Source organism: Lolium perenne, chromosome 7 (genome assembly GCF_019359855.2).
Source record: "Lolium perenne isolate Kyuss_39 chromosome 7, Kyuss_2.0, whole genome shotgun sequence".
NCBI classification, from domain to species: domain Eukaryota; kingdom Viridiplantae; phylum Streptophyta; class Magnoliopsida; order Poales; family Poaceae; genus Lolium; species Lolium perenne.
In genome coordinates, this window is record NC_067250.2 from 321083993 (window position 1) to 321228171 (window position 144179).

Here is a 144179-nt window from a genome sequence, read left to right on the forward strand (position 1 = left end):
ATTTTATATTTTTATTTGATAGAGTTTACTTTTATAAGAATTTTTGATATCTTATATTTATTTTTCTGAGTTTTTATGAATTTTCTAAACATTTGCAAAGTTTCAGCAATTTTCTGTATTTAAAATTAAATGGAAACACGATTTCTACCGTGGCCTACCCTAGCTAATGCCACTGACAGGTGGGGTCAAGACCACCTCATCAGCCACGTGGAACTTGACTAAGTCAAAATCACCACGGTGGCGAGGAGGCTACTGGCCGGCGGCAGGCGATGATGGTCGCCGGCGATTCCGGTCCCCCGCGAGGCTGTGCGCGGATGCGTCGGAATGAGGGCAACGAGAGGAGGCTAGTGGTGGTGGCGCCGCTCCGGTTTGGTCACCGGAGCGTGCCCGGCGACGAGGTACCGCGGCGGCGGACGGTGATCGACGGTGACAGGGCTCTACGGTGCGATCTAGGACTCGATATGGTGCTCATGAGATGCGCAATCTCACCTAGATGATTTCCAGCTGGTCGATGTAGTCGATTGAGGACGGAAGCGACGACGAGGCCGCCATTTCCCTCGCAGCACGGCGAAAGGGAACGGCCAAATTCTTCCCCCTCCGAGCTTCCCTCGGCGTGTGGCTACACCAGATGAACGAGGACTTCGCGGCGCTCCTCCTGAGCTCATCGGCGTGCTCCAAGGTGGTCGGGAACGGTGGTTTGCTAGGGCTGCCGACGGCTAGGGTTTCGGCCATGGCAACGAGAAGGAAGAAAATGGGGCGCTAGGGTTTGCTTCCCCGTTTTTATACGGTCTCCGATAGTCGTCGTCGAGCTCGTGGTCAATAACGGTGGCCGGGACGTGTCCCAATTCGTCGCCGTGTCGACCTCCCGCGCGTCCAGCGACGGAGACGAAGACGACGACGTCTTCTCGTCTATATCCACACGAAGGGTTACGTGGGCTGGCGTTGGGCTGCTGCTTGGGCCGCGTGGGTGGACTCCTGCTGTGACGGTCGTTGGGCTGCTGCGCTCGGGTGAGATCCAGGTAAGCCCTTTTCCTTTTCTGTTTATTTATTATCTGTTTTCTATTTTCTATTTGAATCTGATTTGAATTCAAATTTAAATTTGCAGGTTTCTTGTTATGTCAATTCAAATAAAAGATGGAGTGATGCATTACACCACATTCTTATTTGAAGCAAGTATTTTATATTTGATTACATTTCATGCTTGTTGGCTTTTTCAAAATTACAAATAGACATGAGTTTATATTCTCATTTTAATTTTCTTTTTCCTGGTGAATCAAATATTTTGGATCATTATAGTTGATACTTTCAACTCAAAGTATTTTAAAGGTTGTACTAAGACTTGGTTTCAATTTAGGTATTGATCACTTGCACATGTTTTTATATGAGCACCAATGTATTATGGTTTTATAGTATCTATGGTAAACCCCTTGTTAAGTTTATTACTTTTCATTATCTTTGAAAGTATTTATGTAGGTATTATTTCAATCATGGTTGATCTTGGTTACAAGGGATAATTGGTTGATTTGTACACACATGGTTTTAATTATGAAATGTAGCATAAGGTTTTTCTTATGTTCAAGAATTGAAGCATAAGATTTGATTAATGTGCAATACTAGGGTTCTGATGCTATTTACCTAATGGCATATGGTTTGGAATCTCAATTATAGCCTGGTTTTATATGGTGATCACCATGGTGATGCATAAACTAGGTTTAGGGTATAGTACTAGATTATAGAGATGAAATAACACCATATTGCATGCTAGGGTTGAACCTCCCCTAACCATGATAAGGTGATGGCTTACTTAACATTTTATGAGCTCCTCTAGTTACTAAGATATTGAGAATTGGTTTCATCTTCTAGCAACTAACTTCTGTTATTATCCACAATTTATTATTAAAGTAACTACATTGGTAATAATTCTTTTTATAGTTAACTTTGGTCAAATGGATTGATGGTTTCTCACCATATAAAGTATGGAGTTTGACTTTAGAGGTTTTCATGTGGTTCTTAAGGGAAGAATAGGTGGAATGTAAATGTGGTAGAATTATATCTGTGAGCATCAAGTGGTTCACAAGTTAAGGTTGGGATCTAAGCCTAGGGTTGCTTATTATTGATCTCCTTATAATTTCATGTGGCTAATGATATCTGCTTATCCTATTAGGGTTTAACTTACCCTCACATAACTCAAGAGCATGATCATGGATTAGGCATGATCAACTTGTTCTTAATATCTTAACCTCAAGTTCTTTAGGGTTTATGATCATTACACAATTTATAATGATCAAGGTTGGACTTCCTAAGGTATCTCTCCTTGAATGGGTTTCTCACACCCAAGATCAAGTGTTGTCTTGATCAATTAAATATATACTTTCTTTTATAGTTTCTTGAATGGGCATGGTTATGGTTGTCTCAATTATCTTGAGTATAACACCATAGGTTGAGCTTTCTCATTTAAGAATGGTTATTCTAGGGTTTATGGTGTACTCCTAATATCTCCTTAGGTATCTATGCTAAGGTTTCATTTGTCTAGCTTAATTGGGTTATTCTCTTCCTCACCTTATCAATTCAGGATATGTTATTATTCCATGTGATACTAGGTTGTCTCACCACTCCAAAATGTAATGGTTAATCTCCTAATACTTTTAGTTCACAGGTTGTCCTTTATTCTTAATTAGGTAAAGCTGGGATTGATATGACTGGACTCTCTCATTTAGAAAGGTCTTCAATGCTAACCTAAGGTTATTCTCCAAAGATAATGATGTGGTCACCAATATCTATGGTTAATATAAATGGGTTCTCTCTCTAGGAAATGTCTTCAATAATATCCTAGGGTTTCTCTGAGATGATGATTTGAATACATGGATGTATATTCAAGGTTTAGTTCAAGGTTTATCATTGATCCTCTAATAAGTAACATAGAACTCTCACTTCTCTAGGTTTGATGTATATTAATATGTAGTAGAGAGGATTATGTATTTCTAGAGTTTATCTCCTTGTCTTGCTTCCAAGAATGAAGTAAAATAAATACCATGAGATTCATGGTAGGATCATGGATTATTTTAAGACATGGAGAAGATAAGTGGAGAATAGTTTCTTCAATTATTGTTACTTGATTTCCAATTACATGGATGTACACATGTTATGGCAAGGAATATCATATTATGATATTTTATAGGATCAAGTAATTGATCATTGAGTAAAGTGTTGTTGTGTTAGTTTTAATTCCATTTGATCTAACCCCTTAGATCAAATCATCTCTACCCAAAACAAGGTTTTACCAATGTCACATTGAGGTTTATAGCGCTTGACTTGATGAGCTACTTCAATTCCACCAAGGTCAAGTGAAACTTCAGTTACTGTGACTGTTTTACTTTAAAGCGCGAAAATTCCCTAGATTTTCTATGCATGAATGCAATGCACACATCTGTTTCCTCTATTTTTGTAACCCCAATACCTGGGATATTACAACACCTCAGAATGTCTCGTCCACGACTCTCTGAATATGGATCCAAAGCTTTGGGCCGGCATGAGAAAAACCCTGCAGAAGTAATTACTTTCATTCATTTGCGCTCTATATCGATCGGCCTATTTCGTTCATTTCCTAATATCAAGTAACTCTCTTGTTCGTTTAATTTTCTTTGCCTCGTAGGGTTTGGAGACGGTTCGTAGATACAAAGGTCGCTGAATTCAAAAAAGAGCTAGAATTCAAAAGGTCAAAGGCTAAGAATGGTGGGGATATTCAGCCAGCGGGGACCAATCTATGTGGATACTATGTCTGTGAGATGATCCGGAGATACACCTCTGAGCGGGTTCCGAGTGATACCAATGCTCAGAGGAATAGCCTCCGGATGATGCTTAGTCCAGAAGCTTGCTTCCTACCACTTCAAGAGGAACTAGCTGGATGGTTCAGGAGGGAAGCCCTCCATACTAAAGGAGAACACCATTACGAGGACTTAGAACTTTATATGCGTTAAATTATGTATGGAAACTTGGTCAAAATTGTATATGGTCATCCGATGATATTGAATATATATTCCTCTTGAATTCTTTTTGGTTCTAATTTCAAATTTGTTTGAAATTGTACATTCATATGCATGTATGTAGTACCGTAGAATATGTGAAACTCCTTCAAAATTAAAATAAAGCACAAAAGAAATAAAACAATACAAATTAAACAGAAAACAGGTTTAGGGGGGGCAGGTTTAGGGGGGCTAAAACCCTAAACCTGCGGGCGGCCTTTAGTCGCGGTTGGCCAGGTCCTCCGCCCCGACGGCCGCCTGGCGCCCACGTGGACGGGCCTTTAGTCGCGGTTCTTAAGCAACCGCGACTAAAGGGGGGGGGGGGGCCTTTAGTCGCGCTTATTTGGTCGCGGTTGCGCAACCGCGACTAATGGCAGTTGCGAACCGCGATCAAAGGCCCTTTTTCCACGAGTGACTGAAGCACAATCACACCAGTGACCGTCCTGAAGTGAGCGGCATATCAAAAGGAAGGAGAGAAGAGGGCAGCGGCAACTCAATGATAGTTATATTAAAATTACACGGTAATTTTGAAACTGAACAAAAGCTCACATGCATAGCCACCAAGTTTACTACTATACTCAAACATACAACAAACTTAAAAAGGTACTGTACTACCTTCCTCCGTCCTAGCTAATATAAGTGACTTTGGGTTTGTCTAGATTTACATATATCTAAACACCTTTTCGTGCATAGATATATGTAAATCTAGAAGAATACAAGCCAGTTATAGTAATTTAAACTGGAGGAAGTCCTTAATTTTGCAAGGACACACGAAGGCTCTACTCGATGGCTGGATCGCCCGCCTACTAGATCCTCCAGAGAACGAGCAAAACCACGATCAGGATGAACAAGCCTAGACACTGCATGCATAGCCCATAAAAAAATCAACAGCAATCATCAAAGTTAGTCGATAATTCATCATCCTATAGTAGCTTGAACTTACTGTGAGGAGTCCGACTAGGCCGCCAGGCGCCAACGGCCGCCTGTGCACGAGGAGCGGCGTCCCGACCGTGGTCGGGATGATCACCGGCACCACGTGACCATGGGGGTGGTGCACTGGCTGGTGGTGGGGGACGGGCTGGTGATGGCCCCCGGGGTGGCCATGGCCGTGCGCCATCGCCGCCGATAGGATTGCCGGCGGCCTGGTGATTGGGAAGATGCGTGCTTGTGGGTAGAGTGGGGGGACTGCTCTGGCTCCTGCCCAGCGGTCGACTAGCTTTATTTATGCTGGAGTTGTGTCTGACGATACACATGTGGACTATATATACTACAGTAAATACATGGCTCATATAGAGTTTAAGGCGTCCTAACGGGGTTTGTAAGAAATCACTACCACCGACGATCCACCACGCGATGCGGTCAAACTACACAGAAATATCCAACCTCGCCATGAGCCCCCCGCCGCCCCCCTAGCGATCCATCCGCCCCCCTTGCTATTTCTTTTAGAGGATCCCTCTCCCCTCACTTGCTTCAATAATGATACACTTACAAATAGTTTTATTAGAGTGCTGATTACATTTTAGACTCACATCTGATGTGCCACCACAATTTAGGGCCCAGTACAAGCGCCGTCAACGTTGTGCCGGTCCCTATGCGCAGGGCGCTGGACGGGCGCGCCGGCATCCCACGCCATGTCGGATGGATTTCTTTGAACCCGCTTGGCAGCCATTGAAACAGCGGGGCAACACATTTGGGCCTGCGAGGATGGCGATGCCATGCTCGACATGCACAACTACAAGCCACCAACGAGGTAGGCTCCGCGACACCTACCCCTACCATACGGTGAGCCACTGCTACGACGGGCTCTGCGGCACGTCACTCCACCATAAGGCGAGGGGTCTTCATCCCCGCGTGCCCTAGCAGGTGCTCATCCGCAAGCCGGAGGCTGCCTCGCCTCTGCGTCGCTCGACCGACATCATTTTCATGCCACGGGAAACAACGCATCAGCTGCAGGGGCACATCTCCTTCCGGTGCGTCCGACATGACACTTATGCATCCCAAGCGAGACCAGGAGGCGCAACCGAAGTGGGCGGACTACTTCGCTGCCAGACGCAAGTGCGTGCTCCCGATGACCCGGACATTCACCGTGGCTTACCAAAGCGCTCCATTAGGGCATTGCCGATGTTGCTGTCGAAGCCTATTTGAGGACTACCGGTGAAGATGCTCTTACAGATTGACTCGTAGTTGGTTCCAATTTTTCTCTTTCCTTGAGTTTTTTTTTCGATAAAGGATGCTTTATTACTTTTGAGAAAGCAATTACATCCAGCCTCTGCATAACCAGGATGCACACAGCTGTTCAAAAAGTCTGTAACCAACAGTTATAAAGGAAAAACTAGGCGAAATACATGTCGGAACGATGAATCATAAAACGCCTATGGTGTGGGTGGTGCTGCAATCCGTAGACTATGCTGCCACCCATGTAGGGAAAAAGTATCCCTCGCCGTATCCTCCAACCGTGTACAGACCTCCGTAAATAGGTCTCGGTTCTCCATCCACTGAAGAGGTAACCACAAACGGAGAATACCTGTACATCTCTAGATGACCTGCAACAAAGAATAATTTTTATCATTAAAAATCTTGTCATTTCTACTTAGCCAGAGTGCCCAGATAACTGCTAGCGCCCCCACCCTAAGAAGCAACTTAAACCTTGAATCGATACCGTGGAGCCAATTGCCAAAGACATTGGCTACACTAGTCGAGATACGAGGTAGAAGCAACTTGGATGACTGACCAAATAGATCTCGCAAAATGGCAATGGAAAAAAAGGTGTTTAATAGTTTCATCTTGATGACAAAAAACACACCTAGTACTTCCATGCCAATTCCGCTTGACAAGATTATCTTTGGTAAGAATAACTCCGCGACGAAGATACCATCCGAAATTTTTTATTTTTAGTGGTATTTTCATCTTCCAGATTTTCTTGTTATTATCAACCGGTATATCAGAGTGGAGAATCGCATTGTACAAGGATTTGACTGAGAAAGTGCCATCTACATGAAGATTCCATCTAAATTCATCCGGATCAGTTGATAATTGAATATCCCCCAACCGTTGAATTAAATCATTCCATGCAACAAGCCTTTGTCCAAGCAAAACCCTTCTAAACGTCACATTTGGGGGTGAGGTTGCCATTACTGTGGCAATGGTATCACCTTTGCGACGAACAATACTATACAAGGCAGGATACTGCTCACTCAAGGAAGCATTGTCTAACCAAACATCTTCCCAGAAGCGTATATGTTCTCCATTCTTAATAGAGAAAGTACCATGACGAAAGAAAACATTCTTAGTCGCCATGAGACCAGCCCAGAAGTGGGAATCCCCGGGTTTCCAAACCACTTGGGATAACGCCTTCGAGCCAATGTACTTTCTACGAAGAATAGTTTGCCAAATCCCATCCTCAGTAAGAAGCTTAAAAAGCCATTTACCTAGCAGAGCTGAGTTCTTAACCTCTAGGTCATGAACTCCAAGTCCACCTTGATCTTTGGGACTACAAACTATACTCCATTTAACCAGTCGATATTTCTTTTTCTCGCTGTCCCCTTGCCAAAAGAATCTGGATCGATAATAATCGAGTTTATGCAGAATTCCTTTTGGCAGCAGGAAGAATGATAACATGTACAGTACCATATTCGTCAGTACTGAATTAATGAGAACCAATCTCCCTCCGAGGGACAGCAATTTACCCTTCCAACTACTAAGGCGTTTTTGTAATCTTTCTTCCACAATTTTCCATTCAGCAATTGTTAGTCTCCGATAATGAATCGGAATACCCAAATAGCGAATAGGAAATTGGCCTTGCCCACAACCAAACAACTCTGTATATAGAGTCATATCGTTTTGGGCCTCACCGAAACAGAACAATTCACTTTTATGGAAATTGATTTTTAATCCCGACAACTGCTCAAACGCCGTCAAAATTAATTTGAGATTGCGAGCTTTTTCGAGATCATGATCCATAAAAAGAATTGTATCGTCGGCATATTGAAGGATAGATAAACCCCCATCAACCAAATGTGGGATCACACCTTCAATCTGGCCATCAGACTTAGCTCGCTCTATGAGTATTGCCAACATATCCGCTACGATGTTAAACAACATCGGTGATAACGGATCCCCTTGGCGTAACCCCTTTCGTGTTTGAAAATAGTGGCCGGTGTCATCATTAACCCGGATAGCCACACTACCTCCATACACAAAATCGTAAATTAGAGCGCGCCACTCAGGAGAAAAACCTTTCATCCTAAGTGTCTGCTGCAGAAAGGACCACTTGACCTTGTCATACGCCTTTTCGAAATCTAATTTTAAAATTACCCCGTTTAATTTCTTAGAATGCATCTCATGTACCGTCTCGTGCAACACTACCACTCCATCAAGGATATTCCTTCCTTGCATAAAAGCGGTCTGTGAAGGTTGAACGACATGATCCGCAACCGTATTAAGTCTAATGGTGGCCACTTTCGTGAAAATCTTGAAACTGACGTTTAATAGGCAGATAGGTCTATATTGTTGAATACTTTCTGCCTCATTAACCTTCGGTAACAAAATTACTTCACCAAAATTTAGACGAAATAATTCTAGTTGTCCTGTGTGGAGATCACCGAACAAATCTAGAAGATCCGATTTAATAGTATCCCAAAAGGTTTGATAAAACTCTGCTGGAAAACCATCTGGACCCGGTGCTTTGTTACATTCCATTTGGAAAATCGCCTTGTTAACCTCATCCTCAGAATAAGGTGCGGTTAGTAAGCCATTTTCTTCCATAGAAACTTGGGGTATATCTTCCGTTAAGTCCTCGTTAAGAGAGAAAGAGCTTTCCTCCGGAGGACCAAACAGGTCTTTATAATAATTAGTAATGTACGATTTAAGTTGCTCGTGGCCTTCAATCACCCCTTCATCTTGGACAAGAGAATGAATACGCTTTTTTCGATGTCTGCCATTGGCTAAACCATGAAAATATCGCGTATTCGAATCACCTTCCAAAATGAATTGGGCTTTGGATCTTTGATACCATTTGAGTTCCTCTTCACGAAGAAGACTCGCCATTTGTGCATTGGATTGATTCTTAAGATCAATCTCCTGCGTGGACAGCGGTCTCACTTCCGCGATGGCCTCAAGATCATCAATCTCTTTAGACAAGCGAGCCTTCTCTTTTTTCAAAATACCAGCCATATGAGCAGCCCAACCAGAGAGATGCTTGCACATAGCGCGCATCTTATTATTCCATCTCAATATTGGCGAGCCACCCCGAACTGGTCTTTCCCAAACCGTCTTAACCATCTCATGAAAACCCTCACGATGTAACCAACCAAGTTCAAATTTGAACGGTCGCTTACAAACAGGTCGAGGATTCCCGGTGGTTAACAGGATAGGAGCATGGTCGGATAGTTTTTCAATACGTTCTAGTGCACGGACGGACACCATAGGATATTTGTGTTCCCATTCGGTATCCATCAACACGCGATCTAGTTTTTCGTATGTGGGTTCAGGTAAACTGTTGGCCCAAGTAAACTGTCGACCAGACATGAAAACCTCTCTTAAATCTAAGCTATCAATGACAGCATTAAACAAGAAAGGCCAATGTCCATCAAAAAAGCCTTTGCTTTTCTCATGAGGGAATCTCAGCAAATTAAAATCCCCTCCGATTAAAATCGGGTGCGGATTATCTTTTGCAAGATTTACCAACTCACGTAAAAAGTCGGCCTTAAAGGCATCTTGGGCAGCACCATACACAGCGACCAGACTCCAAATGAAACCATCTGCTTTGTTCTGAATATCTAGTTTAATATGATACTCGCCATTACCATTACCCATAAATCTCTTACGATAGTTTATGGTGATTATCTCCAGGTGTTTGAATAACCTTGAAGGTGTAGCCGATAACGGCCTTTCGCCGGTGGGAGGTTTTCCGCTCTTTATTTAGCATATCGTCGGTATCTTCTTCGGGATGTTAAGGCACTACGGGAGAGCACAGATGTGCCGACGACCGTTGTGTGTGCCGACGGCCAAATATCGGGGCCGTCGTGTGTGCCGACGGCCCCGAGCCTCCGGACCGCGGCGATAAGGATGGCCGTCGGCGTTAAAATGGCCGTCAGTACAGGCCGGTTGTGCAGAATGATTTAGTTCTGGCCGTCGGCACATGACTAGTCTGGCCGTCGGCACAACATTTTTTTCTTTTTTTTTTCACTACGGACTACACCGTCGGCATAGCTTTTTTCTATTTCTGGTCTTCAAAAAAGCATAACTAAATCATTCTAATTGAGAAAAATAAGTATAATATATCAAATTTTGCAGAAAAACAAGATCTATCATAGAAAAATATAAAAAATGGAACATTTCAAATAACTAAACAAATTTTCTTAGAAATGAGCTATAATGTTCGAGGTTTCATGGCTTTCACACGCCAAAAATGAAAATATTATCGCTCGTGGGTCGGATTAAAAATGCGCGTCCGGGGTCTTACTTCCCATCTTACGGTCCACACACGTGCTAAATATGATCTTGTTTCGGCAAACTATGCCATGCCGAGGCCGTTTCCCACCTCATTTCCCCTGAAATCCATAGAACTCCCTACGTGATAGCCCTTTTCGTGAAGGATTTTTCGAAATAATTGTTGTATCCCAGTTTTAACAAACGGAATAGTTACTATGACATATAAAATGACGTCACGCGGCTCCGTGCGATTTTTGGACTTCGTTCAAATTGCCATCTGGCCAAAACAGGACCCCCGGGACATGTGGTATCGCCGTACCGGGCGTGCGGGTGCAGCCATTCGCAAACAAACTAAACGGACAAAAATTAGCACATATAATGATGCGTTGTTGCACTAAAAACAATTTTTCTGAAATTTCTGGTGCGACGGATAGTTGACCCCTAGTTCAAATCCGGTCAGTTTCCAGCGGATTCGGCGGGACACCGCCGGAAGCCGCATGGGTTCCCAAAAAGCTAACGCGTGCACATGTCATGTGATAGATGGTGCATAGGTGGTCTACTATCATCGCACACAGGTTTCACGTTATACTAAAATGCGCCCCATGTAGCTGCTTCACAAATAAAAAGCGTTTGGGCACGCTAAAAATGAAAAGATTGCCGTCCGTGGGTGATACGTCTCAAACGTATCTATAATTTCTTATGTTCCATGCTACTTTTATGATGATACTCACATGTTTTATACACATTATATGTCATTATTATGCATTTTCCGGCACTAACCTATTAACGAGATGCCGAAGAGCCAGTTGTTGTTTTCTACTGTTTTTGGTTTCAGAAATCCTAGTAAGGAAATATTCTCGGAATTGGACGAAATCAACGCCCAGGGTCCTATTTTTGCACGAAGCTTTCAGAAGACCGAGGGGGAAAGGAAGTGGGGCCACGAGGTGGCGACACACCAGGGCGGCGCGGCCCAGGCCCTGGCCGCGCCGGCCTGTGGTGTGGGCCCCTCGTGACGCCCCTTGACCTACCCTTCCGCCTACAAATAGCCTCCATCGCGAAACCCCCAGTACCGAGAGCCACGATACGAGAAAACATACTGAGACGCCGCCGCCGCCAATCCCATCTCGGGGGATTCAGGAGATCACCTCCGGCACCCTGCCGGAGAGGGGAATCATCTCCCGGAGGACTCTACACCGCCATGGTCGCCTCCGGATTGATGTGTGAGTAGTTCACCCCTGTACTATGGGTCCATAGCAGTATCTAGATGGTTGTCTTCTCCTCATTGTGCTATCATTGTCTGATCTTGTGAGCTGCCTATCATGATCAAGATCATCTATCTGTAATGCTACATGTGTGTTTGTTGGGATCCGATGAATAGAGAATACTATGTTATGTTGATTATCAATCTATTACCTATGTGTTGTTTATGATCTTGCATGCTCTCCGTTGCTAGTAGAGGCTCTGGCCAAGTCATTGCTTGTAACTCCAAGAGGGAGTATTTATGCTCGATAGTGGGTTCATGCCTCCATTAAATCTGGGACAGTGATAGAAAGTTCTAAGGTTGTGGATGTGCTGTTGCCACTAGGGATAAAACATTGATGCTATGTTCGAGGATATAGTTATTGATTACATTACGCACCATACTTAATGCAATTGTCTGTTGCTTGCAACTTAATACCGGAAGGGGTTCGGATGATAACCTGAAAGTGGACTTTTTAGGCATAGATGCATGCTGGATAGCGGTCTATGTACTTTTTCGTAATGCCCAATTAAATCTCACAATACTCATCATGTCATGTATGTGCATTGTCATGCCCTCTCTATTTGTCAATTGCCCAACTGTAATTTGTTTACCCAATATGCTATTTCTTATGGGAGAGACACCTCTAGTGAACTGTGGACCCCGGTCCATTCTTTTACATCGAATACAATCTACTGCAATACTGTTTTACTGTTCTCTGCAAACAATCATCATCCACACTATACATCTAATCCTTTGTTACAGCAAGCCGGTGAGATTGACAACCTCACTGTTTTGTTGGGGCAAAGTACTTTGGTTGTGTTGTGCAGGTTCCACGTTGGCGCCGGAATCCCTGGTGTTGCGTCGCACTACATCTCGCCGCCATCAACCTTCAACATGCTTCTTGGCTCCTACTGGTTCGATAAACCTTGGTTTCTTACTGAGGGAAAACCTGCTGCTATACGACATCATACCTTCCTCTTGGGGTTCCCAACGAACGTGTGAGTTACACGCCATCAAGCAGTTTTTCTGGCGCCGTTGCCGGGGAGATCAAGACACGCTGCAAGGGGAGTCTTCACAATCCAACCTCTTTACTTTGTTTTCGTCTTGCTTTATTTTATTTACTACTTTGTTTGCTGCATTATATCAAAATACAAAAAAATTAGTTGCTAGTTTTACTTTATTTACTATCTTGTTCTCTATATCAAAAACACAAAAAAATTAGTTACTTGCATTTACTTTATCTAGTTTACTTTATTTACTGTTGCTAAAATGGGTACTCCTGAAAATACTAAGTTGTGTGACTTCACAACTACAAATAATAATGATTTCTTATGCACACATATTGCTCCACCTGCTACCACAGCAGAATTCTTTGAAATTAAACCTGCTGTTGGCGTCAGAAACCCACCGGCGAGTAGCGACGGGCAACACAGTAGAGCCGGGAACAACCTAGGGCTGCGGCTGGCCCTGGTCCCTCCGAGCGACGGCCCGCAAGTCTTCTGGAACGCACGCGCCGATGCTGGTGCAAGGGCGTGCCACCTGACCGTATACCTGGCCAGGAAGGTGATGGATGATGCCTCGCTTAGTTTCCTGCATGGCATACACATAAACATTAAATACGAGCCTCGATCGGCTCTCAGGTTATCCTGCGAATCGGCTCAAAGAGCCGATACACCCATGATTCGTACGAGGTGCACAAATATATGGTGGTCCTGCTTGATCGAAATAAAGCTAAAACGATCTACTACGATTTAGGGTTTTCACCGCATAATCGGAACATCCTACTCGTGATTGAGCCTCGCGGCCACACACGGTGATCGTAAGCCGACCCTAGACAAGGCCTAAAAACCAACACGAGGTTGATCCTCGGAACATCCTGTCTAGGGCTAGCAAACTACACCCTACGCGCCACTGGATCCTTCAACCCGTTTGTAAGGCCTAACGATGCAGATATTAAACTAATCCTTGCAGAACAAGGAGCAATCATGATGGATCGGATCTACTGAATAACGATCAAGCGGGGTGCCGCCCCTACACCTAAGATAGGTGTAAGGGCGGCTAGACTTCTCAGGGTTGCACGACAATAGCATATGATACGAAGAACAGTGCTAACCCTAAACACGTCTAAGATAACTACGTTGCTCGCCATAAAAAAGGCTTCAGCACAGGCAACGCATGGATATGAATAAACTTGTACTGCCTAGATCGCAAGAAGCGATCTAGGCAGCATGATGCTTACCCGGAAGAAACCCTCGAGTTGGGGGAGTTGGCGATGCGCCGAGATTGGTTTGTGGTGAACGTTGGTTGTTGTTTATTTCGTAAACCCTAGATACATATTTATAGTCCGTAGACTTTCTAATCGTGGGAATAGTCCCAACCGGGCACGGGCCCAACCTTTAACTAACCGACACGTATCCTACTATGTTACAGATACAAGGGAAAACTTAGCCCAAACTTGCTATTCAAGGCCGATTCACGTATATTCTCCAATGTATAATCTTCAAGCCCATCTTGATCGTGGCCCACCTTCTGACTCGGTCAAATTCTGGTGATAACACATGCCCCCTTGGTTTTGGAAATGACAATTCCAAAATCATTCTGCTTTTCCTTCGTCGGGTCATGTCGTAGTAGAACAGAACCGTCGCAACATCTTTTACCATGATGCCTGGCCTTCTCAGCTTCATCAGCACTTTCTCCCTAAACACTTCTCCCTAATAACAGTGACGAAGATTTCTCCAGAAGCAGCGCCTACGGCAGCTACGATGCCGAAAACGAGGGCAGCGAGAATTAGTAGAGTAGGATCGGTAGTACTCGAGCAACCGGCTCTTCATTGTAAAAAACCCTCCTTTTATTAAGGAAAGAGTATTCCAATCAACTCTTTTGCCGGCAGTCAAAGTCAAACGATCCCCAAAAGAGCCGATGACATCGCATCGGCCTTTGCCGTAAAAAACACGAGTAAGGCCGACCCAGCTGCCCCACCAAACGGTAACCTGCAACCTCCGTCTGAGAAGCGAACTCAGATCCCCAAATCGCCGCCTGAGCAACTCCAATTTACGGCCACCCGCATCCCAGATCTCGACCGCGCTACCCCCGCTCTACAGCGCCTCCAATGGCGGAATCCTCCAATACTAACGCCATGGTCTCCGGTCTGAAGGTAATCTTTAACCTCCTCTCGTCATTCGAATCATCGTTAGGATTAATGGCAAACACCTGAATTAATGTTCTGTTCCGTTATTGATCTTAGGTCTCAGACATACTACTGCCACATCCTTCTCTCGTAAATTCCATGTGCCTTGGTCCACGTTCTTCCGAGAGTCCCGCTCTCTTAATTTCATGCGAGGCTAACAGAATCCCCTTCATGAACCAGAGCTTAGATCTATCTTCCTGGGCCGACTGCCTGCGAGCCTGGCCTAATCCTCCTGAGGGTTGGGTGGCGTGGTATAACAGAGTCTCCAAAACCCACTATGCCACCTGGGAAGCCATAGGGATAGCCGATGCCTTGTCATTATCATTGTCTCCCCTTGAAAAGAATGAAAACAATCTGAAAACCATCGGCTATTTCTGGTCTGATGCACTGAACTGCTTTATGTTTGGCCATGGCCCTATGACGCCAACTCTGCTGGATGTAGCCATGATCACAGGCCTAGACATTGCATCCCCAAGCCCTTCTGCGTTTAAGCTGCCGAAAGTTCCTTTCACCATTTCCTCTAAAAAAGAATGTACCAGCTGGGGTGCCTACCTCAATCGTTATATGAAAACCAAAGGCCCTGTGACAGAGAGAGAACACACAGCCTTCCTGAACTTCTGGTTGGAGCACTTCATATTCTGTGGCCCATCACTCGCCCCTACTAAGAATTACCTCTCCCTGGCCTATGAACTTGCCAAAGGCACCCAACTTGGTCTCGGCAAACTGTTTCTTGGAGAGGTCTATCGATCTCTTCAATTGATGTCTGTCAAGCTGTTCTCTCAAAGGACAGTTAAAACTGGAGGCCCCTGGTGGTTTATTCAGTTATGGGCTCAGCTGTACTTTCAGAGCCAGATCCCAGACTTCCCACCTTTGGCCACCTGCACCTTCCCAGATGCTAATGGAAAGGAGATCCGATGCACCAGCTATGGCCAAGCTTTGTATGGTCTCCCAGGCAGCAGGCTAATCCCAAAAGAAGCAGCAGGGTGGTTCAAGATTTTCTTCCAAGGTTTGGACAACCCTCTGTTCTTTCCTTATACTAAATCGGAGAACTTTGAGAACCCAGTCTCCTTTCGATTGGATAACTTCGCCGATGACGCTAGCACTCGGCATCTGTATTCTATCATGCTTCGCCCTTGCTTTCTCCCAGTTGGCATGAGTACCTCAAACCGGATCATCAAGCCTGGCTATGAGTCTTACCAACCGGTAGTAGTAGCCCGACAGCTTGGTCTTGGGCAGGTGCCTCCACACCTCTTCCTACACCACCTGACAGCAAGCAGAGCTGAACTGCCTGACATCCTTACTGGCCAAAGGTGCTATACCTTCTTTGATGCTCTGGCCATCCCGATTCCCCACGACCTTCGTTTCACCTTCACTACCGATGGCTTCGAGACTTGGTGGCTCATGTGGAAGACCCATGCCTTCAGAAGAGCTCTAGGGCCGCTGCTGAGACAACTTGACGCCGAATATGACGTCCCTGCAGACCACGTACCATTACCCATAAATCTCTTACGATAGTTTATGGTGATTATCTGTAACCTGTCTTCATTTTCTGGTAGCAACAAGATGGTCCTGACCCCACGCAAGCCGACGGTTCCCCCTTTGAATTCCTTCCTCCGGCTCCAGTGGTTCTCTACTGCCGGAGCTCGCCTCCCCTGAAGAAAGTTATAATGCAGAGTGAGCCGATTTCATCGAAATCGGCTCCTAAGAGTAAAGCATCTTCGGGGCCGGTTGCCCCCCGAGCCTTACCTCAGGCGAGGACGGCAGTGAGGAAGGTGGCTGCCAGGAAGACCCTAAAACGCAAAGCCCCTGTCCATGAAAGCTTGCACGTAAGTTGGCCTGCCCTGTCCACATTCTTCTGCTCTCCCAGTTTTTTTTTTTTTGCAACATGTTTGTATTTTTTTCTACAGACTTCTACCGAAGAGAACTCCGGCGGGGATGCAGAATCCAGCCAGAAGGATTCGAGCTCGGACAAATCCGAAAGGTCCACCACGCAGAGCCAGACGGCCTCGCCAGCGCCGACTCCTAAGAAAAGGTCGACCCCCGAGCCTCCTGCCTTCCAAGCCCCGACCAAATCAGGGTCACGCGTGAAGCGTCGATGCGTCAAAAGGGCTCGCAAAGACTCACGAGCTTCTCCATCAAGCCAGGGGTCTCAAATGTATTTACTTCCCTGGTTTATACTTTATGTAGTCCCATTGCTGCTCGGATCGGCTCACCATCTCTTTTGCAGACAAGTGAGACCTCTAGCGGGGACGTTGAAGAGGTACTGATGCCATCCGCCACGCTAGACCTAGGAAAATCAACGGGCGTGGCTGGCCAAGTGGCGAACCTAGCCAAGCCTATGGAAAAGCCGATCGTCACAACATCGGCTGTTCCTCCTACTTTGGGAGAGGTACACTCCGCTTCCTGGGCTCTACCCCTTTCTTTGATGTATGCTAATGTTGCCCTTGTTCGTCTGCCAGGGTTGTGATCCTTCGAGCTTGCTGACGTTCGATCCTGAATCCATCGAACCAGCTACCCCCAAGGCGGGTGAAGAGCCAAGTCCTAGCATGGTTCGTGGCCCACTCCAGCGCCTCCAGGCTTTGCTCTCATCCTCAGTTGAGACCCTAGTCGAAAACCCTGAGGAAGTCAAGGGCATCCACGAAGACACCCAGTCCCATCTCCCGGTGGCGCTGCAGGTGAAGCTTTGGCCAACTGTGACTCTGTCGGTCTTCAAGTCGAGGGTGCAGTCAGCTCGTCAGAGAATTAACCTTCGCCACGCCCAGCTTCCTTTGAGAGCCGATATTGCAGACAAGTGTCAGCGACTCAACGAGAAAAAGGCTGCCTTAGATGCCAAGACTGACACCTCTGCCACTAGTGCCGACCTCAGTACCCTGCGTAAGGAACTGGAGAACCTTGAAGAGAGGGTCAGGGTGACCAAGCAGCTTATCCACGACAAGGAAGCTCTCATTGCCCGCTCTCAAGAGGAAGCAAAAGGTCTCACAGCCGATCTGAAGACCGATCTGGCTGAAATTCGTGCCCTGAGCAGTCAGCTGGTAACGGGCAAAGACGAGGACGACGAGGCTGAGATCGCCGATGTGGATCGCATCCGTGCTGACGCACTTCATTCTCTCAACGCGTTCCTTCAGTAGAGCCTCAGGTTGTAAACTGATCGATGCTTTGCTGAATTCGTATTTCTAAAGTCGATGACTGTGCATCGGCCCCTTTTTTTTATATACTGTTGCCTTCAGATATGTTCCCAAGTCGGTGTCTGTGCATCGGATGTCTGTGTATCGTTTTTTTACGGGCCGATTTTCTACCGGCCTCCAATATCTCACTGCGCATGTATCGCACATGTTCATCCGATTAGGTGCCCCCCAAGCCGAATCTGCCAGGTTACTGCGGATATCGGCTCTGTAGTCGTCCAAAAACTGATACCTGAACATAGGTAGATTTCTTCCAGCTCACCAGCAGATGTAAAGCCATGTCCCAGCTCTCCGTCACCTATTAGATTGACACTGAACACAGGCAGAACGTGTAGCGAGGATCATATGGGCCGATTGCTGGAATCGGCCCCCATTTTGATTGTATTGCTCAACACGTCTACATCGTACTCGCGCCAGCCGATACCTCATCGTCGGCTTTCCTTTGTTTGGGGCGCCACTCCTTTCTTTGTGGTCGACCCTCTTCATCTAAAGTTTGCTGAATTTTCGCGGCCAGATCAGGCCGCGCCTTCCTTAGCGTATGTAGGTACAACTTTTCGGCTTCCTCCAAGCCACGCAATTGCTGAACCCTACGCTTTTGGGAACGGCTGAGTCCATCAGGGCACCACCTTGGCCGGTGGTACTTGTCCTCCTCTTTTTCATAGTTATCTTCTAATTCTTCGAGGTCTTCTTCCTGAGAGGACTCGGCTCGCTTGTTTCTGGGCGGGAGAGATCCTAGACGTTTGAACACTGATACGCCCGCTTCACTCTTCTTCTTCCGCCCACATTCTGGGTAGTTGCCGATTGTAGGCAATCGGCTAATTCCTAAATCCCAGCAGTGTTTGAAGAAAGGGCAGTTCCAGTGTTTATCCACGTCGTCCTGTTCTCTCGACTTTTCCTTGGCATGGCTCCCATATCCCTCCTCATCACGATCCTGCCGACGATGTCTCCTGGCGTTCCTGCTAGTTAGACGATCCCTTTCATCGTCGCTATTGTACCGCCGGCGCTGGTCATACTGACTCACGTATTTATTGAGGAGATGATCAGAGAGAGGTCGATGATATCGCACGTCCTTCACTTCTCCCTCTGTGACGTGACGCTTGCCATCGTGTCGGAGCCGATCGCGTGGATCGGCTTCCTCTTTGTCCTTGCTACGAGAGCGGTTGCCCTCGCTTTTGTCCTTCCCAGAGTGGTGCCCGGGCTCGACCATGTTGATATTCAACGCAAAACCTGGCTGGCACCCCTTAGGGTAAGCGCACTCCACCGTGTTGACGGCGGGGAAGGGGTCGGCCTCGAGGAGAGTGATGACCCACAAGTATAGGGGATCGCAGCAGTCTTCGAGGGTAGTATAACCCAATTTATTGATTCGACACAAGGGGAGACAAAGAATACTTGGAAGCCTTAACAGCGGAGTTGTCAATTCAGCTGCATCTGGAAACAGACTTGCTCGCAAGAGTTTATCAGTAGTAACAGTTTTATGGCAGTAGCAGTAGTAAAATAACAGCAGCAGAGTAACAAAGACAGCAGTAGTAATTATAGTAAACAGCAGGATTAAAATACTGTAGGCACAGGGATGGATAACGGGCGTTGCATGGATGAGAGAAACTCATGTAACAATCATAGCAGGGCATTTGCAGATAATAATAAAACGGTGTCGAAGTACAAAGCAATCAATAGGCATGTGTTCCAATTATAGTCGTACGTGCTCGCAATGAGAAACTTGCACAACATCTTTTGTCCTACCAGCCGGTGGCAGCCGGGCCTCAAGGGAAACTACTGGATATTAAGGTACTCCTTTTAATAGAGTACCGGAGCAAAGCATTAACACTCCGTGAACACATGTGATCCTCACGTCACTACCATCCCCTCCGGTTGTCCCGATTTCTGTCACTTCGGGGCCATTGGTTCCGGACAGCGACATGTGTATACAACTTGCAGGTAAGACCATAAACAATGAATATCATGATGAAATAATAACATGTTCAGATCTGAGATCATGGCACTCGGGCCCTAGTGACAAGCATTAAGCATAACAAGTTGCAACAATATCATCAAAGTACCAATTACGGACACTAGGCACTATGCCCTAACAATCTAATGCTATTACATGACCAATCTCATCCAATCCCTACCATCCCCTTCAGCCTACAGCGGGGGAATTACTCACACATGGATGGGGGAAACATTGCTGGTTGATGGAGAGGCGTCGGTGGTGATGGCGGTGATGATCTCCTCCAATTCCCCGTCCCGGCGGAGTGCCAGAACGGAGACTTCTGGCTCCTGCGACGGAGTTTCGCGATGTGGCGGCGTTCTGGAGGGTTTCTGGCGACTTCGACTTCTCCCTGTGCGTTTTTAGGTCGAGGCCGATAAATAGTCCGAAGGAGGGCGTCGGAGGCCGGCCGAGGGGGCCACACCACATGGCCGCGCGGGCCCCCCTGGGCCGCGCCGCCAGGTGGTGTGGGGCCCTCGGGCCTCCACCTTACTTCTCCTTCTGGCTCCGTCAGTATTCTGGGAAAATAGGGCCTTCTGCATAAATTCCGAGGATTTTCCCGAAAGTTGGATTTCTGCACAAAAACGAGACACCAGAACAGTTCTGCTGAAAACAGCGTTAGTCCGTGTTAGTTGCATCCAAAATACACAAATTAGAGGCAAAACAATAGCAAAAGTGTTCGGGAAAGTAGATACGTTTTGGACGTATCAACTCCCCCCCAAGCTTAGCTTATTGCTTGTCCTCAAGCAATTCAGTTAACAACTGAGCGATAAAAGAACTTTCACGAACACATTTGCTCATATGATGTATATATTCTCATGCTATGGCTAATAGTTAGGCAGTTCATAATGAGATGTATGCAAATAAGATCATCTAACAGCTATATCAATCATGGAGAGGTACCAACAATTAATAATAAGCATCATGAATCATGTATATAAGCAGGATTGCAATGTTCATAAGAGAATATGATAAAGTGGTATCTCGCTTGCCTGTATTTGAACAGCAAAACATAAATGCCCAGGCACCTCTGAGGTTCATAGAAAGACTAGAAATAGAGATTGTCAAAGATAAAAGCATCAAAGTTATACCTCAATCAATAATATTTTGAGACAAGCATATTATACTAAGAATGACAATTGTGCTCTCAAGATAGTGCTCAAAGAAAGGATGGAGACACAACATAAAAATAAAAGATTGACCCTTCGCAGAGGGAAGCAGGGATTAACATGCGCTAGAGCTTTTCATTTTTAAAGCAGGAGTAAAATTATTTTGAGAGGTGTTTGTTGTTGTCAACGAATGGTAATGGGTACACTAACTACCTCGCCAACCGGACTTTCAAGAGCGGCTCCCATGAATTATTTGCATGTTTATGTGGCACTCCTTCCAACCTTTGCTTACGCAAGCCATGGCTAACCGAATCCTTCGGGTGCCGTCCATCAATCACAAACCATGGAGGTGTGTCTATTTAAGTTAATTAATTCGGGACTGGGAATCCCATTGCCAGCTCTTTTTGCAAAATTATTGGATAAGCGGATGTGCCACTAGTCCATATGAGAGTCCGTCAAAAGTAAATGACAAGGTTGAAAGCTAAACACCACATACTTCCTCATGAGCTATGAAACATAAACACAAATTGAGAAGCATTTTGAAAGTTTTAAAGGTAGCGCATGAGAATTTACTTGGAATGGTTTGAAATGCCATGCATAGGTATTTATGGTGGACACTTTGGAACAACTTGGTTTCAGGTGTTTGGAAGCACGAGCAGCGTTCCCGCTCAGTACAAGTGAAGGCTAGCAATAGACTGGGGAGCGACAAATCAAGAGAGCAGTAACTGTCATAATCATGCTTGCGGCAAAATAAATTAACAGAGGCATAAAAGTGATACAAGAACTCTGAAGCAATATAATTCATCGAGGCTTAATTGACTTTGGTTCAGTCATATGCATGCGTGAGCATGTGCCAAGTCGATATAAATGAATTATTCAGAGGAAGATACCACAATGCCATACTTACTTATGAATAGAACAATGCAAGCAAACATCCATGACATGCTACTCATATTAATAAATTGGAGCTAAACATGAGAGATCATGAACTACTAGACTTTCTCAAATGACATATACCTCACATGAACTAACTAAGCATGCTCACATGGATGAGTATATGTACAAAAAATGAAAACAAATAGAGTTCATACCAGCCTCTCACCACAATCCAATTGTCGTAGATCGTCATTATTGCCTTTCACTTGTGTAGCTTGGATAATATAAGATGAAAACCACGCTCCAGCCACCGAAGACCATTGAACTCAAAATGAACTTTACAAACCAAAGAAGAACAGAAAATATTTTTGGTGTTTTCGAATTGGAAACAAGAACAAAGGAAATAAGCAAACAAAGCAAAATCTTTTTGGGTTTTCTTGTAGCAAACTAGTAATAGCAAATAAAGCAAAATAAATGCAAGAAACCAAAACAAACAAATGATGAAGAGAAACAACAGAAATATTTTTGGTCTTTTTGTGTTTTGGGAAAGAAACAAAACAAAAACAAGAAGATGAAAACTAAAAGAAACACAGAAAAGCAAGATGACAGAAATCTGCCAAAACTTGACAGCAGTACAGAAATCGATTTTTACAAAAATCTTCCGTTGCTCAGCTCGAAAAGTGTTCAACTAATGAAAGTTAGATAACAACCTGGGGAACATGCAAAAAATATTGGCTTCGCAAAATAACGTTCTGGCTGTTTTTGAGAATTTTTATGGTGACAGCCCAGAATCTGTTTTCAATCAGCACTTCTCCAAATATCATCTTCCTCTCATTCGAAAACCACTCAAACAAACCAAACAAGTATATACAAGTATCCAGAAATCATAATATGCAAAGAATGAGTGATGCCGGTATACCTCCCCCCAAGCTTAGGCTTTTGGCCTAAGTGGAGTCAATCCCATCGAGGCCATGAGGTAGTATCTCCGTAGTACGACGAAGATGGATCATATTCCGGGTATGTGCTAGAGGAAGCACCCGGATACGTGACGGTGTAGTCGTAAGAGGGCTCGACATCCTCGGAGTCATGCTGCTGGTGGAAGTCTTGTATCTTCATATGTTCCTCCACCTCCTCCTTAGTGCGCGACCATGGTTCCCTGTCAATACTGAACAAACCCGGCTGGGGAAGAGGAATTTCCTTCTCATCCCCGTCAGCAAACAACATTCTATAGACCATATTATCTAAAGTAGAATCAACGGTAACAAAATGATGGCTTTTCATAGCAGCAATATCTAGCCTCCTAGGCGTTAATGGCACATCATTAGAATCAAGAGGAAGCCTCAGATGTGTTAAAATGCGCAATGCAACAGTTCCTCCAAAAATAGGCCCCCTGCTGGACAGGCGGCGAGCAATAAGAGAACCAAGATGATATGGTGTCTCTCCAGTAAGTGCAGCAATTAAGAAAGCAAGATGGTAACTAGAAATATTACTAGTGTTCTCCCTACCAAGAATGCTAGTAGCAATGTAATAGGCAAAATACTTAATGGCGGGGAGTTGGATATTTCTTATATTGCCACGCTGAATGGTGCGGCAATCATCATTGGTAATCCCTCGGTAGAGCTCCAATAAGACCCGGGGGTTGTCCTCAATCTTCCTTGATGTACCTACAGGGGCAATACCCAATGCAACACAAAATTCTTCCAATTCCATAGTAATAGGATTACCATAGATTTTGAATGCAACTGTCGGCCCATATTGCTTGTTGTGGAACTTGAAGCTCTCAACGAAGATCTTGGTGAGCATATGGTATTGCTCCCTTTCATCTCCCACATAGGCAGCTAAGCCCTCCCTATTGACGAGGGTGAAGAAATCATCCAACAACCCTGCATTTCTCAGAAAATCATAACATGGGAAAGACGAAGCATTAGGAGCCCCACTGTCTTCCTCGGGCGCGAAGCTTGGCGCGATGATATCCTCATTGTAGGATCGCCTAAGTTGGGTGGCGGTCCTAGATGGCCTTCCGGTGCTGGTTGTACCTCTCTTGAACAACTCTCCAAAGTTGAAGTTCTTCATCCTTTTTCTGAAATTTTTCAACAATTATTATAAAATTTGATTTGGTGACATATAATCAAGGGGAACTACTATAGGAACTTGCTAGAGTACTAATCATGCATCAAAACTAGTTTATTCATCTTAGAACAAGCATGCAAGCTCACCATACATGTTACCTACAGCAGCAAAATAATCAAGATATACTCAACCAAACAAAATTCTACTTGGATCATTGGAGGAGTCACATACCAAGGAGCAAATGTGCCAAATTTCAGCAGGAAATCTGGGCTGAGCAAAGAGATCAAAAAATCCTGAGCTCTTGAGCAAAAACGCGAGTGAGAGAAAGCTGGTTCGAGTTTTTTCGGGAGAGAGAAGATTCTGGGAGGAAGAGAAGGCAAAGTGGGGCAAGGAGGGGCCCACACCACAGGGTGGCGCGCCCCCCTCCTTGGCCGCGCCGGCTGGTGGGGTGGCCCCCTGGGGTGCCCCACTGGTCATCCTCTGGTGCTCCCAGGTGCCTCGTCGAAAAATAGGACCAACGGTATAATTTTTGTGAATTTTTGAAAACTTTGAAAAATGCACTTTTCTGGGTATTAAGTTTATTATTACTGGCCAGGAAAATTTTTGAAATCTCTAATTAACTAAGGAACTTTGCAAATCAAAAGTACTACAGCAAATAGAGCAAGTGGAGGAAGAAAGAGATGATGTTTACCCCTCTATGCATATAAAAAGTATTTGTTAACAAGGTTGATCAAGTCTTGCCACCAAATAAATTTTACATAGCATATGAAGAAATAAACCTCAAATCAATCATGTTACCTTGTATTGGATTGATATGGATCCAATTATGAGAGTTTGATATTCTTCTTCAGGCTCATATATAGGACAATCAATAGTTCCAATTTTGATAGTTCTCACATTGGAGATAGTATTAACTCCACATGCTTTCTCAATCCTCTTGGGAAAATAAACGGTATGTTCCTTATCATCAACATTGAAAGTAACCTTTCCTTTGTTGCAATCAATAACAGCCCCTGTGGTGTTAAGAAAAGGTCTCCCAAGAATAATAGACATATTATCATCTTCAGGCATTTCCAACACAACAAAATCAGTTAATATCAAGCAGTTAGTAGTAACTTGAACAGGAACATCCTCACATATACCAACAGGAATAGCAGTAGATTTATCAGCCATTTGCAAAGATATATCAGTAGGTATCAACTTATCTAAATAAAGTCTCTTATAAAGAGAAAAAGGCATAACACTAACACCGGCTCCCAAGTCACATAGAGCAGTTTTAACATAATTATTCTTAATAGAACAAGGAATAGTAGGTATACCTGGGTCGCCCAACTTCTTTGGAACTTTGCCATTGAAAGAGTAATTAGCAAGCATGGTGGAAATTTCCTCATTGGGGATTTTCCTTTTGTTAGTAACAATATCTTTCATATACTTTGAATAAGGAGGCAATTTAATAGCATCAGTCAAAGGTATTTGCAAGAATAAAGGTTTCATCCAATCACAGAATTTATTATAGTGTTCTTCTTCCTTTGATTTTAGTTTCTTAGCAGGAAAAGGCATTGGCTTTTGCACCCAAGGTTCTCTTTCATTACCATGTTTCTTAGCAATAAAATCTTCTTTAGTATACTTTTTATTTTTAGCATGCTTTTCAGGTTCAGCTTCAACTTCTTCTTTATCAGAAGCGTCATTCTTATCATTATCATTACCATTATCATGTTCATTACCACTTTCAGTTTCAGCATCAGAAATAGAAATACTATTAGGATCATTAACAGGTTCAGAGGATTCTACAACATTTTTATGTTTCTTCTTCTTTTTCTTAGAAGGAGCGCTAGGTTCAATTCGTTGAGAATCTTGTTCAATTCTTTTGGGATGCCCTTCAGGATATAGAGGATCCTGGGTAGAGACACCACCTCTAGTTGTTACTTCATAAGCATGTTTCTCTTTAGAATTATTTTTGAACAAGTCATTTTGCACTTTAGTGAGTTGATCAATTTGAGTTTGAACCATTTGAAAATGTTTAACAAGCATCTTAACATCATTGGAGGTCCTCTCCACAATATCATGCAAATTGCTAATAGCTTGAGAATTTTCCATTAGATGATTCTCTACTCTCATATTAAAATTTTCTTGCTTAACAATATAATTATCAAACTCATCTAAGCATTGAGCAGGAGGTTTTGAGTACGGAATATCTTCCCTAGTAAAGCGTTGAAGGGAGTTTACCTCAATCATGGTTGAAGGGGGAATTGTCTCACATATATCTTCTATGGGAGGTAGATTCTTCACATCTTCGGATTTAATACCTTTCTCCTTGAGAGACTTCTTAGCTTCCCTCATATCTTCATCATTCAATTTAATTAAACCCCTCTTCTTCAATATTGGCGTTGGAGTTGGTTCAGGTGTAGTCCAATCATCATAATTCCGGCTTATTCTAGCCAATAATTCTTGACTTAAATGCAGGGAGTTCTTTTCCTGAAAACACAACCAGCACAACTATCCAAATATGCTCTAGATGTAATGGTTAGTCCGCTATAAAATATATCAAGTAAATCATTCTTTTCTAAATCATGTCCAGGTCGAGCTCTGATAAGAGAACAAAATCTTGTCCAAGCCTCGGGCAATTTCTCTTTATCTCCCTGGTCAAACCTATAAATTTTCTGTAAAGCAATATGTTGAGCACTAGCAGGAAAGTATTTTCGAAAGAAAACATCACGCAAATCAGTTGGATTTTTAATAGAACCAGGAGGCAAATTATTATACCAAGTTTTAGCATCGTCCGTTAATGAGAAAGGAAAAATTTTAGCGACAAAGTAAGTACGCATCTTGACATCATCAGAAAACAAGATACTCATAGAAGAAAGCTCAATCATGTGTTCTACCGCACTTTCTTTTTCAGTACCACAAAAGGGTGTTTTCTCTACAATAGCTATATGAGATAGATCAAGAGAAAAATCATAATCTTTATCCTTAATGCATATAGGAGATGTGGCAAATTCAGGATCAGGAGATAACTTATGTCTAACAGTATATTGTGCGAGAAACTTTTTAATTTTTCTTGCATCAGTAGTAGCATTGCATCTATTAATAAAATCATCATTAAGCTCCACATAATCCTCATCAGGATCATCACTAGAGTAATCAAGTTCAGGTGAACTAATAGGTGTAGTAGCATTAGGAGTTTCAGCATTTTCAATTTGTCTAGACCTAGCAATTGTAGCATCTAGAAAGGATCCCAATGAACCACTATCATCAAGCACAGCAGAAACATTATCAATATTATGAGAGTTTTCAGATTCAGCAGAAGTACCAGCAAGTGAAGCTTGCGGCGGTGAAACAAGTTGACTTATCACAGATGGTGAATCAAGTGTAGCAGAGGTACTCAGAGTTGTACCTTTTCTTGTAGTGGATGGTAATATGGCGACTTTAGGATCGCGAGATTTACCCATGATGGAGAATTTGCAGCGAACAATATCAATCCAAGTGAACTTCCAAATAAAGCTATTCTCCCCGGCAACGGCGCCAGAAAACAGTCTTGATGACCCACAAGTATAGGGGATCGCAGCAGTCTTCGAGGGTAGTATAACCCAATTTATTGATTCGACACAAGGGGAGACAAATAATACTTGGAAGCCTTAACAGCGGAGTTGTCAATTCAGCTGCACCTGGAAACAGACTTGCTCGCAAGAGTTTATCAGTAGTAACAGTTTTATGGCAGTAGCAGTAGTAAAATAACAGCAGCAGAGTAACAAAGACAGCAGTAGTAATTATAGTAAACAGCAGGATTAAAATACTGTAGGCACAGGAATGGATAACGGGCGTTGCATGGATGAGAGAAACTCATGTAACAATCATAGCAGGGCATTTGCAGATAATAATAAAACGGTGTCGAAGTACAAAGCAATCAATAGGCATGTGTTCCAATTATAGTCGTACGTGCTCGCAATGAGAAACTTGCACAACATCTTTTGTCCTACCAGCCGGTGGCAGCCGGGCCTCAAGGGAAACTACTGGATATTAAGGTACTCCTTTTAATAGAGTACCGGAGCAAAGCATTAACACTCCGTGAACACATGTGATCCTCACGTCACTACCATCCCCTCCGGTTGTCCCGATTTCTGTCACTTCGGGGCCATTGGTTCCGGACAGCGACATGTGTATACAACTTGCAGGTAAGACCATAAACAATGAATATCATGATGAAATAATAACATGTTCAGATCTGAGATCATGGCACTCGGGCCCTAGTGACAAGCATTAAGCATAACAAGTTGCAACAATATCATCAAAGTACCAATTACGGACACTAGGCACTATGCCCTAACAATCTAATGCTATTACATGACCAATCTCATCCAATCCCTACCATCCCCTTCAGCCTACAGCGGGGGAATTACTCACACATGGATGGGGGAAACATTGCTGGTTGATGGAGAGGCGTCGGTGGTGATGGCGGTGATGATCTCCTCCAATTCCCCGTCTCGGCGGAGTGCCAGAACGGAGACTTCTGGCTCCTGCGACGGAGTTTCGCGATGTGGCGGCGTTCTGGAGGGTTTCTGGCGACTTCGACTTCTCCCTGTGCGTTTTTAGGTCGAGGCCGATAAATAGTCCGAAGGAGGGCGTCGGAGGCCGGCCGAGGGGGCCACACCACATGGCCGCGTGGGCCCCCCCTGGGCCGCGCCGCCAGGTGGTGTGGGGCCCTCGGGCCTCCACCTTACTTCTCCTTCTGGCTCCGTCAGTATTCTGGGAAAATAGGGCCTTCTGCATAAATTCCGAGGATTTTCCCGAAAGTTGGATTTCTGCACAAAAACGAGACACCAGAACAGTTCTGCTGAAAACAGCGTTAGTCCGTGTTAGTTGCATCCAAAATACACAAATTAGAGGAAAAACAATAGCAAAAGTGTTCGGGAAAGTAGATACGTTTTGGACGTATCAGAGAGCTCTAACATCGTCATACTCATTCATGAGCTCCTCGGTCAGGTCGTCGTACGTGACTGGCGTGCCTTCCGCCATCTCAGGTGTAGATGGCGATGGGGTTGCTGTCGAAGATTGTCCCACCGGGCGTGCCAGAATGTGTTGGCGTCAGAAACCCACCGGCGAGTAGCGACGGGCAACACAGTAGAGCCGGGAACAACCTAGGGCTGCGGCTGGCCCTGGTCCCTCCGAGCGACGGCCCGCAAGTCTTCTGGAACGCACGCGCCGATGCTGTTGCAAGGGCGTGCCACCTGACCGTATACCTGGCCAGGAAGGTGATGGATGATGCCTCGCTTAGTTTCCTGCATGGCATACACGTAAACATTAAATACGAGCCTCGATCGGCTCTCAGGTTATCCTGCGAATCGGCTCAAAGAGCCGATACACCCATGATTCGTACGAGGTGCACGAATATATGGTGGTCCTGCTTGATCGAAATAAAGCTAAAACGATCTACTACGATTTAGGGTTTTCACCGCATAATCGGAACATCCTACTCGTGATTGAGCCTCGCGGCCACGCACGGTGATCGTAAGCCGACCCTAGACAAGGCCTAAAAACCAACACGAGGTTGATCCTCGGAACATCCTGTCTAGGGCTAGCAAACTACACCCTACGCGCCACTGGATCCTTCAACCCGTTTGTAAGGCCTAACGATGCAGATATTAAACTAATCCTTGCAGAACAAGGAGCAATCATGACGGATCAGATCTACTGAATAACGATCAAGCGGGGTGCCGCCCCTACACCTAAGATAGGTGTAAGGGCGGCTAGACGTCTCAGGGTTGCACGACAATAGCATATGATACGAAGAACAATGCTAACCCTAAACACGTCTAAGATAACTACGTTGCTCGCCATCAAAAAGGCTTCAGCACAAGCAACGCATGGATACGAATAAACTTGTACTGCCTAGATCGCAAGAAGCGATCTAGGCAGCATGATGCTTACCCGGAAGAAACCCTCGAGTTGGGGGAGTTGGCGATGCGCCGAGATTGGTTTGTGGTGAACGTTGGTTGTTGTTTATTTCGTAAACCCTAGATACATATTTATAGTCCGTAGACTTTCTAATCGTGGGAATAGTCCCAACCGGGCACGGGCCCAACCTTTAACTAACCGACACGTATCTTACTATGTTACAGATACAAGGGCAAACTTAGCCCAAACTTGCTATTCAAGGCCGATTCACGTATATTCTCCAATGTATAATCTTCAAGCCCATCTTGATCGCGGCCCACCTTCTGACTCGGTCAAATTCTGGTGATAACACCTGCTTTACTGAATCTTGTTATGAGAGAGCAATTTTCTGGTGTTAGTTCTGATGATGCTGCTGCCCATCTCAATAATTTTGTTGAACTTTGTGAAATGCAAAAGTATAAAGATGTAGATGGTGACATAATAAAATTAAAATTGTTCCCTTTCTCATTAAGAGGAAGAGCTAAAGATTGGTTGCTATCTCTGCCTAAGAATAGTATTGATTCATGGACTAAATGCAAGGATGCTTTTATTGGTAGATATTATCCCCCTGCTAAAATTATATCTTTGAGGAGTAGCATAATGAATTTTAAACAATTGGATACTGAGCATGTTGCACAAGCATGGGAAAGAATGAAATCTTTGGTTAAAAATTGCTCAACCCATGGACTGACTACTTGGATGATCATCCAAACCTTTTATGCAGGACTGAATTTTTCTTCGCGGAACCTATTGGATTCAGCTGCTGGAGGTACCTTTATGTCCATCACTCTTGGTGAAGCAACAAAGCTTCTTGATAATATGATGATTAATTACTCTGAATGGCACACGGAAAGAGCTCCACAAGGTAAGAAGGTAAATTCTGTCGAAGAAACCTCTTCCTTGAGTGATAAGATTGATGCTATTATGTCTATTCTTGTTAATGATAGGACAAATATTGATCCTAATAATGTTCCGTTAGCTTCATTGGTTGCACAAGAAGAACATGTTGATGTAAACTACATTAAAAATAATAATTTCAACAACAATGCTTACCGGAACAATTCTAGTAACAACTATAGGCCATATCCTTATAATAATGGCAACGTCTATGGTAATTCTTATGGGAATTCTTACAACAATAATAGGAATACACCCCCTGGACTTGAAGCCATGCTTAAAGAATTTATTAGTACACAAACTGCCTTTAACAAATCTGTTGAAGAAAAGCTTGGGAAAATTGATATACTTGCTTCTAAAGTTGATAATCTTGCTGCTGATGTTGATCTTTGGAAATTGAAAGTTATGCCTAATAGGGATAATGAAAATAAAATTGTTACTACAGCAAATGCCATCCAAGTTAGAATTAATGAGAATATAAGATTAATGGCTGAACTGCATGCTAGGTGGGAAAGAGAAGAAAATGAAAAACTAGCTAAAGAGAATAATGTAGCTAAAGTTTGGACTATTACCACCACTAGTAATGCTAATGCTCCACATGTTGCTGCACCTCCTACTATCAATGGTAAAATAATTGGTGTTGGCAATGTTTCTACTCCTAATGCAAAGCGAGCAAAACTGGCTGAAACTGCTAAAACTGCCTGTGATAAAACTGCTGAAATTTTTTCCAACATTGGGGACAATGATCCCATTGCTTTAGATCATAATGATTTAGATTTTGATGATTGTCATATCTCTGAAGTTATAAAGTTCTTACAAAAACTTGCTAAGAGTCCTAATGCTAGTGCTATAAATTTGGCTTTCACGAAACATATTACAAATGCTCTTATAAAAGCTAGAGAAGAGAAACTAGAACGCGAAACTTCTATTCCTAGGAAGCTAGAGGATGGTTGGGAGCCCATCATTAAGATGAAGGTCAATGACTTTGGTTGTAATGCTTTATGTGATCTTGGTGCAAGTATTTCTGTTATGCCTAAGAAAATTTATGATATGCTTGACTTGCCACCATTGAAAAATTGCTATTTGGATGTTAATCTTGTTGATAATGCTATAAAGAAACATTTGGGGAGAGTTGATAATGTTCGCATTACCGTTAACAATAACCTTGTCCCCGTTGATTTTGTTGTCTTGGATATTGAATGCAATGCATCTTGTCCCATTATATTGGGAAGACCTTTTCTTCGAACTGTTGGTGCTACCATTGATATGAAGGAAGGTAATATTAAATATCAATTTCCTCTCAAGAAAGGTATGGAACACTTCCCTATAAAGAGAATGAAGTTACCTTTTGATTCTATTATTAGAACAAATTATGATGTTGATGCTTCATCTCTTGATAATACTTGATACACACTTTCTGCGCCTAGCTGAAAGGCGTTAAAGAAAAGCGCTTATGGGAGACAACCCATGTTTTTACTACAGTATTTTTGTTTTATATTTGAGTCTTGGAAGTTGTTTAATACTGTAGCAACATCTCCTTATCTTAGTTTTATTGCATTGTTGTGCCAAGTAAAGTCTCTAATAAAAGTATGATACTAGATTTGGATTACTGCGCAGAAACAGTTTTCTTTGCTGTCACGAATCTGGGTCTAATTCTCTGTAGGAAACTCTGAAAATTATGCCAATTTACGTGAGTGATCCTCAGATATGTACGCAACTTTCATTAGTTTTAAGTTTTCTCATCTGAGCAAGTCTGGTGCCTGATAAAAATTCGTCTTTACGAACTGTTCTGTTTTGACAGATTCTGCCTTTTATTTGCATTGCCTGTTTTGCTATGTTAGATGGATTCCTTTGTTCCATTAACTTTCAGTAGCTTTGTGCAATGTCCAGAAGTATAAAAAATGATTGTGTCACCTCTGAATATGTGAATTTTAATTGTGCAATAACCCTCTAACGAGTTGCTTTGAGTTTGGTGTGGAAGAAGTTTTCAAGGATCAAGAGAGGAGGATGATACACTATGATCAAGGAGAGTGAAAGCTCTAAACTTGGGGATGCCCCGGTGGTTCACCCCTGCATATATCAAGAAGACTCAAGCGTCTAAGCTTGGGGATGCCCAAGGCATCCCCTTCTTCATCGACAACATTATCAGGTTCCTCCCCTGAAACTATATTTTTATTCCGTCACATCTTATGTACTTTGTTTGGAGCGTCTTTTTGTTTTTGTTTTTGTTTTGTTTGAATAAAGTTGGATCCTAGCATTCATTGTGTGGGAGAGAGACACGCTCCGCTGTTGCATATGGACAAATATGTCCTTAGGCTTTACTCATAGTATTCATGGCGAAAGTTTCTTCTTCGTTAAATTGTTATATGGTTGGAATTGGAAAATGATATATGTGGTAATTGGTATAACATCTTGAATAATGTGATACTTGGCAATTGTTGTGCTCATGTTTAAGCTCTTGCATCATATACTTTGCACCCATTAATGAAGAAATACATAGAGCATGCTAAAATCTGATTTGCATGTTTGGTTTCTCTAAGGTCTAGATAATTTCTAGTATTGAGTTTGAACAACAAGGAAGACGGTATAGAGTCTTATAATGTTTACAATATGTCTTTTATGTGAGTTTTGCTGTACCGGTTCATCCTTGTGTTTGTTTCAAATAACCTTGCTAGCCTAAACCTTGTATCGAGAGGGAATACTTCTCATGCATCCAAAATTCTTGAGCCAACCACTATGCCATTTGTGTCCACCATACCTACCTACCACATGGTATTTCTCCGCCATTCCAAAGTATATTGCTTGAGTGCTACCTTTAAAATTTCCATTCTTTACCTTTACAATATATAGCTCATGGGACAAATAGCTTAAAAACTATTGTGGTATTGAATATGTACTTATGCACTTTATCTCTTATTAAGTTGCTTGTTGTGCGATAACCATGTTCCTGGGGATGCCATCAACTATTTCTATGTTGAATATCATGTGAGTTGCTATGCATGTTCGTCTTGTCTGAAGTAAGAGTGATTTATCATGATCAAATGGTTTGAGTATGCATATTGTTAGAGAAGAACATTGGGCCGCTAACTAAAGCCATGAATCATGGTGGAAGTTTCAGTTTTGGACATATATCCTCAATCTCATATGAGAACACTAATTGTTGCTACATGCTTATGCATTAAAAGAGGAGTCCATTATCTGTTGTCTATGTTGTCCCGGTATGGATGTCTAAGTTGAGAATAACCAAAAGCGAGAAATCCAATGCGAGCTTTCTCCTTAGACCTTTGTACAGGCGGCATAGAGGTACCCCTTTGTGATACTTGGTTGAAACATGTGCTATGCTATGATAATCCATGTAAATCCAAGCTAATTAGGACAAGGTGCGGGCACTATTAGTATACTATGCATGAGGCTTGCAACTTGTAGGATATAATTTACATAACTCATATGCTTTGTTACTACCGTTGACAAAATTGTTTCTTCTTTTCAAAATAAAAGCTCTAGCACAAATATAGCAATCGATGCTTTCCTCTTTGAAGGACCATTCTTTTACTTTTATGTTGAGTCAGTTCACCTATTTCTCTCTACCTCAAGAAGCAAACACTTGTGTGAACTGTGCATTGATTCCTACATACTTGCATATTGCACTTGTTATATTACTTTACATTGACAATATCCATGAGATATACATGTTACAAGTTGAAAGCAACCGCTGAAACTTTATCTTCCTTTGTGTTGTTTCAATGCTTTCTACTTTGAATTTATTGCTTTATGAGTTAACTCTTATGCAAGACTTATTGATGCTTGTCTTTAAGTACTATTCATGAAAAGTCTTTGCTTTATGATTCAGTTGTTTACTCATGTCATTACCATTGTTTTGATCGCTGCATTCATTACATGTGCTTACAATAGTATGATCAAGATTATGTTGGTAGCATTGTCACTTAAGAAATTATCTTTGTTATCGTTTACCTACTCGGGACGAGTAGGAACTAAGCTTGGGGATGCTTGATACGTCTCAAACGTATCTATAATTTCTTATGTTCCATGCTACTTTTATGATGATACTCACATGTTTTATACACATTATATGTCATTATTATGCATTTTCCGGCACTAACCTATTAACGAGATGCCGAAGAGCCATTCTTGTTTTCTGCTGTTTTTGGTTTCAGAAATCCTAGTAAGGAAATATTCTCGGAATTGGACGAAATCAACGCCCAGGGTCCTATTTTTGCACGAAGCTTCCAGAAGACCGAGGGGGAAAGGAAGTGGGGCCACGAGGTGGCAACACACCAGGGCGGCGCGGCCCAGGCCCTGGCCGCGCCGGCCTGTGGTGTGGGCCCCTCGTGACGCCCCTTGACCTACCCTTCCGCCTACAAATAGCCTCCGTCGCGAAACCCCCAGTACCGAGAGCCACGATACGAGAAAACATACTGAGACGCCGCCGCCGCCAATCTCATCTCGGGGGATTCAGGAGATCGCCTCCGGCACCCTGCCGGAGAGGGGAATCTTCTCCCGGAGGACTCTACACTGCCATGGTCGCCTCCAGATTGATGTGTGAGTAGTTCACCCCTGGACTATGGGTCCATAGCAGTAGCTAGATGGTTGTCTTCTCCTCATTGTGCTATCATTGTCTGATCTTGTGAGCTGCCTATCATGATCAAGATCATCTATCTGTAATGCTACATGTGTGTTTGTTGGGATCCGATGAATAGAGAATACTATGTTATGTTGATTATCAATCTATTACCTATGTGTTGTTTATGATCTTGCATGCTCTCCGTTGCTAGTAGAGGCTCTGGCCAAGTCATTGCTTGTAACTCCAAGAGGGAGTATTTATGCTCGATAGTGGGTTCATGCCTCCATTAAATCTGGGACAGTGACAGAAAGTTCTAAGGTTGTGGATGTGATATTGCCACTAGGGATAAAACATTGATGCTATGTTCGAGGATATAGTTATTGATTACATTACGCACCATACTTAATGCAATTGTCTGTTGCTTGCAACTTAATACCAGAAGGGGTTCGGATGATAACCTGAAAGTGGACTTTTTAGGCATAGATGCATGCTGGATAGCGGTCTATGTACATTGTCGTAATGCCCAATTAAATCTCACAATACTCATCATGTCATGTATGTGCATTGTCATGCCCTCTCTATTTGTCAATTGCCCAACTGTAATTTGTTTACCCAATATGCTATTTCTTATGGGAGAGACACCTCTAGTGAACTGTGGACCCCGGTCCATTCTTTTACATCGAATACAATCTACTGCAATACTGTTTTACTGTTCTCTGCAAACAATCATCATCCACACTATACATCTAATCCTTTGTTACAGCAAGCCGGTGAGATTGACAACCTCACTGTTTCGTTGGGGCAAAGTACTTTGGTTGTGTTGTGCAGGTTCCACGTTGGCGCCGGAATCCCTGGTGTTGCGCCGCACTACATCTCGCCGCCATCAACCTTCAACGTGCTTCTTGGCTCCTACTGGTTCGATAAACCTTGGTTTCTTACTGAGGGAAAACCTGCTGCTATACGACATCATACCTTCCTCTTGGGGTTCCCAACGAACGTGTGAGTTACACGCCATCAGTGGGTCGGATTAAAAATCCGCGCCCGAGGTCCTTCTTCCCATCCTAGGGTCCACACACGTGCCAAATATGATCTCGTTTCGGCAAACTATGCCATGCCGAGGCCGTTTCCCACCTCATTTCCCCTGAAATCCATAGAACTCCAGATGTGATAGCCCTTTTCGTGAAGGGTTTTTCAAATAATTACCGTATCCCAGCTTCGACAAAAGGAATAGTTACTATGACATCTAAAATTACGTCACGCGGCTCCGTGAGATTTTTTGACTTCGTTTAAATTGCCATCTGGCCAAAACAGGACCCCTGGGACATGCGGTATCGCCGTACCGGGCGTGCGGGTGCACCCATTCGCGAACAAACTAAACTAACAAAAAATAGCACATATAATTATGGGTTGTTGAACTAAAAACCATTTTTTTGAAATTTCTGGAGAGACGGATAGTTGACCCCTAGTTCAAATCCGGTCAGTTTCCAGCGGATTCGGCGGGACACCACCGGAAGCCGCATGGGTTCCCAAAAAGCTAACGCGTGCACATGTCATGTGATAGGTGGTGCATAGGTGGTCTACTATCATCGCATAGAGATTTCACGTCATACTAAAATGCGCCCCATGTAGCTGCTTCACAAATAAAAATCGTTTGGGCACCCTAAAAATGAAAAGATGGCAGTCCGTGGGTCGGATTAGAAACCCACGTCCGGGGTCTTGCTTCCCATCCTCGGGTCCACACACGTGCCAAATATGACCTTGTTTCGGCAAACTATGCCATGTCGAGGCCGTTTTCCACCTCATTTTCGATAAAGTCAGTCAAATTTAAACTAGAGGTACTTGATCTAATGCTTATGATTTTTGGGTAAGTTAACTTTATAGGTTCGAAAGATGATATGGATATCATATTTGTATTCCTCTCATTTTTCTGATCAATTTAGACATATTATTTGCCAAATTCGAATTTACTGATATGAATTATTCCATATTAAATAAAAGAAAAAAAATCATTTAAATGTTTTTCAAATTCTATATTATTATTATTTATATATATATATTCATTGTTGTTTACTTAAGTAATTGTTTAGAATTCAAAAATATAGAGGTGTGACATTACGGTCAAAGGGTTAATATGATATATATGGTAATATTAACATCAAGGTGTCATTTCTTTCATGGAAGCTCATCCAAAGAGAACCAAGAAGTTAAGCGCGCTGGGGTGGGAGTAGTGTGAGGATGGGTGACCAACTGAGAAGTTTGACCACAAGTGCAATTTGACCTAAGATTAAGTGTACTAAGTGTGATTGTGAAAGATTAACAAGTGAAAAAATAAAAAAAAAAATTCAAAATTATTTTTTGAATATTTTTTCGAAAATAATTTTGAAAATTTTGAAATACTATGCCGACGGCCAGTCTGTGCCGATGGTGATTGGGCAGTCCCCGACCAGAACTGTGCCGACGATGCTACGCCGACGGTCACCGTCGGCATAGCCTGTGCCGACGGCCTTCTGGGCTGTGCCGACGGCTGGCGGCCGTCGGCATACTCCATCTCTCCCGTAGTGAGGCAACGACAACGTCCTGATGTTAGAATAAGGTCCTGCCCGCTGTATACTCACTCTGGTGGTGCATCTAGCATCGTCGGAGTTTGCGTGGAGTCATGTGTCCGGTGGATCCCGTGGGATCTGATCGGTTTTCATGTTTGGTGTGTTCTCAGGTTAGTCTCTTTTGATCTACGGCTGTCATCAATGGCGATGTTTGCTGCTCTCGTGTGCTGGTCCCTCGTGGTCTTAGCTCGACGACTTCCCGTCAGTCTGTTACAACAAGCTCTACTAAGACAAGCTTTGTCCGGCTCCAATGATGGAGGGGCGATGACGGCGGCGCGCCTTCATCTCGTGCTAGTATTTGTAGTCGTCGCTAGGTGGTTCAAAAACATATTTGTAATTTCTATTAATTTTAGATCTCTTTGTACTACTGTTGATGATATTTAATAGATTGGTAGAATTAAAAAAAATCACTAGCCACTTGCAACTCATTTGATGTTGATTAGATACCAGCTATGAAGTTATTTTTGTTGTTTTAGCCAATATACTTAATTTGTTTTTCTTTTTCTTTTGCAGAAATATGAAAACATGCTGCCATATAATACATTCTATCCCATGAATATGTTGGTTGCCATTAAAGAAGGCCAACCATTCATTCTTTAAGATGTGTCGGGGTTATTTACAGTTGCTTTCCACGTATAAGTTCTTATCAGCTGTTTAGTTTTCATATATTTTGTTGCTATGTGAAATATATATTTTATATCACTCGGTTAATGTACTGAAATTTTGATCTTCTTTTTGTGATCGAACAAGTTTTAGCTAAATGCTTCTGTGATCTATGTACCCTGTTTTATTGAAATTCTCCTTTTCAGTTTGACTCTGTAATGTATCCATGGGATTGATCTCCATGTCTCTATTCAACTGCATTGCACCATATGTTCAAGTAATGGATCAACATGCAGTGTTTTTACTAGAGCGGAATAATACTTGTATGAACTGAAGTTAAATATCATCGGCATACTTATACTGAGATCGTACGAAGTGTTGTCTTAAAAGAACATAAATTCTTTTAGATAGGAAACATCATATCAGATCAACCACGTATCAATTAACTAATGATAGCAGGTTTAGATCATGGAACCGCATCCGACAAGAAGCTAGCCGTTGGGTTCACCTGTTGCTGGTGTTCTGGAGTAGATGGCTACATTATGTACAAAACAAACGAACAGCGTTGCTCTTATTCAGTTCGTCAATGGTATATCATGTATGTGTGACAAACCCGATAATACGACAGTCGCAAAACACCGTCACTTTTTTCATGAATATCTAGACAGACAAGTCAAAGGTTAGCAAAGGCACAAGCATAAGAGTGGACAATCTAGGTTATCGATGGAGTATTCACTTATCCCTGGAATATCTTGAGAGAGAAGGCAAAGCATTATATCTGGTTTCCTTTCCTGTTCTAATTAAACGAAACAACATATAAATATATATGCTAGTGAGCCATATACTTATGAGCAGTGACAACCATGACAAATAATGATGGCACTGGTTTTCAAGAAAAAAAAGGTGAGAAACCATTTGTGCCACATTGTCACTGCTTTTCAGGCCCCCGGGTACGGTTGGGTCCAGAAGGAAGAACCAACAATGGACTTCTATTTTGCGTGTCACTGGTACGCGTCGTGGAGACCAGTTCAGGAGCTACCGCTGACGATTTTTTTGTTTTGCCTGTCACTAGTTCGGCTTACCACGGCTATAAGCCTTTTTCCAGTAGTGTAGGCCTTTGTGGAGGTGCTCACGAAGAATAGGGTGAGGTCTTCCTTGCGTTGGTTATGCATTCGTGGCAACCAAACCCCTCCAACGTAGACGTACTTCCCATTAAAAAAAAAGGAACTGCGAGAATCATTGACATAATGCGATATTCGACATTACTACCCCTGGAGAATACTCAGGAAGGAATCAACAAAAGCCCGTAAGGAAATACTACAAAAAGCCGACGGCCCAACAAGTGATGAAAAGTAGGTTAGGCCTATATCGGGTAAACCGATATATATATTGTAATTGACTTGAAGGTGGACTCTGAGACCTAGCCCATTATATAAGGTTGGGAGGAGCCACCAGAGGAAAAACACGAAACCCTAGCACATAACATCATTGTAATAATCGCATAATACGATCTCGGTAACATTCGCCCTCAACTATATTTTTATCGGCTACTATTTTGGCTGATTGGTCTTGTACTTACAAGCATTCTCCTTCTCTAAAACCCAAGTCCATCAACCATGAGCATTGATAAGTTCACCCGTTGTCAGTTACCTCCTTGATTTCATTTATGTTGACGTATGCTCTCCACGGGCCAAATGGCTCGGCATTAGACCAATGCCCCCTCTTGATCCTCTTGGGTTGTTAGTACAACTGCACAATACAAATCAAAAACATATATTTTTTATATAGCTAGCTAATTAATAAACAAATTTGATTTAACCAATATATTACACATGTGCAGTACAGTACAAATCAAAAGCATATATAAAGTTTTAATATTACTAGATCTAAAATTATGCCTATGATTTAGTATTAACAGATTTATACAAAAAATTAACAGATCTAAAATTACTAGAGACGGCCAAGATTTTCAACCGTCTACGGTTTGTTATTTGCACCTCAAAATGTATAGACGTTTTTGAGCGAAGTTCTCTGCTGATATTTCGATTTCAAGAAGTAAGAAAAATATCAAAAGCAAGTATCAGCAGAATTTTTTTCTTATACTGAAATGCATGATCGATTCGATCAGAAGAGTAATTTAATCAAATCGAACTCACGTGAAAAATCCCAATAATGCAAGAAAGTGCTAGGCATGTGCATCGATATCATACCTCATCTTCTGAGCTGGAGATAGGCTGCTTTCCCTTCACGGCGCCACCACCAGCAATGTCGGCTGCGGCGGCATCACCGGCTGGCCCCTTCTGCTTCACATCACCCAGATGAGGACCGTTGATGATACTGATGGTCGGCGGAAGCTTCTCATCAGAGACCCCGGTGGCGCCACCGACACTGCTCAAGCTCTTTGACATATCCGGAGGTCATGGACGGCTGGCCGGGGTTTTTTCCAGAGAGAGACTTTGCTTTTCTTTGCCGGATTTGGAGGCCACTTCGGGAAGTTAACGCACATGTGTTGCACGAAGGCTAAGCGGCCAGGGTCATGCGTGGCAAGAAACCTATGTGTCGCCTTCTTAGAACCAGCTAAAATTTACGGCCGTCTCAGCTACCCTGACGACTAGAGGCGGCTAAATTTTTTTACGTTCTGAGGTCGACCTGAAGCCGCTTAGAACTTTCGCGTGGCTTCGTGTTGAAAACAGACGCAATATCCAACCGCCTCCATAATTAGTAGAGATGGCGGCCAAATTTCGCCCGTCCATATTTTGGTTAAACCGGTTTAGGGGCAATTTCTATTACTCTGGTTTGTCCTCGTGCTTGCAAATGAATGAATCAAGGTTTGGAGACTGAATCGGGTCTACGACTCGAGTAGAGCCTCGGTGGCTACTGACATGGGGATAATTTATTGGGTCTGTATGATTAATGTCCCCGGTAAGGATACATGAAGGAGCCCATAAAGCCAATAATGTAATAAAAGGCATGGAAACACCTAAAGCCCATGAACCAGACACGAATACCAAGTAAAGGCCAACCAACCCGGATGGAGTGTGAGACCCAGCCTCTCATATGAAGGCTGGGAGGAGCCAACGAGGGAGGAGCCAGATCAACTCGTATCACACTCATTGTAACCCTAGATCCAATTTGGCGACAGAAGGACTTTGATTTTTTTAATCAATAACATCGGACCAACTTGTTTGTCCGACAAGCCAACGAAATCACTAGCGGACCTCTTTCCCTGAAACACAAGTCCATAACCATGGACATTACCAAGCTTAACCCTCGTCAACCCAAGGTCTGTCCGACACTGCCCAAGCGAGCCACAACCATGAGCTCCCTACCAAACGCGTCGGTTTGGCAGCTCTAGACCACCAAGGGATAATAGGGAGCAGACCTTGAACCATGTATGCCACCTTGCATTATTTTCTGTCGAGGCTTGATCTGAATTTTTGGGTAAACTTGGATTACCTTAATATGCTGATGCTGGACATGATACTTTTGGAGAATGGCCCAAGACCATCTATTTTCGAGGAAGGAAATATAATAGTATTACGGCGAGACCAATTACAACCGGTCTCTGCAACAACGAAATATCTAAGAACATTACGGATGCACACAAGTCTGCTAAAAAAGCCAAAAAAAAAAAAAGAAAAAAGATCCCGCTACCACGATCACAACCTTATAGCTGCAACACAAACTACTACGTCTGGTGCATTTCCTTACTTAAACTGGAATGATTGGCTGATAGCTAGCAGTGCATATGTCTAAGTTGGGTACAATATATAGGTTGTGTGTGAGGTTTTTGATCCATGATCAGGCCGCAAATTAGAGGGCACCAGGAATTTGTTTCATCTGTAAACATGGAATTTTTTTTGCGGTGTTCGATAATTTGTTAACCCTGATTTCACTATCGTCTGACAATATACGACATTTTCCGTGGAAACTGCATACAATGTATGCATCCAACCCTTCACAAGGCTACGAAAAGCACAACAAAGAACAAACCACCGGATCCTTTGTCGGACACACATTGGACATGGAATTGTCGTGTGCATAGAGGTTTTGAACTATAAAGGCACAATCACGCTACATATTGGAAACCTTTTGAGCCGTGAGCTTTCTTCAGTTTTTTCTTCCGACGGGCAACCACCCTGAAGTGAGCGGCAGATCACGAGCAAGGGGAGAAGAGAGCGGCGGCAACTGAATGATAGTTATGTTAAAAATTACATGATAATTATTAAATCGAACAAAAGTTCACATACACAGCCACCAAGTTTACTGTACTTAAACATACAAAATCGAACAAATGTACTGCTTCCTCCGTCCGAGTATAAGTGATTTGGATTTGTCTAGAATCGCACGTATCTAAACACGTTTTAGTGTCTAGATACATACAAATCTTGACAAATACTTATTATTTAAAATGGAGGAAGTACTTAATAATTTTGCAAGGACACATGATGAAAGGCTCCACTCGATGGCTAGATCTTTTCCCGCGTAGGCGCGTACTAGATCCAGATGATGAGCAAAACCACGACCAGGACGAGCAAGCCTAAACACTGCATGAATAGCCCACAAAAACAACAACAATCGTCAAGGTTGGTCGATAATTCATGCATCATCGTATAGTAGCATAGCTAGCATGGTAGAAAGAGCCTTGATGCGCACGCGGAAATCACGTACCGTGAGGAGTCCGACCAGGGTGCTGGCCGGCGGCCGGCTTTGCACGAGGAGCGGCGTCCCGACTGTGGTCGGCAGGTACGAGTCCGTGACCGGGATGATCACCGGCACCGCGTGACCGTGGGGGTGGTGCACTGGCTGGTGGCGCGGCTCGTGATGCTCGGGGACGGGCTGGTGATGGCCACCGGGGTTACCATGGCCGCCAGGGTTACCATGGCCGTGGGCCATCGCCGCCGATTGCCGGTGGCCTGCTGGATGGAAGATGCGTGCCTACGGGAGCAAGCGCGTGGGTGGAGTGGGTGGACTGCTCTGGCTCCTCCCCCGGCGCTTGACTTGCTTTATTTATACTGGAAGTTGTGTCTGACGATGCACATGTGGAGTGTGCTACAGCAGTTGATGGCTGATTTAGAGTTCAAGGCGTCCTAACGGGGTTTTCGAGAAGTCACTAGCACGATTGAGCACACCATGCGGTCAAACTTGACAAAACGATCCAATCTCGCCATGAGTACCGGCCCATCGCCCCCGCAGCCCCCCTTGCTATTTTCTAGAGGATCGATCTCTACTTCAATAATGCTACACTTGCAAATAGTCTTATCAACAGAGCATCTTCGCAGATGATGTATAATTTACATCATACGATGCATTATACATTACTTCTTCAGTGGCGGACACAAGATTTTCATCAAGCCTGGACGTACTGTCAGCTCGGCCAAATTTCCATCCAAATATTTATCAAATTTTCATTAAAATAGGCTACGCCGCCCCCGGAAGTTTAGGCGCGTGCCCGGGCTTAGGGACGGTTCGGTCCGCCTATGCCTATTTTTGCCCTTTTTTCAAATTTTTACATTATCTGTTTCTCTCTCAAAACTCAGACGGTCTAAAATATATCACCTCTCCTCCGAAAGTACTCCAGCGAATTCATTTCACTAGTGCTGCAAAAATTGTAATAAAAATTCAAACTTGGCACAATTCAAATAAAATTTGAAATACAAATGTAATTAAACATTGTCATTTCAATCTTTTTTATGCCGATTCAACTACCATTTCAATGATGCAAAATTAAGCAACTACTACAAAATTAAGTTGTGCAATGCCGAGCTTCTCGGCCACCGGCGGTAGGTCGATGCGCCCAAGGAAGGGCAGAGGAGCTGGAGGAAGGCGCCAACCTCAATTGCATCGATGAAGGGTAGGCGAGGCGGGGCCTGCGGACGATGGTGGTGCGCCGGGTGAGCACGAGGTGGAGCCCATCGACTCCAGTCAATGAACGATCCCCTCTGGCCGCATATCGAACCTCCCCGGTGTTCAGCAGCCCCGCAGACGGTGAACGGATGGCCACGGTGAGCCAGAATCAGCTGAAATCTGGCCGACTCTAGGTCAATAATCACGGCGGCAGCGGGTCATTTCCGGCCATCCCTGGCTGCGGGACGAGTCCGGCAAGGTGGGGTGGGGGCCAATGGGTGACGAGCGAGCAATGGTGATTTGAGCTCCCGCGCGACTGTTTATTGTTTGCATCGCCCGGATGCATCACTTGGGAGTTGCATCGCCTGGATATATCACCCCAGGTGATGCATATTTGCATCGCGATGTAAAAACATTTGGGCCATTTTTACATGTACTACGTCATATGCTGGACAGTACGGGAGCCCTATATGCATGGCAACGGTCGCACGGCAAATGTTACACGGTAATGCCATTGACGGAAAAAGCTTCTTTGTCGTGCGCCTCGCCAATGTTGCACGGCAAAGGTTACTTCTTTGCTGTGTGTCAAACATGTTTTATCTAAAAAAAAACCTCAAACAGGTAGGTCTGTGATTTGAACCTAGGACACATATAGTAGGGAAAGTATGCAACCTTGCCACTGGGCTAAATGTTCATTTGTTGATAACTATACCACGCCACGCCTTTGAGCTGAGAAGAAATCCAGTTTTTACATCTTTAACATGCGCTTACACTAGGCAAAAGCTTGCTTTACGCGCGTTTGTTAAAAACACTAGATAAAGGCTGCTTTGCCGTACAACACAGCTGCTCGCACGGCAAAGGGTGAGGCGCACTGCAATGCCCAACGACTTTGCCGTGCGGTGTGTTGGCCATTGCCGTGCATCTTTCTTTACCGTGCGGCCTCTTCCGTCGTTGTCGTGAAACCTATCTTTACCGTGTGCTTGTGTCTATCTTTACCGTGCGTTTTTCTCCGTGCGCACGGCAAAGAAATCTTTACCATGCGGATAAGCTGCATGCAAAGTTTTTCCCGTAGTGGGAGCTGTTTTCTAGACCAAGGTGATGAATATAGTAGTTATTTTTTCATCTACATCATCGTTAGCTAGCCACTTGGTAGCAGTTGTTAGCTCTAATTAATTACGTCCCAACTGATCATGAGTTGGAGTTTAAATCTCACTCAGACGGTAAGCTCGAGATGATTCCGACTTCAAATTAATGAAACCATACAACGGCAGAGTACAAGTATAGCATTACAGAAGCGGTACATGCTCCAACGACAAATAAAACAGAGATGTGCATGACAGAGCATACATAATGCAAGACAGCATACAATCGAACGTACCGAAAGTGTCGAAAGAAAGCAAGGTCCAAAACAACTCAGACATAGACAGGCAGATAACATCAGTCCTCCAGACCTGTTCTCACGACGGCATGAAGTTGGGCATTGAATGCCTTTGTTGTGTGTGGGATACTCACTTTGCCTCATATGAGCATTTGCTCACGTTGTGTGAATCTACATTTTGAAGTGTTAAAAAATTTTAAAATAAAATTTTCCATGTACATCTACATATTTTATGTTCGTACATAAGTTTTTTCCATGTGAATCTACATAAGTTCGGTCTCGTCTCGTCTCCCCCAACCCTAACCGCCGCTGCTGCCGCCGGTAGCGCCACCGGGGCAAAGACCCACGGGGCGTGGCGGCGGCGGGGGCCTTTCCTCGTCGTAGTGGGGGACGGCGGACGGGCTCTCCCCTCCTCGACGCATACGGCGGCGGCCTGGCGCGGATGGTGATGGGCGGCGGCGGCTCTTGCGCTGCGGTCCCCCCTGCCCTCTCGTAGGCTTCCACCCGCAGCACACCGACAGGGGCTGGTGGTGGGCGGCGGCCAGGCCCTCGATCTGCGACATTCCCTCCCCCGGCCTCTCGTCGGTGCGTGGAGGCGATCTCGGGCTTCTTCCGCGACACGAGGGCGCCCGGGGTAGCAACCTTGGGTTAGACGGAGGAGGTGGCCCTCTTCTTCGCCGGAGAGGGCTGGCCTGCGGTTGGTGGTGGTGGATCTTTTGATCTATCACCGCGATTCGGCGGCGAGATGGAGGTGCATGGAAGCCGGTGATGGTGTCGCCGGTGGAGGGTTGGTTTCGCCAGCATGGGATGGTCGCCGACGTGGGGGTCCGACCTGAATAAAGGCGGCGGTCCTAGGGCCTCTCTTGCGTGGAAAGGAGGACCTACCGGAGGCCTGGACTCATCATCTGGCCAGGGGGTTGAGTTCCGGAAGGCTCCACCAGCGGATATAACAGTGCTTTGCCTGGAGTTTGCTGGATCGGAGGTATTCGGTCGTGCACACCCATGTTTTTATTCCGATCGATTGGTTCTGGAGGGACTGGCGCGAAGCTCTTTTTCTGTGTTGACATCAAGTGACTATGGATCCATGATGTAAGTCGGAAGAAGAGAATTTCATGAAGGCCGGAGGGGGGACTAGCTAAGGGAGGTTCAAGTCTCCGCGCTGTTGAGGGACTTGCTTGGTGTTTCGGGCTTCACAGCCGCGGTATGAAAGTGGGGGTGACAACACAGGTGAAGTGCAGAGTCCTACCTTTCAGGATGAAAACCCAAGGTCTGGCCTTAATTGGTTGTGCCTAGCAATGACCTTGGTGGAGACATTGTTTTGAGAGCGGGGACTATCTTCAGGGTGAAACCTAAGATCTTTGATCGGGCGACGACGGTGTTTGAGCATTGTTCCCTTCTTGGAGGCGTCTTTTTGGAGTCTGTAATTGAGGTGTTGTCTTGGAGGTGGATGTATTGCTGTTGTTAGGCCCGAGATACTGTAGCGGGACTTTTGTTTCTTACTTTTCTTTTCTTGTTTTTAGCTGTGTGCATCCGTAGTGCCACTAGGGCGGTGCGTTGTTGCAAATGCTAGGTGTAATTGGTATATTCTTGATATTAATATATTCTCTTTATCGAAAAAACATAAGTTTTTTTTAAAAAAACTAAAAAATTATGTGGCTCATGTAAAAAGACAATTTTTGATGCTATAACACGACTACGTACATGACATTTTTGTTATCTTTTTTGTACACGTCACACAAAATGTTGTTTCTCCCTGAAAACTCGTGCATTAACATAGAATGTCATGATGTACACCAAAAAAATTATGTCAGAATTTTTTCACATTTTGAAAATTGTTTTTTAATTATTTTGTAGAATAGGAGCATTTGCTCCTATGAGCCAAAACGCCACCTCCGTGGGTGTGAGGTTTTTGATCCTTGAACGAATCTAATTCATCTGTAAACATGGGAAAAATAAATTTTGCGGTGTGCAATAATTTTTGGATCCTAATCTGTAGAGTCACAGTTTAATTATCAAGAACTCTGCTACATGTGTAGGACATTTTCTGTACAAATTGCATACGATGCATATATGCACTCAAACCTCCACCCGGCTACGAAAACAACATCAACACACCGGATCCTTTGTGGACACACATCGGAAATTGAATTGTCGTGTGCACAGAAGTTTCGAATTATAAAAGCACAATCACGCTACATACTGCCATACTGGAACCCATTTGAGCAACGACATTTATTTTTGACTGGCGACCATCCTGAAGTGAGCGGTAAATCAACACTACGGGAGAATTGGCGTACGCCGACGGCCAGGCGATATCGGGGCCGTCGGCACAGGAGCCTCCAGAGTGCGGCGATAAGGATGGTCGTCGGCGTTAAATTGACCGTCGGTACAGGCTAGAGGTGCCGACGGCCACCGTCGGACAGTTCTAGCCATCGGCACAATATTTTTTTCTTTCTTTTTTACTATAGATCTGTGCCGACGGTTATACCGTTGGCATAGCTTTTTTCTATTTCTCCACGACAGTCTTCAAAAAAGCATAACTAAATCATTTCTAAATGAGAAAAATAAGTATAATATATCAAATTTTGCAGAAAAACAAGATCTATCGTAGAAAAATATCAAAAATGAAATATTTCAAATATCTAAACAAATCTTCTTAGAAATGGGCTATAATGTTCAAGGTTTTATGGCTTTCACACACGCCAAAAATGAAAAAAATGGTCGTTCGTGGGTCGGATTAGAAATCTGCGTCAGGGTATTGCTTACCATCCAAGGGCTCACACAGTGCCAAATATGACCTCGTTCCGACAAACTATGCCATGCCGAGGCTGTTTCCCACCACATTTCCCCCTGCAATCCATAGAACTCCGGATGTGATAGTCCTTTTCGTGAAGGGTTTTTCAAAATAAATGCCATATCCTAGTTTTGACAAACGGAATAGTTACTATGATATATAAACTGACGCCACGCGGCTCCGTGAGATTTTTTTGACTTCGTTCAAATAGCCATCTGACCAAAACAGGCCCCCCGGGACATGCGGTATCGCCGTACCGGGCGTGCCGGTGCACCCATTCGCGAAAAAACTAAACGTACAAAAATTAGCACATATAATGATGCGTCGTAGAACTAAAAACATTTTTTCCGAAATTTCTGGAGCGTCAGATAGTTGAGCCCTAGTTCAAATCCGGTCAGTTTCCAGCGGATTCGGTGGGACACCGCCGGAAGCCGCATGGGTTCCCAAAAAGCTAACGCGTGCACATGTCATGAGATAGGTGGTGCGTAGGTGGTCTACTATCATCGCACGGAAGTTTCACATCATACTAAAATACGCCTCATGTAGCTTCTTCACAAATAAAAACCGTTTGGACACGCTAAAAATGAAAAGATGGTCGTGATACGTCTCCGACGTATCGATAATTTCTTATGTTCCATGCCACATTATTGATGATTTCTACATGTTATATGCACACTTTATGTCATATTCGTGCATTTTCTGGAACTAACCTATTAACAAGATGTCGAAGTGCCAGTTCCTGTTTTCTGCTGTTTTTGGTTTCAGAAATCCTAGTAACGAAATATTCTCGGAATCGGACGAAATCAACGCCCAGGTTCCTATTTTGCCCGGAAGCATCCAGAACACCCGAGAGCCGCCAGAGAGGGGGCATCGGGCCCCTGCACCATAGGCCGGCGCGGCCAGGGGGGCCCGCGCCACCCTATGGTGTGGGCACCCCTTCGACCCTCTGGCGCCGCCTTTCCGCCTATTTAAAGCCTCCGTCGCGAAAACCCTGATACGTTCGACGAAACCCACAGAAACCTTCCAGAGCCGCCGCCATCGTGAAGCCAAGATCTGGGGGACAGGAGTCTCTGTTCCGGCACGCCGCCGGAACGGGGAAGTGCCCCCGGAAGGCTTCTCCATCATCACCACCGCCATCTTCATCACCGCTGCTGCTCCCATGAGGAGGGAGTAGTTCTCCATCGAGGCTCGGGGCTGTACCGGTAGCTATGTGGTTCATCTCTCTCCTATGTACTTCAATACAATAATCTCATGAGCTGCCTTACATGATTGAGATTCATATGATGATGCTTGTAATCTAGATGTCGTTATGCTAGTCAAGTGAATTTTATGTAGGATAACGTTGCATAGAAAACAAAAATTTTCCTACCGCGAACACGCAATCCAAGCCAAGATGCAATCTAGAAGACGGTAGCAACGAGGGGGTATCGAGTCTCACCCTTGAAGAGATTCCAAAGCCTACAAGATGAGGCTCTTGTTGCTGCGGTAGACGATCACTTGCCGCTTGCAAAAGCGCGTAGAAGATCTTGATCACGATCGGTTCCGGCGCCACGAACGGGCAGCACCTCCGTACTCGGTCACACGTTCGGTTGTTGATGAAGACGACGTCCACCTCCCCGTTCCAGCGGGCAGCGGAAGTAGTAGCTCCTCTTGAATCCGACAGCACGGCGGCGTGGTGTCGGTGGCGGTGAAGAAGTCCGGCGGAGCTTCGCTAAGCTACGCGGGCAATATGGAGGAGAGGGGGGCGGCTAGGGTTTGGGAGGGGTGGCCGGCCACTCTATGGGGGGCGGCCAACTTGTGGTCTTGGGGTGGCCGGCCCCCTCCCTTGGCCCCTCATTACATAGGTGGATCCCAAGTGTTGGTGTCCAAGTCTTCGAATAAGACCCGAAACCAAAACCTTCCATAAGAGGGGGAAACCTAGCCCAACTAGGACTCCCACCCAAAGGTGGGATTTCCACCTCCCATGTGGGGGGTGGCCGGCCCCCTATGGTGGAGTCCACTTGGGACTCCACCCCATCTAGGGCTGGCCGGCCATGGAGGTGGAGTCCCATGTGGACTCCACCTTCCTTGGTGGTTTCTTCCGGACTTTTCTAGAACCTTCTAGAACCTTCCATAGAACCTTCCGACATTTTATTTCACATAAAATGACATCCTATATATGAATCTTATTCTCCGGACCATTCCGGAACTCCTCGTGATGTCCGGGATCTCATCCGGGACTCCGAACAAATATTCGAACTCCATTCCATATTCAAGTACTACCATTTCAACATCCAACTTTAAGTGTGTCACCGTACGGTTCGTGAACTATGCGGACATGGTTGAGTACTCACTCCGACCAATAACCAATAGCGGGATCTGGAGATCCATAATGGCTCCCACATATTCAACGATGACTTTAGTGATCGAATGAACCATTCACATACATTACCAATTCCCTTTGTCTCGCGATATTTTACTTGTCCGAGGTTTGATCTTCGGTATCACTCTATACCTTGTTCAACCTCGTCTCCTGACAAGTACTCTTTACTCGTACCGTGGTATGTGGTCTCTTATGAACTCATTCATATGCTTGCAAGACATTAGACGACATTCCACCGAGAGGGCCCAGAGTATATCTATCCGTCATCGGGATGGACAAATCCCACTGTTGATCCATATGCCTCAACTCATACTTTCCGGATACTTAATCCCACCTTTATAGCCACCCATTTACGCAGTGGTGTTTGGTGTAATCAAAGTACCTTTCCGGTATAAGTGATTTACATGATCTCATGGTCATAAGGACTAGGTAACTATGTATCGAAAGCTTATAGCAAATAACTTAATGACGAGATCTTATGCTACGCTTAATTGGGTGTGTCCATTACATCATTCATATAATGATATAACCTTGTTATTAATAGCATCCAATGTTCATGATTATGAAACTAATCATCCATTAATCAACAAGCTAGTTTAAGAGGCATACTAGGGACTTCTTGTTTGTCTACATATCACACATGTACTAATGTTTCGGTTAATACAATTCTAGCATGATATATAAACATTTATCATAAACATTAAGATATAAATAATAACCACTTTATTATTGCCTCTAGAGCATATCTCCTTCAGTCTCCCACTTGCACTAGAGTCAATAATCTAGATTACATTGTAATATACCTAACACCCATGGCATTCTGGTGTTGGTCATGCTTTGCCCTAGGGAGAGCTTTAGTCAATGGATCTGCTACATTCAGATCAGTGTGTACTTTGCAAATCTTTACTTCTCCATCTTCGATGTACTCGCGAATCGAGTGGTAACGCAGCTTGATATGCTTCAGCCTCTTGTGTGACCTTGGCTCTTGTGCATTGGCGATGGCACCCATGTTATCACAGTAAATGATTAATGGGTCCAATGCACTAGGAACCACACCGAGCTCTACAATGAACCTCTTCATCCATACCGCTTCTGATGAAGCCTCTGAAGCCGCTATGTACTCTGATTCTGTTGAAGACTTCGCCACCGTGCAATGCTTCGAGCTTGCCCACCATCGCAGCACCATTCAATATAAACACGTACCCAGATTGTGACTTAGAGTCATCAGGATCAGTGTTCCAACTTGCATCGGTGTAACCGTTTACAACGAGCTCTTGGTCACCTCCATAACAAAGAAACATATCCTTAGTTCTTTTCCAGTACTTCAGGATATTCTTGACCGCTGTCCAGTGTTCCATTCCTGGATCACTTTGATATCTGCTAGTCAAACTAACAGCATGTGCTATATCCGGTCTAGTACATAGCATGGCATACATGATAGATCCTACTGCCGAAGCATAGGGGATATTACTCATCCTTTCTCTTTCTTCTGCCGTAGCCGGTCCTTGAGTCTTACTCAATACCTTGCCTGGTAACATAGGTAAGAACCCTTTCTTACTTTCGTCCATTCTAAACTTCTTTAGAATCTTGTCCAGATATGTACTCTGTGATAGCCCTATTAGGCGTCTTGATCTATCTCTATAAATCTTGATGCCTAATATATACGATGCTTCACCAAGGTCTTTCATTGAAAAACTATTATTCAAATAACCCTTAACACTGCTTAATAGTTCTATATCATTCCCGATCAATAATATGTCATCTACATATAATATCAGGAATGCTACAGAGCTCCCACTCACTTTCTTGTAAATACAGGCCTCTCCATGACACTGTATAAACCCGAAGTCTTTGATCACCTTATCAAAACGTCGGTTCCAACTTCTTGATGCTTGCTTCAGTCCATAGATTGAACGCTGAAGTTTGCATACTTTGTCAGCATTTTTAGGATCGACAAAACCTTTGGGTTGTACCATATACAACTCTTCCTCAATGTCTCCATTAAGGAACGCCGTTTTGACATCCATCTGCCAAATCTCATAATCGAAAAATGCAGCTATTGCTAACAAAATCCTCACAGATTTTAGCTTCGCTACGGGTGAGAAAGTCTCATCGTAGTCAACTCCTTGAATTTGTTGGAAACCCTTTGCGACAAGTCGAGCTTTATAGACAGTAATATTACCATCAGCATCTGTTTTTCTCTTGAAGATCCATTTATTCTCAACAGCCTTTCGGCTATCAGGTAAGTCTACCAAAGTCCATACTTTGTTATCATACATGGATCCCATTTCGGATTTCATGGCTTCTTGCCATTTGTTGGAATCTGGGCTCATCATCGCTTCTTCATACGTCGCAGGGTCCTCATCATTGTTATCCACAATCATGACATTTAGACAAGGATCATACCAATCAGGAGTGGCACGTTCCCTTGTCGATCTGCGAGGTTCAGTAGTTTCCTCGTTCGAAGTTTCATGATCATTATCATTAGCTTCCTCTGTTGCCGGTGTAGGCGGTACAGGAACAACTTCCGGTACTACGCTACTCTGATCAACGAGTATAGATTCATCAATCTCATCGAGTTCTACTTTTCTTCCAGTCACTTCTTTAGTGAGAAATTCTTTCTCAAGAAAGGTTCCGTTCTTAGCAACAAAGATTTTGCCTTCGGATCTGTGATAGAAAGTGTACCCTATAGTTTCCTTAGGGTATCCTATGAAGACGCATTTCTCCGCTTTGGGTTCTAGCTTGTCCGGTTGTAACTTCTTTATATAGGCTTCGCAACCCCAAACTTTCAGGAACGACAGCTTAGGTTTCTTATTAAACCATAATTCATACGGTGTCGTTTCTACGGATTTTGATGGTGCTCTATTTAAAGTGAATGCGGCTGTCTCTAATGCATAACTCCAAAATGATAACGGCAAATCAGTAAGAGACATCATACTACGAACCATATCTAAGAGAGTTCGATTACGACGTTCGGACACACCGTTTCGTTGAGGTGTTCCCGGCGGTGTAAATTGTGAAAGTATTCCGCATTTCTTTAAATGCATGCCAAACTCATAACTCAGATATTCACCTCCACGATCAGATTGTAGAAATTTGATCTTCTTGTTACGTTGATTTTCTACTTCACTTTGAAATTCCTTAAACTTCTCGAAAGTTTCGGATTTATGTTTCATGAAATAGATATACCCATATCTACTCAGATCATCTGTGAAGGTTAGAACATAACGATAACCACCGCGCGATGCTACACTCATTGGTCCACATACATCGGTATGTATGATTTCCAATAAGTCTGTAGCTCGCTCCATCATACCAGAAAATGGAGTCTTTGTCATTTTTCCCATTAGACATGCTTCGCATCTATCAAGTGACTCAAAGTCAAGTGATTCAAGTAATCCATCAGTATGGAGTTTCTTCATGCGTTTCACTCCAATATGACCAAGACGACAGTGCCACATATAAGTAGAATTATCATTCAATTTAATTCGCTTAGCATCAATGTTATGTATATGCGTATCACTACTATCGAGATCTAACAGAAATAAGCCATTCTTTTGTGGTGCTCGACCATAAAAGATATTATTCATAAAAATAGAACAACCATTATTCTCAGACTTGAATGAATAACCGTCTTGCATTAAACAAGATCCAGATATAATGTTCATGCTCAACGCGGGTACAAAATAACAATTATTTAGGCTTAAAACTAATCCCGAAGGTAGATGTAGAGGAAGTGTGCCGACAGCGATCACATCGACTTTGGATCCATTTCCAACGCGCATCGTCACTTCATCTTTCAGTAGTCTTCGTTTATTCTTTAGTTCCTGTTTCGAGTTACAGATATGAGCAACCGAACCAGTATCAAATACCCAGGTACTAGAACGAGAACCAGTGAGATAAACATCTATAACATGTATATCAGATATACCTTCTTTCTTCTTCTTGACAAGGCCGCTCTTTAGATCAGCCAGATACTTGGAGCAATTACGCTTCCAGTGTCCCTTCTCCTTGCAGTAATAGCACTCAGCATCAGGCTTAGGGCCGTTCTTAGGTTTCATAGGAGGCGTGGCAGCTTTCTTGCCACCCTTCTTGAATTTTCCCTTAGACTTGCCCTGTTTCTTGAAACTGGTGGTCTTGTTGACCATCAACACTTGGTGCTCTTTCTTGATCTCAATCTCAGCAGCTTTTAGCATGCCAAAGAGTTCAGGTAACTCCTTGTTCATGTTCTGCATATTGTAGTTCATCACAAAGTTCTTGTAACTTGGTGGCAGTGATTGAAGGACACGATTAATCCCCAGTCTGTTAGGAATCACTATTCCCAAGTCACTGAGTTTCTTCGCATGCCCGGTCATGGCGAGCATGTGCTCACTAACGGAGCTGCCTTCTTCCATCATACAGCTGAAGAAATGTTTCGATGCTTCATAGCATTCCACGGCCGCATGAGTCTCGAATATAGCTTTCAGCTCATTCATCAACTCATGAGGATCGTGGTGCTCAAAACGTTTTTGAAGATCGGATTCCAGACTGCACAGGATGGCACACTGAACTTGAGAGTACCGAGTTTTCCGAGTCGCGTAAACAGCTTTTACTTCATCGGATTCATCTTCTGCAGGAGGGTCACCTAGCGGTGCATCAAGCACAAATTGCAGATTTCCGCCAGAGAGGAAGATCCTCACATGACGGAACCAGTCGGTGAAGTTGCTACCGTTGCTCTTAAGTTTCTCTTTCTCTAGGAACTGATTAAAATTGATTGGGGACGCCATCTCTACAACATATATTTGCAATAGTTTAGACTAAGTTTATGACAAATTGAGTTCAAATTTTAATTCAACATAATTAAAAATCTAGGTGAACTCCCACTCAAAACAATATCCCTCGCATTGTCTTAGTGATCACACGAACCAAATCCACCGCACCTAAGCCCGATCATCACGAGAAAAGGTGTGACTTCAATGGCGAACACTCAAAGTGTTCATCATATCAACCATATGATTCATGCTCTACCTTTCGGTATCACGTGTTCCGAGACCATGTCTGTACATGCTAGGCTCGTCAAGGCCACCTTAGTATCCGCATGTGCAAAACTGTCTTGCACCCGTTGTATGCACTTGTTGATTCTATCACACCCGATCATCACGAGATGCTTCGAAACGACAAGTCTTGGCAACGGTGCTACTAAGGATGAACACTTTATTATCTTGAGATTTTAGTGAGGGATCATCTTATAATGCTACCGTCGCGATCTAAGCAAAATAAGATGCATAAAAAGGATTAACATCACATGCAGTTCATATGTGATATGATATGGCCCTTTTGTCTTTGCGCCTTTGATCTTCATCTCCAAAGCACGGACATGATCTCCATCATCTTCGGGCATGATCTCCATCATCGTCGGCGTAGCGTCAAGGTCAATGGCGCCGTCTTCATGATTGTCCTCCATGTAGCAACTATTACAACTACTTTGAAATACTACTCAACATGAAATTTAAAGACAACCATAAGGCTCCTGCCGGTTGCCACAATACAATAATGATCATCTCATACATATTCATCATCACATTATGGCCATATCACATCACCAAACCCTGCAAAAACAAGTTAGACGTCTCTAATTTGGTTTGCATATTTTACGTGGTTTAGGGTTTTCGATAGAGATCTAATCTACCTACGAACATGAACCACAACGTTGATACTAATGTTTTCAATAGAAGAGTAAATTGAATCTTTACTATAGTAGGAGAGACAGACACCCGCAAAGCCTCTTATGCAATACAAGTTGCATGTCGAACGAGGAACAAGTCTCATGAACGCGGTCATGTAAAGTTAGTCCGAGCCGCTTCATCCCACTATGCCATAAAGATGCAAAGTACTCAAACTAAAGATAACAAGAGCATCAACGCCCACAAACCATTGTGTTCTACTCGTGCAACCATCTATGCATAGACACGGCTCTGATACCACTGTAGGATAACGTTGCATAGAAAACAAAAAATTTCCTACCGCGAACACGCAATCCAAGCCAAGATGCAATCTAGAAGACGGTAGCAACGAGGGGGTATCGAGTCTCACCCTTGAAGAGATTCCAAAGCCTACAAGATGAGGCTCTTGTTGCTGCGGTAGACGATCACTTGCCGCTTGCAAAAGCGCGTAGAAGATCTTGATCACGATCGGTTCCGGCGCCACGAACGGGCAGCACCTCCGTACTCGGTCACACGTTCGGTTGTTGATGAAGACGACGTCCACCTCCCCGTTCCAGCGGGCAGCGGAAGTAGTAGCTCCTCTTGAATCCGACAGCACGACGGCGTGGTGTCGGTGGCGGTGAAGAAGTCCGGCGGAGCTTCGCTAAGCTACGCGGGCAATATGGAGGAGAGGGGGGCGGCTAGGGTTTGGGAGGGGTGGCCGGCCACTCTATGGGGGGCGGCCAGCTTGTGGTCTTGGGGTGGCCGGCCCCCTCCCTTGGCCCCTCATTATATAGGTGGATCCCAAGTGTTGGTGTCCAAGTCTTCGAATAAGACCCGAAACCAAAACCTTCCATAAGAGGGGAAACCTAGCCCAACTAGGACTCCCACCCAAAGGTGGGATTTCCACCTCCCATGTGGGGGTGGCGGCCCCCTATGGTGGAGTCCACTTGGGACTCCACCCCATCTAGGGCTGGCCGGCCATGGAGGTGGAGTCCCATGTGGACTCCACCTTCCTTGGTGGTTTCTTCCGGACTTTTCTAGAACCTTCTAGAACCTTCCATAGAACCTTCCGCGACATTTTATTTCACATAAAATGACATCCTATATATGAATCTTATTCTCCGGACCATTCCGGAACTCCTCGTGATGTCCGGGATCTCATCCGGGACTCCGAACAAATATTCGAACTCCATTCCATATTCAAGTACTACCATTTCAACATCCAACTTTAAGTGTGTCACCGTACGGTTCGTGAACTATGCGGACATGGTTGAGTACTCACTCCGACCAATAACCAATAGCGGGATCTGGAGATCCATAATGGCTCCCACATATTCAACGATGACTTTAGTGATCGAATGAACCATTCACATACATTACCAATTCCCTTTGTCTCGCGATATTTTACTTGTCCGAGGTTTGATCTTCGGTATCACTCTATACCTTGTTCAACCTCGTCTCCTGACAAGTACTCTTTACTCGTACCGTGGTATGTGGTCTCTTATGAACTCATTCATATGCTTGCAAGACATTAGACGACATTCCACCGAGAGGGCCCAGAGTATATCTATCCGTCATCGGGATGGACAAATCCCACTGTTGATCCATATGCCTCAACTCATACTTTCCGGATACTTAATCCCACCTTTATAGCCACCCATTTACGCAGTGGTGTTTGGTGTAATCAAAGTACCTTTCCGGTATAAGTGATTTACATGATCTCATGGTCATAAGGACTAGGTAACTATGTATCGAAAGCTTATAGCAAATAACTTAATGACGAGATCTTATGCCACGCTTAATTGGGTGTGTCCATTACATCATTCATATAATGATATAACCTTGTTATTAATAACATCCAATGTTCATGATTATGAAACTAATCATCCATTAATCAACAAGCTAGTTTAAGAGGCATACTAGGGACTTCTTGTTTGTCTACATATCACACATGTACTAATGTTTCGGTTAATACAATTCTAGCATGATATATAAACATTTATCATAAACATTAAGATATAAATAATAACCACTTTATTATTGCCTCTAGAGCATATCTCCTTCATTTTACTTATGTGATCTCCGGAGACTCCTTGTCCCACGTGTGTAAAGGTGACAGTGTGTGCACCGTGTGGGTCTCTTAGGCTATATTTCACAGAATACTTATTCACTGATGAATGGCATAGTGATGTGCTTATTTATATCTCTTTATGATTGCAATGTATTTTGTATCACAATTTATCTATGTGCTACTCTAGCAATGTTATTAAAGTAGTTTTATTCCTCCTACACGGTGTAATGATGACAGTGTGTGCATCCGTATTAGTACTTGGTTTATGCTATGATCATGATCTCTTGTAGATTGCGAAGTTAACTATTGCTATGATAGTATTGATGTGATCTATTCCTCCTACATATGCATGAAGGTGACAGTGTGCATGCTATGTTAGTACTTGGTTAGTCGAATTGATCTTTCATGCACTCTAAGGTTACTTAAATATGAACATTGAATTGTGGAGCTTGTTAACTCCGGCATTGAGGGTTCGTGTAATCCTACGCAATGTGTTCATCATCCAACAAGAGTGTAGAGTATGCATTTATCTATTCTGTTATGTGATCAATGTTGAGAGTGTCCACTAGTGAAAGTCTAATCCCTAGGCCTTGTTCCTAAATACTGCTGCGTTACTACGCTTGTTCTTGTTTCACTGTGTTACTACTGCTGCAATACTACCACCATCAACTACACGCCAGCAAGCTATTTTCTGGCACCGTTGCTACTGCTCATATATATTCATACCACCTGTATTTCACTATCTCTTCGCCGAACTAGTGCACCTATTAGGTGTGTTGGGGACACAAGAGACTTCTTGCTTTGTGGTTGCAGGGTTGCATGAGAGGGATATCTTTGACCTCTTCCTCCCTGAGTTCGATAAACCTTGGGTGATCCACTTAAGGGAAAACTTGCTGCTGTTCTACAAACCTCTGCTCTTGGAGGCCCAACACTGTCTACAGGAAAAGGAGGGGGAAGTAGACATCAGGTCGCTCGTGGGTCGGATTAGAATTCCGCATCCGGGGTCTCGCTTCTCATCCTAGGGCCCACACACGTGCTAAATATGACCTCGTATCGGCAAACTATGCCATGCCGAGGCTGTTTCCCACCTCATTTCCCCTAAAATCTACAGAACTCCTGACGTGATAGCCCTTTCCGTGAAGGATTTTTCAAAATAATTGTCGTATCCCAGTTTTGATAAGCGGAATAGTTACTATGACATATAAAATGACGCCGCACGGCTCCGTGAGATTTTTTGACTTCTTTCAAATTGTCATATGGCCAAAACAGGGCCCCGGGACATGCGGTATCACCGTACCGGGTGTGCGGGTGCACTCATTCGCGAACAAACTAAACGGAAAAAATTAGCATATATAATAATGCGTCGTAGAACTAAAAATATTTTTTCCGGAATTTTTGGAGCGATGGATAGTTGACCCCTAGTTCAAATCCGGTCAGTTTCCAGCGGATTCGGCGGGACACCGCCGGAAACCGCATGAGTTCCCAAAAATCTAATGCGTGCACATGTCATGTGATAGGTGGTGTGTAGGTGGTCTACTATCATCGCACGGAGGTTTCACGTCATACTAAAATGCACCCCATGTAGCTGCTTCACAAATAAAAACCGTTTGGGCACGCTAAAAATGAAAAGATGGTCGCCCGTGGGTCGGATTAGAAATCCGCACCCGGGGTCTTGCTTCCCATCCTAGGTCCCACTCACGTGCCAAATATGAACTCGTTTCGGCAAACTATGCCATGCCGAGGTCGTTCCCCACCTCATTTCCCCTAAAATCCATAGAACTCCGAACGGTATAGCCCATTTCGTGAAGTGTTTTTCAAAATAATTTGCCGTATCCTAGTTTTGACAAACGGAATAGTTACTATGACATATAAAATGACTCCGTGCGGCTCCGTGGGATTTTTTGACTTCTTTCAAATTGCCATCTGGTCAAAACAAGGCCCCCGGGGCATGCGGTATCACCGTACCGGGTGTGCGGGTGCACCCATTCGCGAACAAACTAAATGGACAAAAAATAGCACATATAATGATGCGCCGTAGAACTAAAAATATTTTTTCCGGAATTTTTGGAGCGATGGATAGTTGACCCCTAGTTCAAATACGGTCAGTTTCCAGCGGATTCGGTAGGACACCGCCGGAAACCGCATGGGTTTCCAAAAAGCTAACGCGTGCACATGTCATGTGCTAGGTGGTGTGTACACTACTAGGAAAAGGCGACCTCAAAAGGCTTACCGCCGGCACTTTCGGATTCGCCGGTGGTAATGCCTTACCGCCGGCGCATTGCAAAGCGCCAGGGGTAACCCAGATTACTGTCGGCGCCTCAGCCAATTCGCCAGGGGTATTGTTTACCACCGGCACTTTCCAATTCGCCGGGGTATGCATTTAAGGATTAAAAAAAGGACATGTGTACGCGGTTCGCGGTTGCTCTATGCGGTGCCCCGTCTTTTCTATCCACTTACGTATATTTTATTCCTGTCCATCTCCAACAGCAGTAACCTGTATTTATTCTACAGAACAAAGAACATCAGCGACCTTCATTGGTAGACAAGTTTGACCTTAAAAAATACAACCAAACACAGACACAGCAAAACTTCATCCAATTTTACAAAAAATTCATCCATCGCAGAAACAACACAAAATTGGGATCACAAGATACTAGTAGTGTTTTACACCTTGATCTATTCAACATAAAGTTTCATCTGTAATTGGGAGAAAATCACCTTGAGTCTTTCATCTGTATGTAAAAAAAATTAGAGGTAGCTCATCCATACTTTTAGATGTAGAAATACCAGATTGCTAATTGATTCCATCTCTTAGAACCATTGTGAATTAATGGTCACACAAAAGATCACACAACCACTGTATGCACGAATTTGAACAGCGAAGAAGATAGGAAGCTTGAAGCTTCTAATAAACTACTAGTACACATAGAAAAAATGGCCTTCACCTTGGAAACGCCGCCGCCCTCTCTGCTCCGGCCTCCGCAAGCCCCAGGAAATCGCTGGAGCCGTTGCAGTCCCCGTCGAGCATCCTCGGGGAGGGGAGCGGCCTCCAGGGGTCTCGGCACAGCGGGTCATCCCCGTGGGGAAGCGGCAGCGGGCGGGGCAGCAGGGTTATGGAGGAGGACCTCGCCGGCGCCACCTCCATGTTGCTCAGCGACCTCGAGATGGGCGTGGAGCTGGTTGTGGACCAGAGCGCGTCCCTCCTGGCGGGGTAGGAGGAGGAGGGCGCGGCGGTGGGCGAATCGTCCACGCGGCGCAGGCGCGGCGTGATACGTCTCCGACGTATCGATAATTTCTTATGTTCCATGCCACATTATTTATGTTATCTACATGTTTTATGCACACTTTATGTCATATTCGTGCATTTTCTGGAACTAACCTATTAACAAGATGCCGAAGTGCCAGTTCCTGTTTTCTGCTGTTTTTGGTTTCAGAAATCCTAGTAACGAAATATTCTCGGAATCGGACGAAATCAACGCCCAGGTTCCTATTTTGCCCGGAAGCATCCAGAACACACGAGAACCGCCAGAGAGGGGGCACAGGCCCACCAAACCCTAGGCCGGCGCGGCCAGGGGGGGCCCGCGCCACCCTATGGTGTGGGCACCCCTTCGACCCTCTGGCGCCGCCTCTTCGCCTATTTAAAGCCTCCGTCGCGAAAACCCTGATGCGTTCGACGAAACCCACAGAAACCTTCCAGAGCCGCCGCCATCGCGAAGCCAAGATCTGGGGGACAGGAGTATCTGTTCCGGCACGCTGCCGGAACGGGGAAGTGCCCCCGGAAGGCTTCTCCATCGACACCGCTGCCATCTTCACCGCCATCTTCATCATCGCTGCTGCTCCCATGAGGAGGGAGTAGTTCTCCATCGAGGCTCGGGGCTGTACCGGTAGCTATGTGGTTCATCTCTCTCCTATGTACTTCAATACAATAATCTCATGAGCTGCCTTACATGATTGAGATTCATATGATGATGCTTGTAATCTAGATGTCGTTATGCTAGTCAAGTGAATTTTACTTATGTGATCTCCGGAGACTCCTTGTCCCACGTGTGTAAAGGTGACAGTGTGTGCACCGTGTGGGTCTCTTAGGCTATATTTCACAGAATACTTATTCACTGATGAATGGCATAGTGAGGTGCTTATTTATATCTCTTTATGATTGCAATGTATTTTGAATCACAATTTATCTATGTGCTACTCTAGCAATGTTATTAAAGTAGTTTTATTCCTCCTACATGGTGTAATGGTGACAGTGTGTGCATCCGTGTTAGTACTTGGTTTATGCTATGATCATGATCTCTTGTAGATTGCGAAGTTAACTATTGCTATGACAGTATTGATGTGATCTATTCCTCCTACATATGCATGAAGGTGACAGTGTGCATGCTATGTTAGTACTTGGTTTAGTCGAATTGATCTTTCATGCACTCTAAGGTTACTTAAATATGAACATTGAATTGTGGAGCTTGTTAACTCTGGCATTGAGGGTTCGTGTAATCCTACGCAATGTGTTCATCATCCAACAAGAGTGTAGAGTATGCATTTATCTATTCTGTTATGTGATCAATGTTGAGAGTGTCCACTAGTGAAAGTCTAATCCCTAGGCCTTGTTCCTAAATACTACTGCGTTACTACTGCTTGTTTATCGTTTCACCGTTGCTACTATCTGCTGCAATACTACCACCATCAACTACACGCCAAAAGCTATTTTACGGCACCGTTGCTACTGCTCATATATATTCATACCACCTGTATTTCACTATCTCTTCGCCGAACTAGTGCACCTATTAGGTGTGTTGGGGACACAAGAGACTTCTTGCTTTGTGGTTGCAGGGTTGCATGAGAGGGACATCTTTGACCTCTTCCTCCCTGAGTTCGATAAACATTGGGTGATCCACTTAAGGGAAAACTTGCTGCTGTTCTACAAACCTCTGCTCTTGGAGGCCCAACACTGTCTACAGGAAAAGGAGGGGGAAGTAGACATCAAGCTATTTTCTGGCGCCGTTGCCGGGTAGGAAAGGTAAAAGTACTCACACTCCGGATCTCGGCTACTAAGCTATTTTCGCCGTTATAAGTACTCGAAGCTATTTCCTTTAGATCCTGCAATTGCATCTTTTTGTTTCTTGTTTACACTAGTTTGGCATAATGGACAAGAATGAGCTTCTTATTCTATTTCCTGATTTAAAACATGGATTGTTTGATGCGAAAATTAAAAAACCTATGGAATCTTATTTGCATGCTGGTAGTAATATTAGTATGAACGCTTTGAACACCATTGTTGATAATGATATAGAAAGTTCTAAGCTTGGGGAAGCTGGTTTTCATGATCTTTTTAGTCCCCCAAGCATTGAGGAGAAAATTTTCTTTGATGATACTTTGCCTCCCATATATGATGATTATAATGATAGTGGTCTTTTGGTGCCACCTACTATGGAGAGTAAATTTTGTTGTGATTATACTATGCCTCCAACACTTGATGAGAATAATAATGATAGCTACTTTGTTGAATTTGCTCCCATAACAACTAATAAAATTTATTATGCTTATGTGGAGAGTAATAATTTTATGCATGAGACTCATGATAAGAATGCTTTATGTGATAGTTATATTGTTGAGTTTGCTCATGATGCTACTGAAAGTTATTATGAGAGAGGAAAATATGGTTGTAGAAATTTTCATGTTACTAAAACACCTCTCTATGTGCTGAAATTTTTGAAGCTATACTTGTTTTATCTTCCTATGCTTGTTACTTTGCTTTTCATGAACTTGTTTATTTACAAGATTCCTATGCATAGGAAGCATGTTAGACTTAAATGTGTTTTGAATTTGCTTCTTGATGCTCTCTTTTGCTTCAAATACTATTTCTTGCGAGTGCGTCATTAAAACTGCTGAGCCCATCTTAATGGCTATAAAGAAAAGAACTTCTTGGGAGATAACCCATGTGTTATTTTGCTATAGTACTTTGTTTTATATTTGTATCTTGGAAGTTGTTTACTACTGTAGCAACCTCTCCTTATCTTAGTTTTGTGTTTTGTTGTGCCAAGTAAAGTCTTTGATAGTAAAGTCAATACTAGATTTGGATTACTGCGCAGAAACTGTTTTCTTTGCTGTCACGAATCTGGGCAAAATTCTCTGTAGGTAACTCAGAAAATTATGCCAATTTACGTGAGTGATCCTCAGATATGTACGCAACTTTCATTCAATTTGGGAATTTTCATCTGAGCAAGTCTGGTGTCATTTTAAAATTCGTCTTTACGGACTGTTCTGTTTTGACAGATTCTGCCTTTTATTTCGCATTGCTTCTTTCGCTGTGTTGGGTGGATTTCTTTGTTCCATTACCTTCCAGTAGCTTTGGGCAATGTCCAGAAGTGTTAAGAATGATTGTGTCACCTCTGAACATGTGAATTTTTGATTATGCACTAACCCTCTAATAAGTTTGTTTCGAGTTTGGTGTGGAGGAAGTTTTCAAGGGTCAAGAGAGGAGGATGATATACTATGATCAAGAAGAGTGAAAAAGTCTAAGCTTGGGGATTCCCCGGTGGTTCACCCCTGCATATATCAAGAAGACTCAAGCGTCTAAGCTTGGGGATGCCCAAGGCATCCCCTTCTTCATCGACAACATTATCAGGTTCCTCCCCTGAAACTATATTTTTATTCCATCACATCTTATGTGCTTTTCTTGGAGCGTCGGTTTGTTTTTGTTTTTTGTTTTGTTTGAATAAAATGGATCCTAGCATTCACTTTTTGGGAGAGAGACACGCTCCGCTGTAGCATATGGACAAGTATGTCCTTAGTTTCTACTCATAGTATTCATGGCGAAGTTTCTTCTTCGTTAAATTGTTATATGGTTGGAATTGGAAAATGATACATGTAGTAATTGCTATTAATGTCTTGGGTAATGTGATACTTGGCAATTGTTGTGCTCATGTTTAAGCTCTTGCATCATATGCTTTGCACCCATTAATGAAGAAATACATAGAGCATGCTAAAATTTGGTTTGCATATTTGGTCTCTCTAAGGTCTAGATAATTTCTAGTATTGAGTTTGAACAACAAGGAAGATGGTGTAGAGTCTTATAATGTTTTCAATATGTCTTATATGTGAGTTTTGCTGCACCGGTTCATCCTTGTGTTTGTTTCAAATAAGCCTTGCTAGCCTAAACCATGTATCGAGAGGGAATACTTCTCATGCATCCAAAATACTTGAGCCAACCACTATGCCATTTGTGTCCACCATACCTACCTACTACATGGTATTTTCCGCCATTCCAAAGTAAATTGCTTGAGTGCTACCTTTAAAATTCCATCATTCACCTTTGCAATATATAGCTCATGGGACAAATAGCTTAAAAACTATTGTGGTATTGAATATGTACTTATGCATTTTATCTCTTATTAAGTTGCTTGTTGTGCGATAACCATGTTTCTGGGGACGCCATCAACTATTCTTTGTTGAATATCATGTGAGTTGCTATGCATGTTCGTCTTGTCTGAAGTAAGAGAGATCTACCACCTTATGGTTAAGCATGCATATTGTTAGAGAAGAACATTGGGCCGCTAACTAAAGCCATGATCCATGGTGGAAGTTTCAGTTTTGGACATATATCCTCAATCTCATATGAGAAAATTATTAATTGTTGCTACATGCTTATGCATAAAAGAGGAGTCCATTATCTGTTGTCTATGTTGTCCCGGTATGGATGTCTAAGTTGAGAATAATCAATAGCGAGAAATCCAATGCGAGCTTTCTCCTTAGACCTTTGTACAGGCGGCATAGAGGTACCCCTTTGTGACACTTGGTTAAAACATGTGCATTACGATGATCCGGTAGTCCAAGCTAATTAGGACAAGGTGCGGGCACTATTAGTATACTATGCATGAGGCTTGCAACTTATAAGATATAATTTACATGATACATATGCTTTATTACTACCGTTGACAAAATTGTTTCATGTTTTCAAAATCAAAGCTCTAGCACAAATATAGCAATCGATGCTTTTCCTCTATGGAGGACCATTCTTTTACTTTCATTGTTGAGTCAGTTCACCTATTTCTCTCCACCTCAAGAAGCAAACACTTGTGTGAACTGTGCATTGATTCCTACATACTTGCATATTGCACTTATTATATTACTCTATGTTGACAATATCCATGAGATATACATGCTACAAGTTGAAAGCAACCGCTGAAACTTAATCTTCCATTGTGTTGCTTCAATGCCTTTACTATGAATTATTGCTTTATGAGTTAACTCTTATGCAAGACTTATTGATGCTTGTCTTGAAGTGCTATTCATGAAAAGTCTTTGCTTTATGATTCATTTGTTTACTCATGTCATTACCATTGTTTTGATCGCTGCATTCACTACATATGCTTTACAAATAGTATGATCAAGGTTATGATGGCATGTCACTCCAGAAATTATTTTTGTTATCGTTTTACCTGCTCGGGACGAGCAGAACTAAGCTTGGGGATGCTGATACGTCTCCGACGTATCGATAATTTCTTATGTTCCATGCCACATTATTGATGTTATCTACATGTTTTATGCACACTTTATGTCATATTCGTGCATTTTCTGGAACTAACCTATTAACAAGATGCCGAAGTGCCAGTTCCTGTTTTCTGCTGTTTTTGGTTTCAGAAATCCTAGTAACGAAATATTCTCGGAATCGGACGAAATCAACGCCCAGGTTCCTATTTTGCCCGGAAGCATCCAGAACACACGAGAACCGCCAGAGAGGGGGCACAGGCCCACCAAACCCTAGGCCGGCGCGGCCAGGGGGGCCCGCGCCACCCTATGGTGTGGGCACCCCTTCGACCCTCTGGCGCCGCCTCTTCGCCTATTTAAAGCCTCCGTCGCGAAAACCCTGATGCGTTCGACGAAACCCACAGAAACCTTCCAGAGCCGCCGCCATCGCGAAGCCAAGATCTGGGGGACAGGAGTCTCTGTTCCGGCACGCTGCCAGAACGGGGAAGTGCCTCCGGAAGGCTTCTCCATCGACACCGCTGCCATCTTCACCGCCATCTTCATCATCGCTGCTGCTCCCATGAGGAGGGAGTAGTTCTCCATCGAGGCTCGGGGCTGTACCGGTAGCTATGTGGTTCATCTCTCTCCTATGTACTTCAATACAATAATCTCATGAGCTGCCTTACATGATTGAGATTCATATGATGATGCTTGTAATCTAGATGTCGTTATGCTAGTCAAGTGAATTTTACTTATGTGATCTCCGGAGACTCCTTGTCCCACGTGTGTAAAGGTGACAGTGTGTGCACCGTGTGGGTCTCTTAGGCTATATTTCACAGAATACTTATTCACTGATGAATGGCATAGTGAGGTGCTTATTTATATCTCTTTATGATTGCAATGTATTTTGTATCACAATTTATCTATGTGCTACTCTAGCAATGTTATTAAAGTAGTTTTATTCCTCCTACACGGTGTAATGGTGACAGTGTGTGCATCCGTGTTAGTACTTGGTTTATGCTATGATCATGATCTCTTGTAGATTGCGAAGTTAACTATTGCTATGACAGTATTGATGTGATCTATTCCTCCTACATATGCATAAAGGTGACAGTGTGCATGCTATGTTAGTACTTGGTTTAGTCGAATTGATCTTTCATGCACTCTAAGGTTACTTAAATATGAACATTGAATTGTGGAGCTTGTTAACTCTGGCATTGAGGGTTCGTGTAATCCTACGCAATGTGTTCATCATCCAACAAGAGTGTAGAGTATGCATTTATCTATTCTGTTATGTGATCAATGTTGAGAGTGTCCACTAGTGAAAGTCTAATCCCTAGGCCTTGTTCCTAAATACTGCTGCGTTACTACTGCTTGTTTCTTGTTTCACTGTGTTACTACTGCTGCAATACTACCACCATCAACTACACGCCAGCAAGCTATTTTCTGGCACCGTTGCTACTGCTCATATATATTCATACCACCTGTATTTCACTATCTCTTCGCCGAACTAGTGCACCTATTAGGTGTGTTGGGGACACAAGAGACTTCTTGCTTTGTGGTTGCAGGGTTGCATGAGAGGGATATCTTTGACCTCTTCCTCCCTGAGTTCGATAAACATTGGGTGATCCACTTAAGGGAAAACTTGCTGCTGTTCTACAAACCTCTGCTCTTGGAGGCCCAACACTGTCTACAGGAAAAGGAGGGGGAAGTAGACATCACGGCGACCTGGTGAGCCGGTGCTGGAGGTGGCCGAGGTCGGCGCTATCGCGATGGGCCGGGGATATGGGAGGTGGAGGCGTGGGGGCGGAGGAGGAGTGGTGGTGGTGGGCATCAGGAAGGGGTGAGGGGATAAGACGGAGGAGTGCTGGTGGTGGGCCTCGCGTTTGACTCAAAAAGCAGTCCGGCATGGAGTGGATGACAGCCACGTGATTCTAATCTATCCCTAGCCAAAAGAATGGTAAACGCCGGCGCTAATGTTGGCCCAAAATAGCCCACAACAGCCTAAATTACCCCCGGCGTATGCAACTTCATTTCGCCGGCGGTAATTATATTACCCCCGGCGTTTTCGAGTCCAAATCGCCGGCGGTAAGTGGAGGTCCATCCAGGTGGTCTCGGTCCACCTTACCGTCGGCTTTTTCGATTACATTTCGCCAGCGGTAACTGCAGTACCCCCGGCGACTCCATTTCAACTCGCCGGCGCTAACTTATCGCCGGCAACTTTGGCCCGAGTTCGCCGGCGGTAATAAATCCGACTATAAGCTTATTCCTAGTAGTGGTAGGTCGTCTACTATCATCGCACAGAGGTTTCACGTCATACTAAATTGTGCCCCATGTAGCTGCTTCACAAATAAAAACTGTTTGGGCACGCTAAAAATGAAAAGATGGTCGCCCGTGGGTCGGATTAGAATTCCGTGTCTGGGATCTTGCTTCCCATCCTAGGGCCCACACACGTGCCAAATATGACCTCATTTCGACAAACTATGCCATGCCGAGGCTGTTTCCCACCTCATTTCCGATAAAGTCATTCAAATTTAAACTATAGGTACTTGATCTAATGCTCATGATTTTTGGGTAAATTAACTTTGTAGAATGTCATATTTGTATTCCTCTCATTTTTCTGATCAATTTAGACATATTATTTGCCAAATTCGCATTTGCTGATATTAATTATTCCATATTAAATAAAAAAGACAAAAAATAAAATCATTTAATTATTTTTCAAATTCTATATTATTATTATTTATATTCATTGTTGTTTACTTAAGTAATTATTTATTCAAAAATATAGAGGTGTGGCATCACGGTCAAAGGGTTAATATGATTGATATGGTAGTACTAACAACAAGGTGTCATTTCTTTCGTGCAAGCTCATCCGAAGGGAACCAAGAAGTTAAGCTTGCTGGGCGGGACTATTGTGAGGATGGGTGACCAATTGGGAAGTTTAACTACAAGTGCAATTTGACCTAATATTAGGTGTACTAAGTGTGATTGTGAAATATTAACAAGTAAAAAAGAAGAGTAAGAAGGAAATTGGGAAAAAATAATTTTTTTTCAAAAAACATAATTTGAATATTTTTCAAAAAGAAATTAAATTTTTTGAAATACTAACCGTCGGCACAACAATCTGTGCCGACAGCCAGTTCGTGCCGACGGTGATTGGACAGTGCCTGACCAGAACTATGCCGACGATGCTACGCCGACGGTCACCGTCGGCACAACCTGTGCCGACGGCTGGCGGCCGTCGGCAGACTGCAGCTCTCCCGTAGTGCAAGAGGAAGGAGAAGAGAGGGCGGGGCGGCAACTGAATGGTAATTATATTAAAATTACGCGATAATTATTAAATCGAACAAAAGTTCACATACATATCCACCAAGTTTACTATACTTAAGCATACAAAAACACTTAAAAAGCACTGTACTCTGCTTCCTCCATCCCAATATAAGTGATTTTGATTCATCTAGATTCACACATATCTAAACTTGTTTTAGTGTATAGATACATATGAATTTAGATAAATCCGAGTAACCTAATTGAAAATGGAGGAAGTACTTAATTTTGCTAGGACACACGAAGCCTCCACTGGATGCACGGCTGGATCTCCCGCCCGCATAGAGGCGCGTACTAGAGCCTCCAAAGGACGAGCAAAACCACGATCAGGACGAACAAGCCTACACACTGCATGCATAGCCCACAAAAACAACAACATCAATCGTCGAAGTTAGTCGATAATAATTCATCATCGTATAGTAGCATAGCTTGCTTTGCTTGCTAGCTAGAAAGAGCCCTAATGAGCACACGGAAATTACCACGAGGAGGCCGCCAGGCGGCAGCGGCCGCCTGTCTACGAGCAGCGGCGTCCCGACCGTCGCCGGCAGGTACGAGTGCGTGACCGGGATGATCACCGGCACGGCGTGACCGTGGGGATGGTGCACTGGCTGGTGGTGGTGCTCGTGATGGTGGGGGAGTGGCTGGTGGTGGCCACCGTGGCCGGGATGGCCCCCGGGGTGACCATGGCCGTGCGCCATCGCCGCCGATAGGTGCCGATTGCCGGCGGCCTGGTGGATGGAAGATGCGTGATGGTGGGGGAGCAAGCGTGTGGACAGAGTGGGTGGATTGCTCCGGCTCCTGTCCCAGCGCTCGACTTGGTTTATTTATGCAGGAGTTGTCTGATAATACAGATGTGAACTGCCTATACTATACTACTACAGCAGCTGAGAGCTCAGAGCTCCACCTTAATTTCTATTTAGAGGATCGCTCTCCCCTCACCCCAATAATGCTACACATGAGCTTACGGACTGACATAATTGGTGCCAATTTTTCTTTCCTTGAAAATCGGTGCACGTTCTCATCTCCTATGAATATGTTGTGTCACGTTGGTATCCGTAAGACCTTAATTATTTTTGTAGAACTTGCCCGTAAATGTACCATAGTTTGACCAACAAACCGTTGTAACGTGTGTTGTCCAAGAAAAATAGTAACATATTGCTGACACTGCGAAGATTCTTGAGATCAACAACATGTAAATCTCATTAGGGTGTTAAGTAGGATTCCATGTAGATCTCATTTGTAGTATATTTTGATTGTTCTAGTGTAAATTTTAACGCTAAAATTTAAACTAAAAATAACCGAGGCGCATGTAGAGTTGGCCCTGGAAATCTTCCCTACTAGGAGGGGAGCCTTCCCATGCAAGTAATTGGTGCTGCCGTTGCACCACTCAAGACTAAAGATTAATTTTACACTTCGAGCTACTCATTGACAAGATTGGCTCAAGGCTCACGGGTTGGTGAGGCAAGCACTTCAGCCGCAAAGGCAGGGACGGAGCCAGGAAAACAATATGGAGGGGGCCAAATGAACCTCAGTTTAGTTGGAGGGGGCCACATAGGAAAATTTTAGCCAATTTAAGGACCAATCTGCATAAAATATAGGGGATCTTTCACAAAAAGAATTAGCATAGGGGGGGCCATGGCCCCAGCTCGCCTCCCCCTAGCTCCGTCCCTGCGCAAAGGGTTGTGCTTTGCCAATCGGTGCTCACCTCCATGGTCCTCTACCACCTGGCGGTGTTCAAGTTACCCAAGTGGGTCATCAAGCGCATCAAGAAGATCAAGAGGAGTTTCATTTGGATGAAGCCAGGAGCGACCCAGGGGCAAGGCCACATCTCCTGGTGAATTGGCGTATAGTCTGCAGGCCGAAGGATCTTGGATGGCTAGGATTCCTCGACCTTGATATATTCGGGAGGGCTATGCGTCTGAGATGACCTTGGATGGCTTGGACGGACGGGAGCAAGCCCTAGATCGGGATGACGCTGCCTTGGGATGACGCTGACATGGACCTCTTCTGCGCCTTCACGGAGGTTACCATTGGTAACCGAGCCAAATGCATCTCGTGTCATGACAGATGAAAGACGGGAGGAGCTCTCAGGTTTCAGTTTCCGGACCAATACGCCATTGCCACACCTATACGCCATTGCCACAAGAAAGCAGAGGACGGTGCATAAGGAGCTTCACCAACATAATTGGATCCGTGCCCTTGCCTGCATCTCCACATCGGCCCACATTTTTCAGTTGACCATACTGGTCCCTCTTGCAGGAGGTGACCCTGGAGGCAAGGCTGAATGCAATCCGTTGGCGGTTGACGGACTCTGAGTGCACACGGCTGCTTCAGCATACCGGTGCCAGTTTGTTGGATCTTGCGCCCCTTTTAGGACGACCAAGTTCTGAAAGAGACATGCGGAAACGAAGTGCAAGTTCTTTGCGTGGTTGGCACTCCATGGAAAGGTGCTCACGACTGATAATCTTTCCACTCGGGGTTGGCCTCACGATCCGATGTGCAAGCTATGCATGATTCACCCCAAGATGGTTTAGCACCTCGCCCTAGACTGTCATCACTTATCATCCACGGTAAGGGAGAACTTCTTCATTTGGAAGGGCAGCTCGGAATGCCGCCATCGGCAGGGCTTTCCCTTCAATGATCAGTGGGATGATGCCATTTCCAAGATTCCAAAGGAAAAGAGGAGGGAGGCGAGCGGGGCGATCATCTACTTCATTTGGGGTGCTTAGAATGAGAGGAACAAACGCATTTTCCAGAACACAACTGTATAGCCGGATGTTGTGGCCGCATTGGTGAGGGAGGAGATTGTGCAGCAGGCTTTTGCCCACACCCAGGATCCAGGAGACGGATATGCGCCTGGGATGGGGTGGGGTGAGTGTGTGCGGTCTCTGGTTGTCTGGGTGCCTTGTGATGTCTAGGGTGACATCTCTGTATGTAAAACTCTTGCTTTCTATCTAATTGAAAGGCAGTATGACTGCCTGTTCCTAAAATGAAAAAATACGCTATAAGTGAAATCCAGGTGAAATTCTACCTTAACTAAAGCAGTTTACAATATGAAATGGAGCTAGTCGAGAAGGAGAGCCAGCTATGGCTCGGATAGCTCTGTACTCTGCACAGGCTTGAAAATGATAGAATACCGAAGATTGGTGGTCAATTGGATGTGTGAATCTGCACCGCTCCTTGTTTCTTATATATATATATATATATATATATATATATATATATATATATATATATATTCCAACGGGCTTGTACTGAACTACTAATAGCTAGGATTGACGCTGTTAACCCGCCAAATAATTCACGACTATTAGCTAGCCACTTGGAGCAGCTGTTAGCTCTAGCTACGGTCCCAATTAACCATGATTCAGAGTTTCAATCAAATTTGAACTGCCGAGTAGATAGATGAATATGTTTGTGGACGGCTAAACAAGGCCACATAGATTATTATCACTTAAAATTGTGCCCCGCTGCCTCTGCATGCTCTGATATTTTAGAATAAGAGTGTGACTACACCTTGCCGGTGTTTAGAACTTAGAAATTTACAATGAACCATATGGTGAAAACCACAAATGAGCCCAAGCTCCGTGGTTGCGTTTTCCTTTTGAAAAATTCAAAATCGGCATTTTTAGGTTTCAAAAAATTCAGAACAAAAATCGTAAGTGTAGATAATGTTGAACTCAACCTGTATGCAAAATCTCAACTCAAAAGTCATTATAGTAGAATTTATCATTATTTATATATAGAATTTGTTTTTTTTTTGAAACTCTAATGTGAGCTTTTTGAACTTAAAAACGATCTCACTGCTGATGGCTCCTTCTCTGTTGCTTCAGCTTATGCTTTTCAATTTGAAGGAACTACCGGAGCTGCTTTAAACACATTGGTTTGGAAATCTGATGCCTCCCTGCGCTGCAAGATCTTCTCTTGACTTGCTGTCTTGGGAAAATGCCTAACTTCTGACTGACAACCTGTTAAAACGATGTTGGCCTTGCAACTCCATCTGCCCCCTCTGCCGGCTTGAGCCTGAATCAGCGACTCACCTCCTTGCCGGCTGCTCCTTCACCCAAGCAGTTTGGGACTTGGTTTTGTTGTACTGCAACCTCAACACCGGGCTGTGGCCACAGTCCGACGTGGTGGTCTGTTGGAGGGAGACGAACCAGCATATTTTTTTGTCAGAAAGCTTCCTCAACTGCAGCTGTTTTCGGCCGTTTTAAAGATGATTTAGCGCTGTGGTATCAAGCTGGACCCCGAGCCTGACTAGTTTTCTTGGGCCTTTTCTTTTCCTGCTCCGTTGTGTTCTTTTGTTTATGTTTTGTTTGCTTGTTAGTTCGGCTGCCATTCAGTGTTGGAGGCCATGAATTGTGCTCTAATGGTGGGTGCTGCTCTACCAATTGAGCGAAACCAACACCGAACCATTATCGAGTCGGATAGTGCTGAAGCAATGCAGATGCTGAAGCATACCACGAGTGATCTCTCAGCCTTGGGGCGAATAAGTGGCCGTAGCCAAAACCCTAGTGAACTCTGGTCGGGTTGCGGGGAAAAGTAAAATCCCTCGATATCAGAATGTAAGTCATGTTTTAGCTAGGTTTGGTAGAATTAACGACTCTATGGTTAAGGTCAGGACCAGAATCTATTGTTGATTGATTGATTCCCGTTTAAGGGATTTTAATAACAGTCTCGATATCAGAATGTAAAGTCATGCTTTAGCTAGGTTTGGTACAATTAACGACTGTATGGTTAAGGTTAGGACCAGAATCTATTGTAGAAAAAAAGCATAAATAAGTAAGAGGTTAAGAGCCTTCTCCGGAAACACGAAAACTGAATTGAGTATGACGGCAGGGAGCTAGCTAGTGTCTTCGGCGGAGCTATCCTCCATGGTTTGAACTTGAATAGCATCGCGCATAGTATTTGTAATTACACAGAAATAATCAAGTGGACGACCATACATGCCCACCACAAGTCATGATTAACTAACTAATTAATCTGCTTGCCGTGCATGCGGATGCCATCAAGAAGGATCGGAGTAGTAAATCTGGACGCTCCATGGATGGATCAGCCGAATATGAAGAAGGTGAACACGGCTGCCAGGATCAAGATGGCCAAACACTGCATGATACACAGGCAGCAAATTAACAACAACTGTACGCCACCGAAAGCAATCATCGAAATTAACCATTGATCCTTGGGATGGTCTAGTTAGCAACTAGCAAGATCGACTGCATGGTGCGCAGAGGTGGAAAATAAATTACCGGATAGAGGAACTTGTCGCAGCCGGAGCTGTGCGGCATGGGCTCGAGGAGCGGCGCATGGACCGTCGTGGTAGTCAGGTAGGGGACCCGGACGGCGGTCCCCGGCAAAACCTGGCCGCCGTGATGGTGGTGGTGGTGGTGGCCGCCGTGGTGATGGTGGCCGTGGTGGTGGTGGCCGCCGTGGTGATGGTGGTGGTGATGATGGCCACCACCGCTGCCGTGGTGGTGGTGATGGCCGTGCGTCATCGCCGGAGACGATTGATGTCGTCGATCGATTGGTTCGTGGATTGTTTTGACTAGTGTGGCTTTTTTTTCTTTCTTTCTCTTGACTCGTGTTGTAGCCTTGGTGTACATATGCTGCCAGCTGGGTTGGGTCAGACCTTGTGTACGAATCGGTCACGATCGCTTTGAGTTTGGATCAAGTATTCAAGTCTACATTGTAGTGTCCTGATGGGTTACTACCATAGTATGTATTTTATCAACAGTTTGAGCTGGACTCGAGTTCTGAAAGGAGAAACGAACACTGAGATTTTCTGACACGAGATATAACTACCCACTTAGCCTATTGTGCCAAAGAGTATAGCTTAGTACAGATCCGCTCATCACACACGGTGAAAAGGGTCCATCACACACGAAAACCTTTCCCTCGCTATTGAGGGATGTGCGATGAGATTCAGCTTGCCACGATTACACAAAAAAAAACCGTGTGTGGTAGATCTATAATACATACGACCAAGAAAAACTATCGATGAAAGAAAAACGTGTGCAATCGCAACTACAGAAGCAAAAAATAGCTGATGGCCCACCGCCGCTGTGACGGACGACGTGAGTGATGACATCACCCTTATCCTCTAGCCCTCCCTCACGGTGCCCCTATCCACTAGCCCTGCCGTGAAGCTCCTGCCATTGCCCGCCGCCGTGGACGACAACACCCCCGTCCCGAAGCCCCAACCATCACACTACTACAAAATATGCTTTTCGTTCAAAGCCCCTGGGAGATTTAGTTCCAATTTTAAAATGAACCGGGACTAGTGGGTGGCATTGGTCCCGGTTCGTTTGGCGTGGGGCGACGACATCCGCTAATCCCGGTTCGTTTGGGGTCTTTGGTCCCGGTTTGTATTACAAACTGGAACAACAGGAGATGCAGCGGAGCGCATCACAGCATGTCAGACCCCGACTCCTTTTAGTCCTGGTTGGTATCACCAAGCGGGACTAAATGTCTAACCTTTAGTCCCGGCTTGCCTTACCAACCGGGACTAAGACCCATCTCTATATATATACCCCTACCTTGCCCAAGTGTGAGCCACACTTAGCATTTTCCACTTCTTAGCACAAGAGAGGTGTATGTTGCTTTACTCTCTTCTTATGCACAAAGAGTTGTTCGATGAAATGTCTAAGAGCTTTTGCCACTTGAGTTCACACAAAACAAGCCACACTTAAAGCTTGCTCCTATCTTTTTTCCTTCTCCATCGAGGTTAACAACTTTATCCTTTCATCTGTCATTGATAAAATGCATGTGTATATATATATATCGCTTCACTAATCATGATGTTCTGTAATAGTTTTTCGATAAGCTTAATTATACCATGCAGATGAATCGGCAATGGATGTATAGTGACCGACGCCTTGACAAGTTCACTTCGGGCCTGCAAAATTTTATCAATGTGGCCGAGGAAAACAAACGGGGTGGTTTTATGTATTGTCCATGTGTTAACTGTCAGAATGTCATAAATTACTCTTCCTCGAGGACCATTCACACCCACCTGCTGCGGTCCGGTTTCATGCCCCACTACAATTGTTGGACCAAACCGGAAAAAAAGGGGTTATCATGGAAGACAACGAAGTAGAGGACGATGAGAACTATCCCATGTTCGCTGAATACGGTGATACTGCAAAGGGGGATTGTTTTCCATCAGAAGACAACAATGAAGACAATGAAGCAGAAGATCAAGAGGCATCAGATGAGCCTGCTAACGATCTTGGTCGGGCCATTGCTGATGCAAGGAGAGACTGTGAAACAGAAAAGGAAAGGTTGAACTTTGACCAGATGTTAGAGGATCACAACAAATTGTTGTACCCAACTTGCAAAGATGGCCAGAAAAAGCTAGGTAGCACACTGGAATTGTTGCAATGAAAGGCAGAGAACAGTGTGACTGACTCGGGGTTTGAAAAGTTGCTGAAAATAATTAAGAAGCATATTCCAAGGTGTAACGAATTGCCCGCCAGTACGTATGAACGAAGAAGGTTGTCTGACCTCTAGGATTAGATGATTAGATATGCAGAAGATACATGCATGCATTAATGACAACATCCTCTACCGTGGCGAGTACGAGAATTCAGATGCATGCCCGGTGTGCACTACATTACGGTATAAAATCAGACGAGATGACTTGGGTGATGTTGAGGGCGAGCGCCCCAAGAAGAGGGTTCCTGCCAAGGTTATGTGGTATGCTCCTATAATACCACGACTGAAACGTTTGTTCAAAAATAAAAGCACGCCAGGTTGTTGCGATGGCACAAAGAAGTCCGTAAGAAAGACCTGATGTTGAGACATCCTGCTAATGGGTCGCAGTGAAGAAAAATCGATAGAAAGTACCCACACTTTGGAGAGGACGCAAGGAACTTAAGGTTTGGTCTAAGTACAGATTGCATGAATCCATTTGGAGAGGAGAGCTGCAGTCATAGCACCTGGCCTGTGACTCTATGTATCTATAACCTTCCTCCTTGGTTGTGCATTGATGGCGCGTGAAGCACACGTCCGTTGGGAACCCCAAGAGGAACGTGTGATGCGTACAGCAGCAAGTTTCCCTCAGTAAGAAACCAAGGTTATCGAACCAGTAGGAGATGAAGGCCACGTGAAGGTTGTTGGTGGAGGAGTGTAGTGCGGCGCAACACCAAGGATTCCGGCGCCAACGTGGAACCTGCACAACACAATCACAATACTTTGCCCCAACTTAACAGTGAGGTTGTCAATCTCACCGGCTTGTTGAAAACAAAGGATTAAACGTATGGTGTGGCGAATGATGTTTGTTTGCAATGAACAACAAAGAACAGAGATTGCAGTAGATTGTATTTCAGATGTAAAAGAATGGACCGGGGTCCACAGTTCACTAGTGGTGTCTCTCCAATAAGATAAATAGCATGTTGGGTGAACAAATTACAGTTGGGAAATTGATAAATAGAGATGCACATACATATATCATGATGACTACTATGAGATTTAATTAGGGCATTACGACAAAGAACATAGACCGATATCCAGCATGCATCTATGCCTAAAAAGTCCACCTTCGGGTTAGCATCCGCACCCCTTCCAGTATTAAGTTGCAAACAACAGACAATTGCATTAAGTACTGCGCGTAATGTAATCAACACAAATATCCTTAGACAAAGCATCGATGTTTTATCCCTAGTGGCAACAGCACATCCACAACCTTACAACTTTCTGTCACTGTCCCAGATTCAATGGAAGCATGAACCCACTATCGATCATAAATACTCCCTCTTGGAGTCACAAGTATCAACTTGGCCAGAGCCTCTACTAGCAACAAAGAGCATGCAAGAACATAAACAACACATATATGATAGATTGATAATCAACTTGACATAGTATTCAATATTCATCGGATCCCAACAAACGCAACATGTAACATTACAAATAGATGATCTTGATCATGATAGGCAGCTCACAAGATCTAAACATGATAGCACAAGAGGAGAAGACAACCATCTAGCTACTACTCACGCATCAGTCCGGAGGCGGGCATGGTGATATAGAGCCCTCTGGTGACGATTCCCCTCTCCGGCAGGGTGCCGGAGGCGATCTCCTGAACCCCCCCCCCCCCCCCCCGAGATGGGATTGGCGGCGGCGGCGTCTCTGGAACTTTTCTCGTATCATGGCTCTCGGTGATAGGGTTTTCGCGACGGGGAGAATTTATAGGCGAAGGGGCAGAGTCGGGAGGCGTCCGAGGGGCCCACCCCATAGGGCGGCGCCCAAGGGTGGGGCCGCGCCCCCCTAGGGTGTGGCCGCCTCGTCGCCCCTCTTCGTCTCCTCTTCGGACTTCTGGAAGGCTCGGTGCAAAATAAGACCGTGGGCTTTTGTTTCGTCCAATTCCGAGAATATTTCCTGTGTAGGATTTCTGAAACCAAAAACAGCAGAAAACAGGAACTGGCGCTTCGGCATCTTGTTAATAGGTTAGTGCCGGAAAATGCATAAAAATGATATAAAGTGTATATAAAACATGTGAGTATTGTCATATAACTAGCATGGAACATAAGAAATTATAGATACGTTGGAGACGTATCAAGCATCCCCAAGCTTAGTTCCTACTCGCCCTCGAGTAGGTAAACGATAACAAGGATAATTTCTGAAGTGACATGCTACTATCATAATCTTGATCAATACTATTGTAAAGCATATGAAATGAATGAAGTGATTCGAAGCAATAGTAAAGATAATGACTAAACAACTGAATCATATAGCAAAGACTTTCCATGAATAGTACTTTCAAGACAAGTATCAATAAGTTTTGCATAAGAGTTAACTCATCAAGCAATAGATTCTTAATAGAAGGTTTTGAAGCAACACAAAGGATGATTAAGTTTCAGCAATTGCTTTCAACTTGTAACATGTATATCTCATGGATAGTTGTCAACATAAAGCAATATAACAAGTGCAATAAGTAAACATGTAAGAATCAATGTACAGAGTTGACACAAGTGTTTGCTTCTAAGATAGAAAGAAGTAGGTAAACTGACTCAACATAAAGTAAAAGAAAGGCCCTTCGCAGAGGGAAGCATGGATTACTCATGTGCTAGAGCTTTTTATTTTGAAAACATGGAAACAATTTTGTCAACGGTAGTAATAATTCATATGTGTTATGCATAAGACCTCCTATAAGTTGCAAGCCTCATGCATCGAATACCAATAGTGCTCGCACCTTGTCCTAATTAGCTCGGATTTCCATGGATTCTCATTGCATTACATATGTTTCAACCAAGTGTCACAAAGTGGTACCTCTATGCCGCCTGTACAAAGGTCCAAGGAGATAGATCGCATTTGATTTCTCAGTTTTGATAGATCTCAACTTGAGGACATCCATACCGGGACAACATAGAAAACAAATAATGGACTCCTCTTTAATGCTTAAGCATTCAACAACAGATAATATTCTCATAAGAGATTGAGGTTTAATGTCCAAACTGAAACTTCCACCATGATACATGGTTTTGGTTGGCGGCCCAATGTTCTTCTCTAACAATATGCATACTCAAACCATTTAATCATGATAAATCACCCTTACTTCAGACAAGACGAACATGCATAGCAACTCACATGATATTCAACAAAGGTGTAAAAAGTTGATGGCATCCCCAGAAACATGGTTACCGCTCAACAAGCAACTTATAAGAAATAAGATACATAAACAACATATTCAATACCACACTAGTTTTTAAGCTATTTTCCCATGAGCTATGTATTGTAAAGACAAGGAATGAAATTTTAAAGGTAGCACACAAGCAATTTACTTTGGAATGGCAGAGAAATACCACATAGTAGGTAGTTATGGTGGACACAAATGGCATGAGTTTTGGCTCAAGGTTTTTTGGATGCACGAGAAGCATTTCCTCTCAGTACAAGGCTTTGGCTAGCAAGGTTGTTTGAAGCAAACACAAGTATGAACCGGTACAGCAAAACTTACATAAGAACATATTGCAAGCATTATAAGACTCTACACTATCTCCTTGTTTCTCAAACACTTTTACCAGAAAATATCTAGACCTTAGAGAGACCAATCATGCAAACCAAATTTCAACAAGCTCTACAGTAGTTCTCCACTAATAGGTTTAAACTACATGATGCAAGAGCTTAAACATGATCTATGAGAGCTCAAAACAATTGCCAAGTATCAAATTATTCAAGACCATATACCATTTACCACATGAAGCATTTTCTGTTTCGAACCAAATAGCAATGAACGAAGCGGTTTTCAACTCCGCCATGAACATTAAAGTAAAACTAAGAACACCAGTGTTCATATGAAAAAGCGGAGCGTGTATTTCTCCCACATAAGAAATGCTAGGATCCGATTTTATTCAAACAAAAACAAAAACAGAAACAAACAGACGCTCCAAGTAAAGCACATAAGATGTGACGGAATAAAAATATAGTTTCACTAGAGTTGACCTGATAAGTTGTCGACGAAGAAGGGGATGCCTTGGGCATCCCCAAGCTTAGATGCTTGAGTCTTCTTGAAATATGCAGGGATGAACCACGGGGGCATCCCCAAGCTTAGACTTTTCACTCTTCTTGATCATAGTATATCATCCTCCTCTCTTGACCCTTGAAAACTTCCTCCACACCAAACTCAAAACAAACTCATTAGAGGATTAGTGCACAATCAAAAATTCACATGTTCAGAGGGGACACAATCATTCTTAACACTTCTGGACATTATCCAAAGCTACTGAAAGTTAATGGAACAAAGAAATCCACTCAACACAGTAAAAGAGGCAATGTGAAATAAAAGGCAGAATCTGTCAAAACAGAACAGTCCGTAAAGACGAATTTTTTCGAGGCACTTAACAGGCTCAGATGAAAAAGCTCAAAACTAATTAAAGTGGCGTACATATCGGAGGATCACGCATGAATTTTCACAGATTTTTTTGATTCTTCTACAGAGAGATCTACTCAAATTCGTGACAGGTAAAAATCTGTTTCTGTGCAGGAATCCAAATCTAGTATCAAGTTTACTATCAGAGACTTTACTTGGCACAACAATATGATAAGGAGAGGTTGCTACAGTAGTAACAAATTCTAAGACACAACAAAACATTAATAAAAACATACATGGGTTATCTCTCAAGAAGTGCTTTTTTAACGCCTTTCAGCTAGGCGCAGAAAGTGCAAATCAAGTATTATCAAGAGAAGAAGCATCAACATCATAATTTGTTCTAATAATAGAATCAAAAGACAACTTCATTCTCTTTATAGGGAAGTGTTCCATACCTTTCTTGAGAGGTAATTGATACTTAATATTTCCTTCCTTCATATCAATAATAGCACCAACAGTTCGAAGAAAAGGGTCTTCCCAAAATAATAGGACACGATGCATTGCATTCGATATCCAAGACAACAAAATCAACGGGGACAAGGTTATTGTTAACCATAATGTAAACATTATCAATCCTCCCCAAAGGTTTCTTTATAGAATTATCAGCAAGATTAACATCCAAATAAAAAAATTTCAATGGTGGCAAGTCAAGCATATCATAGATTTTCTTAGGCATAACAGAAATACTTGCACCAAGATCACATAAAGCATTACAAATAAAATCATTGACCTTCATTTTAATGATGGGCTCCCAACCATCTTCCAACTTCCTAGGAATAGAAGCTTCAAGTTTTAATTTCTCTTCTCTAGCTTTAATGAGAGCATTTGTAATATGTTTTGTAAAGGCCAAATTTATAGCACTAGCATTAGGACTTCTAGCAAGTTTTTGCAAGAACTTAATAACCTCAGAGATATGACAATTATCAAAATCTAAACCATTATGATCTACAGCATTCTGAAAAATATCAGCACTTTTATCACAAACAGTTTCAGCAGTTTCAGGCAATTTTGCACGCTTTGTACTAGGAGTAGAAACATTGCTAACACCAATTATTTTACCATTGATAGTAGGAGGTTTAGCAACATGTGAAGCATCAACATTACTAGCGGTGGTAATAGTCCAAACTTTAGCTACATTATTCTCTTTAGCAAGTTTTTCTTCTTTTTCTTCTCTTTCCCACCTAGCATGCAATTCAGCCATCAATCTAATATTATCATTAATTCGAACTTGTATAGCGTTTGCTGTAGCAAATGACTTAATATTTTTATCTTCATTAGGCATAACTTTCAATTTTAAAAGATCAACATCAGCAGCAAGACTATCAACCTTAGAAGCAAGAATATCAATTTTACCAAGCTTTTCTTCAACAGATTTATTAAAAGCAGTTTGTGTACTAATAAATTCTTTAAGCATGACTTGAAGACCAGAGGGTGCACTTCTACTATTGTTGTAAGAATTATCATAAGAATTACCATAACCATTACCATTATTAGAAGGATATGGCCTATAGTTGTTACCAAAATTATTCCTATAAGCATTGTTGTTAAAATTACTATTTTTAATGAAGTTCACATCAACATGCTCTTCTTGAGCAACCAATGAAGCTAAAGGAACATTATTAGGATCAACATTAGATCTACCATTAACAAGCATAGACATAATAACATCAATCTTATCACTCAAAGATAAGGTTTCTTCAACAGAATTTACCTTCTTACCTTGCGGAGTCCTTTCGGTGTGCCATTCAGAGTAGTTGATCATCATATCAGCAGCACCCAAAGTGATGGACATAAAAGTACCTCCAGGAGCTGAATTCAATAGGTTCCTCGAAGAAAAATTTAATCCTGCATAGAAGGTTTGGATGATCATCCAAGTAGTTAGTCCATGGGTTGGGCAATTCTTTACCAAAGATTTCATTCTTTCCCATGCTTGGGCAACATGTTCATTATCCAATTGCTTAAAATTCATAATGCTACTTCTCAAAGATATAATTTTAGCAGGAGGATAATATCTACCAATGAAAGCATCTTTACATTTAGTCCATGAATCAATACTATTCTTAGGCAAAGATAGCAACCAATCTTTAGCTCTTCCTCTTAAGGAGAAAGGAAACAATTTCAGTTTTATAATATCCCCATCTACATCCTTATACTTTTGCATTTCACAAAGTTTAACAAAATTATTAAGATGGGCAGCAGCATCATCAGTACTAACACCAAAAAATTGCTCTCTCATAACAAGATTTAGTAAAGCAGGTTTAATTTCATAAAATTCTGCTGTAGTAGCAGGTGGAGCAATAGGAGTGCATATAAAATCATTATTATTGGTGCTAGTGAAGTCACATAACTTAGTGTTCTCAGGAGTATTCATTTTAACAGTAATAAAGACAAGTAAAGCAAACTAAATAAAGTAAAGTAAAACAAGTAACTAAATTTTTTGTGTTTTTGGACATAAAGAAAGCAAACAAAACAGAAAGTAAAGCAAGACAATAAACAAAGTAAAGAGATTGGATGTGAGAGACTCCCCTTGCAGCGCGTCTTGATCTCCCCGGCAACGGCGCCAGAAAAATGCTTGATGGCGCGTGAAGCACACGTCCGTTGGGAACCCCAAGAGGAAGGTGTGATGCGTACAGCAGCAAGTTTCCCTCAGTAAGAAACCAAGGTTATCGAACCAGTAGGAGATGAAGGCCACGTGAAGGTTGTTGGTGGAGGAGTGTAGTGCGGCGCAACACCAGGGATTCCGGCGCCAACGTGGAACCTGCACAACACAATCACAATACTTTGCCCCAACTTAACAGTGAGGTTGTTAATCTCACCGGCTTGCTGAAAACAAAGGATTAAACGTATGGTGTGGAGAATGATGTTTGTTTGCAATGAACAACAAAGAACAGAGATTGCAGTAGATTGTATTTCAGATGTAAAAGAATGGACCGGGTTCTACAGTTCACTAGTGGTGTCTCTCCAATAAGATAAATAGCATGTTGGGTGAACAAATTACAGTTGGGCAATTCACAAATAGAGATGCACATACATATATCATGATGACTACTATGAGATTTAATTAGGGCATTACGACAAAGAACATAGACCGCTATCCAGCATGCATCTATGCCTAAAAAGTCCACCTTCGGGTTAGCATCCGCACCCCTTCCAGTATTAAGTTGCAAACAACAGACAATTGCATTAAGTACTGCGCGTAATGTAATCAACACAAATATCCTTAGACAAAGCATCGATGTTTTATCCCTAGTGGCAACAACACATCCACAACCTTAGAACTTTCTGTCACTATCCCAGATTCAATGGAGGCATGAACCCACTATCGAGCATAAATACTCCCTCTTGGAGTCACAAGTATCAACTTGGCTAGAGCCTCTACTAGCAACGGAGAGCATGCAAGAACATAAACAACACATATATGATAGATTGATAATCAACTTGACATAGTATTCAATATTCATCGGATCCCAACAAACGCAACATGTAGCATTACAAATAGATGATCTTGATAATGATAGGTGGCTCACAAGATCTAAACATGATAGCACAAGAGGAGAAGACAACCTTCTAGCTACTGCTATGGACCCATAGTCCAAAGATGAACTACTCACGCATCAGTCCGGAGGCGGGCATGGTGATGTAGAGCCCTCCGGTGATGATTCCCCTCTCCGGCAGGGTGTCGGAGGCGATCTCCTGAATCCCCCGAGATGGGATTGGCAGCGACGGCGTCTCTGGAACTTTTCTCGTATCGTGGCTCTCGGTGATAGGGTTTTCGCGACGGCGAGAATTTATAGGCGAAGGGGCAGAGTCGGGAGGCGCCCGAGGGGCCCACACCATAGGGCGGCGCGCCCAAGGGTGGGGCCGCGCCCCCCTAGGGTGTGGCCGCCTCGTCGCCCCTCTTCGTCTCCTCTTCGGACTTCTGGAAGGCTCCGTGCAAAATAAGACCGTGGGCTTTTGTTTCGTCCAATTCCGAGAATATTTCCTGTGTAGGATTTCTGAAACCAAAAATAGCAGAAAACAGGACTGGCGCTTCGGCATCTTGTTAATAGGTTAGTGCCGGAAAATGCATAAAAATGATATAAAGTGTATATAAAACATGTGAGTATTGTCATATAACTAGCATGGAACATAAGAAATTATAGATACGTTTGAGACGTACCATGCATGAAGCGGAAATTCATTATGATGCCAGTGCTCATCTAAGGACCGGAGCAACCCGGCAACGACATTGATGTGTACCTGAAGCCATTAGTATAAGAACGTCTACAGTTGTGGGCCATAACAGGTGTACGTGTATGGGACAAGCACAAATAGGAGGAATTTGACCTACGAGCGCTACTTTTCTTAACCATCAACGATTGGCCTGCTCTTGGTAACCTTTCAGGACAGTCAAACAAGGGATAGAATGCCTGCACGCACTATTTAGATGAGACTGATAGTGCATATTTGGATAAATCTAAGAAGGTCGTGTACCTGGGTCATCGTCGATTTCTTACGCGTACCCATCCCGTAAGAAAGAAAGGCAAGCATTAGAACGGTGAGGTAGATCACCGGAAGAAGCCTGCACATCGTCAAGGTGATGATATATTTGGTATGGTCAAGGATCTAGAAGTAATATTTAGAAAGGGTACTGGCGTACAGTCTGTTCCGAATGACGCTGCCGGACACGCGGCTATGTGGAAGAAGAAATCTATATTTTGGGACCTACCCTATTGGAAAGTCCTAGAGGTTCGCTCTTCAATCGATGTGATGCACGTGATGAAAAATCTTTGCGTGAACCTGCGAGGCTTCCTGGGCGTGTACGGGAAGACATAAGATACATCAAAAGCATGGGAGGACCGGCAACGTATGAAAGACCCAAAAAAAACTGCATGAGACAGATAAAGGACGTCATTACTCCAGCTACGCTCTTACAAAAGCAGAGAATGAAATATTTTTTGTTTGCCTAAACAGTACCAAGGTCTCCTCCAATATAAAGGGAATAATAAATATGGCAGAGAAAAAATTCTAGAACCTGAAGTCTCATGACTGCCACGTGATAATGACGCAGCTGCTTCCGATTGCATTGAGGGGTCTTCTACCGGAAAATGTTCGAGTGCCCATTATGAAACTATGTGCATTCCTCAATGCAATTTCTCATAAGGTAATCAATCCAGAAAGCTTACAGAGGTTGCGGAATGATGTGGTCCAATGTCTTGTTAGTTTTGAAATGGTGTTCCCACCATCCTTCTTCAATATTATGACGCATGTCCTCGTTCACCTGGTCGATGAGATTTCCATTCTCGGTCCTGTGTTTCTACACAATATGTTCCCCTTTGAGAGGTTCATGGGATTCCTAAAGAAATATGCTCATAACCGTGCTAGGACAGAAGGAAGCGTCTCCAAGGGCTATGGAACAGAGGAGGTCATTGAGTTATGTATTGACTTTATTCCCGACCTTAAGCCGATTTATGTTCCTAAATCGTGACATGGGGGGAGACTGAGTGGAAAAGGCACGCTAGCAAAGAAAGCAATGATATGTAGGGACCGACATTCTTTCACTCAAGAACACTACACAGTTCTACAAAGTTCCACCTTGGTGGCTCCGTATATCAATGTATACAAGAATTTTGTACGCTCCCAGAACCCAGGGCAGTCGGACGACTGGATTATATGTGAACACATGTCGACTTTTGTCGGTTGGTTGCAAAAACATCTCATGAATGACACTACTTTTGGAGATCAGATGTACTTGTTGGCCCATACACCATCTTCGACTGTATTGACTTTCGAAGGGTACGAGATAAATGGGAATACATTTTACACGATCGCCCAAGATAAAAAGAGCACCAACCAAAATAGTGGTGTCCGCTTTGATGCAACAAACAACAAAGGCCAAAAGGACACATATTATAGTTACATCGAGGAGATATGGGAACTTTGACTATGGACCTTCTTTTAAGGTCCCTTTGTTTAGGTGCAAATGGGTCAAGATAACGGGGAGGCAGGGTTCAGGTAGACAAGTGTTATGGAATGACAATAGTGCATCTCTACAATCTTGGGTATAGAGACAAACCATTCATCCTAGCCAAGGATGTGGCCATATTTTATATGTGACGGACATGTCTACCAAACCAATAAAAAGGAAAAATAAGGAAACAAATACATCATACGATGAGCCAAAGCGTCACATAGTTCTTTCTGAAAAAGAAACATCGCGGGAGTGGAGGACAAGACAGACATGTCAGAAGATTATAATAAGTTTGATGAAATTCCACCCTTCACGGTGAACATTGACCCAAGCATCAAGTTAAATGATGAAGATGATCTATGGTTACGGCCGAAGAAGGTTCAATGATGAAGATGATCCATGATCAAGTTAAATGAAGAAGGATCATGACACAAATGAGTATCTCAACATGCAATCAATTTCCCATTTATTTTTGTGTAATCATGTAATTGTATGTAAGATATTAACAGTGGAGATTGTTGGATTTTTGTACCATATATATAGGGAGATTCCCCAATACTATTAGAGGAGATGGAGTCTTTCACTGGCTTGCAGGAAAAATATTCCGAGGAGGAGCTTCCGAAGATGTCCTAGGGCGTTTGCACCAACGGCATCTTCGAGAAGCTCCGCCACGGGAGATTTCCAAACCCTTTCCCCAACACTGTTAGAGGAGATGGAGTCTTTCACGGGCTTGCAAGAAAAATAAATCCGAGGCGGAGCTTCCGAACATGCCCTAGGGCATGTGCACCTACGACATCTTCGAGAAGCTCCGCCATGGGAGATTTCCCAACCCTTACCCCAACACTGTTAGAGGAGATGGAGTCTTTCACGGGCTTTTAGGAAAAAATGTCATAAATTACTCTTCCTCGAGGACCATTCACACCCACCTGCTGCGGTCCGGTTTCATGCCCCACTACAATTGTTGGACCAAGCACGGAGAAAAAGGGGTTATCATGGAAGACAACGAACAAGAAGAGGACAATGACAACTATCCCATGTTCGCTGAATATGGTGATACTACAAATGGGGATTTTTTCCATCAAAAGACAACAATGAAGACAATGAAGCATAAGATCAAGATGCATCAGATGAGCCTGCTAATGATCTTGGTCGGGCCATTGCTGATGCAAGGAGAGACTGTGAAATAGGAAAGAAAAGGTTGAACTTCGACCATATATTAGAGGATCACAACAAATTGTTGTACCCAACTTGCGAAGATGGCCAGAAAAAGCTAGGTAGCACACTGGAATTGTTGCAATGGAAAGAAGAGAACAGTGTGACTGGCTGGAGGTTTGAAAAGTTGCTGAAAATAATTAAAAAGAAGCTTCCAAGGTGTAACGAATTGCCCGCCATTACGTACGAAGCGAAGAGGTTGTCTTCCCTCTAGGATTAGATATGCAGAAGTGTTATCCCCAGATTTTAGCCAAATCAGGAGATGGGCCGTAATTGAGATGGGCTTGAAGAAGATACACGTGGAGAATATCTGAAGCGGCCTTGCACGTGAGTTTGGGCTGAATTGCCCGTGTATCTGTATATTATTAGATCGTATTTAGAATTAAAAGATAGAGTTTGGCTCATACACGGTCGGGTGTACTTCCGAATTAGAAAGTCCCTTGGACTATAAATATGTACCTAGGGTTATTGAGAAAGGAGGACAATCACGTTCACAACAAACACAAACCAGGCGCATCGCCACCCCTTATTTCGAGGGTTTCTTCCGGGTAAGCATCATGCTGCCTAGATCGCATCTTGCGATCTAGGCAGTATACGTTTATTCGTTACCTTGTGTTACTCGTGCTGAAGCGTTGTTGATGGCGAGTAGCACTATTTATCGTAGATGTTTTGGGGCTTGCATTGATGCTTTTCTTATGCATATTTGCTTAGCAATGCCGTCCCTCGACATCTAGCTGCCCTTACACCTATCTAGGTGTAAGGGCAGCACCTTGCTTGTTCGTTACTTAGTAGATCTGATCTGTTATAGTTGCTCCTTGTTTCAAGGATTAGTTTAATATCTGCATGATTAGGCCTTATGCTGGGGTTGGACGATCCGGTAGTGCGTGAGGTGTTGTTTCACCGTTCCTATAAGGGATGTTCCGGGAATTGACTTAACGTTGGTTTTTAGGCCTCTTTTAGGAATAGTTTCCATCATCTTTCGTATCTGCTAGGCCCAACTACGCGTAGGATGTTCCGACTATGCGGTGAAAACCCTAAACTGTCGTAGATTGGTTTAGCTTTGTTTTGATCAAGCAGGATCCCCATGTCATCGTAAATCCAACGTGAACCATGGGGCGATCGGCTCCTTGAGCCGATCCACAGGGCAACCTGAGAGCCGATCGGGCTCGTATTTAATGTTTACGTGTCTACCATGCAGGAGACTAATCGAAGCAATCCAACACCTTCCTGATCAGGTATAGGTCAGGTGGCACGCCCTTGCAACCGCCAGGACGTGTGCTGGGACTTTGCGGGACGACGCGAGGCACCAGGGCCCACTTAGCAGTCTTGGGAGTCTCTCGGCTCTTCGTGTTGCTTAACCACTGCTCGCCGGTGGGTTTTGGCAGGCAACACATTCTGGCACGCCCGGTGGGACACTTTCTACAACAACCACATCAACATCGGCAGCCAAGATGTCGGACGAACTGATCAAGTACGAGGATCTACCTGCAGAGCATAAGAAGAAATACGATGAGCTGAAGGCCATCTTTGAAGCCGATCTCATCGGCTCTTTTGAGAAGACCCGTTCGCACGGCATCAGGTTCAAAGGATTCACACCCGAAGGCGCGTTCGAGGGATTAGATCTGTCTCTCCCTTCGGAGGAACGCACCAGAGCCCTGCGCCAGGAAATTAACTATGCTGTGGCTCATTCTCTACATCGGCATTCTGAGAGCCTGGTGAATACGCTTGAGCGAGTTGCGCTTCGTGTGGTGCAAGAAATCATGAAACATCAGTATTCTCCGTCAGGACCTGCTTTAGGGACTCATCAGGGAGAGATACCATTCCACACCAGGCCATCACTGCCATTCGCGATGGCAGCTCCACAGCAACAAGGTTCACCGGCATACGTTGTCTACAAGGTTGAAGGTGATCCTGGCGACTACCAATTCTTGTATGAGCCGCCCAAGGAGATCCCACATGGATACGTGTGCACATACGTGCCGGACTGCAACAACTGGACACACGCGATCCAAACTTCAGCAGGAGGAATTGCCGGAGCAGGAGCGATTGTTACGGCAGGAGGGATTGCTGGAGCAGCGGGGAGTTCTGGAGCAGATGCTGAGAAACAAGCGTGGCTAACTAAATATGCCACTGCAACGAGTCATGAAAGCTCAACCCCTACAGCCCCTACTGTGGATCAGATCAGCGCAATCTTGAGAGATCAGTTCGGCATCCTGCCGAAGAAGAGAACAATCGGCTATTCCAAGCCGTACCCCAACGAGTATGACCTGATCCCGCTGCCTCCTAAATATCGGCTCCCTGACTTCACAAAATTCAGTGGATCAGAAGAGTCTAGCTCCATCGAGCACGTGAGCCGATACTTGGCACAGCTGGGCATGGTTTCAAAGATCGTAACCGCTACGTGTGAGGTTCTTTGCCCAATCTCTCACGGGTCCAGCCTTTGGGTGGTACACCTCGCTACCCCCAGATTCAGTTCGGACATGGAAGCAGCTGGAAGAACAGTTTCACATACAATATCATTCGGAAGCTACCGAAGCTGGTATTGCCGATCTGACACAGGTTCGGCAAAGGCGAGGAGAGACGGTGTCTGAATACATTCAACGTTTCAGAACTGTCAAGAACCGATGTTATTCGGTTCATTTATCTGAGAAAGAAGCAGTCGAGCTGGCCGTGGCAGGCCTCGCAGCACCACTCAAGGATCTGACGTTCCAAGTGGAGTACAATTCGTTGGCGCACATGGTACAGAAACTGACATTGTACGAGCAGCGCCACCCAGAATTGTACCAAGACAAGTTCAAGCGCACGATAGGCTTGGTCGATGCTGAAGAGGATGAAGACCTTGCGGAAGATCAGGAAGTCGCCGTGGCTGAATGGACTCGGACGGCAGTTCCCGTGTCCTGCAAATGGGTGAAACAACCAGGGCCTCCAAAAGGGTTTGACTTTGATTTAAGCAAAACTGAGCAGATTTTTGATTTGCTGCTGAAGGAGAAACAACTGAAGTTACCCGAAGGCCACAAAATTCCTACGTCACAAGAGATGAACGGTAGGCCATACTGCAAATGGCATCACACGTTCACCCACGCCACCAGCGACTGCAAAGTGTTGCGCGCACAGATTCAAATGGCGATAGAGTCAGGCCGATTATTCTTCGGACAATTTGCCATGAAAGTAGACACACATCCGTTTCCTGGCGTCAACATGGTGGATCTCAGTCACTCCCTAAGATGCGAGCCAGGTTTCTCTTTTGGTGTCTGATACGTCTCCGACGTATCGATAATTTCTTATGTTCCATGCCACATTATTGATGTTATCTACATGTTTTATGCACACTTTATGTCATATTCGTGTATTTTCTGGAACTAACCTATTAACAAGATGCCGAAGTGCCGATTCTTTGTTTCTGCTGTTTTTGGTTTCAGAAATCCTAGTAAGGAAATATTCTCGGAATTGGACGAAATCAACGCCCAGGGGCCTATTTTTCCACGAAGCTTCCAGAAGTCCGAAGACGAAACGAAGTGGGGCCACAGGGAGCCCAAACCCTAGGGCGGCGTGGCCCCCCCCATGGCCGCGCCGCCCTGTCATCTGGGGCCCCTGTGCCCCCTCCTGACTTGCCCTTCCGCCTACTTAAATCCTCCGTGACGAAACCCCCAGTACCGAGAGCCACGATACGGAAAACCTTCCAGAGACGCCGCCAACGCCGATCCCATCTCGGGGGATCCAGGAGATCGCCTCCGGCACCCTGCCGGAGAGGGGAATCATCTCCCGGAGGACTCTACGCCGCCATGGTCGCCTCCGGTGTGATGTGTGAGTAGTCTACCCCTGGACTATGGGTCCATAGCAGTAGCTAGATGGTTGTCTTGTCCCCATTGTGCTATCATTGTCGGATCTTGTGAGCTGCCTAACATGTTCAAGATCATCTATCTGTAATTCTATATGTTGCGTTTGTTGGGATCCGATGAATAGAGAATACTTGTTATGTTGATTATCAAAGTTATATCTACGTGTTGTTTATGATCTTGCATGCTTTCTGTTACTAGTAGATGCTCTGGCCAAGTAGATGCTTGTAACTCCAAGAGGGAGTACTTATGCTCGATAGTGGGTTCATGCCTGCATTGACACCTGGGACAGTGACAGAAATTCTAAGGTTGTGTTGTGCTGTTGCCACTAGGGATAAAACATTGATGCTATGTCTAAGGATGTAGTTGTTGATTACATTACACACCATACTTAATGCAATTGTCTGTTGCTTTGCAACTTAATACTGGAGGGGGTTCGGATGATAACCTGAAGGTGGACTTTTTAGGCATAGATGCAGTTGGATGGCGGTCTATGTACTTTGTCGTAATGCCCAATTAAATCTCACTATACTCATCATGATATGTATGTGCATGGTCATGCTCTCTTTATTTGTCAATTGCCCAACTGTAATTTGTTCACCCAACATGCTGTTTGTCTTATGGGAGAGACACCTCTAGTGAACTGTGGACCCCGGTCCAATTCTCTTTACTGAAATACAATCTACTGCAATATTTGTTCTATTGTTTTCTGCAAACAATCATCTTCCACACAATACGGTTAATCCTTTGTTACAGCAAGCCGGTGAGATTGACAACCTCACTGTTTCGTTGGGGCAAAGTACTTTGGTTGTGTTGTGCAGGTTCCACGTTGGCGCCGGAATCCCTGGTGTTGCGCCGCACTACATCCCGCCGCCATCAACCTTCAACGTGCTTCTTGGCTCCTCCTGGTTCGATAAACCTTGGTTTCTTTCTGAGGGAAAACTTGCTGCTGTGCGCATCATACCTTCCTCTTGGGGTTCCCAACGAACGTGTGAGTTACACGCCATCAAGCTCTTTTTCTGGCGCCGTTGCCGGGGAGATCAAGACACGCTGCAAGGGGAGTCTCCACTTCTCAATCTCTTTACTTTGTTTTTGTCTTGCTTAGTTTTATTTACTACTTTGTTTGCTGCACTAAATCAAAATACAAAAAAATTAGTTGCTAGTTTTACTTTACTTGCTATCTTGTTTGCTATATCAAAAACACAAAAAAATTAGTTTACTTGCATTTACTTTATCTAGTTTGCTTTATTTACTGTTGCTAAAATGTCCAACGCTGAAAATACTAAGTTGTGTGACTTCACAACCACAAATAATAATGATTTCTTATGCACACCTATTGCTCCACCTGCTACTACAGCAGAATTCTTTGAAATTAAACCTGCTTTACTGAATCTTGTTATGCGAGAGCAATTTTCTCAGTGTTAGTTCTGATGATGCTGCTGCCCATCTTAATAATTTTGTTGAACTATGTGAAATGCAAAAATATAAAGATGTAGATGGTGATATTATTAAACTAAAATTGTTCCCTTTCTCATTAAGAGGAAGAGCTAAAGATTGGTTGCTATCTCTGCCTAAGAATAGTATTGATTCATGGACTAAATGCAAGGATGCTTTTATTGGTAGATATTATCCCCCTGCTAAAATTATATCTTTGAGGAGTAGCATAATGAATTTTAAACAATTAGATACTGAACATGTTGCTCAAGCTTGGGAAAGAATGAAATCTCTGGTTAAAAATTGCCCAACCCATGGATGACTACTTGGATGATCATCCAAACCTTCTATGCAGGACTAAATTTTTCTTCACGGAATTTATTGGATTCAGCTGCTGGAGGTACCTTTATGTCCATCACTCTTGGTGAAGCAACAAAGCTTCTTGATAATATGATGATCAACTACTCTGAATGGCACACGGAAAGAGCTCCACAAGGTAAGAAGGTAAATTCTGTCGAAGAAACCTCTTCCTTGAGTGATAAGATTGATGCTATTATGTCTATGCTTGTGAATGGTAGGCCTAATGTTAATTCTAATAATGTTCCGTTAGCGTCATTAGTTGCTCAAAAAGAATATGTTGATGTGAATTTCATTAAAAATAACACTCACAATGATTCTAGGCCATACCCTGCTAATGGTAATTCTTATGGTAGATATGCTTCACCTAATGAAGAAAAGATGCTAGAAATTGAAAGATCCACCAAGAGCTTTATGCAATCACAATATGAGCAAAATAAATTGTTTACTAAAACTATGAATGAGCAATCTACCTTGTTGAGGAATATAGGGAATCAACTTGAAAATCTGAATATGGAGATCTCGGGGTTGCAAACTAAACTTGCTAATGCTGAAACCCGAATCTCATACATGTCTGCATCACAATCTTCTTTAATTAATAAAATGGCTGCTAAACCTGAGGATTTAGATGATAAAATTACTACTACAGCAAATGCCATTCAAGTTAGAATTAATGAGAATATAAGATTAATGGCTGAACTGCGTGCTAGGTGGGATAGAGAAGAAAATGAAAAACTAGCTAAAGAGAAGAATGTAGCTAAAGTTTGGACTATTACCACCACTAGTAATGCTAATACTACACATGTTGCTGCACCTCCTACTAATAATAATAAAAGAATTCGTGTTAGCAATGTTTCCACTTCTAATGCAAAGCGCGAAAAACTGCCTGAAACTGCTAAAACTGCTGAAACTGCCTGTGATAAAGCTGCTGAAATTTTTTCCAACATTGGGGATGATGATCCCATTGCTTTAGATTATAATGGTTTGAATTTTGATGATTGCCACATCTCTGAAGTTATAAAGTTCTTGCAAAAACTTGCTAAAAGTCCTAATGCTAGTGCTATAAATTTGGCCTTCACACATCATATTACAAATGCTCTCATAAAAGCTAGAGAAGAGAAACTAGAGCGCGAAGCCTCTATTCCTAAAAAGCTAGAGGATGGTTGGGAGCCCATCATTAAGATGAAGGTTAAAGATTTTGATTGTAATGCTTTATGTGATCTTGGTGCAAGTATTTCTGTTATGCCTAAGAAAATTTATAATATGCTTGACTTGCCACCGCTGAAAAATTGTTATTTGGATGTTAATCTTGCTGATCATTCTACAAAGAAACCTTTGGGGAAAGTTGATAATGTTCGCATTACCGTTAACAATAACCTTGTCCCCGTTGATTTTGTTGTCTTGGACATTGAATGCAATGCATCTTGTCCCATTATATTGGGAAGACCTTTTCTTCGAACTGTTGGTGCTATCATTGATATGAAGGAAGGTAATATAAAATATCAATTTCCTCTCAAGAAAGGTATGGAACACTTCCCTAGAAAGAGAATGAAGGTACCTTTTGATTCTATTATGAGAACAAATTATGATGTTGACACTTCGTCTCTTGATAATACTTGATACACACTTTCTGCGCCTAGCTGAAAGGCGTTAAAGAAAAGCGCTTATGGGAGACAACCCATGTTTTACCTACAGTACTTTGTTTTTATTTTGTGTTTTGGAAGTTGTTTACTACTGTAGCAACCTCTCCTTATCTTAGTTTTGTGTTTTGTTGTGCCAAGTAAAGCCGTTGATAGAAAAGTAAGTACTAGATTTGGATTACTGCGCAGTTCCAGATTTCTTTGCTGTCACGAATCTGGGTCCACCTCCCTGTAGGTAGCTCAGAAAATTAAGCCAATTTACATGCATGATCCTCAGATATGTACGAAACTTTCATTCAATTTGAACATTTTCATTTGAGCAAGTCTGGTGCCATTTTAAAATTCGTCAATACGAACTGTTCTGTTTTGACAGATTCTGCCTTTTATTTCGCATTGCCTCTTTTGCTATGTTGGATGAATTTCTTTGATCCACTAATGTCCAGTAGCATTATGCAATGTCCAGAAGTGTTAAGAATGATTGTGTCACCTCTGAATATGTTAATTTTTATTGTGCACTAACCCTCTAATGAGTTGTTTCGAGTTTGGTGTGGAGGAAGTTTTCAAGGATCAAGAGAGGAGTATGATGCAACATGATCAAGGAGAGTGAAAGCTCTAAGCTTGGGGATGCCCCGGTGGTTCACCCCTGCATATATTAAGAAGACTCAAGCGTCTAAGCTTGGGGATGCCCAAGGCATCCCCTTCTTCATCGACAACATTATCAGGTTCCTCCCCTGAAACTATATTTTTATTCCATCACATCTTATGTGCTTTTTCTTGGAGCGTCGGTTTGTTTTTGTTTTTGTTTTGTTTGAATAAAATGGATCCTAGCATTCACTTTATGGGAGAGAGACACGCTCCGCTGTAGCATATGGACAAGTATGTCCTTGGTTTCTACTCATAGTATTCATGGCGAAGTTTCTTCTTCGTTAAATTGTTATATGGTTGGAATTGGAAAATGATACATGTAGTAATTGCTATTAATGTCTTGGGTAATGTGATACTTGGCAATTGTTGTGCTCATGTTTAAGCTCTTGCATCATATGCTTTGCACCCATTAATGAAGAAATACATAGAGCATGCTAAAATTTGGTTTGCATATTTGGTTTCTCTAAGGTCTAGATAATTTCTAGTATTGAGTTTGAACAACAAGGAAGACGGTGTAGAGTCTTATAATGTTTTCAATATGTCTTTTATGTTAGTTTTGCTGCACCGGTTCATCCTTGTGTTTGTTTCAAATAAGCCTTGCTAGCCTAAACCTTGTATCGAGAAGGAATACTTCTCATGCATCCAAATACTTGAGCCAACCACTATGCCATTTGTGTCCACCATACCTACCTATTACATGGTATTTTCCGCCATTCCAAAGTAAATTGCTTGAGTGCTACCTTTAAAATTCCATCATTCACCTTTGCAATATATAGCTCATGGGACAAATAGCTTAAAAACTATTGTGGTATTGAATATGTAATTATGCACTCTATCTCTTATTAAGTTGCTTGTTGTGCGATAACCATGTTCACTGGGGACACCATCAACTATTCATTGTTGAATTTCATGTGAGTTGCTATGAATGTCCGTCTTGTCTGAAGTAAGAGAGATCTACCACCTTATGGTTAAGCATGCATAATGTTAGAGAAGAACATTGGGCCGCTAACTAAAGCCATGATCCATGGTGGAATTTCAGTTTTGGACATATATCCTCAAATCTCAAATGAGAAAATTATTAATTGTTGTTACATGCTTATGCATAAAAGAGGAGTCCATTATCTGTTGTCTATGTTGTCCCGGTATGGATGTCTAAGTTGAAGAATAATCAATAGCGAGAAATCCAATGCGAGCTTTCTCCTTAGACCTTTGTACAAAGTGCATAGAGGTACCCCTTTGTGACACTTGGTAAAAACATGTGCATAGTGATGATCCGGTAGTCCAAGCTAATTAGGACAAGGTGCGGGCACTATTAGTACACTATGCATGAGGCTTGCAACTTATAAGATATAATTTACATGATGCATATGCTTTATTACTACCGTTGACAAAATTGTTTCATGTTTTCAAAATCAAAGCTCTAGCACAAATATAGCAATCGATGCTTTTCCTCTATGGAGGACCATTCTTTTACTTTCAATGTTGAGTCAGTTCACCTATTTCTCTCCACCTCAAGAAGCAAACACTTGTGTGAACTGTGCATTGATTCCTACATACTTGCTTATTGCACTTATTATATTACTCTATGTTGACAATATCCATGAGATATACATGTTACAAGTTGAAAGCAACCGCTGAAACTTAATCTTCTTTTGTGTTGCTTCAATGCTTTTACTTTGAATTATTGCTTTATGAGTTAACTCTTATGCAAGACTTATTGATGCTTGTCTTGAAGTGCTATTCATGAAAAGTCTTTGCTTTATGATTCACTTGTTTACTCATGTCATATACATTGTTTTGATCGCTGCATTCACTACATATGCTTTACAAATAGTATGATCAAGATTATGATGGCATGTCACTCCGTAAATTATACGTGTTATCGTTTTACCTGCTCGGGACGAGCAGAACTAAGCTTGGGGATGCTGATACGTCTCCGACGTATCGATAATTTCTTATGTTCCATGCCACATTATTGATGTTATCTACATGTTTTATGCACACTTTATGTCATATTCGTGCATTTTCTGGAACTAACCTATTAACAAGATGCCGAAGTGCCAGTTGCTGTTTTCTGCTGTTTTTGGTTTCAGAAATCCTAGTAAGGAAATATTCTCGGAATTGGACGAAATCAACGCCCAGGGGCCTATTTTTCCAAGAAGCTTCCAGAAGTCCGAAGACGAAACGAAGTGGGGCCACAGGGAGCCCAAACCCTAGGGCGGCGCGGCCCCCCCCTTGGCCGCGCCGCCCTGTCATCTGGGGCCCCTGTGCCCCTCCTGACTTGCCCTTCCGCCTACTTAAAGCCTCCGTGACGAAACCCCCAGTACCGAGAGCCACGATACGGAAAACCTTCCAGAGACGCCGCCAACGCCGATCCCATCTCGGGGGATCCAGGAGATCGCCTCCGGCACCCTGCCGGAGAGGGGAATCATCTCCGGAGGACTCTACGCCGCCATGGTCGCCTCCGGTGTGATGTGTGAGTAGTCTACCCCTGGACTATGGGTCCATAGCAGTAGCTAGATGGTTGTCTTCTCCCCATTGTGCTATCATTGTCGGATCTTGTGAGCTGCCTAACATGATCAAGATCATCTATCTGTAATTCTATATGTTGCGTTTGTTGGGATCCGATGAATAGAGAATACTTGTTATGTTGATTATCAAAGTTATATCTACGTGTTGTTTATGATCTTGCATGCTTTCCGTTACTAGTAGATGCTCTGGCCAAGTAGATGCTTGTAACTCCAAGAGGGAGTACTTATGCTCGATAGTGGGTTCATGCCTGCATTGACACAGGACAAGGTGAGAAAGTTCTAAGGTTGTGTTGTGCTGTTGCCACTAGGGATAAAACATTGATGCTATGTCTAAGGATGTAGTTGTTGATTACATTACGCACCATACTTAATGCAATTGTCTGTTGCTTTGCAACTTAATACTGGAGGGGGTTCGGATGATAACCTGAAGGTGGACTTTTTAGGCATAGATGCAGTTGGATGGCGGTCTATGTACTTTGTCGTAATGCCCAATTAAATCTCACTATACTCATCATGATATGTATGTGCATGGTCATGCTCTCTTTATTTGTCAATTGCCCAACTGTAATTTGTTCACCCAACATGCTGTTTGTCTTATGGGAGAGACACCTCTAGTGAACTGTGGACCCCGGTCCAATTCTCTTTACTGAAATACAATCTACTGCAATATTTGTTCTACTGTTTTCTGCAAACAATCATCTTCCGCACAATACGGTTAATCCTTTGTTACAGCAAGCCGGTGAGATTGACAACCTCACTGTTTCATTGGGGCAAAGTACTTTGGTTGTGTTGTGCAGGTTCCACGTTGGCGCCGGAATCCCTGGTGTTGCGCCGCACTACATCCCGCCGCCATCAACCTTCAACGTGCTTCTTGGCTCCTCCTGGTTCGATAAACCTTGGTTTCTTTCTGAGGGAAAACTTGCTGCTGTGCGCATCATACCTTCCTCTTGGGGTTCCCAACGAACGTGTGAGTTACACGCCATCAGTGTCAACATGGCAGGGCTTGGGAGCCGCCATGGCAAAGATAAAGCAGAAAGCAGTCACTCCCGTGGCAAGGAGAAAGAGGAGGCCGATCTAAGCGACCGGCCCCAACATGATAACAGACGGTACCTGACAGAAGAAGAAGTAAGAAGCGTGCGGTATCAACGGCCACTCTCCGCGCATCTCCTTAACAAATATGAGCAGTAGTATGACCGACGTCGGCGCTACGACGTGGATGACGAAAGATATCGTCGGTCTGATGCAGATGACAGGAGGTATCGTCGATATGATAGAGACGATGAAGGGTACGAGCGTCACGCTGGAGGGAAGTCAAGAGAACAAGAAGACATGGATAGGCATTGGAACTGTCCTTTCTTTAAACACTGCTGGGACTCAGGAATGAGCCGATTGCCTACAATCGAGAACTGCCCAGAATGTAGACCGCAGAGGAAGGGAACGAATGAAGTTTCAGTGTTCAAGCGTCTCGGGCCTCTCCCACCTCAGAACAAACGAGCTGAGTCATCTCAAGATGAAGACTCCGAGGAGTCAGATGAAGAAGAGGATAGGTACCACCGGCCAAGGTGGTGCCCTGATGGACTCAGCCATTCTCAGAAGCGTAGGGTGCAGCGGCTACGAAACCTGGAGGAAGCCGAAGCACAGTACCTGTACACGTTGAGGAAGGCACGGCCCGATCTGGCCGTGAAAATTCAGCAAACGTTGGAGTCAGAGATGCGCCCGCCAAAGAAAGTGTGGCGCCCTAAACAGACAAAAGCCGATGCAGAGGCATCGGCTGATACAAACATGGTGTTTATACTCCCGTCAGAGTTTTGTGCTCCAAAAGACGAGGAAGTATCGGTGGCACAATTTGATTGCGGTCCACGGCCAGTGATCTTTGAGAAGCCACGAGAGAGGAGCTACAGGCATTTGAAAGCCCTATACCTGAGAGGTTATATCAATGGGCAGCCTGTCAGCAAGATGTTGGTTGACACGGGAGCGGCAGTCAACATAATGCCGTATTCCATGCTACGACGTTTGGGACACTCCAATGACGATCTGATCAAGACCAACGTCACGTTAAGCGATTTCAACGGCCAAGCATCAGAAGCAAAAGGTGTTCTGAATGTAGATCTGACCGTAGGCCGAAAAACCATACCTACCTCGTTCTTCATCGTCGACAACAAAAGCAATTACGCTGTCCTGCTAGGAAGGGATTGGATTCACGCTAACTGTTGCATCCCATCCACAATGCACCAATGCATCATACAGTGGGATGGAGATGAAGTGGAGGTTGTTCAGGCAGATGACTCAATCGAGATCTCACTAGCTGCCATGAATATTTGGGATGCAAACGACCAAGAGCCGCTCTCTGGAATCAGTTTGGACGGTTGTGAACGCATCGAAGCTTCAAAAAATGGGGTGAGGCTGGTCTTATCCACCGGCCTGACAGAGTAGCAAGATCTAAATCAGTAGATGTACGTGGCAAGGCCGATCCCTGCGATCGGCCCCAAAAAATGAAAAGCAAAAATCTCATCTCGAGCATGACACGTAGCCGTAGTAGGATGACCAAAGAGCCGATATCCTCAATTACTTGAAAAAATCGGCTCGGGGGGCACTTAAACGGATAAGGTACGAAATTACGTATGTGCCCAGTGGGTGTCAATGGCCAAATATGGGGGCCGATGCATAAATAAATCGGCCGTAAAAAATATAAAATTTTTAAGCACAGCCGATGTACAAACATCGATTCTACTGAAGGAATGCATCAAGAGCATGGAGAGCGGTAACACGGACACGATCCACCTCGGCAATTTCGGCCTCATCATCCTCGTCTTGACCTGTCACCAGCTGTTGGTTCAGAGCCCGAATTTCAGCCAGATCAGTCTTCAGTTCAGCTTTGAGACCTTCTGCTTCTTTGTGGGAGTGAGCGATAAAAGCTTCCTTATCTTGGATGAGCTGTTTGGTTGTTCGGACCCTCTCTTCAATTGCCTCCAGCTCCTTCCGCAAGATCTCAAGTTCAGCAGTGCTAGTAGAAGTGTCAGATTTGGCGTCCGAAGTTGCCTTTTTCTCATTAAGCCGCCGACATTTATCGGCAATATCGGCTTTCAATGGAAGCTGGGCGTGGCGTAGTCTGATTCTCTTACGAGCCAACTCCACCCTAGACTTATAAGCAGACAGAGTCACAACCGGCCAGAGTTTCACTTGCAACGTCACCGGGAGATGAGGCTGGATTTCTTCAAGAGGGCTCTTCACTGCATCGGGGTTCTCAACCAATGTCTCGATTGAGGAGGAGAGCAAGGCCTTGAGTTGTTGGAGGTGACTATGTGTAGCACTGGGGCCTGGTCCCTCGCCTGCTTTAGTGGCTGGTTCGATGGATTCAGGGTCGAACGTTAGCAAACTTGAGAGGTCGCAACCCTGACAAACAATAAGAGCAATGTCAGTAAGCAGCAAAATAAAAAGATGGAGCCAAGATAAGGAGCGTACCCCTCCTAAGACCAGAGGAACAGCCGATGAAGAGGCAATCGGCTCTTGTGTTTCTGCGGCAGGCTCGGCCAATGTGGCAGCTTCGTCGGCTACACTTTTAGGAGTTGCCAGGTCCAGGGTGGCGGATGGCATCAGCACTTCCTCAACTTCCCCACTAGAGGTGTCATCGGTCTGCAAAGGAAGTAATTAGCAGATGAGGACAGCAACAGTTTAGTGTGAAATATGAGGTATGGAGGGTTATTACATCCGAAACCTCTTGGTTTGATGAAGAGGTTTGAGGTTCCTTGCGAGCTCTCTTGATACATCGGCTCTTCGTGCGTAATCCGCCCTCCCCTGCTTTGATTAGAGCAGGTTCAGGGGTTGACCTTTTCTTGGAAGCCGATGGTGCCAAGTCTGGCAGGCTCTGCGTGGTGGTTTTTCCAGAGTTGCCCGAGTTCGAGTCCCCTCGGCTGGTGTCGGGGGGAAGACCCCGGGTAGGGCAATGGACGCGGAGCAGCCGGCTGGCCACTGGCCGGCTCGCGGCAAGGCCGGCTGAGGTGCAGCCGGCTGGCGCCGTGACCGGCTGGTCCGGAAGCCGGCTGGCTCTAGGTCCTAGTCGGCCTGGCTACGGCCACCAATGCTGTAGCTGGGCCGGCTTCTACAAGCCATATCCGACTGGGGTTTGTACCTCAGACCGACTCGAGGCTGGCGAGTCTTGCACTGGAAGGAACCGGGTTGGTGATCCGGGTTCCTAAAGTCCACGCTGACTCCATCTTCCGTAAAACGCGGGGCACTGTGGAGCAATAGTGCCGCGCGATGGACAGGCCGTCAGGGCTTACGACGATCCGTACTGGCTACAGTGGCTGACGGCGACGGGGACACCTCCTCCATACCGCTGACCGTGGCAGCCGGATGGGACAGGCCACGATGCCTCAACCACTCCTGACGTCACCGCCTCGGGAAGGAGCGGAAGCCGAAGCCGGCCCAGCCGGCCAGTAAACTATAGGGTCTTATATGTAAAGTGCCGGTGCCTATATAAGCCGCACTACCCCCTCTCGTGCAGGGGATCGATCATTTTATTGCTTTCACCTACCTACAGAGCTGCCCTGTGAGAGAGACCATCATCTTCCTTAGCCTCTCAGGGCCAGCCGGACACAGCTCTAGGAGCACCACTGTACTGTGTGATCATCATATACACTCATAGCAGGAGTAGAGGTTTTACCTCCACTGGAGGGCCTCGAACCTGGGTACGTCGCCGTGTCACTCGTGCCCATACCCGCTTCCGGATACCGCCGTGAGATCCCTCAGGAACCACTCCGATTAGCCACCCTATGGCATATGCCGTGACAATACCACGACATTTGGCGCCCACCGTGGGGCCTTCAGCATCCTCGGCCGGTGTCTTCATCCGGACGGGCCTCACCACCACCACCGGCGAGCGAGTCGCTTCAGGCTTGATCTGGAGATTCGGCTCCCTCAACTGCGTCAGCGACAACGCTGGCTGCTTCGCTGACCGGCCCTTCCCGGCCGGCGGCAGCGTCATCTCCTTCGGCGGCTTCGACGTTTACGTCGCCACCGTCGCACCGCCGCGCTACCCGCGGCAGGTGCTGCGCTGCGCTAGCCCTCCTCCGCGAGCCGGCAGCAGCGCTCCCGCCAGCCCCGCCGTCGTGCAAGTCATGATGGCTGGCGAGGAGCTCCCCGAGAAGAACCCGCGCACCCGCGGCCCCGGCTTGGAGCGCAACATCGACCCCAACGCCTCCGGCTCGGGCCCGAAAGCGCCACCACCACCGTCCCGGCTGGATGCAGTCCGGCAAACCGAGCACCCCGCTCACGCCTGGCGGAGATCCCACCGCCGTCGAGGCGGACTTGGAGGCGCACCGCCAGCTCCTCCTCAAGCAAACCGAAGAACTGGCTGCTGCTAAGCGCCAGATGGAGATCACCCAGCGCGAGTACAACCGCGCCCACGGCCTCACCTGTGCGGCGACGAGCCAAGCCGAGCTGGCCACATCCGCCGCAGGGGCCGCGACCTTGGCGCTGAGATCGCCCGCGACGGCGCTCCTTCGCCGGCTCCGTCCGCGGAGCTACCCGTCTACAACACCCCCGACAAGAACATGCGCGCGGCAGAAGCCGCCGCAGAAGAGCTGAACCGCCTTGAAGGCGAAGAGTTACGCCGTCAGACCAGGCGGGTGACTGAGCTGCTTAACGCAGCCAACAGGCAGATCGCCGACCCCAGGTATGTCAATGCCCCCAGAGCTTCTCACGCCCGTGGAGCTGCAGGCAACGACAGGGAAGGCGCCAGGGACACGGCCGAGTCCGCCTCCCCAGGACCAAGCCGGCGCCATGACTCTCGGGCCACGCACAGCTCGGGCCGGCCAAGCCAGCAGCCGAGCGGCAGCAGCCGCAGCCGGCCCCCTCCAAGCCGGAACCAGGAGCAAGACTCCGAGCCCCGCCGTCATCACCGAGCGGCTCCAGAAGCAAGCGGCGCGCGCCAGCCGGCACACTCCCGGCTGGGCCCGCGCATCGAGCCCGCCGACGCCCGAGATCGCCTCGACCGGCTGGTCGAATCCCGCATTGCGGAGGAAGAAGCTCCAGCCGGCCCAAAGTGCTTCGGGCCCCGCATCGCCAACGAGCCCACACTCGAAGGCTTCACGCTCCCCCGCGACACCCCCAAGTACGACGGCACCGCCAAGCCGGAGGACTGGCTGCAGGACTACTCCACCGATCGGCATCGCCAAAGGCAACAAGCGCTGGGCCGTGCGTTACTCCCCCCTGATGCTGGTCGGCTCCGCCCGCACATGGCTCAACAACCTGCCAGCCGGCAGCATAAACGGCTGGCTCGACTTCGAAGCGGCCTTCATCAGCAACTTCACCGGCACCTATCGCCGGCCGGGTCGCCCCCAGCAGCTCGAAATGTGCAAGCAGGGCCCCGACGAGACGGATCGCGCGTACCTGACGCGTTGGTGCGAGATGCGCAACTCCTGCGAGGGCGTGCACGAGATCCAGGCCATCAGCTTCTTCATGGGAGGCTGTCGGCCCAACACCATGCTGTGGCACAAGTTGCGCCGCAGTGACCCCAAGTCGATGGCCGCCTTGATGGCCATCGCCGACAAGTACGCGCTGGCAGAGGAAGCCGGCAAGGCGCCGGCTGACATTTCACCGGCTCCAGCAAGGCGGGACAACAACAGGCCGGCCGAGCACAAGCCGGCCGAGGGCGGTTCGCATGGCAGCCGGCGGGACAACTACCGCGGCAAGCGTCACAGCGACCAGCCGGACCGCCGGTACGGCTCCGCCCACGTAGCCGCCGTGGCAGACAACGCGGCAGGCGGCAGCCGCCGCCAGAAGCAAGACCGGCAGTGGAAGCCGAAGTACACCTTTGAGCAAATGCTCGACTCGCCGTGCAAGTACCACAGCGGCAAGAACCCCTCCAACCACACCACCCGCGACTGCCACTTCATGAAGCGGCTGACAAGCGGTGAACCCCTACCGCCTCCACCCCCGCCTCCACCAGCCGGCGGGCCGGGTGGCCCAGCCGGCGCAGAGAACGCCAACCTCGAGCACCACGAGGCTAACCAAGTGCACCATGCTGGCCGATATTTGGCCGAAGACGCCACCTACATCATCTTCACCTCCGAGCCCGAGGACAGGACGAGCCAAGAGCGCCATTCCCTCGAGGCCAACGCGGTCATACCGCCGGTCCCCCAGTACCTAAACTGGTCAGAGCAGGCCATCACTTTCGATCGCCGTGACACACCGGCTGTCCTGCCGAAGCCGGGCAGCTACGCCATGGTCCTCGACCCCACCATCGGCACAACCCGGCGCAGCGTGCGTTTTTCGCGCGTCCTCATCGACGGCGGCAGCAGCATCAACATCCTCTACCGCGACACCGCACGCAAGCTGGACATCCAGGAGGCCGAGTTGCGCCCCACCCCCACCGTCTTCCACGGCATCGTGCCAGGCCATTGCTGCCAGCCGATCGGCCGGATCACGCTGGAGGTGATGTTCGGGCAGCCGGATCACTTCCGCACCGAAAGAATCGAGTTCGAGGTGGTGGACCTCATGAGTCCCTACCACGCGCTCCTGGGCAGGCCGGCCTTGACCAAGTTCATGGCGGTGCCCCACTATGGGTACCTGAAGATGAAGCTGCCTGGCCCCAAGGGGGTCATCACCGTAGCCGGCGACTATCGCCGCTCCATGGACTGCGCCATGCAGAGCTCCAAGATGGCCCAGACGCTGGTCATCGCCACCGAGAAGCAGCTCATCCACGACGCCGTTGCCCTCGCCAAAGCCGCGCAGACAGACATGCCGGCTGCAGGCAACCCGGCTGGGACGACTCACTTCCAGCCGGCCGACCACACCAAGAAGATCCTCCTGGACCCGGCGCAGCCGGACAAGTTCGTCACCATCGGTGCCGGCTTGAACAAGAAATAGGAAAGCGAGCTCACCAGCTTCCTCCGTGAGAATCGGGACATCTTCGCATGGACTCCAAGAGACATGCCGGGTGTGCCGAGGGAGTTGGCTGAGCACCACCTCCACGTCCGGCCTGAAGCCAAGCCGGTGAAGCAGCCTCTCAGGCGCTTCGCCGAAGAACGAAGGAAGGCCATCGGTGAAGAAATCGCCCGGCTCCTAGCTGCCGGCTTCATCATGGAAGTGCTGCACCCGGACTGGTTGGCGAACCCGGTCCTGGTTTTGAAGAAGAACGGCTCCTGGCGCATGTGTATCGACTACACCAGCCTGAACAAGGCGTGCCCGAAGGACCCCTTCCCCCTGCCGCGCATAGATCAAGTCATAGACTCGACTGCCGGCTGTGAACTGTTGTCTTTCCTAGACGCCTATTCAGGCTACCACCAGATTCCTTTGAATCCGGCTGATCAAATAAAGACTTCGTTCATTACCCCGTACGGGGCTTACTGCTACACGACTATGCCATTCGGCTTGAAAAATGCAGGCGCCACCTACCAAAGGTGCATGCAAAAATGCTTGCAGGATCAAATCGGCAGAAATGTTCACGCATATGTGGATGATGTCGTTGTAAAAACCAAGGAGATGCCTACCCTCCTTGACGACCTGAGAGAAACCTTCACCAATCTGAGAAGATTCCGGATGAAGCTCAACCCGGCCAAGTGCACATTCGGCGTGCCGTCTGGCCAGCTCCTTGGCTACCTCGTCTCTCAACGAGGGATCGAAGCCAACCCGGACAAGATCAGTGCCCTGGAGAAGGTGGAACTGCCGCAGTGCCTCAAGGACGTCCAGAAGTTTGCTGGCTGCCTGGCCTCCTTGAGCCGCTTCGTCAGCCGGCTGGGGGAGAAGGCACTGCCCCTGTATCAACTAATGAAGAAGGCGGACAAGTTCGTCTGGTCATCGCAGGCGGATGAGGCCTTCCGTGACTTGAAGCGCGTGCTCTCAACCGCGCCAATCCTTGCAACGCCGGCTCCAATGGAGCCGATGCTGTTGTACATCGCAGCCACCAACCGAGTGGTTAGCGTTGTCCTGGTGGTGGAGCGCAAAGAAGCCGAAAACAGGGAGCAGCTGGTTCAGCGCCCAGTCTATTACCTTAGCGAAGTGCTCTCCCAGTCGAAGCAAAATTACCCCCACTACCAGAAGGTCACCTACGGCGTCTACATGGCGGCCAAGAAGCTCAAGCATTACTTTCAAGAACATCCCATCAGGGTGGTTGCCACAGCGCCTTTGGCGGAAATCATCGGCAGCAAGGATGCCAACGGCCGGGTTGCCAAGTGGGCCCTGGAGCTAGCCGCCCACACTATCCTCTACGAGCCACGCACAGCCATCAAGTCGCAGATCCTCGCGGACTTCTTCGTCGACTGGGCTGAGATGCAGTACCTGCCGCCTGTGCCGGATTCCACACATTGGAAGATGCACTTCGACGGCTCGAAGATGCGCAACGGCTTGGGAGCCGGCATCGTCATCACCTCTCCTAAGGGGGACCGGCTGGACTACGTCCTGCAGATCCACTTCGCCGCATCCAACAATGTGGCGGAATATGAAGCGCTCATTCATGGGCTGAAGCTGGCCAAGGAGATTGGCGTGCGTCGCATACTTTGCTTCGGCGACTCCGACTTGGTCATACAGCAAGCATCTGGCGACTGGGACGCGAAGGACGCCAATATGGCCTCGTACCGCTTCCATGTCCAGCAGCTATCCGGCTTCTTCGACGGCTGCGAATTCCACCATGTGCCACGAGCAAATAACGAAGCGGCTGATGCCTTATCCAAGATTGGCTCAACCCGGCAAGCCATTCCGCCGGGTGTCGCCTTGGCGGTTCTCAAGAAGCCGTCCATTATACCGTCACCGGACTCGGATTCAATATTCGTGCCGGCTGACCCGGGGGCTGCTCAGCCGAACCCGGGAGCTTCATCGCCCAAGTCGGGGGCTAACAAGCCAAACCCGCCGGCTAGCATGCCGAACCCGGGGACTTCTCAGTCCAACCCGGGGGCCTCATCGCCAAACTCGGGGGCTAGCAAGCCGAACCCGCCGGCTAGCAAGCCGGACCCGGCGACCATGCAGTCGAATCCGGAAGCTCCCACGCAGGAGGCCCTGTTGGTCAGCGTATTCGAGATAAGATGCGTACCTTCATGGGCACAAGAATTCCTCTCCTACCTCACCGACGGTGTGCTGCCTGATGATAGAGTCCAGGCCAGGCAGATTGAGAGAAGGGCCAAGGCCTACACCATCATCAACCACCAGCTGTACAAACGCAGCGTAAGTGGGGTGTTCCAGCGGTGCGTCGAGCCGGCTGAAGGGATTGAACTCCTACGAGAAATCCATCAAGGAGAGTGCGGACATCACGCCTCATCCAGAGCCATAGTGGCCAAAGCCTTCCGGCACGGCTTTTACTGGCCGGCTGCGCTCAGAGACGCAGAGGATTTAGTGAAGAAGTGCAACGGCTGTCAGCGCTTCGCAAAGCAAAGACACCAGCCGGCTTCCGCCTTGAAAACCATCCCCATCACATGGCCATTTGCCGTATGGGGCTTGGATATGGTGGGCCCATTCAGAACAGCGCGAGGCGGCATGACACATCTCTTGGTGATGATTGATAAATTCACCAAGTGGATCGAAGCCAAGCCAATCAAGAAACTGGACGGGTCCACAGCCGTCACATTCCTCAAGGAAATCATTGTGAGATTCGGCTACCCCCACACCATCATCACCGACAACGGCACCAACTTCTCCCAAGGCATCTTCTCTCGCTATTGCGGGGAAATGGGAATCCGGATGGCCCTATCTTCTGTGGCACACCCAGAGTCCAACGGACAAGTGGAAAAGGCTAACGGCTTAGTCCTAGCCGGCATCCGGCCCCGGCTGGTGGAGCCGCTCGAGCGAACAGCCGGCTGCTGGATTGAAGAACTGCCCAATGTGCTGTGGAGCCTGCGCACAACGACAAATCGCTCAGTCGGCTTCACACCATTTTTCCTCGTATACGGGGCCGAAGCCGTCCTGCCGACTGATATCGAGCACGACGCGCCAAGGATCAAGCTCTACACAGAAGCCGAAGCCAAAGAAGCTCGCGAAGATGGAGTCGACCTGGTCGAAGAGGCCCGGCTGCTGGCTGAGTCTAGATCTACCATCTACCAGCAAAGCCTCCGACGCTATCACAGCCGGAAGGTCCAGCCCTTAGCATTCCGAGAAGGAGACCTAGTGCTCCGGCTGATCCAGCGGACAGCCGGACAGCATAAACTGTCATCCCCATGGGAGGGTCCCTTCATCGTGAGCAAGGCGGTAGGCAATGATTCCTACTATCTCATAGATGCCCAAGAGGCTAAGAAAAACAAGCCGGACAAGGCTGACGAGGAGACTAAACGTCCCTGGAATGTCAGGTTACTCCGCCCATTTTACGCATGAGAGCAGGAATGTACGTATCCCTTGTATCCCCTTTGTGAGTTATGAAAAAGCTCGCGCCAAGAGCGCCGTTTCCGACAAGTTTTTCGCATACTTTACCTTGTTTCGCCAATTGGCTTGAACCCTCTCACGCGGTCGGCTCAGTAACGTGATCCGGTTTCCGACAGCCGGCTTCCGACCAGCTACAGACCGCAACCCGGCTGTCCGGCTGGCGGGAGTAAGGCCTAGGGAGCCGGCACGCGAAAAACGACTAAGGGAAAGAGTAAAAGCGAGTTGACTTGCAACTTTTCCCATAAGTGCCGGATTGCCGAATTTAGCCCGTTCGACTGAAATACTATCGGCCTCACCCAGCGGCCCGCTCTTGACTCGGCGACGGACCGCAAGTCGGACGTACGACCGGCAAGGGCACAGCCAAAGAGTGGGGCGGATGGGAAAAAGCGAACGAGTCGAAAGAAAGCAACTCGGCACATAATTGGTTAACAAACACATTAAAGTGTGGCATAATTAAAAGGCGATAATATTGTCTTACATCTGCACCCGGCATCCCGGGGATTTAATAAACTGTTTTGCAAAAGAACAACTGAAAAGCAGGAAATCTAAGCCGGAGGGGCATCAGTGGAGCCGGCGGCCGGGTCGTCCTCAGGCACGTCTTCCGCCTCCTCATCATCCATGTATTCTTCATCGGATGGAGAAGGGTTCGGGTCCGCGACGAAGAGGGCCTTGTCGACGAAGCCGGCGATGGTGCTGGCTCGAGCAAGGCGGGCGGCCTTGAGCTCAGCCGGGAGCTTGTCCTCCACGCCAGCTCGCCGGAACTCAAGCTGCCCCAGGTCCACCTCGTTGTACCAGGAGAGGACGAAGGACAGCGCCATGTCGGCGCCGGCGCGCGTGGCCGACTCCTTCCAGTCGAGGAAGCGGTCCGGCGCCCGCTCCATCGAAGAGATGAGGCCGGAGATGTCTTGCGGCGCCGCCTCCCCAGGCCACAGCATGGGCACCAGCTCTTCGGCCGCCTTCCGCAGCTCCCAGCCGAGCTTGGTGACGGGCTCGATGCGGGCAGCCATGGACGCCAGATGGTCCTCCATGGAGAAGTACTCCGAGCTGCCCTCGCCGGTTTCCCGCCTCCTGGAATCGCGCGCGACGCCAACGGCTGCCAAAGCCGCCTCCTGCGTCTCCGGGAAGGCCGCTGCAAGAAGAAGAAGCAAGTCAGAAACCATCAAAGCCGAAATAAGCTGAAAAATGCAAATTTTCGAAGTCCTAAACCAAAAGGAAAAGCCTGGCGGCAGCCGGCAAGAACCGACTGCCGCCAGCCCGAAGACGAGGGTAGCGAAGGAATAAGAAGTTTCTGCTGCCGGCTACCAACGAAAATCGGCAGCCGACAGCCGAAAGCCGGCAAAGGGAAGGAACATAAAGATGCACTCACCCGCCAAGCCGCGATCAAGCGCGCTGAAATCGTCGGTCCAACGCTTGGCGGTAGCCGTCAGCTCCGTAGACTTGGCGGTGACCTCCTCCTGCAGCACAAGCCGCTGCTTCTCCACCTCCGACAGCCGCCGGCTCAGATCATCCACCTTCTCCTTCTCCGCCGTCCTGAGGGAGTTGAGCTCGGTGATGTGGTTCTTCTCCAGCAGGCGCAGCCGTGTCAGCTCCTGCTCAGCCAGCTTGAGCTTGCCGGTGGCGGATCGGCCCGCCTCCTCGCTCTCGGCGCACTGCGCGCGAACGGCTCGGAGATCCGACTCCAGCTGCGGGACCTTGGCGGCCTCAACTGCGAGGCGGCCGGAAAGAAATGTCAGCCAACCAAGATTAAAAAAGAAACAAGACAGGAAGTCGAAAGAAGCATAGAGCTTACCCTTGACAGCCTCCAGCTCGCGAGCCAAGGCGGCCCGCTCGATCTTAGCCTTGTGGTAGCTGGTCACCACCTGGTTGTACAAGAAGGTGCGCCGCTCCTCAACCGTCTGAAAGAATCAGTTGCTTAGACGAAACCTGGACTGGCTTCAAGCAGCCGGCCCACGTCTCGGAGGGCTACCAGGACAAGAAAATTGCAAAAGAAAAGAAAACACACCTTCTCAGCATCCTCCAGCGTCGCCAGCTGGGCAAGGGTCTCGGCGGCCTTGGTCTTGAGGCTGGCCCGATAGCCGGAGAAAAGCATCTTCATGGGCGCCGTGCCAGGCTGCCCCTCCCGGCTGAGTACCTCGCAGGAGTTCGCCTGATGCCATGCCCTCTCCATGGTTCCTGCCGAGCCGAAGCTGGAGTCGGAGGCGGACGGCACAGCCACCAGCCGGGCACCCTTGGCCACGTGAAGGCCCTCAGACGGGCCCGCTGCGCCCTCCGTCCTCACCAGCGCGCGCGAGTCGGCGCCCTCCGTGCGCGCCGGCTCGTCCCTCGCCGGCTCCTGCCTGGTCGGCTCGTCCCTCGTCGGCTGCGGCGGCGGCGTCGCTCCGGGCGCAGCGGATGGCCCAGCCGGCCCAGTTGTCTCCGGCGCCCGGGCGCCCTCCGGACTCTCGTCCAACTCCACCACGGTGGGCCTGCTGCCGGCCCGGCCGCAGGCGGCGCGGCCCTGCCGGCGCCAGTCCTAGGGGCAGCCCCGCCGGCTCCGGCCCCGGCTGAAGGCGGCATGCCCCGCCCGGCACCAGCGGCTGGGTCTAGAAGAGGTGTCCGGCTCGGGAACATGTCGTCCAGCGTCGGCAGCCGCGTTGGCTCTACCCGCGTGCCGCGATCTGGCGCGGAGGCCAGCGGCACGGCAAAGGAAGAAGCCCACATCGCAGCGGCGGCGGCGTAGGTGCGCGCGAGGAAGGCTGCGGCGTCTGCTCCCTCCTCTGGCGCGGAAGCGGCGACACAACGCGCGGAGCTTGCCGGGAGCCGCCGCCCTGGGCAAACTTGATAGGGGCCCTAGCCGGATAAACAGAAAGATAATAAGCATAAAAATAAGGAAAGAAAAGGAATCAAACAAGAAAGAGAGAGAGAACTCACCCGGCTTGCTCCGGGACCTTCTTCGGCTGATGCCGGCGCTGTTTCTTCGCCCTCGACTCCGCGGCGGCGGTGGAGCCGGCTCTCTTCGTGCCCTTGGGCGCCGAAGTCGCCGTGGCGCTTGGCGGCCTCGTGCGCAGAGGCACGGCGGGGATTGGCCCCGTGCCGGACGTCGCCGGCTCCTCCTCCTCCTGGTGCTCTGGTGAAGGGGGCGGATTGTGCTCCCCCTGGCCGCCTAGATCAGGCGCCTGCGGCAGGTCGTCGTCGCCGGCATGGTCGCCGGCTTGGTCAGCCGGATCGACGAGATCCGGCGTCCACCTCTTCGTCGCCAGGTCGCCGTCCTCGGCGTTCTGGCGCTCAAAAACCTAGAAAGACAGAAAAACATGAGCATAGCCGGAAGTCGGCAGAAGAAAAAGAAAGTCGGCCTCGCAGCCGCAAGCCGGAAAATGGTAAAGACACGAAGCTTACCCGCGCCGGTGGATGGTTCCTATCGCAGGGCACCAGCCCGTAGCTCCAGTCCTCCGCCAGGTTCGCCTTGGTGATGTGGTTCACCCGGCTGGCCACCTGGGCCTTGGTGAGCGGCACCTTGGACGTCCGGTTCGGATCGAACCGGCCGGACATGTGCCCGATCTTGTGGGTGCGCATCTGGAGCGGCAGCACCCGGCGCTCGGCGATGGTGCAGAGAAGATCTTCGGCAGTCAGCCCGCCAGCGGTGGCTGTCGCCAGGAGATCCCAGAGAAGGTTCACCTCCGCGTCCGGATCCGTCGAGCGGGCGTTGTGGCTCCAGTTGATCCGGCCGACTGGAGGAGCCGGATTGAACTCCGGCAGGTTGATCCGGTCGACGAGCTCCCCCTCGTTGCGCACGTAGAAGAATGACATTTGCCAGTTCTTCACCGAGTCGACGGTGGGGATCTTGGGGAAAGGCGTACCAGGCCGGGTGTAGATCGAGGCGGCGCCGCAGGCTCGCAGGCGGCCGTCGTTGGTCTGCGCCTTCAAGAAGAAGAGCCGGCTCCAGAAGTCGATGTCGGGCCACAAGCCGGCGTAAGCCTCCATGAACGCTACGAAGCAGCTCAGGAGGACGCACGCGTTGGCCGGCAGGTGGTGCGGCTGAAGGCCGAAGTGGTCGAGGAATTGCCGGAAGAACGGCGAAGCCGGCAGACCCAGCCCGCGGTCGAGGTGCGCGCCGAAGACGACGCGCTCGCCGGGCCGCGGCTCGGGCTCCACTTCCTCGCCGGGCACCCGCGTGATGACCGACCGCGGGACTCGCCGGAGGCGCACCAGGCGCTCGATGTCGTCCTCCCGCATGTAGGAGCCCCTCCACGATCCACTGGGGGACGCCATTGACGAGGTCGAGGAAGAAGATGACCAGGAGAGGCTGAACGGCGAGGAAGAACCTTGCGACCGCGGCGGCGACAGCGGCGGCTGAGGACGCTCCGTCGAGACGCGCGGCCCCGTGGCGCCGGATTGGCGGGGTGGCGGCGGCGGATCGGTGGAGATTCGCCCGCCGGAGTTCGCCAGCGGAAGATGTTCGCCGGAGCAGCGGCGAGCTCGAGCGCGCAGAGGATAGCGATGGGAGCAAGAGTGCGAGGAAGAAGAAATGGCAAGTGGCCGCCTCGGGGCGCCCCCCCCGCGGCATTTATAGCCACCCGACGCGGGCGGTTGGCCTCCAAGTGGCGGTCGTGGGCCGTAACTCCTCCCACGTCGCCGGATTTACTGCGCCGCAACTGCGCCGTAACTCCTCCCACGTCCACGACGGTTACCGAAAACGGCCACGCCACGTCGCCCACTACCGCACCGGATCCGGGGGAACATTGATGTGACCAGACGAACCGACCACCGGGCCAGGCGTCAGACCCGTCAAGTCGGGCGCAGGACCCAAGGCGGCGGAGACTCCGGCGCGCCGCAAGCCGGAGCCGGACCAAAAGTTCCACTCAAGCCAAAATTCATCAGCAAGGCGGAGGCGCCCTCAGATCTTGCGAGAAAGCAAAAAACTGCACAAGTGTAAAAAGCGGCCGGCTAGAAGCAGCCGGCAGGAACGAGCCGGATGAGGGCGCAGCCGGCTGAATGGAAATTCTCAGTCGGCCCCTCCAAGTGCCGTCAAATATACTCGAGAAGCCAGGAAAACCTGCCTAGGTCCTTCTGGGCGCAGGACCTTGCCAGCTTCGGGGGCTAATGTCGGGGGGAAGACCCCGGGTAGGGCAATGGACGCGGAGCAGCCGGCTGGCCACTGGCCGGCTCGCGGCAAGGCCGGCTGAGGTGCAGCCGGCTGGCGCCGTGACCGGCTGGTCCGGAAGCCGGCTGGCTCTAGGTCCTAGTCGGCCTGGCTACGGCCACCAATGCTGTAGCTGGGCCGGCTTCTACAAGCCATATCCGACTGGGGTTTGTACCTCAGACCGACTCGAGGCTGGCGAGTCTTGCACTGGAAGGAACCGGGTTGGTGATCCGGGTTCCTAAAGTCCACGCTGACTCCATCTTCCGTAAAACGCGGGGCACTGTGGAGCAATAGTGCCGCGCGATGGACAGGCCGTCAGGGCTTACGACGATCCGTACTGGCTACAGTGGCTGACGGCGACGGGGACACCTCCTCCATACCGCTGACCGTGGCAGCCGGATGGGACAGGCCACGATGCCTCAACCACTCCTGACGTCACCGCCTCGGGAAGGAGCGGAAGCCGAAGCCGGCCCAGCCGGCCAGTAAACTATAGGGTCTTATATGTAAAGTGCCGGTGCCTATATAAGCCGCACTACCCCCTCTCGTGCAGGGGATCGATCATTTTATTGCTTTCACCTACCTACAGAGCTGCCCTGTGAGAGAGACCATCATCTTCCTTAGCCTCTCAGGGCCAGCCGGACACAGCTCTAGGAGCACCACTGTACTGTGTGATCATCATATACACTCATAGCAGGAGTAGAGGTTTTACCTCCACTGGAGGGCCTCGAACCTGGGTACGTCGCCGTGTCACTCGTGCCCATACCCGCTTCCGGATACCGCCGTGAGATCCCTCAGGAACCACTCCGATTAGCCACCCTATGGCATATGCCGTGACAATACCACGACAGCTGGACTGTGTCCCCTCACTAGAGTTTTCTTCAGTAGAGGTCCGCGAGAGAAATACACACATGTTGCAGAAGCCTAGGAGAATGGATGAAACCAACCAAGGCATGGATCATCTTACATGCAAATTTTCTTGGACCGGGGTTGGGGCTTGGCGCTTCAAGGTCTTCCTGGTAGCTACCTTCCTCACTGCTGTTCTCGCCTTGGCTGAGGCTCGGGGGGCAGCTGGCCTAGAAGTTGCTTTGCCCTTGGAAGCCGATTTTGGTGAAATCGGCTGGCTCTGCATCACGACCTTTTTTAAGGATGGTGAGTTTTTGCAGAAAAGGACCACCGGGGCCGGTGGGAGGAATTGGAAGAGGGAGCCGTCATCATCTACAGGACCCGGACCGTCTTGTTGCTGCAAGAAGGCAAAGCAATGTTATAAAAGGAAATCGTTGCAAGCCACTTCAAAATGTGAGTAGTGGTACCTGTTCTGCAGGAATGTCATATTCAGCGTCAAGTTGTTTCAGCAATGGTCCTAGAGCTCTCCTGAAGGCATGAGTCTTCCACATGGTCCACCATGTCTCGAAGCCCTCCGTTGATGAGGTGAAAGAGAGGTTGTCTGGAATTGGGATGGCTAGAGCATCAAAGAATGAGTAACCCCTCTGACTCGTGAGGACATCGGGCAGATCAGCTCTACTCTCTGTTAAGTGGTGGAGGAAGAAATGAGGAGACACCTGTCCAAGACCAAATTGCCGGGCTGCTACGACCGGCTGGTAAGACTCATAACCAGGTTTGATGATCCTGTTTGAGGTGCTCATGCCCACTGGAAGGAAGCAGGGACGGATCATGATGGAATACAACTGCCGAGTGTCAGCATCATCGGCAAAACTGCCTAACCGGAAGGAGACTGGATTCTCAAAGTTCTCCGATTCAGTATAGGGGAAGAACAGGGGGTTGCCCAAGCCTTGGAAGAAAATCTTGAACCACTCTGCTGCTTCCTTAGGGGTCAGCCAGCTGCCTGGGAGGCTATACAGAGCTTGGCCATAGCTAGTGCATCGGATCTCCTTCCCATTAGCATCTGGGAAGGTGCAGGTGGCCAAAGGTGGGAAGTTTGGGATCTGGTTCTGAAAGTACAGCTGAGCCCATAACTGAATAAACCACCAGGGGCCTCCTGTTTTAACTGTCTTTTGGGAGAACAGCTTGACAGACATCAGTTGAAGAGATCGATAGACCTCTCCAAGGAACAGTTTGCCAAGGCCAAGTTGAGTGCCTTTGGCGAGTTCATAAGCTAGGGAAAGGTAATTCTTGGTTGGGGCGAGTGAAGGACCACAGAATATGAAGTGCTCCAGCCAGAAGTTCAAGAAGGCCGTGTGCTCTTTCTCTGTCACAGGGCCTTTGGTTTTCATATAACGCCTGAGGTAGGCGCCCCAGCTTGTACACTCTGTTTTAGAGGAAAGGGTGAAAGGGGCCTTTGGCAACTTAAAAGCAGAGGGGCTTGAGGATGCAATGTCCAGGCCTGTGATCATGGCCACGTCCAGCAGAGTTGGTGTCATGGGGCCATGATCGAACATGAAGCAATTCAGTGCATCAGACCAAAAATAGCCGATGGTTTTCAGAATGTTCTCATTCTTTTCAAGGGGGGACAGTGATAATGACAAAGCATCGGCTATCCCTATCGTTTCCCAGGTGGCATAATGGGTTTTAGACACTCTACTATACTATGCCACCCAACCTTCAGGAGGATTAGGCCAGGCTCGCAGGCAGTCGGCCCAGGAAGTCAGATCTAAATTATGGTTCACAAAGGGGATTCTATTGGCCTCGCATGAGATTAAGTGAGCGGGACTCTTGGAAGAACGAGGGCCAAGACACATAGAATTTGGGAGAGAAGGATGCGGCAGCAGGATGTCTGAAACCTAAAATTAATAACGGAATAGGACATTAATTCAGGTGTTTGCTGTTTAATCCTAATATTGTTTCGAATGGCGAAGAGGCGTTAGGGATTACCTTCAGACCGGAGACCATGGCGTTGGCGTTGGATGATTCTGCCATTTGATGCACTGCGGAGTTGGGATGGCGCGGTTGAGATCTGAGATTCGTGGAGCTGCTTGGGCGGCGATTTTGGGGATCTGAGTTTGCTTTCTCAGACGGAGGTCGCAGGTTACCGTTTGGAAGGGCAATTAGGTTGGCCTTACTCGTGTTTTATGGTAGAGGCCGATGCGATGCCATCGGCTCTTTTGGGGATTGTTTGACTTTGATTATCGGCAAAATTAACTAGAAGCACTTCTTCATTAATAAGAGGGGTTTTTTACAATAAGGAGCCGATTGCTCAAGAGAGGAAGAACAAAAGAAGAGCCGATTGCTCAGGAACTACTAATCCTACACTACTAATCCTCGCTGGCCTCGTCGTCGGCATCATAGCTGCCGTCGGCGCTTCTTCCGGAGAATTCCTCGTCGCTGCTGACCCAGCCCTTGGCCGGGACCTCTTCCTCCTCGTCATCATCATCGTCTTCGCTGTCCGCCCAAGCGTGGAAGCGCTTCGCCGGCGGATACCCAGCGGAAGAGGAGGAGTCATCCTCCTCCTCTTCCTCCTTTTCCCCCTCTTCCTCCTCTTCTTCTTCTTCCTCCTCCTCGTCGGAGGAGGTGGAGTTCGCCCAGGAATGAAGGTTGTCCTCGCTCTCGCTCTCCAGCTCCCCTTCGATGAGGAACTGGAGGTCGTCCTCCCCATCAGTCAGGGGCAGGTCGCCATCTGACCAGACGAGGGCCTCGGGTGGGCCATCTGGCACATAGTCGAAGTCCCACTCCGGCTCATCCCATTGGTCGGGCCCTGGCATCGGCTCGTCTGAAGAGGAAGATTGGAAGGAGAGAGCCGATGCAGCGGAGGAGGAGGATGAGTCCATGGTGGAGGAGGGCTTTCCGATGGCTAGTATGGAACAAGAGGATGAAGAAGCGAATTGCTCGATGCAGTTAAAATAAAGGGGACGGGGAGATTTAATGCTGTGGTGATTTCCGAGGAAGTGGTGCCAAAACTGTCGAATCGTGCAGAGAAGTTGAGAAGGCAAGGCATCATGATGTAGGATACTGCGACGGTTTTGCTCTGCTACGACATGACCCTTCGAAGGAAAAACAGAGTGGTTTTGAAATTACCATTACCAAAACCAGGGGGGCATGTGTTATCCCCAGATTTTAGCCAAATCAGGAGATGGGCCGTAATTGAGATGGGCTTGAAGAAGATACACGTGGAGAATATCTGAAGCAGCCTTGCACGTGAGTTTGGGCTGAATTGCCCGTGTATCTGTATATTATTAGATCGTATTTAGAATTAAAAGATAGAGTTTGGCTCGTACACGGTCGGGTGTACTTCCGAATTAGAAAGTCCCTTGGACTATAAATATGTACCTAGGGTTATTGAGAAAGGAGGACAATCACGTTCACAACAAACACAAACCAGGCGTATCGCCACCCCTTATTTCGAGGGTTTCTTCCGGGTAAGCATCATGCTGCCTAGATCGCATCTTGCGATCTAGGCAGTATACGTTTATTCGTTACCTTGTGTTACTCGTGCTGAAGCGTTGTTGATGGCGAGTAGCACTATTTATCGTAGATGTTTTGGGGCTTGCATTGATGCTTTTCTTATGCATATTTGCTTAGCAATGCCGTCCCTCGACATCTAGCTGCCCTTACACCTATCTAGGTGTAAGGGCAGCACCTTGCTTGTTCGTTACTTAGTAGATCCAATCTGTTATAGTTGCTCCTTGTTTCAAGGATTAGTTTAATATCTGCATGATTAGGCCTTATGCTGGGGTTGGACGATCCGGTAGTGCGTGAGGTGTTGTTTCACCGTTCCTATAAGGATGTTCCGGGAATTGACTTAACGTTGGTTTTTAGGCCTCTTTTAGGAATAGTTTCCATCATCTTTCGTGTCTGCTAGGCCCAACTACGCGTAGGATGTTCCGATTATGCGGTGAAAACCCTAAACTGTCGTAGATTGGTTTAGCTTTGTTTTGATCAAGCAGGATCCCCATGTCATCGTAAATCCAACGTGAACCATGGGGCGATCGGCTCCTTGAGCCGATCCACAGGGCAACCTGAGAGCCGATCGGGCTCGTATTTAATGTTTACGTGTATACCATGCAGGAGACTAATCGAAGCAATCCAACACCTTCCTGATGAGGTATAGGTCAGGTGGCACGCCCTTGCAACCGCCAGGACGTGTGCTGGGACTTTGCGGGACGACGCGAGGCACCAGGGCCCACTTAGCAGTCTTGGGAGTCTCCCGACTCTTCGTGTTGCTTAACCACTGCTCGCCGGTGGGTTTTGGCAGGCAACAAGAAGATACATGCATGCATTAATGACTGCATCCTCTACCGCGGCGAGTACGAGAATTTAGATGCATGCCCGGTGTGTACTTCATTACGGTATAAGATCAGACGAGATGACCCGGGTGATGTTGAGGGCGAGCGCCCCAGGAAGAGGGTTCCTTCCAAGGTTATGTGGTATGCTCATATAATACCACGACTGAAACGTTTGTTCGGAAATAAAGAGCACGCCAGGTTGTTGCGATGGCACATAGAAGACCATAAGAAATACGCAATGTTGAGACACCCTGTTGATACGTCTCAAACGTATCTATAACTTTTTATGCTCCATGCTTGTTTTACACCAATTCCACTAAATTTATATACACATAATTATACTTTTATATATTTTCCAGCACTAACCTATTAACAAGATGCCATAGTGCCAGTTCCTTATTTTCTACTGTTTTTGTATTTCAGAAAAGTTGTACAGGAAATATTTTCGGAATTGGACGAAACAAAAGCCAAAGTCAATATTTCTCCGTAACGAAGACTGAGTCCAGAGGGGAGTTGAAGGGGGCAGCAGGGCGGCCACGCCAGCCCTAGGCGCAACCTGACCCTGGCCCGCGCCTAGGGGTGGTGTGGGCCACCTTGGCATCCACCGACATCACCCCTCTGCCTATTTATTCCCAACATCGGAAAACCCCAGATACCCGAGTCTCCATCCACGAAAAGTTCCGTCGCGGCTGCCATCGCAGAACCCATCTCGGGAGGGTTCTGAAGTTCTTCCCGGCACCCTGCCGGAGGGGAAAATCATCGCCGGAGGCATCTACATCGCCATGCCCACCTCCGAAGTGATGCGTGAATAGTTCATCCCTACAGTATGGGTCCATAGCAGTATTTAGATGGTTGTCTTCTCCAATTTTTGCCTCATGTTTAGATCTTGTGAGCTGCCCTACATGATCAAGATCATCTTTATGTAATGCTACATGTTGTATTTCTTGGGATCCGATGAATATTGTATACTTTGTTGAGGTCGATTATATATTCATGTCATATGTTATTTGTGATCTTGCATGCTCTCCGATGCTAGTAGATGTTCTGGCCAAGTAGATACTTGTGACTCCAAGAGAGAGTATTTATGCTCGATAGTAGGTTCATGCCTCTAGTTTTTTGGAAGAGTGACAATCACTTCTAAGATTGTAGATATGTTGTTGCTACTAGGGAGAAAACACCAATGTTTTATCGAAGGGTAATTCTATTGTTTACTTTACACACATTGCTTAATGCGATTATCTGTTGCTTGCAACTTAATACTAGAAGGGGTTCGGAGGATAACCTGAAGGTGGATTTTTAGTCATGGACGCAGTTGGATTATGGTCTATGTATTATGTGTAATGCCTAAACGAATTTCATAGTAATCATCTTGTCATGTATGGTCGATATTATGTTAATTGCCCAGCTGTAATTTGTTCACCCAGCATGTTATTTATCTTTATGGAGAGATACTTCTAGTGAACTATGGACCCCGGTCCTTTCCTTTACACTGATAAATTCAACCACTGCAATCCGGCTCTGTTACTTACTGCAAAGCTATGTTCTCTTTAATTACTGCAAACATCTCTTTCCACTCGATACGTCTAATCCTTTGTGTTCAACAAACCGTTGAGATTGACAAACTCAACGTAAGTTGGGGAAAAGTATTGTGGTTGTTGTTGTGTGCAGGTTCCACGTTGTTGCTGACGCCGGTAGTGCGCTCTGCCACTAGTCAGCTAGCAACACCTTCAAAAGTCACTGATACGTCTCCAACGTATCTATAATTTCTGATGTTCCATGCTTGTTTTATGACAATACCTACATGTTTTGCTCACACTTTATAATGTTTTTATGCGTCTTCCGGAACTAACCTATTAACAAGATGCCACAGTGCCAGTTCCTGTTTTCTGTTGTTTTTGGTTCCAGAAAGGCTGTTCGGGCAATATTCCCGGAATTGGACGAAATCAACGCCCAGAACCTTATTTTTCCCGGAAGCTTCCAGAAAGCCAGAGTGGGACCAGAGGGGAGCCCTGAGGGCCCCACACATGGTGGCGGTGCGGCCTAGGGGGGCGCGCCCCCCTACTGTGAGGGGGCCCTGTGGCCCTTCCGACTCCGCCTCTTCGCCTATTTAAGCCGTCTTGACCTAAATCTTCGATACGAATTGACGAAACTCCAGAAAGACTCCAGGGGCGCCGCCGCCATCGCGAAACTCCAATTCGGGGGACAGAATCTCTGTTCCGGCACGCCGCCGGGACGGGGAAGTGCCCCCGGAAGCCATCTCCATCGACGCCACCGCCTCCATCATGCTCTGTGAGTAGTTCCCCCATGGACTACGGGTTCTAGCTGTAGCTAGTTGGTACTCTCTCCCCATGTACTTCAATACAATGATCTCATGAGCTGCCTTACATGATTGAGATTCATCTGATGTAATCGGTGTTGTGTTTGTTGGGATCCGATGGATTGTTACATTATGATTAGTCTATCTATAAAGTTTGTGAAGTTATTGTTGCTGCAATCTTGTTGTGTTTAATGCTTGTCACTAGGGCCCGAGTGGCATGATCTTAGATTTAAGCTCTATACTTATTGCTTAGATTGTATCTACAAGTTGTTTGCACATGTCTATGTCCGGAACCCGAGGCCCCAGAGTGAAAGAAACTGGGATAACTAGAGGGGAAGGCGTAGGAATGAGGATCACATGTTTTCACGGAGTGTTAATGCTTTGCTCCGGTGCTCTATTAAAAGGAGTACCTTAATTTCCAGTAGATTCCCTAGAGGCCCGGCTGCCACCGGCTGGTAGGACAAAAGATGTTATGCAAGTTTCTCATTGCGAGCACGTATGACTATATATGGAAAACATGCCTACATGATTAATAATCTTGATGTTTTGTCTTAATGCTATTTCAATCCTATCAATTGCCCAACTGTAATTTGTTTACCCAACACTTGTTATTGGAGAGTTACCACTAGTGTAGATAGCTGGGAACCCCGGTCCATCTTTCATCATCATATACTCGTTCCTACATGTCATTGGAAGTAGTATCAACTATTTTCTGGTGCCATTGCTCTCATATTACTGCTACTGCTGTTGTGTTACTGTTACTACTGCTCTCATATTACTGCTGCTTTCACATCACCCCTGTTACTAGTGCTTTTCCAGGTGCAGCTGAATTGACAACTCAGTTGTTAAGGCTTATAAGTATTCTTTACCTCCCCTTGTGTCGAATCAATAAATTTGGGTTTACTTCCCTCGAAGACTGTTGCGATCCCCTATACTTGTGGGTAATCAAAACTATTTTCTAGCGCCGTTGCCGGGGAGGCATAGCTCTACTCATAAGTTCACCTGGGGAGTACACTCTACCTCTCTCTCTATTTTATTTTATTTTATTTTGTTTAGTTTATTTTTGTCTAGTTTATTTGTGCTTAGTTTATTTCTGTCTAGTATTATTTTGCTTAGTTTACTTTTGTCTAGTTTGTTTTTGCCTTGTTTTCTTATATACCCAAAAATCCATAAAAAATTGAAAAACCGAAAAATTAAAAACTGTTGTTATGGGAGAACCCACAACCTATTTGGAGCTTATTGAATTATATAATAATTATAGAGAATCAGGAACGGGTAAAGTTATGAGTGCTATGATAGAAAACTTAAATACAATTGCTAAAATCTTGCTTAAACGCCATGATATAAACTGTTGCTCTAAACAGGATAATAAACATCTTAAATTTCAATGTGGCTTTAGTGAGGAAGTTTTAATTAAGAACTATAATTGGAATAGCTATATTCATTTTGGGTTCGAAGAGGTAGAACAATTTGTCTTATTTATGGGAGCCTCTGAGATAGAATCCTTCATGTCTAAAAATTATGAAACTTGTGTTGTTTGCAAGGACCTTAAAGATTATGTCTCGTCTATCCTTAATTTTTGCATAGAAAGTTACAGTGATAATCCTTATATCATTGATTATAAAGAGAGACTCATTAATGCACAAGAATGCACTCACAATTTGCAGGAACCAGTGGAAGAAGAAATTGATGAACCTGAAAGCTCATTGGATGAAAAAGAGGAGGAAATTAATGAACCTGAAAGCTCATTGGATGAAAAAGAGGAGGAAATTAATGAACCTGAAAGCTCATTGGATGAAAAAGAAGAGGAGAGTGATGAACAAAAGGAGGAAGAATGGATTAGCTACCCATGCCAACCTTCTAATGAGAGTAACTCTTTATCTCTTACACTATTTGATTGTCCTCCATGCTTACCAAAAGAGGATGAACATTATGTTCCTGTGGATTCTCTTGAAATATTCCCTATGAGTAAAACTTGTGAGAATAATTATGCTACTGTTATCTATGATAATCCATGCTATGTTAATAAATCTTATGATAATGCTTTGTTTGTGCCTGATATCGTAATGCATGGTACTAAAGAGTTCTGCTTGGCAAATGTTTATGATAAATCTCTAGATGATGGTCCTATGTTACTTGATAATATTAATTGTACTACTAATGAAAATGGGATTGGAAAGGTCTTGACTTTATCTAGGAATCCCATATCTTTTGAGATTGATCAATCATCTTGTTATAGTATTGATAAAAGTGGTTTTGAAAGTTCTGATCCTATTATTTTTAAGCTTGATAAAAATTATGTGTTTATGGATCATGAAAAGTATGCTGCATGTGATAGTTATATTGTTGAGTTTATCCATGAAGCTACTAAAAATTATTATGAGAGAGGAAAATATGGTTGTAGAAATTTGCATGGTACTAAAACACCTCTCTATATGCTGAAACTTTTGAAGTTACTCTTGTTTTATCTTGCTATGCTTGTCACTTTGTTCTTCATGAATTTATTTGTGTACAAAATTCCTATGCATAGGAAGTGGGTTAGACTTAAATGTGTTTTGAATTTGTTTTTTGATGCTCTCTTTTGCTTCAACTCTTATTTCTTGCGAGTGCATCATTAAAATTGCTGAGCCCATTTTAATGGCTATAAGAAAGAACTTCTTGGGAGATAACCCATGTCTTTATTTTGCTACTGTTTTGTTGTGTCTTGGAAGTTGTTACTACTGTAGCAACCTCTCCTTATCTTTATTTTATTGCATTGTTGTGCCAAGTAAAGTCTCTAATAGAAGGTTGATGCTAGATTTGGATTTCTGCGCAGAAACAGATTTTTATCTGTCACGAATTTGGGCAGGGCTCTCTGTAAGTAACTCAGAAAAATCTGCCAATTTACGTGCGTGTTCCTCAGATATGTACGCAACTTTCATTAGTTTTGAGTTTTCTGATTTGAGCAACGGAAGTACCTCTTAAAAATTCGTGTTTACTGGCTGTTCTGTTTTGACAGATTTTGTCTCTGTTTTTTTGCATTGTCTCTTGTGGACTTTAAGTAAGGCTTTCTAGACGTGGAGAGCTGTAGCTAATGTTTTATTGAGTTCTTGGAATGTGTCACTACAGGACTAAAGTGGATTAAAGTTTTTTTTTAGTACAAACCCCTCTAATGAAGTTTATGAGAAGTTTGGTGTGAAGGAAGTTTTCAAGGGTCAAGAGAGGAGGATGATATATGATCAAGAAGAGTGAAAAGTCTAAGCTTGGGGATGCCCCCGTGGTTCATCCATGCATATTTCAACAAGACTCAAGCGTCTAAGCTTGGGGATGCCCAAGGCATCCCCTTCTTCATCAACTTATCAGGTTTCTTCTATTGAAACTATATTTTTATTCGGTCACATCATATGTACTTTACTTGGAGCGTTTGTTTGTTTTTATTTTTGTTTGTGTTTGAATAAATTCGGATCCTAGGAATCCTTGTGTGGGAGAGAGACACGCTCCGCTTTTTCATATGAACACTAGCGTTCTTAGCTTTATTTTAATGTTCATGGCAGAGTTGAAAGCCGTTGCACTTATTGATATTTGCTTGGAAACAGAAAATGCTTCATATTGTCTTGAATAATTTGATAATTGGCAATTTTTTTGAGATCTCAAGTAGGTCATGATTAAGCTCTTGCATCATATAGTTTAAACCTATTCGTGGAGAACTACCGTAGAGCTTGTTGAAATTGGTTTGCATGATTGGTCTCTCTAAGGTCTAGATATTTTCTGGTAAAAGTGTTTGAGCAACAAGGAAGACAGTGTAGAGTTTTATAATGCTTCAATATGTTCTTATGTAAGTTTTGCTGTACCGGTTCATACTTGTGTTTGCTTCAAACAACCTTTCTAGCCAAAGCCTTGTACTGAGAGGAAATGCTTCTCGTGCATCCAAAACCTTGAGCCAAAACCTATGCCATTTGTGTCCACCATATCTACCTACTATGTGGTATTTCCTGCCATTCCAAGCAAATACTTCATGAGCTACCTTTAAATAATTCAAAAGCTATTATCTCTTATTTGTGTCAATGTTTTATAGTTCATGAGGAAGTATGTGGTGTTTTGTCTTTCGATCTTGTCATTTATTTTTGACAGACTTTCACAATGGACTAGTGGCTTCATCCGCTTATCCAATAACTTTGCAAAAAGAGCTGGCAACGGGGTTCCCAGCCCCAATTAATTAACTTTCATTAATAATTCTCTTCACATGATTTGCCCTGATCTATCAGTAAGCAACTTAATTTTGCAAATAGACACTCCTCCATGGTATGTGAATGTTGGAAGGCACCCGAGGATTCGGTTAGCCATGGCTTGTGTAAGCAACAGGTTGGGAGGAGTGTCATCCATAAATAATAAAACTAAAGTACATGTGTAAACAAAAGAGAAGAGGGATGATCTACCTTGCTGGTAGAGATAACGTCCTTCATGGGAGCCGCTCTTGAAAGTCTGGTTGATAAGGTAGTTAGAGTACCCATTACCATTCGTTGACAACAACAAACACCTCTCAAAACTTTACTTTTATGCTCTCTATATGATTTCAAAACTTAAAAAGCTCTAGCACATGATTTAATCTCTGCTTCCCTCTACGAAGGGCCTTTCTTTTACTTTATGTTGAGTCAGTTTACCTACTTCCTTCCATCTTAGAAGCAAACACTTGTGTCAACTGTGCATTGATTCTTACATACTTGCTTATTTGCATTCATCATTTACTTTGTGTTGACAAATATCCATGAGGTATGCATGTTGAAGTTGAAAGCAATTGCTGAAACTTAAATCTTCCTCTGTGTTGCTTCAATACCTTTACTTTGAATTTATTGCTTTATGAGTTAACTCTTATGCAAGACTTTTGATGCTTGTCTTGAAAGTACTATTCATTAAAAGTTTTGCTATATGTTATCTATTTGTTAGCAACTATAGATCATTGCCTTGAGTCACTTCATTCATCTCATATGCTTTACAATAGTATGATCAAGGTTATGTAAGTAGCATGTCACTACAGAAATTATTCTTTTTATCGTTTACCTACTCGAGGGCGAGTAGGAACTAAGCTTGGGGATGTTGATACGTCTCCAACGTATCTATAATTTCTGATGTTCCATGCTTGTTTTATGACAATACCTACATGTTTTGCTCACACTTTATAATGTTTTTATGCGTTTTCCGGAAATAACCTATTAACAAGATGCCACAGTGCCAGTTCCTGTTTTCTGTTGTTTTTGGTTCCAGAAAGGCTGTTCGGGCAATATTCTCGGAATTGGACGAAATCAACGCCCAGAACCTTATTTTTCCCGGAAGCTTCCAGAAAGCCAGAGTGGGACCAGAGGGGAGCCCTGAGGGCCCCACACATGGTGGCGGCGCGGCCTAGGGGGGGCGCGCCCCCCTACTGTGAGGGGGCCCCGTGGCCCTTCCGACTCCGCCTCTTCGCCTATTTAAGCCGTCCTGACCTAAATCTTCGATACGAATTGACGAAACTCTAGAAAGACTCCAGGGGCGCCGCCGCTATCGCGAAACTCCAATTCGGGGGACAGAATCTCTGTTCCGGCACGCCGCCGGGACGGGGAAGTGCCCCCGGAAGCCATCTCCATCGACGCCACCGCCTCCATCATGCTCCGTGAGTAGTTCCCCCATGGACTACGGGTTCTAGCTGTAGCTAATTGGTACTCTCTCCCCATGTACTTCAATACAATGATCTCATGAGCTGCCTTACATGATTGAGATTCATCTGATGTAATCGGTGTTGTGTTTGTTGGGATCCGATGGATTGTTACATTATGATTAGTCTATCTATAAAGTTTGTGAAGTTATTGTTGCTGCAATCTTGTTGTGTTTAATGCTTGTCACTAGGGCCCGAGTGGCATGATCTTAGATTTAAGCTCTATACTTATTTCTTAGATTGTATCTACAAGTTGTTTGCACATGTCTATGTCCGGAACCCGAGGCCTCAGAGTGACAGCAACTGGGATAACTGGAGGGGAAGGCGTAGGTATGAGGATCACATGTTTTCACGGAGTGTTAATGCTTTGCTCCGGTGCTCTATTAAAAGGAGTACCTTAATTTCCAGTAGATTCTCTAGAGGCCCGGCTGCCACCGGCTGGTAGGACAAAAGATGTTATGCAAGTTTCTCATTGCGAGCACGTATGACTATATATGAAAAACATGCCTACATGATTAATAATCTTGATGTTTTGTCTTAATGCTATTTCAATCCTATCAATTGCCCAACTGTAATTTGTTTACCCAACACTTGTTATTGAAGAGTTACCACTAGTAAAGATAGCTGGGAACCCCGGTCCATCTTTCATCATCATATACTCGTTCCTACATGTCATTGGAAGTAGTATCAACTATTTTCTGGTGCCATTGTTCTCATATTACTGCTACTGCTGCTGTGTTATTGTTACTACTGCTCTCATATTACTGCTGCTTTCACATCACCCCTGTTACTAGTGCTTTTCCAGGTGCAGCTGAATTGACAACTCAGTTGTTAAGGCTTATAAGTATTCTTTACCTCCCCTTGTGTCGAATCAATAAATTTGGGTTTTACTTCCCTCGAAGACTGTTGCGATCCCATATACTTGTGGGTAATCAGTCACACATGTCTTCTACTGGTCGATTAAACCTTGGTTTCTTACTGAGGGAAAACTTGCTGATGTGCTCATCATACCTTCCTCTTAGGGTTTCCCAACCGCTTCCACAACTGCCAACAAGATTGTCTGGCACCGTACCTGGAACACCATCAGGATTTTCTGGGGCCGTTGGCGGGGAGAAAGTGGATTTCTGCAAGGGGAGTCTCTCATCTCCATTCTCTTTACTTTGTTATTGCTTTGCTTAGTTTATTTTGTTTTGTTTGCTTTATCGTATCAAAAACACACACAAAATAGTTTCATTTATAGTTGTCTTTATATCAAAAACACAAAAAAATAGTTGCTACTATAGTTTTTATTTCTGTTGTTCTATTTTCTATCTAAAATGGGTTTAGCTGAAAACACCAAGTTGTGTGACTTTACTAGTACATATAATAATGATTTTATATGCACACCTATTGCTCCACCTTCTCCTGAAGCAGATTTGTATGAAATTTAACCTGCTTTGTTCAATCTTGTTATGAAAGAGCAATTTTCTGGTGTTAGTAATGATGATGTTGCTGCTCACCTTAATAATTTTGTTGAACTTTGTGACATGCAAAAATATAAGGATACCTCCGTATATATCCAACTGTTTATCTTACATCATTCATTCATTGTACTGTATTATGGAAGTACTTCATGTGATGGTTCACCCGATAAAATTGTTTATTGTTCGTTTCTAGCAGGTATAAGTAGGAACCTGCAGCTGAAGCTTTGGTTTCAGATGGCGACCCTTCTTTTCTCAACCATCTGCTGATTTCCTTGTGATGTTTGTTCATGTATGACTCTCAAATAGCTTTCCTACAATATTTTCTGTGCTATCTACACTGTAATCACTACGGGAACCAGACGGCATAGCTTACTTTGCCTTCGGCACAGGCTTGTGCCGACGGCAGCCGTCGGCACAATAACGCCTCGGCACAGTCAAAGTTGCCGTCAGCACAGGCTGGCCGTCGGCACAGCATCTTGTGCCGACGGCATAGAAATAACGCCGTTTGGTAATTCTAGCTCGAATTTTTTCAAAAAAAAATATTTTTCAAATTTTTTTATCCCAATTTTTTTAATCTCACACATGCGCCATTTTAACTCTAACTACACTTAATATTAGGTCAAATTCCACTCATGGTCAAACTTCCCGGTCAATCACCCATCCTCACACTACTCCGCCCCTAGCACGCTTAACTTCTTGGTTCCATTTAGACTAGATTCCATGAAAGAAATGACACCTTGTTGATAATAATACCATATCAATACTATTAACCCTTATTACTTGATGTTGCACATCATTATTTTTTGAATTCCAAACAATTACCTACATAAACTACAAGAATAAGTATATTAATCTTGAATTGAAATGGACAATAAAATGATTTTTTTATTTAATATGGAATAATTAATATCTTTAAATTTGTAAATCAAATTTTGACAAATAATATGTCTAAATCGATTAGAAAAATGAGAGGAATCCAAATATGACATCTATATCATACTTTGAATCTAAAAATATTTTTTCCAAAAAATCTTGAGCATTAGATCATGTACCAGTATTTCAAATCTGGCCGGCCTCCTACCGATTCGGCAGGAATTTGTCTTTTTCATGAGGGATGGACGTAAAAGTTCCAGATACACCGGTTGGGAGATTTTCCATCTTAGGTGGTCTAGTATTTTAAAAAAATATGTTGGTACCAATGTGAAACTTTAATTTGGTGGTTGCTTCATAAAACACCCCGTTTTCGGCACCTCAAAATGGAAAATGGTTTTTTCGTGCGATGAAATGGAAAAGTTCCTCCTGCAATATCGTAAGACATCCCAATATGCACATGTATGCACAGTATGGGCATATTATCATAAACTATGCCGCGATTCTATCCATAGCATGGCCGTTTGACCTAAATGTCATGAAACCTCGAACATGATAGCTCATTTTGTGAAGGATCTTTTGTGATGTTCGCAATTTTCCAACTTTAATATTTTTTCTTGCAACTATGACACATAATATGACACCACGCGAAGGTTTCACATTGTTTGGATCGTTTTCGAATTTTTTATGCCCGTTTCAAACTATATTCAAAACGGCGGGCATGAAGATCCTTTTCCCGGGGCTGAGGCTCGCCAAACTTGCACTGGATCTCTGATGAAATAGCATGTTGTGAATCTAAAAATGATTTTTACAAAAAATCTTGAGCAATATATCATGTACCTGTAGTTCAAATCTGGTCGGCCTCCTACCGATTCGACAGGAATTTGTCTTTTTCATGAGGGGTGGACAGAAAGGTTTCAGATACACCGATTGAGTAATTTTGCATCTTAGTTGGTCTAGTATTTTTTTTTAAATGTGTTCGTACCAATGTGAATCTTTAATTTGGTGGTTGCTTCACAAAATACCCCGTTGAACGGCACCTCAAAAATGGAAAATGGATTTTTCGTGCGATAAAATGGAAAACTTCCTCCTGCAATATCGTAAGACATCCCAAGATGCACATGTGTGCACAATATGGGCACATTATGACAAACTATGCCGCAATTCTATCCATAACATGGTCGTTTGACCCTAAATGTCATGAAACCTCGAACATGATAGCTCATTTTGTGAAGGATTTTTTGTGATGTTCGCAATTTTCCAACTTTAATATTTTTTCTTGCAACTATGACACATAATATGACACCACGTGAAGGTTTCACATTGTTTGGATCGTTTTCGATTTTTTTATGCCCGTTTCAAACTATATTCAAAACGGCGGGCATGAAGATCCTTTGCCCGGAGCTGAGGCTCACCAAACTTGCACTGGATCTCTGATGAAATAGCATGTTGTGAATCTAAAAATTATTTTTACAAAAAATCTTGAACAATATATCATGTACATGTAGTTCAAATCTGGTCGGCCTCCTACCGATTCGGCAGGAATTTGTCTTTTTCATGAGGGGTGGATAGAAAGGTTTCAGATACACCGGTTGAGAAATTTGCATCTTAGTTGGTCTAGTATTTTTTAAAAATGTGTTGGTACCAATGTGAATCTTTAATTTGATGGTTGCTTCACAAAACACCCCGTTTCGGCACCTCAAAAATGGAAAATGGTTTTTTCGTGCGATGAAATGGAAAACTTCCTCCTGCAATATCGTAAGACATCCCAATATGCACATGTATGCACAATATGAGCATATTATCACAAAGTATGCCGCGATTCTATCCATAACATGACCGTTTAACCTAAATGTCATGAAACCTCGAACATGATAGCTCATTTTGTGAAGGATTTTTTGTGATGTTTGCAATTTTCCAACTTTAATATTTTTTCTTGCAACTATGACACATAATATGACACCACGCGAAGGTTTCACATTGTTTGGATCGTTTTCGATTTTTTATGCCTGTTTCAAACTATATTCAAAACGGCGGGCATGAAGATCTTTTTCATTTTAAATATTTCAAGTTTGATATTTTTCCAAGATAGAACTTATTTTTCTGAAAATTGTAATATATTATTTGTATTTTTCTGAATTATAATGATTTATTTATGATTTTTTTAAGATTAATGTGGTAAAATGGAAAAATAGCTATGCCGACGGCTTTGCCGTCGGCACAGGGCTGAAATATATGCCGACGGCTTTGCCGTCGGCACAGGCCTGACGCTGTTAGCTCGCCGTCACGACGGAGAGGCTGTGCCGACGGCCGAAACTGTGCCGACGGTTGCCGTCGGCACAGACCTTCATGTGCCGACGGCTGACCTGCTGGCCTGGCCAGAATGAGTCCTGTGCCGACGGCCCCGATATTTTGCCGTCGGCACAGGATCTGGCCGTCGGCACCTTGACTGGTTCCCGTAGTGAATGGATGTATGGAAAGAAGCATCATATATGCTCCAAAGCTATTCCGGTTGTCAGCCGCTTGAGTTTGCACGTGATTGTAGTGAGCTGACACTGCCATGACTAGGTCTCCGTTGCACGCCCACTAGTAGAAAATCTCTCATCAGTACCGGTTCCAGAGGGGCTTTAGTACCGGTTGAGCAACCGGTATTAATTATCCGGCACTAAAGGCCCCCCCCCCCCTTTCGTACCGGTTGCTTACGAACCGGTATAAAAGGCCCTCCACGTGGGCCACCAGGAGAGCTCAGGGCCAAGGAGCTTTGGTACCGGTTGGTAATACGAACCGGTACCAAAGGTTCCCACCCGCGGCAGGGAATTTGCCCAAATCTCTGCCGCGGCAGAGAATTGGTTTTTTAGGGTTTTTGGAGGGGTTTAGGGATATCGGTTTGTTTCATATCGCGTCGATGCACCAGAAACGCGTTTGGGTTTAGGTAGTACATGAAGATCAAGATGATGCATAGCAAGTTGGTGCATATAATATAACACACATGTTATTGCATAAGATCGCAAATTAAGTAGCACTATGCATGAAGATCGATCTTCATGCATAGTGGTACTCTCCGAGGCGTACTCTATATATGTCTATTACATGTAGCATAGTGGTACTCTTCGAGTCAACTATATATGTAACATGTACATCTTCATTCATAGTGGTACTCTGCGAGTGGTGGTATGACGTCCCGAAGGAAAAATCCCACCAATTCCTCGCCTATTGCTATGAAGCGGTCATCGATTGAGAGCTTGTTCCGCTTTCTTCCCAACTATAAAAGAATAAGATACAAATGAATACATGAAACAACTATTACTGAAACTCAGCACAACTTATGATAACAAAACAAATTTGTGAAGATTGTTTTTGTACCTCTTTATTTCTTTCATTATTCGTTCTCTCGCTGACAATTCTGCGGATGCACTCGCAAACGAAGAATCCACAGAGATCGGTCCCCGGAGGTTGTTGCGGGCATTTCTTTACAAGAATATAATTCAATCAAACAATAGTCAAGTATGATAATTAAAAGGTGTGTGGACCTAGGTAGTACTACTTACTTTCGCACGCCATCGCAGCTTCGGTGTCCATTCACGGGACGTATCTTCCTTGATGAAAGTTTGCCATACGCTGCTCGACAAAAGAAAATGCATAAAAGAGTCATCAATTAGTTCAAAGCAGGAAATTAATGAAACAAACCGATAAGAATTAAAATTACCTTCTGAGCATTAAAAAACAAGACACGTATAATTCTGATTTTTTGCTTAGTGAGTCCAAGACTTCAACTTCTCCAATTTCCAAATTGATGACGAGAAGAATAAAGTGAAACCTACGCACGTTTCAATATGTAGTGTCATATATATAAGTCATTAGTTAAAATACTGACATACGGTGAGCAAAATATAATGTGTTATAAGACAGTAAGACTCACTCGAAGTTATAAGGCCAAAGTATTAGCTTTTTGTCACGTTGTCGCTTCAAAAACCTTAGCAAAGTCTGCGGTGTATCCTTGTTATAGAGGGGATTCTCTATGGTTTTAACATGCATTGTGTGCGGGTCAATGAACCCAATGTCTGTGATATCGTCCCTTTTGCATTCGAGCATCTTCGATCTGCATAATATAGCGCACAAAAGATTATAATCTGCAGACAATGAACGACTTCTCAAATTAAATAAATAAATCACTTACAGACAATAGCAACTGATGATTGATTTGTCGAGGGCCCGGAGATTGTATAACTGAAAGAGTTCGGCGAAGTCAACGTTCACACAGTACTCCTGGAAGTAGTGCTCTTCCCTAACTCGCACCATGATAGTCTCGATCCCTTCCTTTGAGGCCTTAAGGTACCACGAATGCAAGTTACGCATACATGTTGGTACCTTCCTGAGATTCTCGACCAAATCTTTCCCTTGAACAAACTGATATGCTCGTTCAGCGAAGGCGTAATCATTTGCGTCTTGTCGAGAACTTTGAACGGTCTTCCCGTCAAACACCTTGAGAGGGGCGACCGATTGAACGGGTTGTTGTCCGAGCTGGTAGACACTGTGTATCCCTTTTATCTCCCTGATACCCGATTGAACGGGTTTTGTCGCCTCGATCATCTTATCATATGACCTTTCAATAGAACGCGCATAGTCAGATGGCGGCGATGGTACAGGGTCATATAGATTGTCAACGGTACGCACAACTTTCACCGGATCTAGTGTCTTCTCGAAAGGTATCTCTGGCACTTTCGGTGCAAACCATTTCTTCAACTCGGCCTGAACGGCCTCCGCGTTTTCCTCTGGAGTTTTTTCCCAAGGTAACTTCTCAGTAGGCGGCAGTTGTTTCTCCTTTCTAGCTTTCTTCCTAGGCGGCGTACCGTTCCGCTTAACGGACGCTGTCTTACGTCGCGGAGGATCTCGAGATGGTGGACTCACGCTGGGGTCCCTCTCAGGTAGGTGTGGACTTGGCTGCTCACCAGGACTGCCACCAGGAGGAGTCGATGGCATTTGCTGCTCATGTGTAGGAGTCGGTGGCCTTTGCAAAAGGACGACGTACTTCTTCGGCCATAGGGCGAAACCGTGCTTGACATCGGCCAGTGTCCTCTCATCTTCACCTCTAGGAATATCAAGCTCCACTTTTTCAAAACTCGAAACAACTTCATCCACCCCGACACGAACACAACCAGGTGGAATGGGCATATGATGGTGCATTGCTCCATCTTCACTTGGGTACACATAGCCGACCGCCACCTTAACAGACGCGGTCCTGATTAACATATGTAGCTCGCAATCTATCTTCTCCGTGACATAATCCACGGGGTAGCTTCCTCCACATCCGTCAAGATGCGAGGAACCGACACTGCTTCTTCGCTGAGATGGGGCAGCATCGGCTTGTGGATCCTGTAGAAACAGCGGCTGATCAGGTGCCCTCTGATTTCTCTCAAGAGCCTCCACCCTAGTTAACAATTCCGTTACAATGTCGGCGTCCTTCTTCTTCTTTCGCGAACGGCTTCTATAAGTGTCAGCGCTGTCCGGCCACGCTTCCTTCATGGTGAGACCTGGGCGAGCTCGTACCCGTCCAACATGTTCAGGGTTCCCCAGAGCGAGTGTCAGCTCGTCATTCTCTCGATCGGGAATGTACTCTCCCTTTCTGACCTTTTCAATTGCATCTACAAGCTTCGGTACAATTGCCTCAATTTTTTCCTTCCATTTTCCCTTCGCAACGATCAGCCCTGTCTTTGGGTCCAACCCTGCCCCATGAGCGAACAACCAGAACTTGGACCGTTCGGGCCAGTCCCATGTCTGTGGAGTGATTCCATGATCAATCAGTTTATTCTCAAACGCTGTCCACTTCGGAATGGCACTCTTGTAGCCACCTGACCCCAAATGATGCGGAAGTTTCTTCTTTGCAGCATTTTCGGTATTTTTCTTCGATCGGGACACAAAAGTAGACGATTTCTTATAATCCTTAAATGCGGCCCAGTGATCTTTTATCTTCACTAGATTATCATCGAATCTTTGGATCTTCATTCTTATATTTGTCCCATAAATTTTTCTTGAAGCTCTGGAATTGTATGGCCATCTTCTTCAATGTCCATTCCTTGACTTTATTCTTCTGGCCTTCCGTCATGTCTTCCGGTAGGCTGAACTTTGTCAGTAGCCTGTCCCAAATAAATTTTTTCATCGTGTCGTTGACATAACTAGCACCACTCTCCGGGTTCTTCGGCTTATGCCACTCTTGAATGCTGATCGGTACATGGTCCCTAACAATAACTCCGGATTGACTTGTAAATTTGCGGCAAAACTCCTTGGGCTGCACTGGTTCACCATTATCCTTGAATGCCATGAGGGCTAACCTGCCCTCGCCCTTTAGCACCCGCGTCGGGCCTCGTTTTGTTCTAACAGACTTGCTCGATGATCCAGAAGGCTAAAAGAAAAAATTATTCGTTAATAAGTGCAATACAAATAAATGAATGCATCTAGGGATGAACACAGACTAATTGATACATAGATATACACCTCGCCGGAGTTTGTGATGGACACTTCATTGTCTTTTCTAACTTGTTCAGACTCAAGTCCCTCGCCAAAATCATTCAGAAAGTCTTGGTACTCGTTGTCATCTCCATCGCCGGGTTCCGGACCACGGGCACTCTCATAGATCAATCTCTGCACCGCTTCTTCCCCCTCCTCATCTCGGACGAAGGTGCCGTCCTCCATACCTCAATGTCACTGCAAAATGAAGAAAGCAATTAATAGCATAATCATGTGAAATACAAACACATATGCCCTCCTTTTGAAATGAATATGCCAAACAAAAACACAAGCATGCCCTTAAGAAATCTTGCAGTTCATTTGCAGAGACAAAATCAACTTCGAAATTCACTGCTCAAATAATGTAGAATGGATGCGTTTTTGCAATATATGAACATTATGGGCGGCGCCGTGGTGCGGGACGCGCCCGCGGGCGTCGTCGCCGACAAGGGCGAGCGCGCGCGGTTCCGCTCCGACGCGCTCCCCTTCGCGCACATGGCGGAGCAGCTCAACCAGTCGCTGCTCTCCCTGCCGCCGGGCACCAAGATCCCGTCCGGCCCCTTCAACGCCATGTTCGACTACCGCGGCTGCTGGCAGCGGGACGCCGCCGCCACACGCGCGCTCTGCTTCGACACCCGCCTCGTCGCTTCCAAGAAACCACCGCAACGGCTCCGCCATGGAGGACCTCCAGCTGCGCCATGCCAGCAACGGCCGCCTCTCGAGGCCAGCGCCACCCCGCCGCCTCCACATCGCTGCCGTCGCGCTAAGGTCCAGGCCCAGCAGCAGCCTTGCCATACCGGGCTTCCCGCCCGCGACGGCACCGGCACCTGCCCTGGAGCACGTGCTACCGTCGCCGCCCGTCGCCGCGGACGCCGCGGCCGTCCTGCTGGAGGTGGGCATGCCGCAGAGGACCTCCGCGCCGCGCGGCGGGGATGTGCCCGGAGCTGATGTCCCTGCCGGTCGAGACCATCGCCGCCGCGCTGCGGTTCCCGACGGACGAGGCCGGGGTGCCCGCCGACGACCTCCCGCGCGTGCTGCGGCGGCGCCCGCGCCCGCTCGTGTCCCCCGGTCGCCGCGCGGCTCCGGCCCACGCTCTACTTCCTCCGCGCGCTCGGCGTGCCGGACATCCACCGCCTGCATGCTCGTCGCCGAGCTCTTCCGCCGCATTTCCTCGAACACCCAGCGCGCGTGCGTGAGGGGAGGCCGGCGGCGACCGCGGCGCGGCAGGCGACGCGCGCGCGGGCTCCTCCCGGCGAGGCGCTCGGCGGCCAGGGAGGCGAGGCGAGGGAGGCGAGGCGAGGGAGGGAGGGAGGGTGTGCTCACCTCGGTGAGGGCGACGGCGGCGGGGAGAGGTGGAGCGGCGCGGGCGACGCGGCGACGACGGCGGCGGCCGGTGAGGGCGACGGCGGCGGCTGCCGAGGGCGACGGCGACGGCGATGGCGACGGCGGCCGCTACGGCGACGGCGATGACGGAGTCGGCGTCGGCGACGGGGAGCGGCGTCTGCGAGGTCTCTGGCGCGCGGAAGAAGAAGAAATTTGGGGGAAATTGCCCCGCGCTAAGTCCTAAACAGGGGGATCGACCTTTGGTACCGGTTGTACCAAATGTTTTTTTTTTGTTTTGTTTTTCTTTTTATGTTATCTTTTCTTTTGCTGTTTCTTTTCTATTTATTTTTTTTCTTTTCTGTTTCTTTTTTACTTTTCTGTTTCTTTTTACTTTTCTGTTTCTGTTTCTTTTATTTTCTATTTCTTTTCTTTTTATTATTTTCTATTGCTTTTATATTTTTTCTATTTCTTTTCTTTCCTTTTCTTTTCTATTTCTTTTTTTCTTTTCTGTTTCTTTTTTTCTTTTCTGTTTCTTTTTTACTTTTCTGTTTCTTTTTACTTTTCTGTTTCTTTTTCTTTTATTTTCTATTTTTTTCTTTTTATTATTTTCTATTGCTTTTCTTTTTCTTTTCTATTTATTTTCTTTTCTTTCCTTTTCTTTTCTATTTCTTTTTTCTTTTCTGTTTCTTTTTTACTTTTCTGTTTCTTTTTACTTTTCTGTTTCTTTTTCTTTTATTTTCTATTTCTTTACTCCCGCCACGACATCGTCCGCGCGGGAAAATTTCCCGCCACGACGCCGCGCGAGAAACTTTCCCGCCACGACGCTGCGCGCGGGATCCTTTTTTATATTTCTTTTCTATTTCTTTTCTATATCCTTTTTTCTATTTCTTTTCTATATATTATCTATTTCTATTCTTTACTCCCGCCACGACGCCGTCCGCGCGGGAAACTTTCCCGCCACGTACGACGGAAAAAGGCGGGAAAGAAAGGGCGGGAATAAAATTTTATTACGATTGAACTCGAATTAAAAGTACATAGCTTAACTGAAAATTAAAGATACATGGCCAAATTCTACTGTTGGAGTCATTCAGTCATACTCGTGCCTAGCCCTGTAGTAGTCGCCACTGTAGTCGTCGTAGTCGCCGTCATCATCGTCGCTGGCATCGGGGTCGCGGTACTCGAACGTCGGCGGGTGAGCACGCGTGGGCTGGGACTGAGGGTAGCGCAGGCGGGGGCCACGGTAGGCCATGACGCCCTGGAGAGTCCGGCCGCGCCACCACAGCCGCCGGCCGGCCTCGTTGAAGTTCGAAGGAGGCGGACCGCCCTCCTCATGCCTGGAAAGCGCCCTCTCACGCCGATTGATGAAGAAGCTTTCCCAAGTCGGGCTGTAGTCGGGACGCCACTGGGGATTCCTCCGCTGCTCTGGCGTGAGCTCGAAGTAGTAGTGGTTCGTGATGGCCATCTCGCGCGCCACACCTAGAGGGACTGGAGGGACCGGTACGCCTCCGACGCTTAGCAACCAGCCGGTCGGGACGCGGTAGCCCGGCGGGCAGGGGTAGTTCGAGGCGCAAAGCGCCTCCGCCTCCCGGGGGGTTAGAGATGCGATGGAAGCCATGGGAGAGAATGATGAGGTTTGCAGATATGAGTCTAGATGTGATATGTAAATGGTGGCCAAGCCTACATATATATAGTGAAAAAATGGCGGGAAGACAAAGGCGGGAACCGGTGGAAAGCGTGGGAAGAAAATAGGCGGGAAGACAGAGGCAAACCTTTAGTACCGGTTGGTGGGTGCAACCGGTACTAAAGCTGTCGGCAAGATAAGGACGCCCTGCTCGATGAGATAAAGTATGTAGCGCACGACGCCCTGTCGGTGGGATAAGGACGCGTGGGTAACCTTTAGTACCGGTTGGTGGGTGCAACCGGTACTAAAGCTGTCGGCAGGATAAGGACGCCCTGCTCGATGAGATAAAGTATGTAGCGCACGACGCCCTGTCGGTGGGATAAGGACGCGTGGGTAACCTTTAGTACCGGTTCGTGTACGCAACCGGTACTAAAGCTGTCGGCAGGATAAGGACGCCCTGCTCGATGAGATAAAGTATGTAGCGCACGACGCCCTGTCGGTGGGATAAGGACGCGTGGGTAACCTTTAGTACCGGTTGGTGGGTGCAACCGGTACTAAAGCTGTCGGCAGGATAAGGACGCTCTGCCTATAAAAGGAGCATCGATACACCATGGGAAGCAGCTCAACAAGCCAACATGGATGGAGAGTTTCATCACCATGGATGGAGGAAAGGGTTGGGAAATCTCCCGTGGCGGAACTTGTCGAAGATGCCCTTGGTGCACACGCCCTATGGCATCTTCGGCAGTTCCGCCTCGGAAAAATTTCCCTGCAAGCCCGTGGAAGACTCCATCTCCTCTAACAATGTTGGGGAAAGGGTTGGGAAATCTCCCGTGGCGGAACTTGTCGAAGATGCCCTTGGTGCACACGCCATATGGCATCTTCGGAAGTTCCGCCTCGGAATTTTTTTCCTGCAAGCCCGTGGAAGACTCCATCTCCTCTAACAATGTTGCGGAAAGGGTTGGGAAATCTCCCGTGGCGGAACTTCTCGAATATGCCCTTGGTGCACATGCCCTATATATGGCATATTCGGAAGTTCCGCCTCGGAAAAATTTCCCTGCAAGCCCGTGACTTAACTAGTAAAACAAGCCAACCATCTCCATTGTTAATATCTTACATACAGTAACATCATTACACAAAAGTGATTTCCATATTGAGATACACAAGTTATGATCCCTATATGTAGCTAGCTAGTCTTCTGAGTTTTCTTCGCCCGTTTCCCTTTCTTCTTACTGCGACGCAACCATGGACAATCTTCATTGTTTAAGATGATGCTTGGGTCAATTTTTACCTTGAAGGGTGGAATATCGTCAAACTTATTATAATCTTCTGACATGTCTGTCTTGTCCTCTACTCCCACGATGTTTCTTTTTCCTGAAAGAACTATGTGCCGCTTTGGCTCATCGTATGATGTGTCCTCTTGCCTTTCTTTTCTTTTTTTCGGTTTGCTAGACATATCCTTCACATAAAAAACCTGAGCCACTTCACTGGCTAGGACGAATGGTTCGGTGTCGTACCCTAGATTCTTGAAATCCACTGTAGTCATTCCGTACTGCGGGTCTACCTGTACCCCGTCTTTCAGGTTGAACCATTTACACCGGAACAAAGGGACCTTGAAATTAGGTCCATAGTCAAGTTCCCATATCTCCTCTACGCACATAGCTTCACAATGGGTACTCGAACATTTTCCGGCAGAAGCCCCCTCAATGCAACCGGAAGTAATTGTGTCATAATCACGTGGCAGTCATGAGACTTTAGGTTTTGAAACTTTTTCTCCGACATGTTTATTATTCCCTTTATATTCGACGAGAAGCCAGACGGGACCTTGATGCTACTCAGGACTTCAAAAAAGATCTCCTTCTCCTCTTTGGTAAGAGCATAGCTGGCAGGACCTTGATACTTCTCTGGATTCAGGTTGTTTCCTTCGTGGATACTTTGCTGGTCCTGCCGTGCATCCGGTGTATCTTTTGTCTTCCCATACACGCCCAAGAAGTTTAGCAGGTTCACGCAAAGATTTTTCGTCACGTGCATCACGTCGATTGCAGAGTGAACCTCTAAGAATTTCCAGTAGGGTAGCTCCCAAAATATCGACTTCTTCTTCCACATGGGTACGTGTCCGTCAACATCATGCGGAACAGATTGTCCGCCGGGACCCTTTCCAAAGATCACTTTTAAATCCTTGACCATATCATATATAACTTCCCCATTAGGGCGGGTAGGCTTCGTTCGGTTATCTGCCTCACCTCCGAAATGCTTTCCTCTCTTTCTTACGTGATGTTGTTTTGGAAGAAATCGACGATGCCCCAGGTACACATTCTTGTTTCCCAAATAATTACTATCAGTCTCACCTAAACAGTGTGTGCATGCATTGTATCCCTTGTTTGACTGCCCTGAAATGTTACCAAGAGCAGGCCAATCATTGATGGTTACAAATAACAACGCTCGTAGGTTAAATTCCTTTTGTTCGTGCTCATCCCACACAGGTACACCTTCGTCACGCCACAACTCTAAAAGTTCTTCAACCAATGTCCTCAGGTACACATCAATATCGTTGCCGGGTTGCTTCGGGCCCTGGATGAGCACTGACATCATAATGAACTTCCGCTTCATGCACAACCAAGGAGGAAGGTTATAGATACATAGAGTCACC

The 144179-nt window shown here is 45.7% G+C and overlaps 1 protein-coding gene and 3 long non-coding RNA genes across 4 annotated transcripts; all 4 read right to left on the reverse strand.

The window, feature by feature from the left end:
* Positions 1-42898: 42898 nt before the first annotated feature.
* On the reverse strand, positions 42899-43751 carry LOC139834133 (uncharacterized). The gene is made up of 2 exons (XR_011749526.1): positions 43396-43751; positions 42899-43271 (listed from the first exon to the last, which is right to left on the reverse strand). It is a non-coding gene; the product is annotated as an uncharacterized lncRNA (long non-coding RNA).
* A 26875-nt stretch (positions 43752-70626) lies between these two features.
* LOC127312809 (uncharacterized) lies at positions 70627-71518 on the reverse strand. The gene is made up of 2 exons (XR_007858607.1): positions 71136-71518; positions 70627-71004 (listed from the first exon to the last, which is right to left on the reverse strand). It is a non-coding gene; the product is annotated as an uncharacterized lncRNA (long non-coding RNA).
* A 3945-nt stretch (positions 71519-75463) lies between these two features.
* LOC127312808 (uncharacterized) lies at positions 75464-76316 on the reverse strand. The gene is made up of 2 exons (XR_011749527.1): positions 75906-76316; positions 75464-75762 (listed from the first exon to the last, which is right to left on the reverse strand). It is a non-coding gene; the product is annotated as an uncharacterized lncRNA (long non-coding RNA).
* A 35513-nt stretch (positions 76317-111829) lies between these two features.
* On the reverse strand, positions 111830-119436 carry LOC139834053 (uncharacterized). Its single transcript, XM_071824436.1, has 5 exons — positions 119419-119436; positions 113473-113967; positions 113267-113365; positions 112837-113119; positions 111830-112599 (listed from the first exon to the last, which is right to left on the reverse strand). Exons 1-5 carry the CDS (start codon positions 119434-119436, stop codon positions 112016-112018), a joined length of 1479 nt encoding a protein of 492 aa, XP_071680537.1. The 3' UTR covers positions 111830-112015.
* Between the last annotated feature and the right edge of the window lie 24743 nt (positions 119437-144179).

Bases quoted from the DNA above. Each gene is read 5' to 3' on its own strand.
- LOC139834053 (XM_071824436.1), bottom strand. The intron at 113,120-113,266 runs GTCAAGGGTAAG...GTTCGCGCGCAG, and splicing joins TGGCTCGCGAGCTGGAGGCT to TGCGCCGAGAGCGAGGAGGC. The intron at 112,600-112,836 runs GTGAGTGCATCT...TTCTTCTTGCAG, and splicing joins GCTTGATCGCGGCTTGGCGG to CGGCCTTCCCGGAGACGCAG.